Source organism: Pinus tabuliformis, chromosome 6 (genome assembly GCF_031772625.1).
Source record: "Pinus tabuliformis cultivar Carrire ecotype Pingquan chromosome 6, CPIR1, whole genome shotgun sequence".
Classification (NCBI taxonomy): domain Eukaryota; kingdom Viridiplantae; phylum Streptophyta; class Pinopsida; order Pinales; family Pinaceae; genus Pinus; species Pinus tabuliformis.
In genome coordinates this window covers 1,269,132,068-1,269,276,246 of record NC_142292.1, presented here as the reverse complement: position 1 = coordinate 1,269,276,246, position 144,179 = coordinate 1,269,132,068, and the positions used below count along the sequence as shown (strand labels likewise).

Sequence of the window (144,179 nt, the reverse complement as noted above, 5' to 3'; positions counted from 1 at the left end):
TCCAATCCTTTGCCTTATTAGCCCCTGCAAGAGTCATTCTTCAATCTCCCAAATTATTAGGAATTTTCTTTGGCAATGGGGTAAATCAGAGACAAAAATAATTAAATTCCTCAAATGGACAATAGTACACACTTCGAAAAGACATGGTGGCCTAGGTATAAGAGATCCATCCCTAATCAATATTGCCATTAATGTGAAGTTGTCTTGGAGACTTATCTCCTTAAAAGATGAATGGTGGAAATAAGTGATTATACATAAGTATTTAAAGAAGGATAGATTTATTTTCATGGAATCTCCTCCTTTGAATCAACGAGGATCCACAATTTGGAAACTAACTTGTTCAGTACCTTCTATGATTACAGATAAGTTAACCTAGGTGCCTTGAAATGGTCAATCAATAAATATGTATAACTACAAAATTATGGGACAACCTCCCTTGAGTGATTTGAATCCTCTTCCCCCTTTAGAGAATGGTTCACACAACACAATCAGACCTCTCTAGCATATATATTGCACTTAGATAAGGATCGAAGGTGGTTGGGATGGGATTTCCATGAATCTATGAACAACCTCAATGAACCAATATGGTTACTCCTTGGGAAGATTTTGGGATGTGCCCCTAATCATCTAGATGAAGAAGATTCTAGGGGATGGAAAGAGTCAGAATACACTATCAAAGGAGGATACAAACCTTATTATTTCTGCAAGGTGAATCCCCGAAATTAAGATTGTCGAGCAATATTTGGTAGCCTAATAACGTTCCCAAAATCATTTTTTTTGTTGGCTCTTAGCACACCTAAAGATTCTCACAACAAAAAATATTGCCAGGTAGGGCATCCATGGCTTCTCCAGGCGCCCCTTATGCTTACAGTTGAAGAAAATATTTCATATCTCTTTATGGAATGTAGCTTCACTACAGAAGTTTGGAATAAAACTTTACAAACTCTAGTTGTAAGAGTAATTTGGTTGAATTCTATCTAAAAATTAATTGAGGTTTCACATAAAAATTATGTTAGAACATTCTAAGGAAATGTCCCCCTCAAATAAATTTGGGTTTCCCTTCGTGAATTTATATCCCGGAAGACATGGTTGGCCAGGAATAGAAGCATCTTCGAAAACAAAAAAATCCTAAACCCAAGAAGTGGCTTTGAGGGCTCTCTCATTGATGGCAGAATATTGGAAATCAAGAGCAAACCCCATCTCTCTCTTGAAGGATCAATATAGAAATGAATAAGATTTGTTAAACCTCATCTTCCAAAATCCTTATGTAGATTCACGCCACCCTAAAAGTAAGCTTATTATCATTGAGAAATGGTGCATTCAAGGCCCTAATGTTGAAGTGAAATAACAAATCCATTCCAAGAATTGTCATATCCTCTTCTTTAATGATGCTTCGAAAAATAATCCAAAGGTGGAAGGAGCAGGAGGGGTTATTCTTTGCCCTGTTAAAATGATAGAATTAACCTTTACCTACAACATAGGAATGAAATCAAACAATTAAGCAAAATCTTACTGTCTTCTCAAAGGCTTACAACTTGCTAAGGAAATAAATATTAAAAAAATAATAATCCTAGGAGACTCTTGGATTATAATACAGAGCCTAACCAAAAGGAATTTTTGAAGGGGCATTAAATTGAAAGTTATTCTTCTAAAAGTTTTGGGGATACTATTTTTTTTTCTTTCTACGAAGTTCACCACATCTTGAGGCAATATAACAAAGAAGTTTATATCGAGGCTAACAAAGGACGTACTCATGAGTTAGAAAGGATTGCGGTTGGAGGGACATAGCCCCATTCCCTAGATCTAATGGTCAAAGATCAAAATTTGTTCATAAAAAAATATAATGGTGTTGCATGTCAAGTTGCCCTTAGCGTGCACACCTAGCATGCTTGGGGACTTATTGGAATTGATGTAAGCATTAAGCACACTCATATATCCATGGTTGGTCTAGATAATGTGGGAGAGGTATGATAAACAAGAGGAAAAATCTAATAGAATGACTGCTTAGGGTGAAAACAATTTTTTTGTAGTGGAAGATCCCCTTCTATAGGATTGGGGTTGTGAGTAAGAGCATCATAAATATTGAAGTCATATCACATCACATACATTGAGAGTGGGAAAAGGAAACACATAATGGTGACGAATCAGGGTGGGGTGACTTCAGCTACTGTAATATAGGGTAAGTGCATTCCAATGTAAGGCTTCGGTATGAATTCACCCACCAGACTTGAAAATTCAACTTCAATTCATTTTATTCCCCTGGCTAGTGAAGTGCTTAGGCCTCCAAGGGTTTCACTAAGTAAGGCATATAAGACTGTAATGAAAGGAGAATTCAACCTCAAAATTGTCAACGTCTGCATGTGTCGGCTTAGCAACAACAAAATACAATAACGGTGAAAGGTATTTCATTTTGGGTTACTTTTATAGCTTCTCAATTTTTTGTCTTTACTGATCTCTATGATGTCCAACCCTTCCTCTATGTTGCTTAGAAGAATCCTTGATTTGTCTTGACCCTACCTCTATGCCCCTTCTTCATTTTATTAGGTCGTTGCCCCTTTGTAGGATCTCAAATTTGTATTGTTTCCTTTAGGCCCTCTTCATTAATCACTTTTCTCTCATTTACAAATTTGATGAGCACTTGCACATTGATATTTCCCCCAACTTTCCAATCCCTGCCAGCAAGGGAAATGAAAACCCTTTTATACACAGAGACAACAAACCTTTCCATCCCAATAGTGACACTTTTGATAATTCTAAACATAACTACAAAAAGAAGAGAAAACATAAAGATACCAAGGAAGTTTGAAGATAAACATGGAGAAATTATTGAAAAAATCTATCAACTGCAAATTGAAATCAATACCCTACAAATGATATACAACTATTAGAAAATAAAAAAGGTTGAAATATTTTCTTATGTTGACAATTACTTGTGATATTCTTGAATTCTTCTTAACTTTATTTATGTTCTTCTCTTATATTTTCTTCATAAAGCAATCATCAAATAAAAAAATGAAGATCATTGACACTAGATATAGGCACTCAGCTAAGGCAAAAGAGCCTTATGAAGGGGAAAACCTAGTCAAACTCTTCCACTAGTAGATTCAAATCAAATTGAGACAAACCAAGACTTTAGACAAAGAACCTCCTTCTATCCACCAAGTTAGCCTCCAAGATGATTAACCAAACACCAAATGTCAACTCCAGTCAAACTGCATTCAGTATAAAATATCATCCCTATTGCAACAAAATTTCGATCGTGCTTCATATCTGCAGTTTGGTCCCTCCTGCAACTTCATATTTTCGCACGTGCGAGTCAAGAGAGAGAAAAAATGTCCTTCAAAATTCTTCGCTAGGGTTCCTCCTTCTTCGCTAGGGTTTTTTCTTCCTCTTCTAGATATTTCCCACTTCTTTTTTTCTTCTGCCACTACAGATCAAACTTGCTTGTGTGTGTCCTTCAAATGAGTCAAGTAGCTACTTATTTATAGTGGTTTTTGGCTCCTTTTGAGGCTGACTTGTATATCTTGAGTCCGAATTGGTGGAGGAGGGTTAATTGACCAAAATACATCAAAAATAATTTTCTTTCTTGATATACAAAGCCCAAGAAGCATCATCATTAAAGGATACAATGGAGGCTTTGACCTAGAAATAAAATAATAAAGTATGAAACCCATGATAATAAACAATTATTATTTTAAAAATAATTTTTCTTTTTCTTTCTTTTGATATATACATTACATCATGACTCAAATACAATTATGAAGACCAACATTAGTTACATTCTTCAACACTTCCTCTTAACTAGGGAGGTATTCATAATCATATAGGTACAAGGATGAACTCAAAATGATTTTTTCTACGAAGAGTCATAGCATACACAATGCTAAAGATTAGATACTTGACCAAGGTATCTAACCGGTTGGGACTAAGGTGTTATCCAAGCTTTTTCCACTATAGGTACCATCAAGCTTTAACTCTAACACCAACCCATAGGGATCTAGGTATCATATCCAAGGTTGAAGCTCCACAAGACAAATGATACCCTCCCTCCTCGAGATCTAGACATCATCACAGGTTGCCCAGATGTCCTCTCAAGCATCATAGAGGCACAAAACCTAAGATGGTTCATCTCTCCTATTAACTAAATCAGATATATCCACAAGTCCAAGCATGCTTCTAAATATTCAAACTTCTTACATGGAGAGATCTTGCACAAAAACAACCCCAATTAGTAACAAAATTTCAATGTATATGTGTATGTGTGTGTGTGTGTGTGTTAACTCAAACCTTCGTGTTCTTCAATCATTCTAATGCTACAATATGCAAATTTATCTCTATGGAAGCTTCTTTCTTCAATTTCTTTAGCAGCACTAACTCCAGCCTCAACACTTCAACAAATCCAAGTTTTTTTTGCAAATTTATTAATTAAGAACAACCAATTATAGTGCTTTAGCTATTCCCTGATCTTATTCTTTACTTTATCGATATTCTTCATATTTTCAAGATCATGTCCTATTTCTCAATTATGGAGGATATACAATTTCCTTCATCCAAGCTCCCTCTCAACTTAGGGTGATAAACAACTATTTCAGCTACACATGCTCTTACTTTCGTATCATCACATCATCAGAGAACTTCAACCTTTCAAAACATCATTCCTTCTATCCTCACTTGGAAATAAGGTCATCAACATTGTATACTTCAATGTTTACCAAGATTCTTACAACTCCCTCTTTTCATCATTCTCAACATCATCATCAAGTCATCATTAAGTATAAGGTAGGTATCTTCAACATCTTGAAGGCTATGTACCAACAAATATTCAATAACAAGTTCAACCAAGCACAAATATAAAACATAAATTCAACCTTATCAATATAGGGTTAGCATGTCGATACAATGCAAGCATAATTAATCAGACTATCAACAAGGGTTACATATTTCATGCCCTAGGCTCTCATAACAATCTATGTTAGGGTTTTGTCACAAACCCTAGATTCCTTTACCAAAACTGAACTTTAGATACTAGCGACTAAATTTAATCATAACGAAAGCGTTTTACATCTAGGGTTTCATTATCATGCCCTAGAGCCTCATATTAATATCTACTAAGCTTTTTGTGTGTAAACTCTAGATACAAACATCAAAACTAAGGTTAGATATTCAACAATTTTGGTTAGGGTTTCAATCTTATGGAAGTACATATACCTAGGGTTTTATATTGACTATTGCAAGGGTTTTGTCATAAACCTTAACAAGCTCTAAAAATATAGGGTTTCATCATATAACCTAGATATCAAGAAAAAACCATAAAAAGATAGGGTTTCATATTAACATAACTTAAACATTAAGAGATTAGGATTTTATTATATTATAGAATTTACCAATTAACTCTGAGAAGGCTAGGGTTTCATCATCAAATCGTAAACAAAAAAGGCTATGGATTTCATAGTGAACCCTAAAGGTTAGGGTTTTACTAAAACTGAACAAAAGGTAGATAATATGATAAGGGTAGATTCAATATAATGATTAATTACCCTAACAATATATAATCTTAATGATTCTATAGCAAACCCTAGACATAAAATATTTAGTAATACACAATAAATTTCAAAATGATTGTACCTTTTAATGGACCTACTACAAATATTTTACTTTTATACATACCTTGAGTTGTTTATTTAACAAACCTTGTAGAGTTTCTTTTGCAACAAGCTTATTTTCATGATACAAGTCCTTTGTTTTGATGTCTCACTTTGAATCTAGTCACAATCCTTATGCAAATTTCTTACCAAGGAAAAATATAATGATTATAAGTATGCAATATAAAAAAAGCTAGATGTATAGAGGAAATCAATCATAAAGGAAATAAAGAACAAGATACTTATCTTTTGTAAAATGGTGGGGAAGCTCCCTCTTAGCATCAATATTTTCTTTGTGAGGGACTTCCTTAGAAACAACTCAAGAAAGTTCTTATCAAAACATGTTAGGCCTATGAATACTAGAAATAAATTGATGAACTAATCGTAGAGTCCAACCATAAAAGAGATCATAAAATAATAGTTAATACTATATAAGGATATGTAATGGAGATCATCCCTAGATACTCAATAATATAGCTATTTGACTTCAGATTCTTTAGGTTTGTTCTTCTTTGGTTAAGCATCATCTACAACTATTGCATGATATCTTTCTCTCTTCTTGTTCCTTAGATTTTCACGACATTGGGTCTTGTAGTGTCCCAACTTATGACAATTTAAACATTCAATTTTAGATAAATCAATATTCTTCTTTGGTACTTTAAGCTTCTTGTGTCCTCCCTTTTTCTTGTAGTGCGCAAATATGAATTGGATGTGTTGTTCTCTTCATCTGACTTCTTACTACTTACTAATGACAAGCTTCTTATTTACTACAAGCATTCCACATTTCTTCAAAGGACGGTGTTCTTTCCAACTGTTAATACTTGCTGTAAAGGCACTCCATGATTTTGTTAGACCTAGTAGTGCAACAATCACGAGATATTTATCTAGTATGACTTCATCAATTGCTTGGAGCTCATCTCTTATTAGGGAAATCCTTACAAAATAAGAAGACACAGTGTCATATTTTGTCAGCTTAACTGTTCTTAGTTAATTCTTTAGATTAGTTATTTGTCCAATGTTCTTCATGGTGAATAGTTGGGTGAGAGCATCACAGATCCCTTTTGCAGTATATATATTGGATATGTAAGGAATTAAGTTATCCTTAAGTCCATCTACTATTAGATTCATGGCCAAGATATATGTTTCCCTATATTTTCCTTTCCTGCTTCATTTGAGGGTTCTTTGCCTTTTCCAAGTAAAAAATCTAATACTTTGTGCTTTGCAAGAATGAGATCTATCCTCTTTTTCCATGCTCTATAGTTGGTGGCTCCTTCTAGTTTGTTTTTTGACTTCATTGAAGTTTCCATAAAGTATCTTTACTATATAGATCCTTCAATAATCCATCTTCTTGAAGTATTCCTAAGTAGAGTCTTGTAAAATGATATTTCTCTTCTCCTTATGATCTTGTCTTGAAATATTTCCTTGATCCTTTCTTCTTAAATCCTTTCTTCCTTCAATAGATCTCCAGGTTGCCTTTTTGCTTCTTGTGCTTCACCATAGCTCTAAAACCATGTTAGAAAATCAGAAAGGAATTTTTTTTTTCTTATGTTGACAATTACTTGTGATATTCTTGAATTCTTCTTAACATTCTTTATGTTCTTATTTTATACTTTCTTCATCAAACAATCATCAAATTAAAACATGAAGATCAATGACACCAGATATAGGCACTTAGCCAAGGCAAAACCATTATGAAGGGGAAAATCCAGTCAAACTCTTCCACTAGTAGATTTAAATCAAATTGAGACAAACCAAGGATTTAGGAAAATAACCTCCTTCTATCCACCAACTTAGCCTCAAAGATGATTAACCAAACGCCAAAATTCAACTCCAGTCAAACTACATCATAACTGCATCCAATATAAAATTTCGACCCCACTGCAACAAAATTTTGGCCCCGCTTTAGATCTACAATTTTGACCTTCCCGTAGCTTCATATTTTTGCATGTGTGAGTCAAGAGAGAGAGAAAACGGCCTTCAAAATTATTTGCTATGGTTCCTCCTTCTTTGTTATGGTTTTTGCTTCCTCTTGTAGATATTTCACACTTCTTTTATTCTCCTGCAACTATAGATCAAACTTGCTTGTGCGTGTCCTTCAAATGAGTCAAGTAACCACTCATTTATAGTGGTTTCTGGCCCCTTATTGAGGCCGACTTGGTGGAGGAGGGTTAATTGACCAAAATACATAAAAATAATTTTCTTTGTTGATGTACAAAGCCCAAGAAGGGTTTATTAAATAATGAGAAGTACTAGGACTCATGACATAAACCATAGAAGCTTGTAATGGAGGCTTTTACCTAAAAATAAAATAATAAAGCATGAAACCCATGTTAATAAATAATTTTTTTTCTTTCTTTATTTTGATAAATACATTACATCATGACTCAAATACAATTATGAAGACCAACACTGGATACATCCTTAAACAACAACCAACTAGTTTCAAGCCTCACCTCAACCATGGATATACTTAGATCAGAGAACTACCATGTAGAGGATCGAGGACAAAATATCAAGTTTAAGGCAACAAATTGAAGAGTTGCAACATTCTCTGGGCAAAATCTCAACATATCACTCAATTTCAAGTAGCAATGCCAATCAAGCTGAGCAAGTTTTACAAGGTCTAAATATATCGCCCTCCCCAAAAGCAAAGGAAATGAGGTCAAGATATGTTGTCTTTCCCTAGTAAATTCTCCATGTTTTGCAAAATTTTCATATTTTTTTTTAATTTTCTAGTGTATCTACACTTGTAAAAGCAAAAACACACATAGTGAGGAAAGGGGAAAATTACTTGTTGGAGTCAAAGGGAATTTTCAAGGCAGATGTATGGAGTAGAAACCCTACGTAAAATCCCAATATTGATGTACTAGTTGTTTCCTCTCGCAAATTTGTTAATATAATACAATATTTTCTTTTCTACTTAAAAAAATATTATTACAATGAAAAAATAATAATGTATATAAACAATATCTTAAAAAAGAAAAACGCTTCCATATAATGATGCATTTAGATCTGACCAAAGTCAATACTCATATTGCAAATAACTTCTTAATCCATTTCTTTAAGCTTGCTTAGGATATGATTGTTTTAGGCACATGGCTATGAGTGGAAGTAACACAATAAGGGGGTCCTTGAACCCTTGAATACCACTTTTATGAGTGATCCCCAAAAGGAAAGCAAACACCATGTCGAATAAGTATTGGGCAATAGCTTTGGCAACACAGTTTATAAAATTGTCTTAGAGGTTTCAAAAGAGTAAGAAAGTTTTGTGTAATGCATGAAAAATTTATATAAAATAATCATAGCTTATTTAATTATTCAATGTGTCGAGAGGTGCTCTATATTCTAGTATGGGGGAGATGTTGTAGTGGAGAGTTAAATCAATGAGGCATTAGTCCTAAAATTAAAAAATAATAATAAAATTAAAAAATAAAAATAAAACTTAAAACTTAAAAAAAATAATGTGGAATATTAACATTATATACATTAGTGGAGATGTAGTAATTGTTAAATTAATGAACATTAAATCTAAAATAAAAATAAAAAGTTGGCTCAAATTTTTCCAAGGAAAAATTGCAACTTTCTATTAATACAAATAAAAAGTTACATAAGCAGATGCACAAGTGCATTCAAGTATTGTCCTTCAAGACCATTTGAATGCGTTAAAAAGCACTCATGGTAGCCTAACTACCAAAAAAAAAGAAAAAACAAAAGAATAATTACCTAGAAAAACTATTTTTTTTCTTTTTTAACTTTTTTATTTTGTACTTTTTTTCCATACCCCATAATATGGAGTGGCCTTTACAATTACCAACTCTTCTCCTTCTAGAATTGTTGATGCTTCCTTGTCATATTTCAAACTTTTAGAAACATGTGTTCTCTTTAATCCAGCTGAAGGTTGGCTATTGCTCTTTCCCTCGTGTTGAGTTCCAAGAGATTGGATCAATGCTAAGTCATTTTGTTCCTCTGTATATGTGGCTGAGTCCTCCTATTTCTCTTCTCCCTCCTTCATTTGGGGATCTTGTTGATTTTGTGTCTTTGGTTGTTGGTTTCTTTCATCCATTTCTTCATCTTCATCATCAAAAGATTGCAGTGCAAGAAATTTCAACCCTTTAGGCTTTTGTGGTAATTTTTTTGTTCATTTCTTGGCTTGTGGACATGTAGTCTGCAAGCGCCTTGTCTGATGGAAAATTCGACACCTAAAAGTAGTATTTTAGAAATTTAACCATTGAGTCCACTTAAAATCCTGGTGATTAAAATGGACATGATTTGGAAGGCCTTTGCTTAAGTCTCTCTCCACACATATGCAGGCAAAAGTAAAGATACCTTTTTCCTTTCTTTCTTGGTCCATCTTTAGGAATCTCCCTAGTGAATTTCCAATGTCTTCTAAGACTGGTGGTGCCAGAAAGGAAGAGGGAGATTATGTAACCTTACCCATATCGACATTTTCGTAACCATGATTGTCTTGACATCGAAGCAAGGGAACCATGGTGTTACAAAAAGGCTTGCCCTTCCCTAGAACCATGGTGTTACAAAAAGGCCCACCCTTCCGCAGAACCATGGTCCTTCATTTATGACAAAATACAAATATGTCTGTTTGTCAAATTGTACCACAAAAAATCCCTTTGAGAACAGATAAATATCATAATTTTCTGTCCAGTTGAGGTGGATATATTGATGGAGCTCTTCATATTTGGGCCAAAAACCATTAAAACGACATATGATAGCTTTTATAGATTTTTCCTATAGCACAAAGAAAATGCCACTCACCTTCGATGATTTTATTGTCAGATATGGAGCTTTCTCCATCTTCTCAACAATGTAAAGACCTGAAATTGTTAGATTTGGGGTTGTTTTTCTGATGTAGATGCTTTCCCTTTCAATGCATCCTTAAATGACATTGGGCCCTTGTTAGTGGAAGAATATCTAGTTGGGATGCTCGCTCCCAGGGTTCCGTCTTGCGATCTTAAGTTTAAAATAATAGTTGAGTTCCTGTGATGCCATAATCTTCTAGCTTCATGTCATCTTGCAACAACTTTCTTTCAAAAATCAGGCTTTGTAAGAATGTTGGGATACTTGATGCATTTTGTACACGTTGCTTCAAATATTGTGTTAGATATTTTCCCCTGACACCTAGCATATCGATTTCCCACTAAGGGATTCGATGAAAACCTGGAAAAACTCCTTGGGATCTAGATCTAAGCATTGTATGCTCCCCTCTACTGGTCGCTCATCTAGATTTGATTAAGAGAAATAGATTTGGCGGCTGATGAAGGGGAATAATCATAGATCATGAAGCATGTCATTGATACCACCCCCACAAGTTTGATGCAACAACATCCATCCTTCAATTAGGTAAAAAAATTGTGATCTGCATCTAAAATACCCAAATTACAGGAGTAAAGGAAACTGTAAGTTCCTAACTCGAGTCTAGATTATTGTTAAAATTGGCAACTAGGGCCAAATTCCACCTTGGGACAATTCATTAGATGGATATGATGTTTGCATTGGATTCCTGTTTTCGATAGGTCCAAGATTGATACAAATATCATCTAATTCGGATAAGCAGAAGTGTGATTTTGAATTTATTCCCTCACATGTGAAAATTGTTTAGGTCAGCCTCAGCCTAATGTAGGCTCAAGAAGCCCAATGGATGTGTCTCTTCACCCATAACAAAGTGTATAAATAGAAGACACCTCACACCTCATTTGGATATCATTCACTCACAAATTCTTCTCTCTCTTCATTAGATTGGTTCATATAACTTGGGCATATTCTCTCTCTCTCTCCCTCACGTGCGGCTAGGAGGACATAATTTCTGGGCTAAAACATAACCGAATTTTAGACTACTTGACCAATGTTGACCAAGGCTATTTGACCGAATTCGACTGTGGTTTTGAGGGAAAAAATTCGGTTTCTCTAGGTTGCATTATCTGGGACATAAATCGAGGATTTTGGGGTTGTTTGACCTGCGTTAACAACAAGCTTATTTGACCATAGGGCTGACTGTTGTTTGAGCAATTTTGACCAGAGTTGTTGGGACTGTTTTGGGTTGAATTTGACCTTTGTTGGAGGCCTAATTGGAATTCCTTTGACCAAGCTTCAAAGGATGTGTTTTGCTACTGTTTTGACAAGTGTTGACTTTCTGGTTAGGGCTGAAGTTTGACTGCAGAATTTCACAGGGCTGATTTGAATTTGTTTTGGGCTAGTCTATTTGACTTTTGTACTCTCTCTCTCTGTTGAACTATTGAATAATAATAAGAAGATTTGATCAAAGGGTTTTCCCCACATTGGGGTTTTTCCCTGGCATCTGCCAAATTTGGTGTCCTCTTGTCTTGGCTTGTCTTTTGCATTCACTTTCATGTTCTATATGCATTTACTGTCAATGTGATTAATGATTGATGTGATTGCTGCTGGAAATAATGGGATTTTTTTATTGGGCTACTAAAGAACATTGAATTAAATTGTGCTAAGCATAGAACATACCATTGTTAACTAAAATTAACATGATATTAGAGCTCAGGTGAAGACAAAGCCCAAGCAAGAGTGAGAAAAACATTCACTAAAGTAATTTGTTGGACAAGAATTTGAAGCTATCCTCAATGATGAATACATCATACTTCAAATATGAGGACAAGCTTAATGACAAATCTGACTATCATGTATGGAAGATGTCTCTAGATTTGACTTTGGAAGAGAATGATGCTATGGACTATGTTAGAGGAAGAGTGGTGGAGCCTCCTTCAAATGCACCCGCTGCTGCCAAAACAAAGTACAAGAAAGGTGAGGTCAAAGCTAAGAAAATTATTGTTGATTCTATTCACAAGCCTTTGGTTGCCTATATTTATGATTTCGAAACATCTAAGGAGATGTATGACAAGCTGGTTGGGATGTTTAGAGTAAACAATGCAAATTAAGTTCTCTTTCTTAAGAACAAGTTGAAAGACATCAAGATGGATAGAGGAGAGTCCATTCAATCCTACTTCATGAGGATTACCGAAATCAAGAATGATCTCCTATCTATTGGAGAAGTTGTTGGTGACAAGGAGCTCACTCTTATTGCACTTGGAGGCCTTACAAGAGAATGGGATGTGTTTAACACTACCATCCTCAATAATGACAAAATTTCAGGATTTGATGAATTATTGGCTAGATGCACTCAAGAAGAAATAAATATGGTGGAAAGAGATAAGCCCTCAAATGGAAATAATCCTACTGCTTTCTCCACTCATGATAAAAGGAAGAACAATGATGGTCCAAGAAGACAAGGTCATGGGTTTAAGCCAAGATTCAAAGAAGGAAGAAAAGGAAGATGCTTCAATTGCAATAGGTTTGACCACCTTGCTATAGAGTGTCCTCACAAGAAGGATACTCCAAGGGATGATGACAACAACAACCACAACAATTACAAAGGCAATGGCAATCAAAGGAACAAGTTCAACAACAAAGAAAAGAAGAATGCTCCCGTTGCTCGATATGGAAATGGTTGCCCTCCCAAAGGGTCAAGAAACTAGAGGTATGAGGAAACTAATGTTGTAAATAAGCAAAAATAATTTTATCTTATTTCTACCCTCGCCACTACCTATCCTCCAGATACATTGGATCATTGATTGATTAACAGTGGTGCCTCAAGGCACTTCACTGGGTACAAGGAGGCCCTCTCAAACTTGGTTGAAAATAAGACAAATTTGGAGATCACACTTGGGGACAATGCCATCTACCCCGTGAAAGGGATTGGGACTGTCACTCTTCACTTGAATCAATGTCAAACCCTTCATATACAAGAATTATTATAAGTACCTGATCTGAAAAAGAACCTAGTTTCTATTTCTGCAATGGAAGATAAAGGTTTCAAGGTGACATTCATTGATGAAGAGGTACATGTTTGGAAAAGGAACCTGAAAGATGCATTTACACTTGGATTTAGGGTTGAAGGTCTCTATCAGCTTGGAGGAATTCCTTTGGGAGCTATGACTTGTGATACTTCTCTTCAATCTGAATTATGGCACCGGAGATTTTATCACCTTCATTACAAAGCCTTACCTGATGTTAGGAAGATGGTTACAGGTATGCCCAAATTCAACATATATCATGAAGGAGTTTGTTAGGGTTGCACAACTAGAAAACATACAAGGGGACCATTCCCTTCAAGTGAACATCAAAATACTGAAATTCTTCAATTGGTCCATTCTTATCTATCAGGTATGTTTCTCGTAACATCTTTAGGAGAATACTTGTACTATGCAATTTTTGTGGATGAATTTTCTCGCAAAACATGGATCTATTTCTTGAAGAAAAAGGACGAAGTATTCAAATGGTTCCGCTCTTTCAAAGCCTTGGTCGAGAATCAAACACAAAAGAAGATCAAAATATTGAGGACTGATAATGGAACCCAATATGAGTCAAATGAATTCAATGACTATTGTAGAGAACCTGACATTAAGAGAGAGACCACTACTGCATATACTCCTGAGCAAAATGGTGTTGTTGAAAGGAATAATCAAACAATCATAGAAGCTACCCATGCTATGCTTCATGACTAAGGCCTACCAAATTTCTTATGGAGAGAAGCCGCCAACACCAATGCATATGTTCAAAATAGATGCCCACATCAAGCATTGGACTTCAATACACCTGAACAAGTTTTCACTGGTAAGAAACCTGATGTTTCTCATTTTAGAATTTTTGGTTGTCCTGTATGTTTTCATGTGCCAAAAGAGAAAAGAAACAAGCTAGATGCATTTGGGAAGAAAGGAAATTTTGTGGGCTACAGTGAATCCTCAAAGGAATATAGAATCTATGTGCCTTGTCAAAGAGAAGTGGAAATAAGTCATGATGTCACCTTCAATGAAGATTCTTCCCTTGGAAAAGTCAGAGTTCTTCCTATCCCTAGGAAGGAAAATGATGATGATGTAGGAAAGAAGGATGAATCTTTGGTCAATGAGCTGATGTCTGATGTTGAAGGACAAATGGATCACATTGATCCACCTCCTGGTGAGCCCTCTACCTCTAGAAAAATACCTTCTTGGCTCAAAGATACTCTTGAAGATTCCAAAAGACATGTTGCACCAAGGGGAACATTTCGTGAAAGTAAGAAACCGAATAGTTACCAAGGGTACTTAGCTGCTATGAGTACCATTATTTAATCTAAGCCATGTACGCTTGAAGAAGTTGAGAAGCACAAAGTTTGGAAGGATGCGATGAATGAGGAATATAAATTGATCACGAAGACTAATGTTTGGGATGTGGTTCCTAGATCCAAGGACAAGTCAGTGGTAACTTCAAAATTTCTTTACAAAATCAAACATGGAGCTGATGCCGAGTGCTGAAAAGTTCAAGGCCAGGTTCGTTGCTCGAGGCTTCTCTCAAATGGAAGGAGTGGTCTATGATGAGATATTTTCACCAGTTGCTCGATATAGCATTATCCATTTAATTATATCTCTTGCTGCATCTCAAGGATGGAACCTACACCAAATGGATGTCAAAACTGCTTTCTCGCATGGCTCGCTTAAGGAGGAAGTCTATGTACAACAACCCAAGGGGTTCGAAGTTCAAGATCACAAGACACATGTATACAGGTTAAATAAATCCCTCTATGGTTTGAAGCAAGCCCCTAGGGCTTGGTATTAGAGGATATATAGCTATCTTATGAAGTTGGGTTTTACAAGGAGTGAAGCTGACCCAAACCTATACTTCAAGGTTGAAAAGGACATGCCTCTCATTCTGGTCCTTTATGTGGATGATCTCTTTCTGAAAGGTGAAGACCCTCTCATTTTTCAATGCAAGAGGGAGTTGGATTCCGAATTCGAGATGAAGGACCTAAGACTGATACCCAACTTCCTAGGGCTGAAGGTTTGGCAAAAGCCAGGTGAGATTTTCCTTTCTCAAGGAAAATACATTGTGAATCTACTTGAGAGATGTGGGATGGTGGATTGCAAGTCTCTGTCTACTCCGATGGAACTCAACTTCAAAAAGCTATGTGGAAGTGCTGCTGGGCCCGCATTGGCGAATCCTTCCGAGTATTGACAACTTGTGGGGGTCTTGATGTTCTTGGTAAAATCCCGTCCTGACATATGATTTATTGTGAATACATTGAGTCAATTTATGGTCGAGCCTCATCACATGCATTGGATGGCTTCTAAGAATATCTTGAGATATCTCTGGGGCACAATCCACTATGGTTTGATATACATTGCCGAGAATTTTAGGCTACATGGATATACTGATGCTGACTGGGATGGCAGTGTGGTGGATTGTAAGAGCACGTTTGGGTGTTTCTTCTCTTTGGGATTTGCTTCAATATCTTGGATGATCAGGAATCATAAATTGGTTGCTTTAAGCCCGCTGAGGCTAAATACATTGTTGCGAGTATGGCCTGTTGTGAAGCTGTTTGGTTGAGGAAACTATTCAGTGAGCTATTTGAGCACATGCTAGATAACACCACGATATTATGCGACAACCAAAGTGGTATTCACCTTTAAAAGAATCCCGTGTTCCATGACTACTCCAAGAACATTGATATTAGGTACCACTTTATATGGGATATGTTACAATGGGGAGCAATAAGGCTCCATCACATCAGGACAGATGAGCAGGTCACAAATATTTTCACGAAGCCCTTTGGGAAGTTCAAATTCTTAACCTTCCGAGAGTGACTTTGAGTCGTGTAAAGACCCTCTTATGAGGGTCCCACATGAGTTGGACAATGAGCTCTATGAGCTCCTGGGGGCTTGGCGTACTTCTTGGAGCTATGAACGACCATAGGGTGAGTGGTTCACCTTCCCCTAGAGGTGCACTACATGGTGAGTGGTTCACCTTCCCCTAGAGGTGCACTATGTACATGGTGAGTGGTTCACCTTCCCCTGTGATACCCCATGATGGTTGACATGTATGTAGGGTGAGTGTTTCACCTTCCACTATGATTTACATATGCATAGGATGAGTGGTTCACTTATCCTACGACATATGAGCAAGATGAGTGGTTCACCTTCTCCTATGGCATATGAGAAATATGAGTGGTTCACCTTTTCCTGCCGATGCCCCAACATACATTCTACCCATGGAATCCGAGACTCACGGAAAGTACCTCTCATATGGATAATGAGTTGGGAAAAGTGGTTAGGGACCATAGTACTACCGATGGACACATTGTGTACTGCTATACTCCCTATGACTAGGATGCATTGTGTTCAACAACTTGATCTGGGATCATTTGATGTTCTACCTTTGGACTGAATTTTGTCAGTGGAGAGTGGTAATGTATTGCGACTCACTCTTGCTCACTTCTTATTCATTATTACTTCATGGTTTAGAATAGAAGAGCAGAGCAGAGATGACATAGATGGTACATGATGAATGGATGGCATGACAGATGGATTGGCAGGTCGAATTCTCCCTAGTTGAGAAGGAGTGTTAAAATTGGAAACTAGGGCCAAATTCCACCTTGGGACAACTCAATTGATGGAGATGATGATTACATTGGATTCCTCTTTTTGAGAGGTCCAATATTGATATAAAGATTATCTCATTCGGACAAGAATAAGTGTGATTTTGAATTTATTCCCTCACGTGCAAATTGTTCAGGTCGGCCTCAGCCTAATGTAGGCTCAAGAATCCCAATGGACATGTCTCTTCACCCACAACAAAGTGCATAAATAAAAGAGACCTCACACCTCATTTAGACATCATTCACTCACACATTCTTCTCTCTCTTAATCAGATTGGTTCATACAACTTGGGCATCTTCTCTCTCTCTCTCTCTCTCATACGTGCGGCTAGGAGAACAAAATTTCTGGGCTAAATAGAACTGAATTTCAGATTGTTTGACCAGCATTGACCAACATTGATTGAGGCTATTTTGACCGAATTTGACTGTGGTTTTGAGGGTAGAATTTTGGTTTCTCTAGGCTGCATTATCTGGCACAAAAAAGAGGATTTTGGGGCTGTTTGACTTGCATTGACTGTAAGCTTGTTTGACCAAATGGATGACTGTTGTTTGACCGATTTTGACCAGAGTTGTTGGACTTTTTTTGGGTTGAATTTGACCTTTGCTGGAGGTTGAATTGGACTACCTTTGACCGAGCTTCAAAGGAGGTGTTTTGATGTTGTTTTGACCAACGTTGATTTTTTGGTTAGGGCTGAAGTTTGACTGCAGAATTTGATAGGGTTGATTTGAGTTTGTATTGGGTTAATCTATTTGAATTTTGTACTCTCTCTTTCTCTATTGAACTATTGAATAATAATAAGAAGATTTGATCAAAGGGTTTCCCCACATTGGGGTTTTCCCTAGCATCCGCCAAATCTGGTGTCCTTGTGTCTTGGCTTGTCTTCTACATTTGTTTTTATGTTCTATTTGCATTTACTGTCAACGTGATTAATGGTTTATGTGATTGTTGCTCGAAATAATTGGATTTTGTTACCAGGATACTAAAGAACATTGAAGTAAATTGTGCTAAGCACGAAACATACCATTGTTAACTAAAATTAACAATTATTTTGACATTAATATTGTGGTTTTTTACTAAAATAGATGCATTAATGTAAACGTTAATTTGTAGTCATATTTGATTGATCACATTAGATGCATTGATTTTAGTATAGATGTTAATTTCTAATTTTATTTGATTGGTTGCACTAGATGCATTGTTTTCAATATTTACTTTCCTTCACACAAGACTACAATTACAATCGTGTTATAATAATTCAAGTTACCATATGTTCTCATAATAACTATATGGATGATGTGCATGATGAGGATGTACGAAGACAAACACGTGGACATGTTAGATAACAACAACTATAAAGGGAGAATTTAGAGCAAATGAGTGACAGAAAAAGGGAATATCGAAGAGAGAATAAAAGTGAAGAAAAAAGAGCATTATATCGACAAAGAAAGTCACAACAAATGGCAATTGAGCAAAAACAAGAAAAAATGAAATAAAAAGCTGAATGAGAAAAAAAGTCAAAACAAATTACAACTGAACAACTACAAGAATAGATGAAAGAAAATATTGAACGACAAAAAGCATATCAACAATGAAATATAGTGGGTTCCCCTTCACCCACATTTGTGTATAATAGAGGTGCTCCCCCTCCTCAAGATACTCTGACTCTTCTGGTTGGATATTTGCAGTTATAATGGTAGCAATGAGTTTTGCATCTATAATCTACTTTCCTTTATCTTGTTATGAATCAATATTAGAGCTAGAGTACATTTCTTTTTCTTTAATCTTAGCTAAGAATGATTGTTTCAAGATTCATTAGTGTTGTGCAAGGGTCTTTTGTGGAACTCACACCACTTTCTAGTGTCCTTCGACTTCCCATTACCCTTATTTCCCTATCACTTGGGTTGGTTGTCTTGAGGTTGGATCTCCTTGTTGTGTACTTTATTCTATGTGTTAGGGCCACCTTTTCTAGGCTTCTATTGTCGTAGAGTTGCAAATATAAACTCCTGCTTATTCCTCTGCTTCAATTTTCCCTCAATTTTGATAGCATATTGATAAGCAACTTCGAATGAGGATATGTATAAGAAATCCAACTTTGTTTCGATGTACCAGTGTAGGCCACTATAGTAATTTAGAACCATGTGTCATTTAGAGTCTCTGATACCCAACTTTGAGCGCAAGGAATGGAAAATATTTGTGCACTCTAGCACCATTTGGTTTCTCACCTATCTCGAGGTTGTTCATCTTGTGTATTGGTCATCATAGTTCCCTATAGGGTAGAATTCCTCCTTGAGGGAATAAAAAAAATATACCCAAGTGAGTCATGTCTTGAATATCACTAACACATCTTCTTTGTATCTCTCCCAGTAACCTTCTCACCAATATTTGACACGCGGAAGGGATTTTAGGAGTGCAAAGGTGATGTTTTTATTGTCTCAAAAAAATTGGACAAATAAATGGCCCTCTAATAGATTTAACCATTTCTCTAAAGAATTTACATCTATTTGGTCTTTAAATAAGGGGATATCAAAGTTAATTTTTACCTTGAAGGGTATCACATATTCAAATTTCTTCTTTTTGAAGTTGCCTCATCCACTATTGGTAATCATCCAAGGATTTAAGCAAAATTATCCATCATATCATTCCTCTATTGCATAACTGCTTCCTTGAGCAACAACTTGATAGGATCCCCTGCCCCATAATCTCTTCTTTGTTCCTCTATGTAAGGTCACTTAGGTTGGTGAGAATGATCGTTCCCAAGTGAAACTAACCTAAGAACCAACTTCCTATACCCTGACCTCCTCAAGGACATGCACCAAGAAATAATAAAGAGTAGATTGCTCAGATACCACTAATATGGGTTGTACAAGGACCAAAATGAAAGGTAGGAAGGGAAATGAAACAAAAACATAGAGAAATATAACAAAGAGAACAATGATATAATGAAAACTTGACTTCTATTAATGAATAAAATAACATAGTAATGTAGAATGCAAAATGGCGAGAATTGTGTTAACTATCCCTAAATAGAGAGAAATGGTGGCTACACACATTCACAAAAAGCTATTACAAGAGGCCAAAGGATTGAAATTTTAACATAAATAAAATAAACATATAGGTCTAAGACCCTAACCCTAGAAGATGAAGCACCAAAATATTTGCATACCCCAATGTGGTTAGTTGGTACATCAACTTCCTAGGGGCACAACTTTTGTATGTACTATTTGTTTTGGGCACATGTTAGCTTTTTGGAAAAAACTGTTTAAGGATTACAACTTTTATTTGGGGCCATATCATCCATTGGCCCCTAAATGGCCAAAAAACATCTTTTGCGACCTCAAAATAACTTTGGAAGTTTTGGACTCAAAATTCATATGAAAATTACCAAGAAGATTGAGAATCATTGAGCTAGTGAAAGAGGCAAGTGATCACCAATATCCACCTGGATCATTCCTCCCCCCTTAGGAAGAAAAGGTATTTATTACATCAAATTCCCTAATCATATGGGGAAACTTGTGCTGAATTTGACTCATGGTGAGCCACTTGCCTCGGTGAAGAAGTTCCTCACTTTGAAAACTTGGTAGAGTTGAATCTTCTGTTGGTGGGTATCAATTGTCTTGTTGCCCATGATCTTATCGACTGTGGCTTATTCAATGCAGTGGGGACTGAAACCTGTGGTGGATAATTGCTCAGCTACCTCCAAGGTGTCCAATAGAGGTGGAAAATATGATCAAAGTTTCTCCACATTAAATATTGGGTGCAATCCAAGGATAGGGGGAATACATAATTCAAAAGCATGAAACTTGAAACTTGTGTGGAACCCAATGATGATCATGCCATTGCTTGTACTTGGTATTGGATTTCTATAGGATATCATCAATACGTTATTGGAGGTGTTGGATCTGTTCAACAATTTTAAGTGATATATCTACCTTGGCCTTATCTCTAGTAGTGAAGATGAAATTCGTAGTGCTACATTAATTGGGGCCAATGGTATTATAGCTATGTTGAACATATGGAAGGATTTCATCCCATGTATTTGGATGCTTGAAGTTATACATGTATATGATATGCACAATCATCCCATTGACCACTTCTATTTTTCCATCTATTTGGGATGAAAGGCGGTTGATTTGGTCAACTTGGTATCCATTAGAGATCATAGGTTGGACTATAATGTATTGAGGAACTTGCTATCCCCATCTAAAATAATGGTCCAATGTATCCAAAAATGAACTCAAACAAGCACAAAGAAGTGTTTAGCAGTGGTTTTGGTTATGATACTCTTCTTGCAAGGTGTGGAAATGGGCATCTTAGAGAACCAATAAACAACCACAAAGACACAATAATTACCATGATTGGTGAAGGGAAAAGTGGACATGTAATCAATGGAGACCGACTCCTAGGGATTTTATAGGGTAGGTAGAGGAGTGTATTATAGGTTTCAACCCCATACAAAAATTACCTGCATACAAATTCTAAAACACAGAAAATAAACAATGCGAGAGCATAACACATAAAACACATATACAAAGAGATTTTTCCCTGGATCCCAAAACCGGGACTACTAGCTTGATTTTTCATTATTTTCCTTTGTTACAATACATATTTATACATGCCGAAGCATCCAATACCATGGACCAAAAACCATCGCATCCAAAACCATGTGCGAAAACCATGCACAAAACCATAGGTAGGTCCGCCCAACCTAATATAGGGTCCAAAATTATTTTCCCCACGGCGATGCCCTGGACCCCGTAGAGGGGGGCTAACTGTCCCCCTTAAACCCCTTGGATAGGGGGGGATGCTACCCCCTTGTTACCCCCCAATGCGCAATCGATACAACAAAGGGGGGGCTCCACCCCCCCTCTAACTCCCCGGTTAACTATGTGGGCTAGTCGTGGAAAAAATATAACACAACCCAACATTCTCCCACTTATTGTTTTCTTTCCGCAGGGGGCCATAGGAGAGCTTAGTCATTTATCTAGTCCTGCAATGCCCATTGTTTCTCTACACCAAGAGAACTTCTTAGAGCTCACAAATTTTGTCAATGCATCTGCAGTATTCTTCAAAGTGTCCACCTTTACCAGCAACACCTTTTTGTCTTCTATCATATCCCTCACAAAGTGATACTGAACATCAATGTGCTTTGTCTTTAAATGGTAAGAAGGGTTCTTTGCCAAGAAAATTGCACTTTGTCTGTCACAATATATCCTTATAGCTCCCTGTACTAACCCCATACTTGAACATAATATCTGCAACCAAACTGCTTCCTTGCTTGCATGAGTGGCTGCCATGTATTATGCATCTATAGTTGATGGTGCCACTATGAATTGTTTCTTACTCATCCAACTGACTGCACCTCCAAATAGGTTAAACACATACCCACTTGTAGATCTTCTCTGATCCAGATCTCCAGCCTAGTCCACATCAACAAAGCCACGGATATCCAAAACTCTGTCCAATCATGGTCTTCCTTGGTAGCACAAACCATAATCACTAGTGCCACACAAATTCTTGAAAACCTGCTTCACTGCTGTCCAATGCTCCTTCCCTAGTTTTGAAATAAACCTGCTCAATACTCCCACTGCATGTGCAATTTCTGGTCTAGTACATATCATCGCATACATCAGGCTACTGACTGAACTTGCATATGGAACACGGGACATATCCTCTTTCTCTTCTTGTGTCTTGGGACACTGTTCAACAAATAAAATTTACACCTACAGGAATAGGAACCTTCACCGATTTACTATCCTGCATATTAAACCTCTGCAGTATTTTCTTGACATACTTCCTTTGGTTTAACCATATCTTCCTCTTTGATCGATCTCTTTTAATTTCCATGCCCAAAATATAGTTTGCAGCACCAAGATCTTTCATGTCGAATTTGGAGGACAATTGGGTCTTCAAATCCTGGATAATTTCTTTGTCATTTCCAACCAGCAACATATCATCCACATACAAGACTAGATAAATAAAATGGTCACCAATTAATTTAAATACACACAGTGATCTTCCTTTCATCTGGTGAAGCCAAGTCCCCGTATAAATGTATCAAATTTCTTATACCACATCCTTGGTGACTGTTTTAACCCATACAGAGACTTCTTTAACTTGCATACCAGTTCTTTCTTACCCTTCACCGCAAAGCCTTCAGGTTGCTTCATGTAGATCTCCTCTTCCAGATCCCCATGAAGAAATGTTGTCTTCACATCCATCTATTCTACCTCAAAATCAAAAGCAACAACAACAGATAAAAGTAATCTAATAGAAGCTACCTTGGCAATAGGAGAAAAAATATCACCAAAATCAATTCCTGGCACCTGGGAATAACCTTTTGCTACCAACCAAGCTTTGTATTTCTCCACCTTTCCTTCTGCATTTGTCTTCTTCTTGAACACCCATTTGCTTCCAATGGGTTTCCTTCCAGCCGGAAACTCCACCAGATCCCAAGCCTCATTTTTGTGTAAAGATGCCATTTCATCAACCATGGCCTCTTTCCAGAGTTTTACATCCTCTGAATCTACTACTTCCTTCACAGTTCTGGGATCATATCAATAATAGATAAAGAAAAATTTGAACAGAAAGCAGATGGACTATACCTTTCTGGCTACCTTCATTCTCGAACTGATCTTCTCACACTTGGAGTTTGTGGCTCTTCATCTTTTGATTCCTCTTCTGCTGTAGAGTCTGATTCTTCCTCCTTTGGCTCAAACTATATCTTCTCATGTTCCTTTGATGGGACTTCATGTTTAATAACATCTTTCACCTCTCTGAACACCACATCTTGGTTGTACCCAACCTTCCTTGTTACTGGGTTCCAAAGCTTATAACCCTTTAAACCATCCTTATACCCAATAAAGATGCACTTTTCAGATTTACTATACAACTTGGTTCTTTTCTCCTTTGGAACATGTACATATGCATCACATCCAAATATCCTCAGATGTGAAAGAGAGGGTTTCTTACCAGTCCATACCTCTTGTGGAGTCTTATCCTCCAACGCTGATGAAGGTGATCTGTTGACCAGGTAACATGCTATCTCCACCGCCTCTGCCCAAAATTCCTGTCCTAACCCGACACCACTGAGCATGCTTCTCGCCCTTTCCATCAACGTCTTTTTCATTCTTTCTACAACTCCATTTTGCTCAGGTTTGTATGGAGTAGTCTTCTGCTGTGCTATACCATACTTCTTACAAAATTCTTCAAATTCCTTGCTACAAAACTCTCCACTGTTATCTGAACTCAACACCTTTATCTTCTTCTCTGTCTGGTTTTCCACCAGAGCCTTAAATTCTTTAAACTTGTCAAAGACTTCAAATTTCTTCTTAAGGAAATATATCCATCTATTCCTTGAGAAGTAATCTATAAATTATACATACTACACAAACTTACCCAGTGATGGAACCTTCACAGGTCCAAACACATCACTATGCACAAGCTCTAATATCTATTTCGCCCTCTTACCACTAGAGGGGAAACTCACTCGATTCTGCTTCCCATATACACAATTTTCACAGAAATCAAAATCCAGAGAGCTATTACTCATACCTTCTACCATACCTTTACCATGAAGTATTCGAAGGCCCTTCTCTCTAATATGTCCAAGCCTTTGATGCCACCGCATGGTCTTCTCTCCAGAGACCACTATATTTTCTGCTCCACTTTCAGGAACCACAAAAATGTTGCACCCATCAACAACAGTGCTACCTTGCATCTTGTACAGAGTTCTAATTCGAACTCCCCACATCAATACCAGTGCTCCCCAAACCATCTTGCAGGTATGCTTCTCGAACACTGTTTTTACACCTGCATCATCCAACTTGCTTACAGAAATTAGATTTCTGGCTAATGTAGGAATATGTAGAACACCCAAAAGTGTTCTAACTCTTCCACCTTGCAACTTCAACTTTACTTTTTTCGTGACCAACTATTCTATCCTTCCTGTCATCCCCCAAGAAGACATCATCACCATCATATTTCTCATACTCGCAGAACCACTCTCTGTGGGGAGTGAAGTGAAAGGATAAACCTTAGTCAATCAACCATGCCTCATGATCTACATGTGTACTTGAAGAAGCCAAGTACACATCCCCACCTTCAGTTGAGGTGGTTTTTGCCTCTGCACAAGGAGCATCATCAGATCCCTTTCCTTTGTCAGGAGCTTTAGATTTACAGTCCCTTTTGTAGTGCCCTTCCTTTCTGCATTTCCAACAAACCACCTTTACAGGTTTTCTTGGAGATTTAGATCTCCCACTTGATGACTTATTTTTGTTTCTGTTCCGGGACCATCCTCGTACAAACAAGGCATCACCATTCTAGCTCTCCATATTTGTCCGTTTCATCTCCTCTGTTAGCAAGGACGAGACTATTTCATCAAACTGCAAGGAAGTTTCATTGTTACCTATTGCAATAACCAGACTATCCCATGAATCTGGTAGAGAACACAAAAAACTGATGCACTTATCTTCATCTGAAATTTTAATATCAACAGAAAATAAATGGCTTACCACAATATTAAATGCATTCAGATGCTCTATCACCAAGTCTCCATATTTCATCCTCAGGTTATATAGCTTTTTCCACAGGGAAATTTATTCACCAAAGACTTAGATTGGTACAAAGTCCCTAACTTGTCCCACAAAGCCTTCGTCGTAGCTTCCCTTGATACAATCATCAATACTAAATCTGAGACACACAATCATATTGTGCTCTTTGCCTTCTGATCCAAATTCTTCCATTCTTCATCAGACACTCCCATTGGTTTAGTACTCGGGTATACCATGATCCACTAATCTTTATCCACCAACAGATCCTCCATCTTGAGTTTCCACAACTCAAAACTCTGACCATTAAATTTCTTGATCTCTATCTTTCCATTGCTCACCATCTTCTTTCACCATTAGAATCGATCTCGCAGATCTCCCACTGAACAGGCTCTACCACAGGCCCGAGCGAAACCCCTCAACAACAAAGGCGTCCCCTTGAAGCCAAAGCACCTCTGATACCAAATGTATGTTTTAACCTCGTACATAAATTACCTGCATACAAATTCTAAAACACAGAAAATAAACAGTGAGAGAGCATAACACATAAAACACATACACATAGATTTTCCCCTGGATCCAAAAACTAGGACTACCAGCTTGATTTTATTTTCCTTTCAATGTTACAATACATATTTATACATGTTGAAGCATCCAATACCATGGACCGAAAACCATCGCGTCCAAAACCATGTGCGAAAACCATGCATAAAACCATAGGTAGGTCCACCCAACCTAATATAGGGTCCAATTTTTTTTTCCTCAGGGCGCTACCCCAGACCTCGTAGAGGGGGGCTAGCCACCCCCCTCAAACCCCCTATGACGCCTCCGCTGCATAATCGGTGCAACGAAGGGGGGGCTCTGCCCCCCCTCTAACCCCCTGGTTAACTACGTGGGCTAGTCGTGGAAAGAATATAACACAACCCAACATGTACAACCTTTGCTTCTTGATGGTTGGTTTAGCAATGACATAGGTATTGCATGATATGATATACCCGTGAATGTCCTATAGAATATTCGCCATTAGAAATACTCTTAAAGTATTGCTACAATCTTCTCCACAACAAAGTTACCTGTCACCCAATTGTATTATGCCTCTTAAATCAACTTGGAATGCTCACCAGAAGGAACATAAAGGTGGCACAGGTGTCATAGGAGCACATCTTTGAGGTGGAATTCTGGAACTTGTTTACCTATGATCAACATATAATATGTAGCAACAAAGTCAACACCACTACTATATAATTGTAGCCACCCCAAGGTCTTGTGCCCACAAGAGTTAAGAATTGTACCTAAAGCCATAATTGAGGGTCAATTGAGATAATTTGCAACATGATTGGTGTTTCATTATTATACTTTATGTTTAAGTGGAATTGTTGTAGATATGTGGACCATTTATGATAGTCGCCATTTTGTAACTTCCTTATGTCTGCATGATTTGCAGACTCTTGTGATTAGCGTGGATGATCTTCTCCTTCTCTAGAATATATTCTTCCACTATTGGCATGCCTACACGATGGAGTACATCCCCTTGTCATAGGTCGGCTATCTTTGGAAAATATCATAGTGTTTCATTGTGATAGGGCACCAAATGTCCTTGTCGAGTGAGGATTTCATCGATATCATAATCAAAATCATTTGTCTCAATCTTAAATGGTTGTTGTATGTTTTTCAAGGTGAGGAATAGTGTGGAGCAAAGGTAGTCCTTTAGATTCTCGAATGTTTTTGTTGTGACTTAGACCAATAAAAATTTCTTTAGCTCCACCCTTAATCACTTGGATTAAGGGCTAAGTGATATGAGATAAACCCAATACAAACCTTTGGTAGAAGTTAATAAGGATCAATAAGCTGTGAATCTATATTAGAGCCATTGGGTTTAGCCAATCCTAAATGTCTTGGACCTTGCATGGGACCTGTTGATGGTGTTGGACCTGCCAACATTCATGGGATCTCCCCGGTATGAAGTCCCAACTAGACCTTACACCATTTGGTGTAGGAGTCCCATTCGGCATGATGGCCTGATTTCCATTATCTTAAAGATTTCCTTAGCTCTTGCTTGTCAGCACATGAGAGTGGTTTGCTTTGTATTCGATCAACGAGGTTCACGTGCCTAGTGAGTTCTTAGTGTCGCTTGTTTCAAAGTTCTTTCACTGCAAAGGGAGAGGGTGGAAATGAGTCTCAGGTTGAAAGAGAATAGTCCCAACTCTGCTAGAGACACACAACATAACAAGACATGCGCAACTTCTGGTAGAGTAGTCCACACGAATGCAACAGTCACAAACACAAGGTGAACAGATAACACGTACAACACCCAACAGAATAGTCCACACGAGTGCGATGGGCGTTATAACAAGTTTAGAAGAATGAATCTGTCGAGTGTCCGGCGGGATAGCCCACACGGATGAGACAACATTAACAACTGATACGACACATTTCCAATATCATATGTACTAAAACAACTGAAATAGTTCAAGTGTCTTAATACAGGTTAAAACAACATGCATTACAAGCATCCAAAGAATAGTCTTACAAACGAATACAATACATGTGTGAAAACTTGCCGGTATGTTAACAGGCTTCTGAATTAAGTGAAAGTTCCAAGACACATCCGTACACCATTACATCACTAACCCCGATAGTGGGGTGTTGGAGCCACTGCTTGCTCCTAAAAGAAAAGATTACAAACTCTCAAGGCTATGTGGGAGGAGCCAAGGTGAAAAGCCATTTGCATGTACAAATGAGGGGAATATATAGCCAACAGTGAAACTGACCCTTGTGACTATTCGACTTCCCTCATTACTGTTTGACTTACATGACTCTCTAACTTTACATGTGGGTCTCTTGGACTCCCACGTCACATCACATTTATTACACCATAGTAGTGATGTGGCCGAGATGACTCATGACATAACTCGGCACGACAGTTATGGTATGTCCATGCCGATGGTGGTGTCTATGTGGAGCTGTAGTGCTGCTAAGTGATGAGAGTGTCTTGGTGTATCATAGGTACACTTCCACATGGCAAGGTGTACGAATTCTTCGATGGTATTGGTGTTCACTTGATAGTTCATGCATGCGCATGTGTCTCCTTCGCTTGCTACTTTGTATGCTTCGTGTGTTCGTTTGTTCGCGAACAAATATCCTAGCATGCGCTCCTTGTTCATCCCATTCGACGTCGCGCCTTGTCTCATCCATGTACCTATATTTGCAATCACTCATGATGAGACAAAATCAAATCCAGAGATATCATAGTCTACCATGATGCATTATCTTTCGCTTTCAGGTGCAGGTGACCAAGAGAGAGGATAAGGCTTTGGAACTACGCAAAGCACATTTGGAGCTGGGATGCGGGCTCTGGGAACTGTCAGTGAAAATTGCTTAGGTGTCACTAGGAGGCTGAGATGGGCAATCCGGATCAGCAGTGGCTATCTACGAGATGTGGATTGACTGGAGGGAAAATATGCACATTTTTTCCAGGGACATAGTGCAAGCAACAAGGGGAGATTGGCAATGAAAACTACGTAGATTCTCCGGGGAAGCTAGCGGAGGGAGGCTACTAGCCAAAATTGCGCAAAGCTGGGAGCTTGGCTTGCTGAAAATCCTTGCGCAGTTTCTGGGCTGAGCGGGATGCTAGGCATCTGGGAGACTTCCCATGAAAACTTCACAATTTTTAGGAGAAGCAGTAGGTCGATTGATAGGGTGACTGGCTGAGAAAACAACGCAATTTTTTAGGGCAGTGCAGTGACATGCAACAGGTGTCTGTCTGACATGTCTGCGTAGTTTCATTAGTTAGCAGAAGTGGGCATGCTTGGTAGCTTCTGCACAATTTTTTGAAAAAGTGAAGCCCAGGGTCACTACCCAGTCAAACTCTCCGGTTGACCAGCTGGAGGCTTAATGGATCTGCTTGCGAGCAGCGCAGTTTGGGATGAGTTGCTAAGAAACTTTTGTGCTATTTTGGGTGATAGTCATTCGGTTCGATTCTAGGATTGCACAATGTAGATTGCCTGGGAGACAACCTCAAGCTCTGCGCAATTCTGGGCAGGAGTACATGATCGCTGAGGGCTGAGACTGCGCAGTACAATTCAGTGGAGGTCCGACTATTGGAGGGTGGTCCTGTCGACAGGGTTTTGATAAAATGACTAAGTGTGTGAATGAGTGACTTCGTACATGTATGACCTTACGAACACACTCAAAATGACTTGACGACAAGATACCTCGAACCATTAAGACACCATGCACTTAGTGTGACTGACTGATGGGTGCGAGTGACAAGTGCAACACTTGTGATAGAAGTTTGGATGACCGAGATGACGCTTGCACGACAATACTTACAACATTGTGTGTGAGTGCGATAGATGTTTACATAGCGAACACAACTCAAACACAACCTTCAACATCACCAGAACGAGGTTGTAAGCATGACATAACAATCAACATGCCAAAGGCGACAGTTGGTCAAACAAGTGAAAAGGAAGCAAGACATCTAGAAGAAACACATAAAATAACTTTTGGTGTTTCCACGCATGCATGTTACTGAGGACAGGATGATATGAAAGTGGAAAGTAGTCCTGTAAACTCAACTAAGATGTGTACTTCGAAAGGTGTTCTTTACTTACCATACTTACCCTCAAGATGATTATGCATTCGACGAAGTTTGCATGTGGTCCTAATCTTTTCCATTACTTGGTTCCTTGGTCCTTCTCCTCAACTCCTTGGAAGCGATTTCAACATGTCACCTTTTCCTATAGTCACTGAGAGGTAGATCTACGCAATTTCAACAAACAGTGACTGCTGTTGGGATGAGGCCCGGGGAGGCCCGTCAGTGTAGTTTTTGCATGCAAGACATACATGAAAGCTTGGACAATATTGCACAATTTTGAGGCACAGGAAACTGCTGCGGAATGGGGGTCTTAGGAGGATACCTCTACACAATTTCTGAGTGCATTGCAGTTGGACTACTCTGCGCATTTTTGGAGAGCTGTGTTGGTTGCCTAACTGCTCTGCGCATTTTTGGCCAGCAGTGCTAGCTGGGGTCTCTGCACATTGTGGGGTTTTGATAGGCATGGGAGGAGCCTCGATGGCTGCAGAAGCAAAGCGCACAGTTACGGGAGGCTGGACGAGTCTAGGTTGCTCAGGAAAATAGCTAAGTGTGATCAATGAAACATATGTAAACATTGATAGGACTTGATTGTGATCGCAGACAAACACTTAATGACACAACATAGACCATCCAACATGCATAAGACATACTTTGATTGATGCAATAACCTTCGTGACAAGAGTGCGTGAAGTGAGTGTGAAACATGTCTATGTGATGACAACCACTCATGCGCACATTCTTTCCCTTGAAGCAAAACAACATTCCCTTTACATGAAAAACAACAACCCCTATGCCCGAAAATGACACATGTTGCATAAATATGAGAATGCAGACAACTCTTAGGTTCAAGGAGGGGAGCTTGAAATCATAAGCTTACCAATAAGTGACCAAGGATGATCGATCGCAGGATCGAAGATAGGCTTCGAAATTTGCATGCGAGCCAAAATTTTGGAGGGTGGTTGTAGCACTACAACAAGACCACATGCACCCCATGTTCATCCATGATGTATCCCAAATATTGAATTCTTTGCATGCCAAATGAGAATTTCTCTAGATTGACATACAATTTATGTTGGTGTACGGTGCTCATGACTTGTTGAATGTGTTGCAAATGTTTTACCCAGGTTTCGTCAAATATGAGGACTCCAACCAAATATAGAACCAAAAATGTGTTTGTGAATGACCACATAATATCTTCCATTATCCTCATGAATGTTTTTGGGGCATTAGTCAGACCAAAAGCCATGACCAACCACTCAAAACTACCTTATTTAGATTTGAAGGTTGTCTTCCATGCATTAGTTTGTTTAATTGGAACTTGGTAGTAGATTGAATTCAAATCAATCTTAGTAAAGAACTTGGCACCCTTAAGTTAATCAAGAAGATTGCCAATTCGGGGGATCAAGTATCTGTTCTTGAGAGTGATTTTGTTTGGGGCTCTATAATCAATACATAGTATTTATTTTTCATCTTTCTTGTAACCAAAATAATTGGGCTCTTACAAGGTGTGGGGCTTAGCCAAATCTAGCCCTTTTGGATGAGCTGATAAATTTAATGTTTTATTTCCTTATTATTAAGAGAGAGCATCTATATATTGGACCATTAGGTAAAGGATCACCAAGTATCAAGTCAATTAGGTGTTCGACATAGTAATGTGCATGCACGCGCGCACACACACATATATGTATGTATACGTATATATAAGAGGCACTCCCAAATGTGATGTGAATATATATCTATATGTCTTGATATTATTGTCCACCTACTTCTGTTGTGTACAAAGGCCCTATACTGAGGATGCGGTGGTCATAATGGCCTTCCTTTCACCTTCTGATTGAATCATGAACATGACAAACTTTGCAATATGAGATATTACCTTTTAGCATATTTTTTGAGATCACTGAAATTGTGGTAGTCAAAACTACATCTGGTACCCTATAGAGTTAACCTCCTAGAGTAAAAATTACACTATGGGGATGGGACTCATAAACAACATAATTTTTCCTCATATAAGGTTATCCTTAGAAAATCACAAAATTCAAGTGGGGCAACATCACACAATACCTCATATTTGAATGGATTGATGGAGCAAGAAGGGTGAGATTATTGGTTGGAGTGGATGTCACATGGCTCAACCAACCAATCGTGTATGGCTGGGGGTGTGGCATTATTAGGAATTTCAATCTCTTAGAGACCTTGGCTGAGATTAGGTTCTTCTGGCTCTCATTTTCAACAATGAATTATAGTAGGTGTTGAAAAGTGTAACTAGGTTTAGTCTTCATAATGACATGTGTAATTGTGATTTTATGTAATTGATGAAAAGAAGAAAAATAAAATTATTATTGTAATACTTGTCTCATGGGTTTCATGAGAAAGGAATTTTATTTTTAGTGATGGCTCCCATTGAGAGCCTTTAGGATTTTTCATCTAGACATAAAAGTCAATTTGAGTCTATGTCATGTATGAAGGACCCTTATTGGGCATATTACTTTTTGTATGAGTCATTATATAAGTATAAATAGCCCTCCAAGACCAAGCAAAGTATCCTCCTCAAGTCAACTTAAAAAATGAATAATGTAAAATCTCCAAAGGACATGTCGACTCACATGCAATCATGTGGCCTCATTATGTTGTGGAACAACTATAAATAGGGAAACTCAACCTTATTTTAGAGCAACAATTTCGGTGAAGAAAGTTTGAAATTAGAGGGTGCGAAAAAGGTCAAGGAAGAAGCCTCCCAACCAGCGAAGTGAAGAGAAGGAAGAGCAAAGTCCTTAGGGTCATATTTGGGTCTATTTTAAGGGCTATAAACCTCCACACGTACAAGATATCTCTGTTGTCTATTGCAGGAAGAAGGCCAAAATATCAGTCACTATAAGAAGAGTATTTTAGGTGAAGAAAAAGGGTGACATCAAGCTGAGTTTTCAAGCAAGAAATATCCACCTAAAGCAAAGGGTATCAAGGGATCAAAGGTGACACTTCACATGTGCTAGTATTTCTGAAGGAAGCCAAGAAGTTTCAGATCTGAAATAGAGAAGAGGAAGCTGAGATCTGGAAGGAAACAACAAAGGAGGATGAAATTTGACTTTCTGTGAAGGAAGAATAAGCTTTGTGGCTTGGTCTTGGAATGGAAAATAGGCCAAGGGTATTGGTCTTGGTATTCATCAATTGGAATCTCTATAAGAAGAAGAATTTGTTCAAGTTTTCTTCTCAAAGGGTGAGAGGTTTTGGCCCTAGCTGATAGCCTATATTTTGTGTCTCTTATCTCTTTATCGTTTATGCATTGGTAGTTGTTTGATGAAGAAGAACACTAATAACCTAAGTAAAATAAGACCCTAATCTAAATAAGTAAAAACCACTCACAATCAATTACTAATACAAGATAAATCTCATAATTTATATGCCCTAGATTTCTCAACATGGTATTAGAGCTAAGGTGACTAAGTCAAGGAAGGGCATCTTATCAAGGGACACTCAAGGATCAAATCTCAAGGAAGGCATCAAAGTGAAGATGATCTTGAAGTCAAAGGAAGTATCATAACCCTAGATCAAATAAGTCTACAAAGAAGTATTGGGATCATCATCAAGAGATAGAGGGCCAAAACCCTACATCTACTCGAGTTAAAGTGTTTTGAATACTATTCATCCAAAGGAAGTTATATCAAAAGGCAGTGTCATCTCACTCTTTGTGAGATCAAGGTTCATTCTTGAAGAAAAGTACCTTCATCAAGGATACGTTTTATCCTCTATATCATCATCAACATCAAGGGAGAAAAAAGAAGAAGGAGCATCCTATCAAGTAAGTATATTTATGTCCACATCTAAATCTGTCAAAATGCCTTTTTGCAAGGAAAGCAACAAATTGGTTGGGGCTTCAAACTATCTTGCATGGAAGAAAAGGACAGTTCTGAATCTCATTGAAAATGAGGTTATGGAACATGTCAAAGGTTCTATCACTAAACCTATAAAGGAATATGTTCAAGCTCTTGCCCAATAAATGAAAGGGGAAGTTAGGGCTCAAAGGTTTCTCTCATCCCATATGTATCTAAAATCATAACTTCAAAAGTATTCAATGCCAAACTAGTAGAGTTGTATTCTATAAGCACTGCTGGAGAAGTCATCTCATTAAGGAAAGAACTATACAAGATGAAGATGTCAAGGGAAGATGGAATAACCTCATACTTTATGAGGATATCTGAGATTTGGGATCAACTACAAGATCTGGGAGAAGTCATGTCTGATAGAGAAATGACTACATTTGTATTAAATGCACTACCAGAGGAGTGGGGTAAATTTACTTCAAGTATTTATGGGAAGAAAGAAGCTACTCCATTCCATGATCTATGGTCACTGTGCAAGATTGAATAATCTAGATGTTAGAGTTGGTGATAAAAATCAAGTTTATGCTACAATGACAAGAAGAAAAGGAAAATTTGGGAAATCTGATTCTCGGAAAAAGAAAAGGAACATGGCTGAGATCCAATGCTATAGGTGTCAAGAATATGGACACTACAAAAGATATTATCCTAATACCAAGAAGGGAAACAAAAAAGAGGAAAAGAAGAAGCTCATATCACCGAAGAAGTGGAGGAACCTGAAAAGAAGAAGTCCAAGATAGAGGAAGTAAGAGATATCTACTATGACTAACATAGTCTTCCTCATTGAAGTTCTTTTCATAGTTCCTAAGTCTTTTGTTATAAGATATGGCTATAATAAAATATTGGGATACATCAAGGCATAATAAAAGCATTAAAAGCAAGAGCTCGTGACATCATCATAGAAAATCATGAAAGATGGTTGGAATCTATGGAAGTCAAGGATATGGCTCTTGGGAATCTCAAGTGACAAGGTCATCTAGTACGAGGTTCATCATACATCTGCCAAAATGAAACATTTGTTGATGGGGATACTATAGATCCTTAAGATTCTCTGATGGAATATTCATTGAAAGGTTCACTGATCATGAAGGGAAGCAAGTGTTTCATCAAGAATTCCAAACTTGTGAAATTCATGGGATGATGGTATGCTTACATAAAAGTGAAGTAGATCTAGGGATTGAAGCTCTTTCAATCAAGGAAGCTGCTACAGGAAGTCTGGAAGACCCAAAGGAAAAATGAGGTATGTATGCTTACATTTGATATTGTAGAAGTCATGTCATATGGTTGCAGGTAACATGGATCAATGCTCTATATTGAAAGCATAATCAAAGGAAGGATCTCCTCAGAAGAAATGCATAAATGCACAGGTCACACATTCACTAGATGAAATCAACATAATATGTCCTCATATGAAGTGTGAGCTAGTTGGATACAATTGAGGAACTTTTATTGGAAGCTCCTGGGAATGAAATGTGTGAAGAAAGGAAGGAAGAGATCATAGAATATGCAACCATGGTAAAGAAAATCAATGTCTAAAAGACAAAGAAGATTTGACTAGGGTATCTCCATGGAAGATATGAAGACTCTGATGGAGTTTGAAAAAGAAATAGACCCTTGAAAATATATATCTTTGGGAGATGTGTCGATATGTGTGCAGGATGCTAATACAAACTAGAAGATGTCATGATGAAAGATCATCAGAAAGGTAATGCCGATTTTAATGTTCATTCCTTTATTTTTGAATAGATATCGTGATGGGTTTATGCAGGGCTGCCGAGGGAAGATCTATGGATGTCTTCCAACAACGATGCATATGTAGTAGGATGAAAGATCCTTAAGTAAACATGGCATGGAGAAAGGCCATATATGGACAGATGGATCACTTTCTGATGATGACATTGATGCATGATGGATGAAAGTGATGAATGTTCGGTGCCCTATGTAGATGTCCCACACATGAAGAATCCCAGATAACAAAAATAAGTTCATGACGTTGTGAGGGGGAGTTATTCAAGCAGCTAGTTGTCCCATCATCTCCACTTGAGGAGCTGTTGTAGGTCCCAAATCAAGAGGGAGCCTGGAAACAAGTTTCTTACTTGGAAGAAACTTGGAAATTCCTAATCCAAGAGGGAGCTTAGGTACATTACTTTCATAGGAATGAGTACATTCCTTTATTGGAATAGATATTTCCTCCCTAATTAAGAGGGAGAGATAGACACATCACTCTTGTATTCACTTGGGAAGACATAATGGAAGATTGGGTAAAAATCTAGCATTTGATGCTCTATGAGGATGTATTAGGCATCCAAGATAAGAGTAGTCATTTAGGACTGATATTATTTGAGGATTGGGAATCCAAGATAAGAATTGTCTTGGTGGAACAGACCCTGAGAACCTAGGTGGGGTATGTTCCGAGAGACAAAATGATGAGGGTGTCTATACATCATTCATCTCACCAACATTGTGCTCAGATCTCGTGGAGATATAGATCTGTTAGTCAAGTCCTTGCTATGTGACAATGTTGGTTGATATGATGCTATACAGATGGGTTACCAATCCGACTCTTCTTATGAGAAATTATTCAGATTGAGAATGACTAAGTACCATTATGAATACCTCCCTATTTAAGAGGGAGTGTTGAAAAGTGTAACTAGGTTCGGTATTCATAATGACAGGTGTAATTTGATTTTATGTAATTGATGAAAAGAAGAAAAATAAAATTATTATTTTAATACTTGTCTCATGGGTTTCATGAGAAAGAAATTTTATTAAATTTAGTGATGGTTCCCATTGAGAGCCTTTAGGATTTGTCATCTATATATAAAAGTCAATTTGAGTCTATGTCATGTATGAAGGACTCTTCTTGGGCATATTACATTTTATATGAGTCATTAGATAAGTATAAATATCCCTCAATGACCAAGCAAAATATCCTCCTCAAGTCGACTTTAAAAAGGAATAATGTAAACTCTCCAAAGGACACATCGGCTCACCTGCGCTCATGTCAGCTCATTATGTTGGGAAACAACTATAAATAGGGAATCTTGACATTATTTCAGAGCAACAATTTTGGTGAAGCAAGTCTGAAATCAGAAGGTGTGAAAAAGGTCAAGGAAGAAGCCTTCCAACCAGGGAAGTGAAGAGAAGGAAGAGAGAAGTCCTTAGGGTAATATTTGGGTCTGTTTTAAGGGCTATAAACCTCCACATGTTCAAGAGATCTCTGCTATCAATTGCAGGAAGAAGGCCGAAATACTAGTCACTATAAGGAGAGTATTGGTAAAGAACAAGGGTGACATCAAGCCGAGTTGTCAAGCAAGCAATCTCCACCTAAAGCGAAGGGTATCAAGGGCTCAAAGGTGAAACTTCACACATGTTAGGATCTCTGAAGGAAGACAAGAAGTTGCATATATGAAACAAAGAAGAGGAAGACGAGATTTGGAAGGCAGTAGTAAAGGAGGACAAAATTTGACTTTTATTGAAGGAAGAAGAAGCTTTGTGGCTTGGTCTTGGAGTGGAAAATAGGTCAAGGGTCTTGGTCCTGGTATTCATCAATTGTAATCTATATAAGAAGGAAATTTTTTTTGGGTTTTCCTCTCAAAGAGTGAGATTTTTTGGCCCTGGATGATAGCCTATATTTTGTGTCTCTTGTATCTTTATGGTTTATGCATTGTTAGTTGTTTTTATGAAGAAGAACACTAATAACCTAAGTAAAACAAGATCCTAATCTAAATAAGTAAAAAGCACTCACAAGCAATTACTAATAGAAGAGAAATATCATAATTGTTATGCCCTAGATTTCTCAATAGTGGGGTCCCTTCACCCACATCTTTGAATGGAATAGGTGCTCCCCCTCCTCAAGCTCCTCTGACTCTTCTGGTTGGATCTTTGCGGTCACAATCATAAGACTAGTTTTTGCATCAATGCTCTGATTTCTTTATCTTATTCTGAATCAAAATTAGAGTTAGGGTTTGTTTCTTTTTCTTTAACCTTAGTTAACAATGATTGTTCTGAGTGACTTTCATTAGTGTTTTCCTAGGGGATTTTGTAGAATTCACACCACTTTCCAGTGTCCTTCTTCGACTTCTTATTAACCTTCTTTTCCTGTGACTTGGGGTGGTTTTCTTGAGGTTGGATCTCTTTGATATGTCCCTTGTTCTGTCACCTTTTATAGGCTTATTTTATTACGGATTTGGATCCCCTAACACTTGTTTAGTCCTCTACTTCAATTTATGCTTAATTTTGACAACATATCGATAAGCGACTACTAGTGAGGAGATGTATAACAAATCCATCTTCATTTAAATGTACTTGTGTAGGTCACTATGGTAATTTAGAACCAAGTGCCACTTAGAGTCTCTAATACCCATATTTGATTGTAAGCTATGGAAAATATAGGTGTACTAAGGAACCATCCAATCTCTCTCATGTCGTAGAGTTGTTCATCTTGCGTATTGGTCATCATACTTCTCTACAAGATAGAATTCCTCCTGGACGGCATAAATAAAACTTTCCCAAGTGGGTACAATCTTGAATATTGCAAAATAATCATTGTTGTATCTCTCAAAGTAACCTTCCCACCAAATTTTCCATGAGGAAACAATTTTAGGACTCAGGAGCATGAAGAAGATCTTTTCACTGTATTTTTTGTTTGGATAAAGTAGTGCCCTCTAACATATTTAACCATTTCTCTAAAGTATTTTCATCTATTTTACCTTCAAATAAGGGTATATCAAAGTTAACTTGTACCTTGAAGGGTGTCACACCTTAGAAATTGTCACTTGTTGAAGGTGCATTGGCCACTACTGACATTCATCAAAGGATTTGGGATAAATTTTCCATAATTTCATTCCTCTGTCATGTGAGTACTTAAGCAACAAATTGATAGGATCTCCTGCTCCATTATCTCTCCTTTCTTCCACCGTGTGAGGCCACTTGGGTTGGTGAGAGAAATTGTCCCCAAGTGAAACTAGCTCAAGACCCAACTCATTGTACCTTGACCTCACCGGGGACATGCAACGAAAAAACAAGGAGCATACTGCTATGATATCACTAATCCATATTTTACAAGGAATGTAATGAAAGGCAGGAAAATAAATGGAACACATACACACATAAACACAACAAAGCGTACCATGATAACCTAACTTATATTAATAAGTAAAATAACTGAGCATTGTAATACACAAACTGGCTAGAATGGTGGTAACTATCTTTGAAGAGAGAGAGAGATGGCCACCACACACATTTGCAAAAAGCTATTACAAGGGGTCATAAGAATGGCCTTTTAACATAAAGAAAGAATCTTATACGTCCAAAACCTTAACCCTAAAAGATGAAGCATTTAAATATTTGCGGGCCCTTGAGGTGGTTAGTTGGTACATCAACTTCTTGGAGGCAAAAATTTTGCATACAATCTTAGTTTTTGGAGAAAAGTAGTTCACTTGAAAGAACTGTCCATGAATTACAATTTCCGGATGGGGCCATGGCACATACTAGTCACCTGAATGGCCAAAAAACATCATTCACTACCTCAAAACGACCTCGAAAGTTTGGGACACAAAAATCATAGAAAAGTTACCAAGAAGATAGAGAACCGTTGAGATATTCAAAATCACCCTATTGACCACTTTTGTTTGTCTGTCTATTCGGGGATGAAAGACGATCAATTTGGTTAACTTGGTATCCGTCAAATACCACAAGATAGATAAGAAGGTACCAAGGAACTTATTGTTCCTATTTGAAATATTGGTATGAGGTAGCCCAAAATGAACCCAAACAAAGTAAAGAAGAGTGCAACAGTGGCTTCAACTGTGATACTCTTCTTGCATGGTGCCAAAATGGAAATATCATAGAATTGATCAACAACCACAAATACACAATCATTACCATGCTCAGTGGAGGGAATGGCATGTAATCCATGGATATTGACTCCTAGGGACTGTTCAAGGTAGGTAGGGAAGTGTACAACCCTTGCTTCTTAATGGTTGGTTTAACAATAGTATAATTAGTGCACGGTTTGATATACCAGTGGAGATTATGTCAAATATTTGGCTAGTAAAAATGCTTTTTAAGTACTGCTACTATATTCTCTATAGCAAAGTGCCCTGCCACTTGATTATAATTTTCCTTTAAATAATCTTGCTATGCTTGCCTAAAGAAACACAAAAGTGGCCTCAGTTAGTTTTGAGCATCATCACTTCTAAGCTTCTAAAGAAAGTTGAAATGAAATTTCTCCTCTAGTTGTCATCCCCATAATTATTTGAATATAACAAAAAGATGCACAATTTAGACTCAATCAAGACTTTACTTTGACAATATGAAACTTGGAACATAGACTTGTAATGGATTAGATGGATGATCTTCATTTATTCTCACATGTAGGCATGCATTGGTTTTATGATCTCTTTAATTGATTTCCATTAAGGATATCGAGGCAAGAGGTGAGACATGTTCAAATTTTATATACATATCTAATACATCAGAGGGCATAGGTTTGTCTTGGTCAATGATCCATAATCAATATTCAAATTTTATATACATATCTAATACATCAGAGGGCATAGATTTGTCCTGGTCAATGATCCATAATCATATGGACTCAAGAAGTGTAAGGTATTTAACTTCAAGATGCAATTTTGATGAATCGTAAGATGTAAATCACTTGTAATTGACCGTGAAAAATGATATGGATTTAAGAAATGAAAATACTTTAACGCTTTCCTGGGTATGATATGCATCACCAAATAATTGTCATTCATTGGACTGGGGTACCATATCTAAGTTGGCCTTGAATATATTTTTAATGACTTGATATGCTTGCAGTTATTAGTAATTTCCAAATGCCTCTCCTAATATTCTAAAAAGAAAACCTATTATAATCATTTATCATACTAGGGCATTGCTTGAGGTATCGATCATAATGTTTAGGTATTAAATATCAAATTTCGATCGTTCATAGTCTTAACTCAAATCATTGTATGATGAAAGTTTATTTACTAATAACAAGTTTAAAGTGTATAATGGTTAATTTTGAGGAGACATTTAATGATTAAGAAATATAATATAGATTCATATGAGTATCCTCCCTCACCTTCTTGGTGTCACTACCTTGCGAAAGAGCATCCATAGCTGATGGTGTAGTCACCTTGATAACAAAGGTCATGTCTCCACTGCCTACCATTGTTCATAGCCTCATCGGAGATACATGCATTTCCCACTAAAATAGTGTGAAGATAAGATAATATAACTTTGCATTGTAATGGCATGTTAATGCACTAGGTTTACCTTAATACCACAAACATTGTTCTACTGCCAACACACATCTTTAACTGCGACGAAGATGTCTACATATCCTAGTTACATGTGTAATATATTCTTATAACACAAAGGGACTATGTTTGATTGTGAAGATGAGTTGGATGTATTCACTTCATAATGTTTTGTCATTAAGCTTGCGAGTCCCAATAGTATTAACACTACCCCACACACAACTAGTTATATTTTAAAGTTAAGTGTGGATTTGGGACTTTGAGTGAATAAACACAAGCAATTTGAAATTTGACATCTAATCATATCTTAAAGAATGATTATCAGAAAGCACATAATTTTCAGCCTACTATCAATAAAATATTTTCTTAATATATTCTCCAAGCTCATCAACACATCATACAAAGACAAAGTAATCAATTAATACACCATCCTCACTAAAATCTACTAAGGTGGTTAAGATACACATGTTTGACTTTATTTAAGGTTCTAATATTATTCATTGTGAAGTATATGAAATTAAAAACTATACTAATGTTCAAAAATAAGTTTATTTATGTAAAATGTGTACTTTACTAGTTTCATCTGCAAAAATTAACTAAAGAAATTATTTTTTCAATGAAACCAAGTTAGTAACTTACAAAATCCATGTGGTTTACCAAGATGCTTCATGTTCGACTTTGATGCATATATGTTTGGTTGATAACATATTGTTGCATTTTCCAAAACATGGTTCATCCGCTCTTTAATTAAATCATAATGTGTCTCAGGTAAATGAATATCTTCTGGAAGTACGATAGTTGCAATATATTCATGCCATGGAATTGGACTAACCCCTACTTGAATACTCTGTTGTACCATATTAGGACTAGTTAGGAAGTGATATATCAAATTTACATCATGTTCTTCAATATAGTAATTTGAAAATAGATCCAGGATGGAAACAAGTTTAATAGACGAATATTCCATTTAACATATCACTCCTTCGAAACTTGGTGTGAGATTTTCTTTAAACATCATCCCTTTTGCAGAATGTAAGCCTTGCTTACTATATTGATAATTCTTGCAAGTGTAAGGATCTTTAAAAAGTGAATCTTGATTTTTGATAGTATGCACAAAAGGTACTGATATATTAACATTTAAAAACTTATGGTTGCATATTAGACTTTTCAAATTTAAGATTGAGAAATTAACATAAATTATGGTTGCTTTCCTTCTTGGTTTGCATGAATAAAGTATTTTTTTCATCAAGGTATTTAACTTGTTTAAGAATTTTTTGTTTCATTTTTTTTAGAACGAAAATTAGTTGATTATAACCTTAAGAGTATACATCTATGTATTCAAAGTGTGTCTTTAAGACTACTTTTGCAGGATGCAATAATATTATTATCTATGTATTTAAAGAGTGCCTTTAAGACTACTTTACAGGATATAACAATTTTTTTTAACAAGATCGAATAGTGGATATATTACCAAAAGTTGTGGTGGAGCAAGCTCCTATTACAATCGACTGTAGCATAAAAGGAAACTAAGCATTGAGATGGGAGCGCAGTGCCTTCTCCTATGCATGTATTCAAAATTTCACAGATTTTTATGGCTATTCTTGAGTATTGCCTAACATATTGACCTACTAATAAAGCAAATTTACATAACATTGATTCTCTGATACTTTTTCATGGCTTGTAAATTGACTGCTCCTGAGAAGGTTGTTTCTTCTTGTCATAGTTAACAGAGTTCTCACCTTCTTGGCTCATGGTATTGTTTTTGAAGTATGTCACTGCCTCCTCTAAGTGCTTGCATTTAGTTTTAAGAGCCATGATCTCTTCTTTCTGCATTTCCATGTTCCTTTTCTGATAGCTATACTCCATTCTCATTTCAGACCTGATATCTTTCAGTGATTCTTGTAGTCGATTAATCATAAATTTGTTCGCTTTGCATGTTGGGCATGCATCATTCCTTGCTACCTTTTCAATGGGGTTGAATTCCATTTGATTTGATTTCCTCTTATTCCTCTTGAGCTGCTTGTTGTTCCTTGTGTAGTTGTGCTTCTTGTGCCTTGTGTTACCTAAATTATTCCTTCTTTTGTTGTAGTTGCCTACAAGCCTTTTGCGCTGGTCTTTATTGCTTGCTGGGGGGGATGTAACTTGGCGTTCCTGAGGGTGACAAACAGGGAGGAGTGGCATTGTGAGGGAGGGAGTAAAAAGGCTAAGGTGATCACTAGTGAAGGAGTAAGCGGGGTGAAGATGGTGACTGAAGGTTTGCACAACGACTGGCCTATAGATGGATGGGAGCTTAAATGGAGAGAAGACGATATGCAGAGCTGGTGGGCAGTGAAGAGGAGACGAGATGGGATTTAGAGAAGGCAAGGACGCTTGGAGCGGGGCAGGGGATGTGAGGGGCGAGTGAAGCAAACAAATTTGCCTAGAAATGGAGCTGCAGGGGATGTTACAGTTCCAGATGTATTTGAAGAGGCTGAGAGCTGTCCGAAGCCTTTCGCTGATGGGATGGATTGCTGCGTGATTCCTATGAACTTGATCACAATCGTCCTTGCTGCCAGAACACTTGTGATTTTTTGATCTTCTTTGATTTTTCCTCTGGATTCTCGTGACCCTCTGCTTGTTTTTGCAGTGATATTCTTTTTGTTGAAATCTTGCTGCCTTTTTTTTTTTATTTCTTTTAGGAATACTCACTGTTTCTTCTTTTTGAGAGGATTCATGCTTGTTATCTTTTGGATGGACTTATGGGACAAAGGTGTGATATTCCTCTTTGTTTTCCTGAACGCTCCCTTCAGATATTTTTACTGCTTGATTAGCGAAATAGTCTGCCTATTGGTTATGAGTTCGCAAAACATGTCTGAAGAACACATCTCCTGAGCCTTCTAAATTCTTCGTGATTCTCTTGTATACTCTGTTAATGAATTCATTGTTGGGATTTTTGTGACGAGCCATTGCCTCTATTATTATGGCTGAGTCTCCTATTATAATGGGGTCTTATATCATTCTTTTTTTGATTATTATTGTTCCCATTAATAGGCTGTAGGCTTCAACCTTATTATTTGAATCTTCTCCAAGTCCCCATTCATAAGTAGCAATTTCTTTCCCCTCCGGATCAAGAATAATTCCCCTTGCCCTTGCCTTTTCGGGATTATGTTTTGAAGCCCCATCAAAGTAGAGACAATGTCTTCTCTGATATTTTTTCCATGTTGTGAATTCTTCTTCACTCAGTCTCATTTTCCAGCTATGTTCTGAAGTTTTTTTCCTTTGTCCTTTTTGACCATTGTTATTTATTATGGCTTTGTTGAGCCAGTCTTTCTCTTCTTGTTGGAGAGTGTTGTAGTCTATTGATGCTGTTCCTTTAACATTTAGGATTTCAGAAGTTAAACCCCATGTTTTTGAGAGGGTTTTCCCTATTCTTGGGGTCTGGCTTTTGAAAATGCTTTTATTTCTCATCAACCAAATTTGCCAACAAAGAACTACTGGGATGCATTTCCAGATCCTCTGTATCGTCACTTTCCTCTTTGTTGTGTATGGATAGGTCTTCTCCCAGGCTTGGAGAAATTTCGGCAGAGGCTTTTCAAAATTTATATTGATTTCAAGAGGACTTATGAGCTGTTGCCAACACTCTTTGGCAAAGATGCAGTCCTGAAATAAATGTTGTATGGTTTCTTCTACCTGCAAGCACATTGGACATCTTGAGGGACCTTGGAAGCCTTTTTTTTTTTAAGTTTTCACTAGTTAAGATCTTCCCTTTTAAGAGTGTCCAGGTGAAAATTTTGATCTTAGGCAGGCTTTCAGATTTCCAGACTGTCTTCTAGAGACCCCAATCTTGTTGGTTTGGTTGTTCTTGTAAGATTTTGTATCCAGTCTTGATTGTGTATTTTCCACAACTTGGGTCCCAAAGGAAGTCATCTTCTTCATCGTAGCTTATGGGTGCTGCCCCTTTAAGAAGTTGCCTTAATTTGCTCCATTGCCCTTCCAGATTTGCTGGGATTGTTAAGGTTTTCCATTCTTGCCATTCTCTCTGATTCCAAAGAGAGATTGAGTGTAGTGTATTTAGACCTTTTCCTCTCATCCATTTTTGAATACCCTCAATTTCTGAGTGAGTTTTGAAAGGTTCTTTTCCCATAATTCTATCCTCCCAATTTGATATTGTTTTTGCGTTCCCTGGGATTTTAGAAATATGATTTCTCATTAAAGGGATTGTCTTTTTTACTAACTTCTAGACTTGAGTACATTGTCTTGATGGGATATTTCCATTCAACAGACTTCTCCTAGAGCTGTCCATGTATTTTGAGGCGAGTGTTTTTTTCCACCAGCTATCTTTCCCTATGATCAATCTCCATATTATTTTCATTCCCAAGGCAACATCCATGAGGCCAGGTAGCCGGATTGATAAGCCTCCTTGTTCATATGGTAATACTACTTGCTCCCACCTGACCAAACATAATTTTTTGTTTTCTTGCTTCCTCCCTGCCATAGAAATCTTCTTAGGATTAACTCCGTTTGTTTATGGGCACTTGCTGGAGCCAATGTTATTGCATATTGGTAGATTAGGAGTGTTGTTAGGAGAGATTTGATTAATATCACCCTCCCTGCCATGTTTAGCCACATCATTCCCCAACTTTGGATTTTGTTTTTCATTTTTTCAATCTGTTTGGTCCATATTTCAGCCTTCACGTTTTCTTTTGAGATGGGGAGTCCCAAATAAAAAAAATGAGTCCATTTTTCCTGTATGGGGATATCTAGGATTTGTGAAATCCTTTGCATGATTCTGGGAGGGGTATTCCAACCATATATTCTGCATTTTGTGTTGTTTAAAAGTCCACCTGAAACCTGTAGGAAATCATCCAATATTCTTTTGAATCTTTTTGCAATTATTATAGAGGCCCCTCCCAATAACAAAGTGTCATCCGCAGACAAAGAGTGGTTTATGGTCTTTACTCCTCTTGCTATTCGAAGCCTAGTGATATTTATTTATTTTCTTTGTTTTTCCAAGGCTCTGCTTAAAGTTTCCGCCATTATAATATATAGGAAGGGGGAGAGAGGGCATCCTTGTCTGAGGCCTCTTGTGCTTTGAAAGAATTCACTGGGCCTTCCATTTATAAGAGGAGCAATCCAAGGAGTAGTGATGCAAGTTTGAATGACCTCTATTATTTCTTTTGAGAATCCAAGTTTTTTGAGAACTGCCATTAGATATGGGAGGCTGACCCTATCAAATGCGTTTGCCATATCTAGTTTGATAACGATTCCTTTTTCTTTTCTTTGCATGCTGGAATGTACAACTTCCTATACAATAATTACATTATCTATGATTTGTCTGTTGGGCACAAATCCTCCTTGGTTTCAAATATTATTGTTGGAAGAACTTCCTTGATTCTATTTGCAATTATTTTTGTGATGATCTTATAGGAGGAATTGCAAAGGGATATGGGGCGAAATCTATTGAAAGTGGAGGGGTTGGATTCTTTTGGGACTAATGCAAGATAGGAGGATTTTGTATTGCTTCATATATATTTTTTTTAAGACATTCTTTACCATTCTTAAGAAATCCTTTCTTATTATGTTCCAATGGAATTTGTAGAAGGCTATTGTAAAACCGTCTGGCCCTGGGGCTTTGGCTGGATGTAGGCTCCATATGGCTGCCACTACCTCTTCTTCTGTTATCTCTTTTCATATTTTTGAGTTTTTCTATTTTTCTATTTTTATTTTGTGTGTTGTAGGAAGCTTTCATACTGAGCCGTTTCTTCTCTAGCTGAAAGTAAAATTTTAAAATGCTCGTGGGTTACTCTTTTTAGTTCCTATGCACCTTTGACCTCTTGACCATCAACTTGTATTTTTCCTATTTGATTTCTTGCTCTTCTTATCTTAATGGTATTGTGAAAGGAGGAGGTGTTTTTATCCCCTACCTTGAGCCAAAGGCTTCTAGATTTTAGTCTGGCCTCTTCTTCCTCTTTTATGTTTTCCCTGTATATTTCCCAAAATATCACCTTCTCTCTTAAATAATCTTGCTTGTCTTCTTCTTTGCTTTATTTTTCAGTTGTGTGCTGTCAATTTTCTTTTGTAGCTCTGTTTTCCTTTTTTTCTTTATTTCATTTGCTCTTGCCCATTCCTTCAGCTTGGCTCTTAAATTTTTTAAATTTTGTTTCCCAAATATATTGGGGTGATCCCGATATTCTTGGTGCCCATGCTTCCTTGATTAGTTCGCTGAATTCTGTATTGCTGTCCCATATTGAGCTGTATCTAAATGGAAGTGGTCCTTGGTTTTCCATTTTTCCCATCATTATTGCCACCGACTTATGATCAGATGTCGTGGTGTGGAGGATTTTAGATTTAATAGAGCTGTAAACTGCTGCTATGTTTTCTTGAATCAGAATTCTATCCAACCTCTCTTTAATGTTATTTTTTCCCACTCTTTTGTTGCTCCAAGTATATTTTCTGTTGTTTGGGGGAATGTCTATTAAGTTGTGTTGTTCCATTATTGCTTCCAGAGCATCCCTGGATGGGTCTGTGTGATATGTCCCTCCAAACTTCTCTTCTATACTTCTTACCAAATTTAAATCCCCTCCAAGGATTATTTTCCCAGTTTGTATTTCATTTAGTGCTTCCTTTATGGTGTCCCAACATTGCTCTTTTTCCTTGTAATGATTGGGGGCATATATGTTTATGAAATTGTACTTCTCTTTTGTGCTTGTTTGCTTTAGATCTGTTTGTATCTAGTGCTAATCTTTTTTTTGTTGTATCATTTCCCAATGTCCTTTTTTCCATATTGTGCAGATTCTGCCTGAAGCTCCTGTTGTCTGTATTGCTTCCCCTTCATAATTTTTGAATTTTTTTATTATTTTTTCCATTTCATGGCTATTTGTTTTGGTCTCCTGAATCATAAGAATGTTTGGATTTTCTTTTGCCAGAATGTCTCTTGTGGCATTTTCTTTAAAGGGTGATCCCATTCCTCGACAATTCCAGGAGACCACTATCATTATTTGCTTGTTGGGTGGTGCAAGGGGCCTTTCCCTCTTTGTTGGATTTTATCATTATTTCCTGAGCTTCTTCCCAAAAATGATTCCATTGGTTGTTGCGTTCCTAAAGCCATTTCCTTTGCTACCGCTTCATCCCTCAGTTCTTTATTTGACTTTATTCTACATTTTGAAGAGTTTCCTTTGACTGATTTCTTGTTAGAATTCTGTCAACTGAAGGAAGGGGTGGAGATTGAGTCTTTGAGATTGGAGGGGACGTTGGGGGGTTGAGAGTATGGGGAGGGGATCTAGATATAGATCTGGGGGATGGGAGGCTGTGGGGTCCAATGGCCCAAAAGGATTTAGGCTAATGAGAGGTTTGTTGTATGCTTTTGGTGATGGAGGGAGGAGGACAAAGGATGCAAGGGGCTGCGATGAAGTGTGTATGGGTTGTTTGTTGGTTGTCTTCTTCCTTTTAGCCTGCTCCCATTTGTTTTTTGTGTCTTCAACATTTTCATTTTCATTTTTTTTGTTTTTGTTTTTGTACATCTATTAGCCAAATGACCATATTCGTGACATATCTTGCATTTGAAGGGAATTTGCTCATAATCTTGTTGTTGAAGGTGTATCCACTGATCCACTTTTATTTTTATCGCCTCCGGAAGCCCTTTCCCTAGATCCACTTCTATGCAGATTCTAGCACATGCATGCATATTTTCCTTTGGTTTGAACCTGTCTATGTATTTCCTGACTGCATTTCCTATAGATTTAATTGAATCATCTCCCCAGTAGTGAAGGGGAAGGTGCGGCAACCTGACCCAGATTGGGACAACGTTAGGCACGTCCATTTCTGGATCAAAATCTGGTGTCCATCTGTTTAGGTACAGACCCCTTGTATCCATGAAGTATGGGCCATTCCTAAATATCAGATCGTGATCCTCCTTGGTTTCGAAGTGGAAGGTGTAGTACCCTCTTCCACAGAACCTGATTGAAATTTTCCCATTTATTGACGCAGTCCAGTTCCTTTCTACCCATTTCTGGATGGTCTTGGGTGAGGGCCATAACCTAGTGAACTGCCCAACTAATCCACGCTCCGCCAGGGACAGAGCTACTCTACGGGGGAGAGCGGGGGAGGGAGATTTTAGGGATGTCTTCCAATCTTTTAACAAACTTGGTTATTGATGGACGATTTTTGGCTAGACCCATTGCAGATATGAGAGAGGCGAATGCTTTTGCTGTTCCTTCATTGTCTTATTGGCGCTCAGGGAGAGGTTCTCCATCCTTTAGAGGATCCACCGAGCCAAGGCCTTAGCAGCAGGAGGACACTGAGGGGCAGCTGCGTGTTGCGTTCTCTGGCTAGGGCTGTGCAGTTCAGCTTAGCAGAAACAACATCACGTGTTGTCTCAATAGGATATAACAATATTATTATTATGGTTGTTAAATTTAAATTTAAATTTAAATTCTTAGAAATGTATTTTATATTTTCCATTTGTTTTGACAGGGTTTGAATAGTGGCTTCTAAAATATAGTACATGAATTCGTTTTTAAAGGATTTTCTAAGGAATTTTTTTAGTAATGTTAACTTCAGATATTCTTTTCAAAATATTCATGTGCTGATCAATAATATCGATTCATAAGTGTTCTTCTCGTAGGTCAAATCTAATGGTTATATCATTGGAATTATGCAAAACTTGTATATAGTCATAACAAGGTTGATTTTTACATTGTGAAGTAGTAAGGAGGATATCATTTTTTGGAGCTTTTTCAGATTTGTCTTTAAAAGTTTCATTTACAAAAATATTTTAATAAGATTTATCATCAACAATAATTCCTTTATGATTATGGGTATTTGAATTATATGGACAAGACTCATTCACAAATACTTCTTTTGCTTGGAATGATTTTCAATGTAAAACTTTTGGAGAACCTTTAAAATCTTGATTTTCTTGAAAGCTATGGCATTCATCATTATTGGCATATTTATGGGGAAAAGAAAGGTCCAAATCAATATTATTAGAATCATTTCCAATAACTAGTTTATAATCTTCTTTGTAGTTATCAAATACATGTTCATAAATAGGGGATTGAAAGAATGTTAAGTTAGCAATATGCTCATGTTCATCTTGCTGATAAAGATCATAAATGCACATAGGTTTGAAACTCAGGCTTAAAAACAAACTGTGACATGATTCATGGTTAGATGTAGGAGCTATATATTTGTCTTCATAACAATCAATATAAGTATGAAGATCATGTGAAACAAAATTAGAATTTCTAAATATATCATTATGTACCAAGTTCTCTATAGTGTTAAAAGATAGATGAAACTCTAGGCCACTTTTTTGAAGAGCAACTTCGTCAATTGATGGTTGGTGTATACCTTAAGGATTGCATAATGTCCTTTCTTCTTCTTCAAGACTTTCACATATAACTTCCTCTTTACCTTAATGTTCTTTACATATGTCTTTAGTATGAATTTGTTGATATTCCATTGGAATAGAAGTGTCTTCTTGACAGTATGGGTTAGATGCTATAATAACTTGTTCATTCATACGTTGATCCAAAACAACAAGTTGTTTATTGAAACACTAATTTGAAGCAATGACATATTCACCAATACTTAAACAACAACATGCTTATTGAAATACTAATGTTTAGGAGTGAAAGAAGATAACTATAATTCTTGGGAATATTCCATGGGGGCTTCACTGGGGGACCAATACCATACCACGTGGGTTCATATTTGGGGATATATATTAAGGAAAAATTCACTTAATATATTGGGGGATATATGGGGGTAAAGGGTTTTTATATTTATGGGTATAAAAAATGGAGCTCAAAGTTAATGAAAAAATATAAAGGGGTATAAAAAATGTTAATGAAAAAATGGATACCTACAATATCTAGTGAAAATAGGGGTTTTTTAAATTGGGGAGGTGTATTGGGTTCATATTGGTAGGGGATTAAATAATGTGATTTTTAGAGGTATTCTCCAATATGTAGTCAAATTAGGGTTATTGTTTACTATGCCATGAACACATGCGATATGTCAGAGGTTCATTGAGTTAAGCCCCCGTGGAATATTCAGGTTGAGATTCACTTTGAGAACTTTCAAATTTAGATTCATCATCACTACTACATCATTCATTTTCTTGAAACCCTACATCAAGATAATCACTATGTTCATCCAAGTCACAAAAACTTTAAAGGAGATGCTCTAATGGATATATGTTTTTACAATATGCATGAAAGATGGAATGAAAATATTTTAAACTTGAAATACTAGCAACAAGAAGATTCTTGTACCATTTTCTAGCATCTTAGGCATCATAGGCAACCTCATTAAAACATCTTTATGATGAAACTTAATTTTATGAATACATGTAAAAGTATTTCAAGTGTTAACAAGGGTTATCATCTTCATTTGCTCGAAAATGAGCTTGATATTTGTCCCACATGTCAATATCATGTATAAAATTTGGAAAACTAGGTATACTAGAAAAATCAAAAGGTGTAAATTGTGCAACTACCATTGTAGCAACTGAGTTAGCCATTGAAGCATATAAACTTTAAAATAAATAAATATGGAGTCACCATGTGAATATATATATATATATATATATATATATATATATTCTTGGAATAAACCAAGCGTCTGTTTCTATGCTCCTGTTCACTACCAGGTCAAAGGCTAATCCGTAAAAGACTCAGGTCAAAGGCTAATCCTTTGTCCTTGACTAGGGAAAATAAATAATTCACTTTGATCCCCATCAATGATACCAAAATAGATGTTGTTCCTCAGGTTAACTCCAATTAGAAATAAATGCCAAGGCGCCCTATGGAGGTTAGGGAAAGCTTCTCCACTTTAGGTCTCAAGCTAGCACTTAGAGTAAGGGGATAGCTCTCCAATTGTCAGGATTGATGTTCATTCTAAGTTACCTTGGAACAACTATTTTAAACCCTTAAAGTTCAAGGTTATCGATTGAATAAAAAGATAGAGAATTAAAAAAAGTTAGAGACAGTAGTACACTTGATATAATTAGTGAAGAATGCATTAAAAGTAAATGATCCAACTATTTCCATGTAAAGGAACTACATCATTTCCATGAGAATGACGTAAACCACATAAAAATCAATATTATTAAGCTTTGGTGGGAGTTGGATAGTATGTCGATCAAAGCAATGTAATGAGTCTGTGCACATCCTCGTCATTTGATTTCCATAATCTTAGTCTATAGGTATCTTTTGTATTCAACACAAGTGAAGCTGACTTGAGTAGTGAATGCATTAATGCTTGTTTTAATCCTTTGAAATTAATTCACCTGAAAGTTGTCACCATGTTTCATTAAAAACTAGAAAACTATTTATCAAAGTTGCACCTCCTAGTTCAACCAGACTATCTTGTATATAAGGACTATTCTCTAGAGAATGGTGTTATTCAGAATGTATTTCTATTATATGTAAATAGTCTATTATTAATACAAAAGTATGTTGGTTTTTTTCAGTCTTCAAAAAAAGCTACACGTCCTAGTTCATGAGTATAAATTGTCCCTAGTTCCTCGCCACCAATCTTAGAAAGCTCTATTTTTTTTCTTTAAGTTTAATAATGCATTGTCTACCAATTTTGCTCGGATGTTAAAAAAATCATCTGAATTCGATCATTTTTTTCGAAAAAATTGACAGTGTGTTTGAATCATGTTTTTGATAGAGGAAATGGATTCAACACCATAAATAACCCCGAGGCACCAAAATCTTGAAACTTTATAGCTGTAACTCAAATTTCCAAAAAATTCCACTAAATTTTATCAAAATCGAGCAAAAATTTCCTTATGCCTCATTAGACTATGATGTTTAATAATCCATTGTTTATAATCATGACGTTGGTGTTAGTAGTTTTACATGGCCACCTTATGAAAAGAATGCAAGAATTTAATTTCCAATAAAAAGCAACTACGTCAAAACCCATTGTGCCATAAAAGACTAATTCTGGATCTATAAATTGCGTTGAGTTGCTTGTTACCATGATCCATCCAGTATGTACATTTCCATGAACAAGTGCTTGTGTCATATCATAAAACTTCAATCTCAAGTCAACAACTTCCAACTTGAACTGATTATCCTCTCGTACATTCTTCACATCTTCATCAAGATAAGGAGAAGTCAAATGGTTCTTTGGTGCTAACATACATGGATATGAAAATATGACATGTTCGGTGAGCATGCACATCTCCACATTGCTACAAAATCAAGCAACTTGGACATTGTGGTATGTTGTAGAAATATATAAAAGAGATGAATGGAAAAGAGTTTTTGCCATATAATCTAATATATACTCGTCCAAAAGTGGGTACTCAACAACAACTATTAGGCCTTTGCACAAAATGATTTGTGGGGGTTCCAAGTAACACATAGCAAATAAGCCATGCCACGATCAAAGTAATAAACTTCCATAACATGTCTAGGGAAAAATTTGCCATGCTCTCTCAAAGTTATAACCTCAAAATATGCACGTTCCTTTACCATGAACCATGACTTCCTTATAATATGAATATATGGGATGGCTTGCTTGAAAAGAAAGGATCATTGAGGAAAATCACAATGTAAACAAAGTTCAGGTTACCTTTTCCAACTTCCCTCACTATGATGTATACTTTTGTTCCATGTCCTTCATTGATATAATTTGCTCCTTTCGAGTAAAGACATCCAAATGTCCAACCAATGCAAACATGTCCATTTTGAAGCGACGGTGTATTGCCATGAAATGGCCTTATGAACAGAGATGAGTAACAATGTTAGAACTCATTTTCATAACATTTCTTTGAGTGTAAGAGTGAAGTTCACTTTGCATATCAATTGTTGATATTCGTCATTCTTAATCTCTTCTTTCAAGTGATGTGAAAATGGATTAAGATATTTAACAATATACCCCTTCATCTTCTACAATGCAATTGTTTCGTATCAACTTGGTAGAGCATATCATTGAGGAAAAAGCCAGATATGCTTTAATTTCTACTTATATTCACTGACACTTATAGCAAACTCCATATTTTCACACACCAAAAGAATTATGGATTGACAATTTCTCATGCAAGACTTCTAGTTCCTCTATTGGTCAATATGCCCTACGAGGAATTGGCACAAGGCTATCCAACTGTTCTCAGTCAATAAATGTTCCTTTTGATCTTAGGGCCATCCGTCTAGATCCTCACAAAACATCAGATCAACAAAGCTCTTGCTCTTCTTTGTTCTACTAGTGAGATGAATTTTCAATATTAATTCAAAGCTTTGAACCCACAATTGTGACTAACAATGTAAATTATCAAATATGATATGGAAATTCAAAACAAGAACTCTAGCAAAAAAAACCCTTCAAAAAATGAAAAAATAGCTTGAAAAAGAAAAGTGTTGATGTTGTAATAATGTTTTTTTTTTAAAGGTTAAATTTTCAACATTTTTTAAAAATGGCATTAAAAGCCAATAAAAACTATTTTTTTGTGCAAAAAACTCTCTTAAAACGTAGTGTTGATGTTAGAATAACACCTTTCTTTTTCGAGGTAAAATTTCAACATTTTTTAATAATGACGTTAACGATAAAATATCATGACTCTAAAAAACCTTAAAATTCTAACGATTTTCGTGCATGACATTAAAGATAAAATATCACGTCTATGAAAAACTTTAAAATTCCAACAATTTTTAGGCATGGTGTTAAAGATAAAATACTTATAACCATTTTCAACCATAGCATTAAAGATAAAATATCATGACACAAAAAAACCTTAAAATTTTGACAAATTTTCAACCATGGAATTAAAACCAAAGATCATGACTACAAAAAACCTTAAGTTTTCAACATATTTCCACCATGGCAATATGGACAAAATTTATGACTTAAAAAACTTTAAAAATGAACAATTGAATGGAAGAGTCATTATACTAAGAATATTTTCTTTTTTAAATGCTAAAAATATAACGATTTTAAAATCTTAGCTTAAGACAACTTGACACATTGCGACAAAAATTCAAAAAACAACCATCAAATTGACATGCACTGTAGGTCAACTTGACTCATTGTAATGAAAACTTAAAAACCAACCATGAAATTGACACATTGTGGGAGCAGACTCATCCATTATAACAAAAACTTTAAAATCAACTATACAATTGACACATAATGAGATCATATTGCTAGTCAAGGATCAACATGGATCCTGCACAAAAAAAATAATAATAAATAAATAAAAACAAAAAATACAAAAAAAACAAAAATTAAAACATTGAAAAAAAACTAAAAAAGTTAAAAAAAATAATAACAAGTAAATAAAAATATGTATTAAAACATAAAAAGGTTAAAAAACATGACAAAAAAAAAGAACAAAAATTAAAACATTGAAAAAAAAAACTAAAAAAATAGACACACATAAAGTTTAAAAAATAATAATGAGTAAATAAAAATATATAATAAAACATAAAAAATTAAAAAGCATGAGAAAAAAAGAAAACAAAAATTAAAACATTGAAAAAACTAAAAAAATACAAAAATTTAAAAAATAATAAAAATTAAATAAAAATATATATTAAAACATAAAAAAAATTTAAAAACATGGTCAAGAAAAAAAACAAATATAAGTAGCACAAAAATTTAAAAAATAATAAAAAATAAGAATATTAAAAGATAATTAAAAAAACATAAAAACAAAAATAAAAAGAATCATTAAAAAACAAATTAAAAAATTTAATAAAAAAATTAAAAATCACGGCCCCACAGACCTCAACGGGTCTGCGAGGCGCAGCTGCTGCAGCGTCCGCCTGCTTAAGCCAGCGACCCATGGGCCTTGGGCTTGGACCATAGGCGGGGCTTCGTGTAGTGCCCACCCACCCAGGCCTATGACCCACGGGTCCTAGGCGGGTGGGGCAACCCGTGGCTAGGTCAAATCTGATTCTGGGAATCAGATTTGGCCCATCCAGGGCCTGCGGTCCATGGGCCCTAGGCATGCCAAATTTGATTCTCAGAATTAGGGTTGGCCTCCAAGGGCCCATGGTGCTGCGATTTTTAAATTGTTTTTGAATTTATTTATTTATTTATTTTTTAATGTTTTTTGTATTTTTATTTTAATATATTTTGTATTTTTTTTTTAATGTTATTTTTAATTGTTTTTTATGTATTTTTTTTTTCAAATAAAAATATGTTTTAGTGTTGTTATTATTTTTTATGTTTTTTATTTTCAATGTTTTTATGTTTAATATTTTTATTATTTTATTATATATTTTTAATTGTATGTTTTATTTTATTTGTTATTTTTACTTAAAATTTTATCTGAATGATCAATTATCCATAATCATTTCGGGTCAAGAAGTGCAAGGGATTTTCACTTCAAGATGCAAGTCTGATGAGTCATTGGGTTGAGAGATGAAAATACTTTAATGATTTTGTTTGATCTAATATGATCACCACCAAACACTTGTCATCCCTTGGACTAGGGATATCATACGTAAGTTGCTTTGAATATATTTTTTAATGACTATAAATACTTGTAATTATTAATAATTAATATTAAATGAGGTAAGCATTTTAATAAGATCAATGTTTATAAGATAGGTTTTTCTTTTTAGAATAAGGGCAAGTACACAAGTTATAAAAGTAATAAACAAGAGTTGATTATATAGTAGGGTTTGAAGCCTTGAAAGTCATTATAATATATAATTTGTAAGATGATGTATGTATAATGATAACAATGTAAAGATGTAACATAGTGATATATGTATAAGATAAAGATGTTTATGTAGTTGGCCCATAAGAGGAACTAATGCTTAAGAAGTCAAAATTAAAGTTTTAGGGGGAATAGATACAAATTTGACTCATGGAGGAGAAAATGATCATATTGGTGGTTAAAGTATAAGACATTGAGATGTAATAATAAAGCTTATTGATATATATGAGCTTTTATTTAAGTGAAGGAAAGTGGAAATTAAGTGACAATTTCAGAAAGTGGAAAAGTTTCAAAACATTCAAGATTTGAGTTACAATATTTGGTTACTTTCAGGGACAATGTCTCCTCGTGAGGTAACAAGAACTATAGAGCATGCGCCTTCTATTATTTGGTATGGATTTAATTTTTTAATATTGAACACATTAACTTTTTCTGTAAACATCTCTTTCTGAAGCCCATCATTCGTCATATATAAATAAACCATAAATAATGACAAAATATAACCATGCCAACATGTATATGTATATCGCTGAATTCATTTTCAGTCATATATTGTACCTGCAAAGTTCATAATTTACTTGTTGGAAATAGTTTTTTTGTAGACAAATAAAGTTAGTTATAAAAAACTTTATATATGATCAAAATAATATAAAGTAAAATCTCAAAACAAAACCACCTTCATAAAATAAGTTAAAATAAACCTTCTTTTATTTCAAAAATTTTAAATTATTCACAAAGGTCAATGAAAAAGCAAACCCTAAGGAATTAAAGAAGTGAAATCATTATGCACAACTAAATTCGAAACCCTAATTTATGAAACAAACCCTTTATATCTCAATGTCTTAATAGATAAAAAATAAGAATGATAAGTATAATGATAAGCTAGAATCCCAATATGTTATGGATGATGAATTTTGTTATTAGTAAAGTAAATTTTTTTTCTTTATCTTATTGTTATTCTACTATGGCATTACTTGAGGTAATCAATCACACTCTTTAGGTCTTAAATTTCAAATTTTAGATGTTCACCATATTAACTCAAAACACCATATGATGAAAGTTTGTTTACTGATAATGAGTTTAAAGTGAAAAATAGGGTTAATTCCAAGGAGACATCTAATGATTAAGAAACAAAATATAGATTCATATTTCTATCTTCCCTCACCTTCTTGGTGTTGTTACATTGCCAAAGAGTGTCCATAACTCATGGTGTAGTCAAGGTGATATCATAGGCCTTGCTCTGCTGCTAACAGGAATCCCTAACCCTCGCTAAGATACCTATATTTCCCACTATAATAATGAGAATATAAGTGATCCGTAAACTACCATGGAGATTCCACTGCACAGTTCGTCACAATAGATCTGATAAAATTATACTTAAAAATCCAAAATCTACACTATCACATCTTTATTTTCTCTTCAGATTTATGTATCAGTAGATTACTGTTAATAGTGTATGCTTGTGAATTAAAATTATTTAGAAAATAGAGAACAATGAAATAAAAACTCACACACACATTTGACATAAGACATGACCTGGGAAACCCTTTCGAGAGGAAAACCCAACTAAAAGGTGATGCTTCTCTACTCTCTTTCTCTGAATAGAAAATATTTGCGAGTACAAAAAAGTATGTCTTGTGGCCTATGGCTACTACAGTGCACAAATCCTCTCTATGTTCTCTATCTCCTATCCCTATCGACTATTTTTGCTTAGCTATGGAACAAATTCACTCAAAATAATGGAACCCCTTCTCCTCCTAGTGGCTCGGTTATAACACAACCTGATAGCCTACTAGTGGTTAGGTTTGACTACCTAAACTCTTAAACATAGTAACATTGCAAACATTTCTAGAGTCTTTTTCATCTTAATCACGTGGCTAGCCCCTCTTCCATGAATTATGGGAGCTGAGATGGCATTCTCTAATATTACGGTAGTGAAAACAAGAAGGTCAACTTCTGAGTGGCGTAAATTTTGCATACAGACTCCAACTGACATTATTCTTGTGCCATTAGAAAGGTATTTGTGTGTATAATACGAAAAAAAAGATACAAGTCTAAAGAGGAAATTTTTTACCCCAAAAAAACATCATTTGATGCCTCAAAATGATCCCAGAAGGTTTCAAACCTTGTTTTTTCAAACTAGGCCCCATTGATAAAAATGGTCCCTTGAGTTAATTCCTCCACTTTTTCCACTTTGAAAGCATCAATATGGGGGCTAAAAAAAATAATGATCCAATACAAATCACACCTACTCATTTTGGAAGGATTTTGGTCCCTAAAATCTTCTACTGAATGAGCTGATGAAATTTTTCCTCCACCTTCTCCTGGGTGTACCATTTAACTTTGCCTGGAAGTTGCCCTTTTAACCCAATTTGCCAAAGGTCATGCTAACCTTATCTTGTAGTTCTGGACCTCTTTTGCAAAACTGTATCTTCTATTAACTATGTCAGAGCATCTAGTGTCAAATCCTTGAGAGAAGGTAGGACATGTTCCTCTTCCTGATCTAGCATGGAAGGGTCATAGGGTTTCAAATTCTCTACGTTCAAAATCGAGTAAATGTGCATATATGGTGGTAAACTAAATTGATAAGAATTATCACCCACCTTTTTAATATTTCAAAGGGACCATATTACAGAGCCTTGATTTTCTTACTATGCCCCTGTAGCCTCTCATTATTCAATTGTAGCCATACGTTGTCTCCCACCTTGAATGATTTCCTTGTTATATGTTGATTGTGCATGGCCTTATATTTATCCTGTGACTTTTGTAGTTTCTCTTATACCTGTATATGGATTTTCTTGATCTTCTCTATATTTTTTTCAACCCTCAATGTGTCTCTTGTAAGATCTTCCCTCACTCCTCCTTGCACCCTCCTTGCTGCCCATATGCAATGTCCAAAGTTGAAGGTGGATAATATCCAGAGCAAGTTTCAAATGGGGACTTTCTAGTATAAGTGTGGGCTACTCTATTGTAAGAATGTTGTATATATACCAAATTTTCATCCCAGGTCTTTCGGTGCTTCTGGAAGTATCCCCTCAAAAGCTGCACCAAAGTCCTATTAACTACTTTTGTCTGCCCATTTGTGTGTGGATGAAATGTTGTAGATCTCTTCAACTTTGTGTCCATATTCTACCATAATGTAGTCCATAATACAGTGAGAAATCTTGTGTCCCTATTTTAAATGATGCTATTTGGTATCCCAAAGTGCATACATACCTATCTAAAGAATAATTTTGTTGCTTCATGTCCATTGATGGTATTTTTACGGAGCATCATAACACACATCTTGCTGAACCTGTCAACTACCATGAATAGGTACTCATGTCCTTCTCTGTTGTTGGTAAATGTCCCAAAAATTCCATGGAAATTCTCTTCGAAGGATGTGTGGATACAACTAACGAATGATATAGAGCCTATTTCTTGTTGTTGTTCTTGTTGGTTCAACAAAGTATGCATCCTGTTATGAACCTAGCTACCTACTCTTGCATCTTAGGCCAATACACATATCTCTACAAGTTGGCCATTGTCTTCCCTACACTAAAGTGAATTGCAACCTTGGAGGTGTGAGCCTCTCTGATAAGCTACAATCGCTCACCTTTAGGAACACACATCTTATCCAACTTGTAGAGTAACCCATCCGAGAGATGGTAGTCAATGGTGTTGTCATCATCATGCACATGACTCTGACTCACCTCTGACTCTACAACTACTAAAAACCCTTCTTGAAGTCCTCATACTCTGAATATGCCTCTCTATATGCATCATGGGTAAATGGCTCCATGTGCATAAGAGTCGCCAAAGATGTGATCCTTCATGTGGGTGGCATTGGGAGCACATCGAACAACTTGTTTGTGCTACCCTTCTTGTACTTGATCGCCAAATGAAACTGTTATAGAAACCCTATCCACTTGTAATGCCTGGTTCGGTGTAACTTACTCTGGGCTTGCATGCACTGTAGTGGCTAGTGATCTATGTGGATTAATGTATCCTTCCCATCATATAGTGCTTCCACTTCTTCATAGCTTGCACCATGGCATAACGCTCCTTGTCATAGGTAGGGTAGTTAAGAACCGCCCCATGAAATAATTTAGAATGGTAGCATATAGGCCTTTTGTGAAAATTCCTTGATTGAAATTACTGGATATTATTCTCCTAAATGTTAGCAATTTAATTTTTTATGTCAATCAACTAATAATTCACAATTACAATATTCACCATAAAACCGCTGTGGAAAATTAAATTGGAACTGAGAAATAGATGCACGCACATAAAATCAACACAATAGTTTTTGGACTAACGTCTCTAGGAAAATCCTGAAGGGAAAACCAGTGCAACAAATGAAGGTTTATTTGTGCAGCAAATTCTGAGAGTACAATAATATGAATGCCAAACTAGCAATCCTCAGGTAAATATACTCACAAAATATCCTCCCTCTACAAATCTACTGGACCTCCATTGGTCTACTTGCACTGCCCTCTAGAAATGTGCACTGCATGGCCTGGAACAATTCACACTGCCTACTAAATGACTTTAGATGAGCTATCCTGTCTACCTCTACCTCCTGGGTGATATTTTCAGCCTCCATCAACTAAAACGACCTCTCTCCCAACACTCACACTAGGGTTTCTGGCTGCTCACATTGGTTGCATGACCTCTTTGCAGAATAATTTTGGCCTCCCTTTTCCTACCTCTCCAGCACTGGGAAATTCTCTGGAATCCTCCTCCTGAATTATCTGTTGCTCCCTCTCTCTCATGCTCTTTCTTTGGCTCAAAATTTCTCCCTTGTTGAATCATGACAACTGGGTAGCTCGATCTGCCAAGCTAACTTACTCTCCCTCTTGTGTCATTCTCCATCCCATCAACTTTCTCTTGTAATCTCTCGTCAGGGCTTCAACGACCACAATTAGATCCTTATCGATGGCTAAGATCATATTATACTTGATCCAAGTCATTTTTCGGATGTCTCTAGAGCATAAGTCGATCTCCTTAATTAATTCCCTTTAATTAACCACTTTTCCTAAATTAGACTTAGGAAATATTTAAATGATGACTAATTAATTTAATTAAGGCATTTCACAAGCTTATCTCGCGAAACATTTTCTAGGTTTTGGAGTTCTCATGTTTCTTAGCCTCTTAGACACAAATTAAGACTAGAAAACCTATCCGATGCTACCAAATCAATCAAGAACTAACACTCCCTCTTAGTGAGGAAGGTGTTCTCTCCCCAACATCTATACTTTGTAGCCAAACCATGGAGTTGGTGTCTAACATCTACAAAATACTGTCACTGTCCACCAAAATACTATGCATACTCTAATTCACCTGTTAACTCTATAATTGAATCACTCTACATCTGCGCTACTGTTGACATTGCATTGTGCCTCCCTACACTGCTGTCAACACTGCCTGTGCTGTATTTGATCTCCTGCTATTGTTGTTGCTGCAACTACTGCAACTGAGAAATGATATACTGTGTCCTTGTAACTGGCTTCTGCAATTGTTACTTGAGTCTCTGACTACATCTAGCTCTACTCTGCCTACTGAGAATATGACTGTGCCCAACTATCTTTGAGCCCCTCTACTATTTGATTACAACTAGCTCTGCACTATCTCTCAATATTTGACTGCACCTTGTTGACATCTTGATCGTCCTGCTAGTACATACTGTGGGCCCCCATAACTAAGGTAATGATCCCTGAGGAAACACCTGTTTGATGTTGTGCCTCCTTGGATCATGCTCGATCCCACAACTCTGAAGCCTCACGCTCCTCCTCCATATAGAGGTATAACTACTATCAATGCAAAATCCTCCAACTAGAAAATCAATCTGGAAACTAGGAGTTACCTCTGCAAAGATCAAATCAACATTTTGTAGAAACTTGCACCCTTTGCCCGCAACTTGCACTGGATCTTGCAAACCACATTGGATCTTGCAATTCACACTGCCCACTGAGAAATTCTCCCGGAAATTAGATCTAGTGAAGATGTTGCCTTCATTTGTCTGTGAAGATATTCACACCTTCTTCGACAAATAGATCCAACAACTAGAAATGAAATTACGGCTTCAGATATGCGAACTGGGTAATCTGACTATTAGATTTGTTCTCTTTAGCTTTCTTTTGCAGATAAATCAACCTTCTTTGAATCTAAGAATACTAGAGAAATTCTCTAAAGAAATATGGTTAAAAACCCCTGTGTTTTTTTTTCCTTCCCTTGTGCAAATCTACAACTAAAACTCTCGCTACAAAAATTCTCGCCCAAAACTACTCAACGAATCAAATAAACTAAACTATCAAACGAGAAATATTGAGTACCCACTTTTTTGAGGTAGCAAAAAATCATATGATTTTGAAAAGTGCTGATTCAGAATACACCTTTTTTTGGAGCATATTTTTGACATTTTAAATTTTCTTATGTATCAAGTATGAACATTTTTTTTAAATGTTAGTGATTTTCATGCTCATTTTGAAAAAGTGTTGATGCAACATCAACCCCTTTTTTTAGAGGGCTTATTTTTGACACTTCAAATTTTCTAATGTATTAAGTGTGGATAATTGTTTTTAAATGTTGGTGATTTTCATGCGGATTTTGAAAAACATCAACATTTTTTAAAAAATATTTTTGACACCTTAAATTTTCTTATGTGTTGTATGCACAGATTTTTTAAATGTTGATTATTTAACCATTTTCAAAGTGCCTTAATAGTATTCTTGTTTTTCGTCCTAAGATGTATTTTTAAAGGGTTTTTTCAAAGATGTATTTTTTGTTTTTCTTTACAATGTTTTTTTTATAATGTAAATTTTAATTTTTTTTGCAAAGTTAAAAAAAATAATAACATTAATATTTTGAGGTTAGGATTTTTTTTATTTTTATTTTATATATATATATATATATATTGTTAATTAATATTTTTATACAAATTAAATAATTTTCGCTAAAAAATAATAATTTTAAACAAAAAATACACTTTTGTGTATAGATATAATTAAAAAATACGTATTTCAGGACCTTTTCGCTAAAAATGACATATTAAATAAAATATCTTTATGAAAAAATTGAATAAGAAAAGATGGAAAATAACAAATTTTATAATTTTTTTATGAATATTATATCCAAAGGTGATGCCATTTGAAGGTTTTTATTTTCCAAAAAAAAAAAGTTTAGAGAAACTTTTAAGTAAAAATAACAAAAAAAAATGTAAAAAAAAACAAAACATACAATTTAAAAAAAATCAATAAAAAAAGACAAAATCCTTAAAAATAAAAATTAAAAGCTTAAGTCCACGGGGTCTTGGATAGATGGTGATCACATGCTCCATTAAGACACTCTTTGATGTGAAGTCACCGGTTCAATTCCCCGCCTTGATCAGGATGATATATTGGATATGATGAAGATGTAGTCCTACCGAACTTACGAAAAAAGATAAAAAATTAAAAACTTAAATTAAAATAAAAAATACAATTAAATTAAGAAAACATTTAAAAAAAACACATAAAAAAATAGAAACATTAAAAAAAAAAAAAAAAAAACATTGCCTTGTCCAAAGCCCATGGGGCCGGGATTTTTATTTTTATTTTTTAACTTTTTTATAATGTTTATTTATTTATTTTTTAATTTAATTTAATTTTAATATAATGTTTATTTATTTTAATGTTTTGTTTGTTTTTTTTTTTTTAATTATCCAATGAGGTATTATTTATTTGTTATTTATTTTTCCGTTTGTTTTTGTGTTAATTTTTAAAGTTTTTTCTTAAATTATGTTTTTTTGGAAATATTTTCTTGTTTATTTATTTTGTATTTTCTTACTCTTTTTTTTTTATAAGTTTTGTTTTTTGTTTTGTTTTGTTTTTGTTTTTGTTTTTAATGTTTTAATATATATTTTTATTTACTTGTTATTATTTTTTTAATTTTTTGTTTTTTTCAATGCTTTAGTTTTTTTATTTGTTATGTTTTTAATTTTTTTTAATTTTTGTGTTTTTGTTTTGTTTTAATATATATTTTTATTTACTTGTTATTTTTGTTTACCCTTTTTGTGTTTTTTATTTTTATTTTAATATTTTTATTTTTGTTTTATTTTGTATTTTATTTATTATTTTGTTTTGTTTTTTGTTTTTTTTGTTTTGTTTTGTTTTTGTTTTTGTTTTTGTTTTGTTTTGTTTTGTTTGTTTGTTTGTTTGTTTTGTTTTGTTTTTTTTTTTTTTTTTTTCAGGGTTCATGTTGATTCTCGACTAGCAATCCGATCCCATTATGTGTCAATTTGATAGTTGATTTTAAATTTTTCGTTATAATGGATCAAGACTACCCTCACAATGTGTTAATTTCATGGTTGGTTTTTAAGTTCTCATTACAATGAGTAGAGTTTGCCTACACTGTGTGTCAATTAGATGGTTGATTTTAAATTTCTGTTGTAATGTGTCAAGTTTTCTTAGGCTAAGATTTTAAAATCGTTATACTTTTAACATTTAAAAAATAAATTATTTTTAGTACAATGACTCTTTCGTTGATGTGTTCATCTAAAAAAAAATTTTAGTCATAAATTTTTTCCATAATGTCATGGTTGAAATATGTTGAAAACTTAAGGTTTTTTGTAGCCATGATTTTTTGTTTTAAATCCATGGTTGAAAAAATGTCAAAATTCTAAGGTTTTTCTGAGTCCTGATATTTTATCTTTAATGTTATGGTTGAAAACGATTATAAGTATTTTATCTTTAATACCATAGCCTGAAAATTATTGGAATTTTAAGGTTTTTTCAGAGGCAGAATATTTTATCGTTAATGTCATGCATGAAAATTGTTGGAATTTTAAGGTTTTTCAGAGTCATGATATTTTATCCTTTACGCCATTGTTAATTTTTTTTAAAAATTTACTTTAAAAAAAAGACGTTATTCCAGCATCAACACTTTTCATTTTTAGGGTGCTGTTTTGCACAAAAAATTTGGCTTTTATTGGCCTTTACTACCATTTAAAAAAAATGTTAAAAATTTAACCTCGAAAAAAAAGCATTATTCCAACATCAACACTTTTTATTTTCGAGTTGTTTTTTCATGTTTTTTTGGGGTCTTTTGGCTAGAGTTCTCGTTTTGAGTTTACAATTCCCATTTTATAGTTTACATTGTTATCACTGATATGCTCACTGAAACTACTTCTCTTTTGGCTAGAGTTCTCGTTTTGAGTTTACAATTCCCATTTTATAGTTTACATTGTTATCACTGATATGCTCACTGAAACTACTTCTCGACAAATCCACTGCATGTTGGAATTTTTCTCTAGGCAAATCGAACTTTTCCTGCATTCTACTTCTGGAAATTGATTTTCCTGCATAGCAATCACACTGTCTGGCTAGCCTACATAGATTTGAATTCTATGCTTTATATCTCCCTCTAAAACTCCACGATATCTTGATATTTTGCCTCTTTGCCTATGATATCATCTTCAATGCTTTGATACTATGTGAAAGTTCCTTAATTGCAATTAATGGATATTATTCTCCTAATTGTTAGTAGTTTAATTGTTTATGACAATTAACGAATAATTCACAATTACAATCTTCACCATAAAAATGCTGCGAAAAAATAATTTGGAACTGAGAAATAAATGCACACACATAAAATCAACACAATAATATTTGGATTAACATCCTTGGAAAAACCCTGAAGGGAAAAATGGTGCAGTAGATGAGGGTTTATTTTGTTATTGTGTGGAAAATTCTAAGAGTACAATAATCTGGATGCCAAACTGGCAATCCTACAACAAAAATACTAGAAAAATATCTAGGAGATATTTTTCTCCCTTTGCAAATCTAATAGACCTCCAATTGTCTGCTCACACAACCCTTTGGAAATGCGCACTATTTGGCCTTGAACAATTCACATTGCTTACTAGTTGGATTTAGATGAGTTGTCCTGCTTCCCTCTACCTCTGGAAAAATTTGCTTTGCCTCCTGGATGATCTTTCCAGCCTTTGACAACTAAAATGAACTCTCTCTTGACACTCGCATTGGGGTTTCTGGCTTCTCTCACTAGCTGCACAAAATTTCTACATAATAATTCCAACCTCCCTTTTCCTGCCTCTCTGACACTGGAAAAGCCACTAGGAAACTCTTCAAAATCCTCCTCCTGAATTATCTGCTGCTCCCTCTCTCCGATGCTCTCTCTCTAGCTCGAACTTTCTCCCTTGCTGAATCACGACAACTTGGTATCTCGATCTACAAAGAAACTTACTCTCCCTTTTGTGTCACTTTCTCTCCTTCTTGTGTCCCCCATCCCATCAACTTACTCTTATAATCTCTCGCTAGAGCTTCAACAACCACGATTGGATCCTTATTGATGACTACGATCATCTTATACTTAATCCAAGTCATTTTCTAGAAGTCTCTAGAGCATAAGTTAGGTCTCCTAAATTAATTCCCTTTAATTAACCATTTTTCCTAAGTTAGACATAGGAAACATTTAAATGTTGGCTAATTAATTTAATTAAGGCGTTTCACAAACTTATCTCGTGAAACCTTTTATGGGTTTTGGAGATCTCGTGTTCCTTAGCCTCTTAAACACAAATTGATACTAGAACACCTATCCAATGTTACCAAATCAATAAAAAATTAATACCTTCCTCCCTGCATAAAGACCACTCCCATATCATACCCACTCACATCTGTCTCCACTTCAAGGGGATGCTGCAAGTTTGGTAATGCCAGAACTAGTTCTTGACCGATCTTCTTCTTTCATTCCTCAAGTGATCTTTGGTTATCCTTTCACCATTGGAAACTATTGCCACATGTTGTTAGAGTGTGAAGTGGCGCTACTACTGTTGAAAACAAGGCTATGAATTTCCTCAAGTATTGTGCTGCCCTAATGAAACTCTTGACCTCAGAAACATTACTAGGCACCGACCATTTCATGAGGGCCTCCATCTTGGTAGGATCTATCTTTAGCTCCCCTCCACCTATCACATACCCCAAATAAACCAAATACTACTGTGTAAACTTATACTTCTTGATATTTTCTAGTAGTTGGTGCTTCTTTAATGTCTCTAGCATCCGTGTCAAATGTGAGATGTGATCCTCCTAAGTAGCACTATATACCAATATATCATCCAAATAGACAATAAAAGATGAATCTATAAAAGGGTTCAATACATAATTCATTAATATCATAAAAATAACTGGTGCATTGCATAGACCAAATGGCATGACTAACCACTCATACAAACCTTGCCTGGTTTTGAAGGAAGTCTTCTAGGTATCTTCTTGTTTAACTCGAACTTGGTGATATCTAGAATTAAATTCAAGCTTGGTGAAGTATTTTTCTTGTTGTACCTGATCCAATAGATCATCTATCCTAGAAACGGGGTACCTATTCTTAAGCGTGATATTGTTTAATGCCTTGTAATCTATACACATTCGCCAAGTCCCATCCTTCTTTGGCACAATGATGATGGGTGACCCACAGGGTGTTGTACTCAGTTGAATGACACCCTATTCTAGTAACTGCTGCCATTATTTCTTCACCTCACTTCCTTCTATAACAGACTTCTTGTATATCCCAATTTTCGAAAATGGGGAGTTCGACAATAGCTGGATCTAATGCTCCACTTCCCTCTTAGGTGGTAACCCTTTAGGCTCTTGGAACACATCCTTGCATGCCTATAACATCTCTTCTAGTTGATGTTTAAATTTCTTAGTACACCCGTCCAAGGGTTCCTTTCCCATTACTGACTCTTCTACAAACTGATTTTCTCTTAAAAATAATAAAACATATTTCTTCCTAAAACTGTTCAATTTCTTGGCTTGGTTGACACCTATTAGCGAAATTTTTGACTTCCCTTTGTGTGCGTTGGTGGTGAATGATTTTCCATCCTCAACGACCTGATACTGGTTCGATATCTGCATGAATATTTCATCTCGCATATACATGTAGGTACTTCCAAACACGCCTCCACATACATAAAGGGGAACCACATCTAGTTCTATTTCATTAGTAAAATCAACACTGATGGCAAATATAGTTTTCACTATTTTGTTACCTTCAACTTTGCATCGTTATTTACCCATTCTAATGGAAATGGTCTTGGATTATCATGAATTTCCAACCCCAAATTCTTGAGGTTAGCTGTGATCCTGAGTCAAATGTAACATCAATCTTGGTCTTCTTGACCTATATATTTATATGGAAGAGTTTGGTCATTTCTTTCTCTTCTTGTTGGTGAAGGCTACTCAAATTCACCTCCTTCTACATTGATGTATGAACGATCTTCTAATCTACATTCGAGTTGCTTTCAACTTGGCTGTTCAAATCAGTGGCCATGAGATTATTCTTCTTATTGTCTTTCTTTTTATTGTTTGGGTTAAGCTCTAGATGCAATTTCCATCATCTCTCCTATGTATGGCCGTAGATGTTGTAGTGGTTGTTAAGATCTTTTCACTGATGTGATGTGGCTATTGTCTTTTTACCTTTTCCCCTTTTCTTCTTCTTCTTCCCCTCCTTAGAAGCGATTTTCCACTCCTTCTACTTCAATCCACTTGATTTCCCTTTCTTTAGGCCTATGTTTTCCAGGTATTGTGCCTGTACACAAGCCTTGTCTTCTAATATGGGCTTGAAAAACATCACTTTCTTCCATGGATGGTGGTCTAGACCCCCTAAATATTTCAGGAGTACATATGGGTTCTTTGGGGAGATGCCCAACATTATGTCCATCTTTCTGAACTTTGTGGTGTACTCCTGCACACTTTTCCATGGATTTTGCCTGAAGTAGTGGCACTAGATCTATTGGTCATATTCACACCCAATAGAGCAAAACTGTGACTTTATGAGGGTTTTAAAGTCCCTCCAACCTCAAGGTATCCATGTGGCCTTTCCACCAAGTTAGGACATGGCCCTTTAATTTTAGCTACGCAAATGAAATATTCTATTGCTCCTTAATTTGATGGACACTAAAATACACTTCTAGTTGTTGCAATCAGTAATTTAGCTTCAGAGCTTTGATCTCACCGTGGCATGACTTGATATCGACCTTCTCTTCCATTTTGAACATGGACTGTGAATGATTCATGACACTCAAACTAGGTTGATCTTTTTCAGGTCCTTTCTTCAACTGGTTCTCTGTTTCTTCCTAATCTCCTGATCTCCCCTCTAATTTACACTTTATATTAATCACATCTTCTCTGAATATCCCAAGGTTATTACCTAGGGATATCATGAGGATATTTACATTATGATTTATATCTGCGACTTGTTGTTCCAGCCACAAAAGCCTCTCCTTTGTAGGATCACAAGGGTTATTCACATATTCGTTAGCCATGATTAGGGTTTTATGAATTTTGGCCTAACCGATCTAGACCTGATACAAATATCCACAATATACCCAAAGAAACCTACTCTGATACCAATATGATCCTTAAACTACCGTAGAGATTCCACTGGATATTTCATCACAATAGATCTGATAAAATTGTAAAAAATCCAAAATCTACACTGTTACAATTCTCTTTAGATTTATAGATTTGTAGATTATTGTAAATAGCATATGCAGGTGAATTAAAATTATGCATAAAATAGATAACAATGAAATAAAAACTCACACCCACATTTTACACAATATATGACCTGGGAAACCCTTTCGGGAGAAAAACCCAGTTAGAAGGTGAGGTCTCTCTGCTCTCTTTCTTTGAATAGAAAATATCTACGAGTAAAAAGAAGTATGGCCTATGGCTTGTGGATACTACAATGCATAAATCCTCTCTGTGTTCTCTATCTCCTATCCCTCGGCTATTTTTGCTCAGCTATGGAACAAATGCACTCAAAAGAATGGAACCCCTTTTCCTCCTAATGACTCGGTTATAACACAACCCGATAACCTACTAGTGCTTAGGTTTGACTACATCAAATCTTAACCAGAGTTACAATATAGACTCTTATAGATTATTTTTCATCATAGTCACTTTTCTAGCCCCTTTTCCATGAATTATGGGGGCTAACGTGGTAGTGAAAACAAGAAGGTTAACTTCTAAGTGGCATAACTTTCGCATATGAACTCCAATTAATACGATTCTTGCACCGTTGGAAAGGTCTCTATGTGCAGAATAGTAAAATAATGTGTGCCACTAAAGCAACAAAGTTTTACCCCCAAAAAATATCATTTGATAACTCAAAGCACTCCTAGAAGGTTTTAGACCCCGTTTTGCAAAACTGGGTCCCACTAGTTAAAATGGTCCTATGAGTTGATTCATCCACTTTTTCCACTCTAAAAGCATTGATATGGGTGAAAAATAATATAATAATCCAATCTAGATCAATAAGACAATATAAATTTGAATTCTAATGGAATGTTAATACATTAGGTTGACCTTAATGCCACAAACATTGCTCCACTCCCAACGAGTGTCTATAGCCCCGACATAGATGTCTACATCGCCTAGTTACCTATGAAATAAATTCTTACTTATAACATAAAGGGATGGCATTTGATAATGAAGATGAGTTGGATATCATAATCTTTTCTCATTAAGTTTGTTAGTCCCAACAATCTTAACACTACCCCCCCCACACAAACTAGTTATATCTTAAGCTTAATTGTGGATATTGGAATTTGAGTGAATAAAGATATGTAGTTTTACATCTGACATCCAACCATATCTAAGGGATGATTTCCATGACCACATCATTTTCAACCTACTAACAAAAAAATATTTTCTTAATATATTCCCCAAGGTCATTAACACAACATACAAAGGCAGAGTAATAAATTAGTACATCATCCCCACTCAGATTTACTAAGGTGGTTAAGACATAAGGGTTTGAATTTAGTTGAGGTTCTAATAGTATTCATTATGATGCTTATAGGTTTTAAAATTGAAGCTATACCTAACTTAAAGAAAATTTAAAATTTTATAAAGCATGTGAAATTAAAAACTATACTAATGTTCAAGCATAAGTTTATTATGTACAATGTATACATTTCCTAGTGTCATCAATAAAAATTAGCTAAAGAAATAAAATATCCAATGAAACAAGGTTAGTAGATTATAAAATCCATGTGGTTTACCAAGATGCTTCATGTTTGATAAAAGTAGAGAAAAGTTGAGCTGATGCCAGTGTGAAGTTGGTATCGTGTTCAATATACCTCTAAGAAATGTATATAAATTTCATTGATAACGTATTGTTTCATTTTCCAAAACTTGGCTTATCACTCTTTAATTAAATCATAATGCTCTATGTGTGTCTCAAGTAAATGAATATCTTCTGGAAGTACCATAATTGAAATATATTCATACCAAGGAATTAAACTAACTTCTTGATTATCATGTTGTACCATATCAAGATTAGTTAGGAGTTGATGTATCAAATTTACATTGTGTTATTCAATATAGCAATTTGAAAATAGATTCCCGTTAGAAATAAGTTTAATATATGAATGTTCCATTTCACATATCACTCCTTCGAAACTAGGTGTGAGGTCTTTTTTAAATATCATCACTTTTTCAGAATGTAAACCTTGCTTACTATATGGATAGCTCTTGTAAGTGAAATGATTTTTAACAAGTAAAACTTGATCTTCAATAGTATTCACAAAAGGTATTGATATATTAGTATTTAGAAAATTCTGTTACATATTAAACTTTACAAATTTAAGATTGAGATATTAGCATAAACTTGCTTTCCTTCCTAGTTTGCTTAAATAAACAACCCTTTGTTTTCATCAATGTCTTTAAGTTGTTTGAGAAAATATTCTTTCATTTTTACTTGAATGACAATTAGTTGATTATATCCATGAGAGTATCCTTATTTATAGGGAATTGGAGGGAGTTCCATATATTGGAAAGACATCATAATAAGCTTTCCAACCATATATCCTATGGTCCCATTTGAGTTATATAATTAGAGTAAAAATTCCTTCAAAAATAAGGTATCCAAATAGGGCATCAAAAGTCCAAAAACAATATTTCCAACAATCTTCATTTTCCAATCTTTATCTTTGACATAAGTAGTCTCCCTTATCTTTGATATCAGTAACAACAATACTTCCAACAACTATATATCCAAATCTTATAGTAAACATTATTAAATATAAATCTTAAAACTTATTACCACATAGTTAGTATTTTAGTATTTTGAAAGTGTTTACAAATCCAACTACATTGAAATCCATGGGAATTAATATCAACTAACTTGTGAGTCACCTTGTTTAAATTAATGTAGAAATCAATCTAGATAAAGGAAGATTGGTTTGAGATTAAAAAGAAATTACAATTTTCTATTATCAATGGAGGTGAAGCTAACTGGAAATCCAACTTCCATAAGAGTTATAATTTTTTTCCAACCTTATTTTTTCTTATCTAATACTTAAGAGATAAACCAAAAGGGGCGATGACATGCTTTCCCCCTGATTTCGTTTGCTACAAAAGAATAAAAAGGATATGATAACGTGGTCTCCCCTGATTTCATTTAGTTCACTCTTTAAACTTTGAAAAGTAGCTTATATAAGAAATTAGGATCACTCCAAAATTATATGTCAAAATTAAAAAGGTTGAAGGTTAAAGAGATCGATCAGTTTTGTGACAAACTCACGATCAATGGAGACTATTTGGGATACCAAGCACGAAAGTGTTAACCCATTCATGCACCAACCCTTTAGACATTAGTAATTTTGTTCCCTACAATGATTTGAGACAAGAAATAGATTGATACATGGGATCCATTCTGTATCGTAGTAGCACAGGAGCATCACATATGAATAATAGATGCATGACATCCAAAACGATTTCAAGGCTTAATTGAAACCATTAAATGAAACAAAGGTATGAAGGAAAATGAAAGCAAATTAAATTTATTAAATTCAAAACTAAAAAGTTAAAACCCAAATAAATTTCAACTATTCAAAATATTCAATGGAGGTTAAATCCCACCATCAACATTATTTTTTTTAAATTAAAAGTATAAGAACCCTATTCCTTTGCATCCTTAATTATAGGGTTATTATAAGAACCCTACTCCTTTGTATCCTTAATTATGCACCCTAGTAATATATATATATATATATATATATATATATATATATATATATATATATATATATATATATATAACCAATAATTCTATGGAATAATAACATAAAGAGAGTGTAAAATGATTAGAGCATAGATAAGGATCTAGCTGAAGAATAATTGCACAAATTTGCAAGAATTGAAAAGGAAAATTGGAACAATGAATGAATTCGATTACTCAATATTGATTTGAGAATCAACACATAAAGCAACTAAGTTAAACTTAGCTATACATGGAATAACTAAGGCTAATTAAAGATAACTAAAGCTAAATGTGCTTTATGTTATGTTAATGTGCACATGCATGACATTCAAGCACTAGAGTTAACTAACTAAAGCCAAGTGCACACCACATATAAGAACTATATTTAACTAACACTAACTAAATGTGCATCACATGCAAGAACTAGAAATTAACTCAAGCTAATTAAGGCTAACTAAGTGCATGTACACCAACAAGCCTCCTTAAGCATAGCTCAGGTGAGTATGATGCAAAAATGAATGAATCCTGACAAAAATGCCATTTTAGGTACCCATGAACAATGCATGAAAAGGGGAAAGAGGGAAAACCCAGTGGGAAGAAAACCTCCCCTCAAAATGTAATGCAAAATGTAGAGAACCGACAACTACTAGGCAGTTGTGTCCTTCACCCTGAGACGATCTTGCAAAAATTGAAACTATTTCTTAGTGAATATCTTAGTGAACATGTTAGCACTTTGCTCAGAAATGGGACAGTACTACAGATCAATGATCCCATCATGAATCAATTCTATGATGAAGTGCATGTGGGTCTCAATATGTTTGGTCCACTTTTGTTGCATTGGATCTTTGCAAAACTTTAGTGTACTCTAATTGTTGCACCATATGATAGTCATATAATGGAAACTAATACCAATATTAGAAATGAAATGTTGTAGCCAAATGGCTTGAATATTGGCATTGACTGCTCCTCTAAACTCGACCTCTGTTGATGACAAAGAAATGTCAACCTGCTTCTTGCTTGACCAACAAATTGGGTTGAATCCCAAACTAAGTACATAATCAGAGGTGGACTTGCGATCAAGGTTGTCGCTAGCCCAATCTGAATTTGTGAACCTAATGATATCCAAAGAACAATTTGATGCATAATGAATCTCATAGATGATTGTCCATTAGACATATCAAAGGATGCGCTTTGCAGCTTTCCAATGTAACTCATGTGGTTCCTACATGTATTTGGAAACTTCTCCTATGGCATATGAGAGATCAGGATGGGAGTGAGTGAGATAAAGAAGACTCCCCACAAGCTGATGGTACAATGTGCAATCAACCAATGGTGTGTCTTTTCCATTCTCAAGTTTTATCCCTGATAAGAAAGGTGTGGCTGCTAGCTTGCAACCAGTCATGTGAAATTGTGCCAAAATATCTCTAGAACACTTTGGTTGAGAAATGGTAATCCCATAACCATCCTGATTGATCTCTAGTCCAAGGAATAAATTTAGCAAGCCCATATTCGTCATAGAAAACCACTTATGTAATGCATTTTTAATCTCAACAATGGCAGAAGATGAACTACCTATTATCAAAAGATCATTTATGTAGAGTACTATGATCAACAAGGAGGCAATTTTCTTCAACAAATAAATATTGGAATAATATTTGTAGTGTACAAAATTTTGAGATAACAAATAGGAATCCATCTTTGTGTTCCACGCTATAGGTGTCTGCTTGAGGCCATATAGAGACTTCTTTAGTTTGCATACTAGAGATGAATTTTGTACGTATCCTTATCACTGCTCCATGTAGATTTCCTCCTCAAGATCACCATGACGAAAGGCATTCTTCACATCCATATGATGCACCTCCCATCCTATTACTGCTACAATGGAGAGAGCTAGCTAAATGCACAGGGGATTCACTGAGGAAGCAATACGATATCACATGTGTTCATATTGGGGCATAAAAACTAAAAAAAAACAAAATAATATATTTACTTTATAATAAGGGGTTAACGGGGTTTATTTGTTATATATGAATATATATATATTATAAGCTATTTTTTATACCAAAAATTGGCCAAGCAGAGGCCAAAACAGGCGGGGATTATCGGGACCCATGGGAGTGACAACACACACTCTATTTGATTGGGCACTCTGGTTTACATTTCATGCATATGTAACATTCAATTCAAGCATCAAGACCGCAAGACAAAGTCTTGGATTGGGCGAGACCTTGTTGGCAACGTCTTTTCGTAGGTAAAAAACAGGCGAGACCTCTATTCACAACCTTGTAAGGGGAGACCTGTGTTCATAGTATATTTCTATTTGGTAATATTTATGTTGGTAATCGACAACGCGATCTGTTCTGCGAGACCTTATTGGCAACTTCCGTTTGCAGGCCAAAAATAGGGGAGAACTCTATTCACAATATATCTTGGGCGAGACCTATGTTCATAGTTTATGTCTATTGGGCAAGAACTTTGTTGGTAATCGAAAATGCAACCTCTATTGGGCGAGACCTTATTGGCAACCTTTATTTGCAGGCCAAAAATAGGAGTGACCTCTATTTGCAACTCTGTTGGGTGAGACTTTTATTCATAGTATATGTCTATTGGGCGAGACTTTTATTCATAGTATATGTCTATTGGGCGAGATATTTGTTGGTAATAAATAGGGAAACATGTTCGGTTGGGTGAGATCTTTGTTCGTAGGCCCAAAACAAGCAGGATAATGGAAGGAGCTTGTCAGGGTTGTTTCTGTTGTTGAAGGAGAATTCCATGTTAGGTCCCTATAATACTAGTGTATTTCCCTTATTGTTATTCTTAGTGTAGCTCCATATTGTTATTGTTGTGCCCATTTATCCCCCTAAGTTTTTATTGTCGTGCCCCATATAATCCCATTATTGTTATTGTTGTGCACTTACATTATTATTGTTATTTAGGCTCTGATTATATTGTCACACCTTAGACTCCTATATATACCAAGGAGGTCTTATCATTTGTATCATCCAAGAATTGTTCATTTATGTAATGTAAAGTAGGTTTCCCCCTTGAAGAGGAAAATTTTTAAGTCGTTGGTCTATCTTTTCTTCTATTCTTTGAGTTGGTTGCATAACATTTGGTATTAGAGCTTTGGATTCTAGGGTTTCACTTCTTCAAACAAGCCATCTTGGAATTTTTGCTATAATTTTTTTTCTACGAAGATTTCGAAGCTAAAATTACAACCAAGTGGATTTGAAATATTGGTGACCCTTGTATATGAATTTCAAATCTTGTTTCGCTATATTTTTGAAGATATGATCTAAGGAAGTTAGGGTTTTTGCAATCTCAATAATTCGATCTCAAACAAATGACCTAAAAAAATCGTCATAACATTCTCTTTGAGCATTGAATTTGAATTTCATAAAATGTGATGAAAAGAGGGCAACATTTAGTTTTTTGGGTATCATTTTCAGGGCCTAAGGTCGAAAACATGACACGTGGCACTCCGTACAAGTTCACTCTACTAAACGAGTCTATAATCAGGTCATCGTGGGAGATTGGGCATAACTCCTTATTGAAGAATCCAATCTCAGTCTTACTTGTGGGGTTGGAAATAAGACTCAAAGGGATACCACAAGATGAAATTTCAGATCTTGGAGATCCGAAATTATAGAGATACAATAGTTTCAATATCGAACTCCTAAAAAACAAGAAAAATGTGTGTATTTTTTAAAAAAATTTGCATATTTTTTTTTTGAAAACTCAGTTTGAAGTGATTCAAAGGGCATAGTGAAGCATAGATATCATTGTTTGATTCCAAAATTCCTCGAAACAAAAAAATGGACACACCTAGTAAGCAACCAGAAAGTTCTTCTATGACACATGAAGAAGAGGAAGAAATGTAGCATGATATATCAAAATTACGAGACCAAGTGCAACAAATTTCGCTCTCGCAAAAAGTAACAAAAACTGAATTTGAAGCCATGATGAATGTTAAGATATATGGTATATAAAGGTACATGGGAGTTTTAAATGTTTTTTTAAAAGTGAACATGAAGCAATGATGAATGTCAAGATAGAGGGGTTGAAGGAAGGTTTGGCAAAGTTGCTAGAAGAAAGACTTCCCAGTGGTGACAAGGTAATCCATGAAAATCATGATGAGGACAAAAGGAATATGAATTATGATTTTAGAGACTCCAATGTTGGGTTTAAGAACCACCACATTCCAAAGATCAATAAGAGTAAGTTTGATGGTAAGGATTCGGTAACATGGATACTACAAATGGAGCAATATTTTGATCTCCATGATGTGCACCACTCACAAAAGGTACGCATTGCAACTTTATATTTAGAACCCAATCAATTTGTATGGTATCGATGGCTTTTTTCTTATTAACCACTTGTCACTTGGTCAATTTTTACGGAGGAAATGATAGCACATTATGAGGATACAAAGAGCAACACCTTCTTTAGCCAATTGATAACTCTCAAACAAAAGTGTTCAATGGCGGAGCGCATTGAGGACTTCCAAAAATTGAATATTAGGGTAAAAAATATTCTAGAGGAGCATGGGATTGATGTATTCATAGGGATTTTGAAGGATAACATCCAAGATGAGTTTCACCTTTGGGAACCTTATTCATTAAAGAAGGCATTCAGGGTGGCAAGAAAAGTTGAAAGCAAAATCATGGAAACAAGGAAGGCTACCACTCACAACTATAAATATGGAAGTGTTGCTACTCCTAGCCTCCCACAACTTACAAGGTGTACGCCACAATAATTGGAGGAAAAAAGAGCAAAAGGGATTTGTTACAGTTGTGATAGAAAATACACTAAAGGTCATAAGTGTGTTGAGAAGATATTATTCTACATATATTGTGAAGAGGAGGAATAAAAGGAATAAGAAACATCAAAAGAGGAGGATATACAACAGGAACCAACCCCTGAGAAATAAGAAATGAATCCGACCATATCTTGTAATGAATTGGCAGGAATTGCCACTCCTCAAACGCTCAAGATAGAAGGATATATAAAGAAGAAAAAGGTAATAGTGCTAATTGATTCAGGTAGTACTCATAATTTTATTCATTGTAAGATAGCCAAGGAATTGAATTGCTTCCTATATCCAACACTAAAATTTCAAGTGATGGTTGCAAATGGAGGAACTATAAATTTCTCTGGAAAGTGCCATAATATCAAGCTAACCATGAGGGAATATGAATTGAATAGTCCAATGCTTTCTATTCCAATGGGTGGTGCTGATGTTGTACTAGGACTCCAATGGTTACAATATTTGGGGACGATAGCTTTTAATTTTCAAGAATTCTTCTTGAATAATTTTTGGGAAGGAAAGGAAATTGAATTAAGGGGCATCATAGGGAAAATAGGAAAGGTAATCAACTCTAATGGCATGACAAAAATTATGAAGAAATAAAAATGGGGTGTAATTGCACAATTATGCTCACTAGAGTTTCAAACATCAAAATCATCTATTTCTCCAGATCTCCAAAAGTTCTTAGACAATCATTACAAGGCATTTGAGACTCCCAAAGTCCTCCCACCTATTAGTTATCATGATCATGCTATTCATTTGATTCCAAGAAGTTTTCCTCAAAACATCAAACATTACAAATATCTCTATACCCAAAAGAGTGAAATTGAACGTACAGTTGCAGAAATCCTAGAGGCTGGTATAATTCAACCTAGTCAAATTTCTTTCTCTGCTCTAGAAATATTGGTGCACAAGAAGGATGGATCATGGCGTATGTGTCCGAATTATAGGGAGCTCAACAAGCTCACTGTTAAAGATAAATTTCCCATTCCTATCATTGATGAATTGTTGGATGAATTACATGGAGAAATTTAATTCACCAAGCTGGATCTTCGTTTAGGATATCATCAAATTAGAATGAAGACTGAAGACATTCCAAAAACAACATTCATAACTTATGAGGGTCATAATGAATTCTTTACCATGACTTTTGGCCTTACTAATGCACTTTTGACATTTCAAGGATTGATGAATTCCATTTTCGAACCCTTAGAAAATTTGTGTTAGTATTTTTTTATGATATACTAATATACAACAAGTCTTGGAAGGATCATGTTCAACATGTTGACAGGGTGCTTAAACTATTGGAGGAGAAACAATTATATGCAAAAACCTCCAAATGTTTATTTGGAGTACTGGAGGTGGAATAATTGGGTCAGATTATATCTTATGAGGGTGTTAAGGTAGACCCTAACAAAATTAAAGCTATTAAGGAATTGGAAAATGTCCACAACCATAAAGCATCTTCGAGGATTTATCGGGTTGAAAGGGTATTATCGCAAGTTTGTTAAGAATTATGGGAGAATAGCAACACCTCTAATAACATTTCTGAAGAAAGATGCATGTTGAAATCTGATGACTAAAAAGTTTCCTGCAATCCCAACCCGGTTTTAATTTCACCTCATCACTCCCATTCAGTTAAATGCCCTTTCCCATAAACATACATTCAAGATATAAAATTATGGAAATGAAATTTTCAGATTAAAACACATGGGACTGTCAACACATGTTGAAAATAAATATGGACCTAAACATACCAGCAACACACATAAAAATACACAGATTTTTGGTCAACTTAGACCCGGGAAAAACCCCTTCAATCTTCTCTGGGGAAAACCTGTTAGAGAGCTCTTCAAATTTATTTATCTTTCAAGTTCAGGGAAAATACATTTGTAGACAAAACAACACAACAAAATACAACTTATCTCTTCAGCCCAAAAATCCTTGAAAATCGTGCCCATTTTGCCTCGATTTCCATGCCGACTTGAAGCTAAAAATATGTACAGTATGGATACAGATTGTATGGAATTGATCCGAATTGGATCCATAAACGACTATCATCGAATCATGACTAAAACAGGTCGAAAAAATCCGTGAAGAATCCAAAACAGCAATAAAAAACACCCTGAACCAGAGGCCATGGCAGCAGGCGCAGAACGACGAGGACCTCGGTCAAAGCGCGCTGACCGAGGCCCATGGAGACTGTGCAGGAGGCCAAAATAGCCCCTGGGAGCCCCGGATTGGGAAAAGGAGGTGACGTGCATCACTAGGCAAACAGGGCCAAGATGGAAAGCCTTAGGCACCCAGTCACATGGAGGAACCGAAGGACCGTGGGAGGGAAAATAAAAGCGCTAAAGGACAAAAGGCGGGACCTGCACTTTGGAAAACCGACGGTTTCCCCGGGATGCCCTTGAACGATAAGCGGTTTTGGAGAAAACAGAGTGAGCACCCTCAGCGATTGACGCGTGGCAGCGGAGGAGAGAGAGAAACCTCCACAATCGCGCGTTATCGGTCGATCAAGTCCATAGCACTCGACATGTGAATGACGTTGGATCTGGAGGAGCCTAGATCGGACGGTGGAGATCACACCCGATAGACAAAGCGGAATTGACGGGGGATTAGGCCGCGATTTAATAGGATTTGGAATCCGTTGACCGCCACGATGGAGAAAGGCAACGAATCGACGAGCGAATTGGCACAGTTTCGATGGAGACACGTGGCTGCTTCCTTAACGTTATGCTGACGCCGAACAGGGAATTCCAAGCACCCGGAAGACAGACGAATCGACGCAGGGAGAAGAGGAAACGAACAGGCATGGAGGCTGAATGGCTAAAGCCATGAACAGAGACAGTTGAAGACACAAAAGGGGATTGACAGCGAAGAGTCGAAGGGACCAAGAGAGACAGTGAACAGTAACCCTGAGAGGAGGACTGAACACAGAGAGCAATAAAGCCAAGCAGAGGTGACAGAGGGCCGAGCTGACCACAGACAACATCGAGCACCAGAGAGCTTGAGGAATCAAGCCTTCCCATAGAGGAATCTGTCCAGATTGAGCATCACAGTCGGCTCTTTCCACTGTAGACCAAGGGTCACAGAGCTGGTAGGAAGAACAAGAGTCTGTGTACTCTGAGTGGCTTGGGGAATCCAAGAACCACCCTGCCAAGCAAACCTGCTTCAGGAGAACTCATATTGAGTCCCTGTAATGTAATTTTTCTACTTGAAGACACAATAAAACAAGGCCACCACTGAGGCTAGATTGGAGATGTAGCCCTGAAGATTAGGGTGAACTCCTTATTAAAACTGTTTGTGTCTTTGTGAGCTTACTGTACTTCTCTGTTGTCTTTCCATTTGAAATGTCTGTGTATTGGTAATCTGATCGATCCATTGCTTAAATAGCACAGAACACACACCACCACATGAGTCTGTAATACCTGTTGTTCAATAAAACTGATGTCACTCATAGGGTGAATATCAGATCAAGTGGTATCAGAGCTCTAGGTTGTAAGGTTAGACAAGCTTGTGTTGGTTTAGCTGTGAATGCTCACTAGATCAAAGCTCAAACTAGGAGAAGGAGAATTGGTGGAAACTAATCCTGAAATTGGGAGAGTCTATTCTCAAAAGACAATGTCAGAAGAAGGTTTTGTAGGGCTAGACCCTCAATTCCTAGAAAGTTTCCTAACTATGAAGTCTATGGTAGAAGAAATGTATAGGCACTTTAGAAAGCATAAGGATGAAGATTCATCAGGCTCTAAGCAAGATAAAGAAGAAGATGAATCTCATTCCCATGACCACTCCAAAGGAAAGGGGAAAGAAGAAAGCTTCCCTACACCTCCTAGTAGCCCTGTGCATAATAAGAAGGCATCTTTGATTAAGTTAGATGTTAAATTTGACTTGCCTATATACGATGGAGAGTTGAATGCGGAAAAGTTGGACAACTGGATAAGACAAATTGATGTGTATTGCAGAGTACAAAATATAGACTCAGACAAGAGTAAGATTCAGTTGGCAAGCCTACGCCTAGGAGGCACTGCCTTGGTTTGGTGGGAAGGCAGAACCCAAGCTGATGTGAGGAAGCATGGTAAGACCATCTCTGTCTGGAGTGAATTTGTTACTGCAATCAAAAAGCAGTTCTATCCATTGGCCTACATGCAACAAGCCATGATGAGTTGGCAAACTCTTCAGCAATTGAAAGGGAAAAGTGTACAAGGGTATACTTAAGAGTTCAGAAAGAGAGCATTGATGTTGGGTGTTCCATTAGACTCACCAGACACTCTTTTTAAGTACATTGGCGGTCTACACAGCTACATGAGGCATACCATCCTCATGTTTAATCCCACTAGTCTAGATGAGGTATCTGTACAAGCTACTCATCTAGAGGCTAGAGGAAAGAATGGAAATCCAGAAGTTGGGGGACTATCCCAACCCATTGTAAGCAAGAGCAAGGAGAAAAGAAAGCAGAAGTGGAAAGCAAGGAAGGCAAACACTGCACAAAAAGGCAAAGCTTCATGCACTCACTGTAAAAAGGAGGGGCATGATGATGAGCACTGTTGGATTCTGCATCCAGAGCTGAGACCTAAGAAGTCTGAGGGAAAGAAGAAGAAAGCTGTTGCAGCTATTTAGAAAGATTTGGGGTCAGACTCGGGATATGAAACAATCATTGCAGCCACAGGTATAAAAGGTAAGAATTCTGAAGCATCTACTAGTAATTCTGCTCAATCTGTTATTGATGAAGAATATGAGAGGAAAAGACGTGAGCTTTTTCATATTTGAGTTGTTTCCAAAAATCAAAAGATTGATACTTTGTTTGATAGTGGCTCACAAGTAAATTTGATTTCTGAAGCAATTGCAAAGAAATTGGGAATAGAAACTACACCTCATAAGAAGCCATACCCATTAGGATGATTGAATGATAAAGCACAACTACAAGTGACTAGACAGTGCAAACTAAAGTTTTCATTTGGGTCAGCATTTGTAGATGAGGTTGAGTTAGATGTAATTCCTTTAGATATATGTGTAATTGTTTTAGGAAGTCCTTACTTGTATGATAGAAAGGCTATTTTCTATAGAGCTGAGAACAAGTATCTACTTGTTAAAGATGGAATCAAATACTTTGTAAGAGCTCATAAGCTCAAGAATAATTATACTCTCATAAACTCAGGACAGATGAAAAGAATGATAAATTCATGCAAACAGTTCTTACTAATGGTTGTAAAGGAAAAGAAATCTGATAAAACCAATGTATTTGAGGGCTGTAATTCTAATCAGCAGGCTGATATAGAAAATATTGTTTCAGAGTATGATGTCTTGTTTCAAGAACCTCAAGGTCTGCCACCCAAAAAGGGAATAGTACATGATATTATTTTGCAGCAAGATGTTCCTCTGCCTAACATTGGGATGTACAGGTTATTTGCTTTAGAGAATGCTGAAATCAAGAAGCAAGTGCAGGAGTTGCTCGAAAAAGGGTTCATCAGGCCTAGCACATCACCATGTGGGTCACCAATCGTTTTGGTGAGAAAGAAAGATGGCTCGTGGAGAATGTGCATTGATTACCGAGCACAAAATAAGATAACAATCAAGAATCGTTATCTCCTTCCTCGCATAGATGATCTTTTAGACCAATTGAAGGAAGCTATTTGTTTCACCAAGCTGGATTTGCACAGTGGATACCATCAGGTCAGAGTTACAGAGCAATATGCATGGAAGACTGATTTCAAAACAAAGCAGGGATTGTATGAATGGCTGGTTATGCCTTTTGGCTTGACCAATGCCCTTGCTACTTTCATGAGATTAATGAATGATGTACTCAGACCTTTTCTTGATGATTTTTTTATTGTGTATCTGGATGATATTCTAATTTTTAGTAAAATGTGGGAAGAACATTTAAAGCATGTTAAGCAGACATTAGATGTTTTTAAAAGAGAAAAAATTTCTGTTAAACTCTCCAAATGTGAATTTGGCAAAACCTCTCTAAATTATTTGGGTCATATAGTACGAGGTGAATTGAAAATAGACCCCTCTAAAGTGGCAGTCATTGTGAACTGGCCTAAACCCAAATCTACTACAGAAGTGAGAAGCTTCTAAGGAGAAGCACAATATTGGAGGAAGTTCATTTCAAAATTTTCCTCAATTGCAGCTCCCTTACATGCTTTAACAAGATTGAACAAGGTGTTTTAGTGGGGAGGCAAACAACAGAAAGCCTTCGACACCTTGAAAGAAAAGATTAGTACAGCACATGTACTAGCACTGCCAGATCTACAAAGACCATTTGAGATCCAAACTGATGCCAATGACTATGCCATGGGAGCAGTGTTGACACAACACGGTAAACCCATATGTTATCATTCTGAGACTTTTAATCCTGCAGTAGTTAACTATCCTACCTATGATAAGGAATTGTATGCATTAGTTTAGAGTGTGAAAAAGTGGAAACATTACTTAATGGGCAAAGAAACAGTAATACATACTGATCACTAGCCACTTCAATATCTACACTCCCAAACTAAGTTGCAACAGTCAAGACATTACAGATGGATGGGTTTTCTACAACAGTTTCATTTAGTCATCAGATATAAAAATGGCATACACAACAAGGTTGCAGACATGTTATCTAGACCTATTATAAATGCATCTACCATACTTAAGCATAATTCTGTGCTACATGACAGCTACATAGAATAGTATGCTCAAGACATGGACTTTAAAGATGTATATGAAATTTTGAGTGAAGGAAAAAGAGTAGAAGAATTGGGCTATCATGTGAAGGATCGACTCTTATATCATTGTGGGAAACTCTGCATTCCACAAAATGAGAGAGTAAAGATAATTGGGGAAGCACACACTTCTCTGATATCAGGTCACTTTGGGGTAAGTAAAACAGTTGCACAGCTGCAAAGGTTCTGCTATTGGCCGAAAATGAACGAGACAGTTTCTAGATATGTAAAGGGATGTACTATGTGTGCTAAAAGTAAGCCCAGTAACAGAAAACTAGGCTTATACACTCCATTACCAGTTCCTTCTCACCCTTGGGAAAGTATTTCCATGGATTTTGTTGGGGGACTGCCTAAATCTAGGAAAGGTCATGATTATCTATATGTTGTTGTGGATAGGTTCAGCAAAATGTGTATTTTGATACCCTGTAGTAAACAGATTACAGCTGAACAAACTACAAAATTATTCTTTGAACATGTATGGGTTCATTTTGGATTACCCACTTCAATTGTATCTGATCGAGACACCCGATTTGTGGGGAAGTTTTGGTCAAGTCTGTGGGAACTAATGGACACCAAATTAAAGAAAATCACAACTTTTCATGCACAAACAGATGGATAGACAGAAGTAGTTAACATGACAGTGATCCACTTACTGAGAGGATATTGCAACAAACATTCTAAGCTTTGGGATGAGCACTTGTGCTATGTGCAGCATGCTTACAATAGAGCCAAACACTCTTCTACACAGAGATCTCCTTTTGAGACATTTTTTGGTTTCATACCAAGGTCTCCTTTGGATTTCGTCTTTGGTAAAGATACCATGGTTGATGGACACAGTGATGTGGACAAAGAAAATAGGTTCATTGAACAGATCTAGGAGATCCACCAGGCAGTACAGGAACAACTGGAAAAGAGCCAGGCCAAGTACAAGGCTAGGCATGATAAGCATCGGATGGAGCATAGTTTTCAAGTTGGAGACCAAGTATGGCTGTATATCAGCAAGGACAGGATGCAAGGTGAAGGTAAGAAGCTAAAACCTATTAGGTATGGACCCTTCAGAATACTTGAGAAGATTGGTGAAAATGCTTTTTGCCTTGATCTGCCAGCTTACATGCACAACTACTCAGTCGTAAATGCAAACTATTTGAGGTTGTTTGAACCTTCAATGATTGAGGACCCTGAAGAGCAGAGTCAATTGCCTTCTGTTGATGACCTACTACCTGAATATCTTAATGAGTTGCAGGAAGATACAGTGCTGGATAGGAAGGTAAGGACGACGCGCAGTGGATAGGTGGAATACCTCAGAATTGGGCTTAAAGGCTCGAAGCTGAGCAGTGCGAAATGGATTGAGGTTGGACAAGTGAGACAACAATTTCCTCACTTAGTCGATGCTTGAATAAAACCAACTTTTGGTGGTCCAAAAGCTTTTCAGTTGGGAGGTTGTGATCCGAATCGGATCCATAAATGACTATCATCGAATCATGACTAAAACAGGTCGAACAAATCCATAAAGAATCCAAAACAGCAATAAAAAACACCCTGAACCAGAGCCCATGGCAGCAGGCGCGGAACAACGAGGACCTCGGTCAAAGCGCGCTGACCGAGGCCCATGGAGACTGCACAGGAGGCCAAAATAGCCCCTGGGAGCCCCAGATCAGGAAAAGGAGGTGATTTTTGATGCCACTAAGTGCTAGGAAAACAGGGCGAAGATGGAAAGCCTCAGGCACCCAGTCACATGGAGGAATCGAAGGACTGCGGGCGGGAAAATAAAAGCGCTAAAGGACAAAAGGCGGGACCCGCACTCTGGAAAACCGACGGTTTCCCTAGGACGCCCTTGAATAGTAGGCGGTTTTGGAGAAAACATAGCGAGCACCCTCAGCGAATGACGCATGGCAGCGGAGGAGAGAGAGAAACCGCCGCGATCGCGTGTTATCGGTCGAGAAAGTCCATAGCGCTCGACGTGCGAATGACGTTGGATCTGGAGGAGCCCAGATCGGATGGTGGAGATCGCACCCGATAGACAAAGCAGAATTGACAGGGGATTACACCATGATTTAAGAGGATTTGGAATCCATTGACCGCCACGATAGAGAAAGGCAACGAATTGACGAGTGGACTGGCACAGTTCCGATGGAGATATGTGGCTGCTTCCCGAGCATTATGCTGACATCGAACAGGGAATTCCAAGCACCCATGCGACAGGCGAATCGACGCAGGGAGAAGAGGAAATGAACAGGCATGGAGGCTGAATGGCTAAAGCCATGAACAGAGACAGTCGAAGACATAGAAGGGGATTGAGAGCGAAGAGTCGAAGAGACCAAGAGAGGCAGTGAACAGTAACCCTGAGAGGAGGACTGAACATGGAGAGTAGTAAAGCCAAGCAGAGGTGACAGAGGGCCGAGCTGACCATAGGCAGCATCGAGCAACAGAGAGCTTGAGGATTCAAGCCTTCCCATAGAGGAATATGTCCAGATTGAGCATCACAGTCGGCTCTTTCCACTGTAGACCAAGCGTCACAGAGATGGTAGGAAGAACAAGAGTCTGTGTACTATGAGTGGCTTGGGGAATCTAAGAACCACCCTGCCAAGCAAACCTGCTTCAGGAGAACTCATATTAAGTCCCTGTAATGTAATTTTTCTGCTTGAAGACACAATAAAACAAGGCCACCATTGAAGCTGGACTGGAGATGTAGCCCTGGAGATTAGGGTGAACTCCTTATTAAAACTGTTTGTGTCTTTGTGAGCTTACTATATTTCTCTGCTGTCTTTCCATTTGAAATGTCTGTGTATTGGCAATCTGATCGATCCATTGCTTAAATAGCACAGAACACACACCAGCACATGAGTCTGTAATACCTGTTGTTCAATAAATCTTAACTGATGTCACTCATAGGGTGAATATCAGATCAAGAATGTACTATACAAATTCCATACAGACTGTATAGATTTCCGTAGCGTTGTACAGACTGTACGGATTTTTCAATTTTTTATTTTTTTTTCAAAAACGTCTCTCGAACGATGTGCAGTTCACAACATTAAATGTTATTCATATTGTACCTTATGATGTCTTCTATGCCTTGATTTCCATGCCCAACTTTGCCCAAAAGTCACTCCTCTAGCTTGCTGCAACAAATTTCTCCTTCAGAACTTTTCTCCAGCTCTCAGCCTCCTTTCTCCATTCTGCTCATGAAGAATGAATGCAATCTCTCTTTTATTTTCCCCCTTTTGTTTCCCTAAATGACTTTTGAGCAACCCTAAGATCTAATGGTTGAGATTCATTTAGATGAAATTATGAGAATAAATGTGCATTTAATTCTCACTTTCTATTTTTTAACTCACCCATTAAATAAAGTACCCACATTGTACTTTATGTCTAAAGTCACTTTTCACTTTATAATTTAACATTGACTTTACCACTTATAAATTCACTTTCATTTTATAAAGTCACACGTATGAAAATAATTATTTTGGACACTTTTCCCTAGGTAGAGACTAACCCATGGGAAACCAGTTGTCCAAGGTACATTAAAAATCAACTCTCCCTCTTACCGAGGAAAGTGTTTCTCACCACACCCATCTTATCCCTGAAATGGACATGTTTACCTCTTGGCAAGGACTTCATGAGAACATCAACCACCTGCTCTTTTGTCGATATATACTCTAGCTTCACTCCCCTCTTTTGAACATAGTCCCTGATGAAACGATGTCTGATGTCAATGTGTTTTGACCTGCCATGAAACACTAGATTCTTCGTGAGTTTAATGCAACTCTGATTATCACAGTGAATAACCGTCAGTCTCAACTCCTGATCAAATAGGTCGTACAAAAACTTGCGAAGATAAATGGTCTCACAACTAGCCTGGCTAGCAGCCATATACTCAGCCTCAGAAGAGCTGAAAGCAACTGAATTTTTCTTTCAACTGAACCACGACACAATTACCAAACCAAATTCGAAGCAACACCCTGAAGTGATTTTCATGTTAGAAGCACACCCTGCCCAATTTGAATCTGTGTAACCTGCCAACCTCACTGCATCTCCTCGCCTATAGTCCATACCATAATCAACAATCCCCTGCACATAGCGAATAATGTGATTTGCAGCTACCCAGTGCACCCTCTTGGGCGCAACCATGAACTGGCTAAGTGTGTTCATTGCAAAGCATATATATGGCCTAGTCTTGACTAGATACATCAAGGACCCAATAGGTTGCCTATACAATGTGGGATCCACCAACTAGAATCTGAAGCATGAAGCTTCTTCCAGTTGGTGATCATAGGTGTAGACATGGGTCTATAGTCTGCCATGTGAAATCTTCTCAACACATCCACAACATACTGTCCCTGCCCCAGAAAGATATGCCCCTCCTCCTACCACACCTCAAGCCCCAAAAAGTAATGCATCAACTTAATGTCCTTCATCTCGAACTCCATAGCAAGATCCTACTTGCAACCACTAATCAGTATCTCTGCCCCAGTAATGAATAAGAAATCAACATAAAACACAAGAATGAGCATATCATCCCCTACAACAATGTAGTATAGGTTCGAATATGCATCACTCTTCGTGAAACCCATCTACTGCAAGTAAGTATCAATCCTTGATACCAAGCACTTGTAGCTTGCTTAAGTTTGTAGAGTTCTCGCCTCAACCGGAATACATGAATCTCCTGTCCAAGTACCTCAAAGCACTGTGGCTGCTCAACATACACCTCCTCCTCTATAACTCCATTCAGAAATGCAGTCTTCACATCCATCTGATGGATCTGCCAACCCATTTCTGCGGCAATAGAAATAAGGGACCAAATAGAAGTGTACTGAGCTATGGGAGTGAAGGTCTCATCATTGTCAACTCCCTCTATCTATGAGAACCCTCTAGCCACAAACCTCGCCTTGAACTTCTCAATGCTTCCATCCGCAACATGCTTGATCTTGTAGAGCCACCTGGAAGTCACAACTGACTTTCCCTCAGGCCTAAGCACCACTTCCCAGACATTGTTCTTAATGATAGAGGCATACCCTCCACCATAGCCTCTCTCCATACCTCCTGGATGATAACATCCTCATAGCTAGTTGGCTCAGAGTCAACAATGTTGGTAGCCTTGGCTACATAACTGCAAAACTACTCAGGTGGCACACTCTCCCTATTCACCCTCTTCGGAGGACCAACGAACTCTGCTTTCTTCAAGGTGTCTTGAAGCCACTTGGGGCTCCTCTTACCTAAAGAAGATTCCCCATAGGGAACCTCATCCCCTGCCCCCTAGTCTGGTGAACCTGAAGTTTTGCCAACTGACCTTGGTGTGCCTGTACCAACACCTATCCTTGAAGAACCTGTACCGACACCTATGCCTGTGTCAAGTGAAGTGCCATGTGAACTCTGTACCAGTGGACTCCCTAAATAAGTGCTCGGTGAACTCACCACTAGTGCCCCAAATGTCACTGACATTGAAGTACCTCCTGTACTAGTTGATCTAGAACCCTGAGGTCATGCTCCTTGTACCTGACCTCCTTGCTTAGGAGAAGTTTGTGACTCTCTCTCATCATATTCCCGTGATCTCCGATAGGCCCTCTCCTCCTCGAACTTCACATCCCTCTTAATCACGACTCTCCATTTAGAAGGAATGAAGATCTGATAGGCCTTCGAAGTCTCGTTGTAACCCATAAAGGTACCCTTCTCTACCATGGGTTCCAGCTTCGTCCTCTACTCCTTGGGGTTATAGGAATATGTGAGACATCTAAAGATACGAATATGTCCCACATGAGGCTTCTCTCCAGTGAAAGCCTCCTCTAGAGTCATATTCCATAATACTCTGTGAGGACTCATGTTCTGAAGATAAACAACAATATTGTAGGCCTCAACCCACAAAAACAAAGGAAACCCCTAATCATGAATCATCGCTCTAGCAGCCCCAACAATAGCTTTGTTCTTCTTTTCAGACACCCCATTCTTCTGGGGGTTGTAAGGAACCAAGAACTCCCTCATAATTCCCTCTTGTGCACAGAAGTAAAAAAACCCACCATCGATGTACTCACCACCATTGTTTAACCTCAATACCTGAATCTTCCTACCTGTCTGCTTTACCACAAGAGCTTTGAACTCTTTAAAGCGACTAAATACCTCACCCTTGGTCTTCAGGAAATATATCCAAGTCCTCCTAGAGTAGTCATCAATGAATATAACATAATTCTCATAACCACCCAAAGAAACATGAGACATACAACCACTAACATCAATATGAATCAAGTCTAGTATACCTATAGATCTATTGTCACTCACTGGGAATGGTAACTTGGTGTACTTTCCAAAGCACACCCTCTACAGACCTCATAATGCTCGAAATTGAAATTAGGAACTCCAATAGTGATCTCCCTTAGTACTCTCAAAGCTCCATGATGCATATGTGCCATCCTACGGTGCCATAACTCGCACAAGTCTCTACTGTTGGTGGTACTAGCGTGAGTTCTACCAGATGTGCTACTCACTAATGCTCCCGTCGACTTAAAACTGAACCTATATAGTTTCCCAGAGCGGACTCCAATCACTTTTGTCGAAGTGATGAAATCTCCCCTGGGATGCATCAATACCTTCCCTCCTGAGAAAGTGACGTCAAACCCCTTCTCCTCCATAGAAGACACTGAAATCAAGTTCTTCTTCATCTTTGGAACATACAAAACATCCATGACCTTCAAATGAGGCAAAAAATCCCTCTCAAAGGTCACAGTCCCCACACCAACAACTCTTGCAGTGCATTCATCTCCTAGTAAAATGTTGTTATCGGGAAATCTAGTGTCCACTCGGAGCTGCTAGTCCCACTAAGACGGGTAGCTATCTTAGAAACAAACACACTAAAACTACTTTCATTTTCCTTTATGAGAAGTAGATAAGAGGGGAACAAAGGTACCAACCTCAGTCTTGCGCTTGGTTCCTTGTTTGGTTCCTCTCCCTTTTGACAGATCTTTGCCGCTTCTTTCCTTGCTTCAGAGAGCACCTGTAGAGTCAAAGCATCATAACACTATCAAAGTACAGAGATTTACAATCATAAACAATATAGAGCCAGATATATATTGACCACAAAAATGCATATATCATCAAACATATAAGAATGTGGAGGAAAACTCGAACAAATTTATTAATAGAAAGAATAGCAAAGAGGATTACAACCAATTGTTCTGACCCAGCGTCATCCTCCCAGCATGAAAGCCCTTATTCACCTCATGAAAAGCTTAGATCACCCAACACTATGATGTTTCACCAAGAAACCAACAACACTTCCTTACAAAATACAAGATTCCAGCCTCCGGATCTCTATGATGAGGGATCCATATATAGATGTTTGCAGGGGGGTGAGTCAGCTGTTGGGTTTTTGATTAGTGTCCTCTCTCTGATAGTTCTTGGTTCCACTTGGAGATTCATGATCTCTTACTCATCCCTGGGCGAATTCAGAGAGGCAAGTGTCATAGGAGAAGTTTCTGGAAGATTCCATGATCATCCACCTTGCAAACTCTCTCTGCCATTTGTTTACTCTCGCTCATCGCACCCTACAGAAGGGCTATCCAGTATGCATCACACCTTTTACACTGAGCAGGTGGGATGCATCGCACCCTTAGCACTGAGCAGCCTGTATGGTCCAGTTTTGACCAGTTCTGAGCAATTTTCCATGGAGAACTTCTGGGAGATGATGTAATCAGATGACCTTGCTCCTTTAGGGTGTGAAGCAACACTTTTAGGGACTTAGAAGCCCTTGGTTTATGTACATGTATGATTGGGGTTACAGTGCCCAAAAATGTCTATAATAGTTGCCCCCTAAAGCATGAGGTCGTTAATATTTTGATGTCGGGTGAAATGCTTTATCATGAGGATCCGAGGTTTTTTTGAGCTGGAAGGCGACCTGTAATAAGATACAATACAATACATTATCTTCATAATATTTTCATGATCTAGCTGAGGCAGGCATTTCCATGCTCAGATTTATAAATTCATTTTCATGTACATAGGACAGACAACCGTCTGTGTAGTAGACTGATGATTTGGACGGAGTCATCATCCTTTGATTCAGATGATCATCTGTTTGGCAATGATATACATTTGATGTCTTTATTTCCCTGAATATATTGCAGCCCGGATGGATGAAACTAGATCCGGGGTCTTCTAACTCATTCAATCTTCACTCGGAGTACAAGTCAATCCATGTGAAAGATGTTCTGGAGTCGAACATGGAAAGACATCGCCTGATTACCAGCCAATGATGTAAGTTGTTAACAGGCACGAGAGGAATCACCGATAATGATGATGACCCTCAAGGTACGACAGTACAATTCACATGGTGTGAAAGAGGGACTTGGCGTCGAACACCATGTAAAATCTTTCGGTCGAAGGCCATTGATGTAAACCTGTCGCCGGAAGTGAGAAACTTGCCATTGAGGCATGCAAGCTTCAAAGTACTGAAAGGGTTGTTCCTAGGTCTACTTCTTGGATAATGAGCTGATGTCAACAAGAAGCGACCCATCGTAGGAGGGCCTTAATGGATCCAACATCTATGACATGGAACAGAGCAAATGATTTTTTGCGGAGGTGAAAACGATCTGATGATACAAGGTTCAGGGTGGCGGTCATGAAAGAATGGAGCGTGAATGTATTGCAGCGGATGAGACACAGGTGAATTCTCTGAGCGACTTCCCTTGAACATATTAGTGACACTGAAATGGATTGGTAGTGTTAACCCCAAAAGTGGATGGTGTGATGGACCAATGGTAATATGACCGGTGAATGGAATAACCCAACCTGCCTCAGACATGGAGTGAAAGTGTCATGTTCAAGAGCGACTTGCTACCAATAAAGTTTCTCCGAGTTTTCTTCCCAATTTTCCCCAGTCATTGCTGACCAGTAGCTCTTTATTTTTATCAAGCTTGAGGAGGATAACATATTCTTGTTCTACAATTTGCCCTTCGGGCGAACTCATCGCTATGTTTTAATGAGCCTAGCGACAGTGAAACTCGTTCTTGTCTATATGACAAGTTTGTCGCTATTGGTTTTAACAAGTTTAATGACAATGATAACTCGGTCCTTTTTCAATTTTAGAGAGTCTAAAAAGGGACGGAAAGGAAACTCCAGTAATCATTTTTCGTCATATAATCCCTTAAGTCCGAAAAAGTATAAAATAATACGAAAGGGATGAATTTTCGATAGTTTTAACGAGCCGAACAAGACAAGCGCTCGATCTTTTTGTGTAATAATCCCTCGGGTCCAAAAAGATTAAAATCTAGAGGAGGGATAGTACTTCCGGTAGCTTTAACGAGCTGGAGAGGCCAATTGCTCGGCAATATTTTCATATTTTACGAGTCAGACAAAAAGAGCTTAAAGGAGACTCATTTTTTGAGGAACAAGTGATGATTTCGGGTAGTAGCTGATTCCAGGTAAGGTTTGGAATTTTCCAATCACGGCAGTGTCACAAGGATGGCTAACAAGATCACTCATTGTAGATGTTCCTCAAAATGGGTAAACAATCAAATGGAGGTGTATGATCAGCAAAAACAGAGTGGAGGTGATGATGAGAACACGACCAAGGTTCAAAAGCTGATGATAACGCATTCACAATGGTTATTTACCGGAGATTGGTTCATTTTTTAATGAGCTTAAACTCTGGGGGAAACATTTGCTCATTGCTTAGGTTTAATTTTTAACGAGCTTGAACTTCACATAAAAACTGCTTGTGCCAGTCTCATAATAAGGATGTCTCATCGATAGATTCCATTTTTGTGGAGCTTGCACCATTCCAAGCTTTGCTCCATATCCTTTTGTTATGCAAGCTAGGAACGACCAATCCTACGAGTTTAAAGGGTTGAGAATCTACAAAATAAGAAAATAAATGGTCGCTCTTCACTTGCATGCAAAAAGGTTTGCATGCCCCCAGGCATAGTGAAATAGAGTTTCCAGGCTACCATATAGAAGTTCTCGCATTTGCAAGATAGTTTCCATCTGCGTAGCAGACAGAAACACTTCCCGGCTTAGTCCATTTGGACAAAGGTGATTCTAGCTCCAACCACCTAACCTTGACGATGGAATCTTATTCCGGTCTAATCCCATTTTCCTCAATGGACAGGTGTCAAACTAGTCATATATCCTTCACGGAAACCTACCCTATACCCAAAGTTTCCCTGTCGAAGCAGACCAGGGTGCATGCCCCCTGGGTTTCAATCATGGCCACCGAATTACTCAGTTCTTCAGGCGGACGGACTGGAGATTGATGAGACATTCCTTGCATGGAAATACCAGTTAGGGATGGCATTTGACTATTAGCTATGTGTGAGCCGGGGAATGAAAGCTGGTCTACGAGCTGGACCATTCGGCATTCATGCAGAAAACACATTACTCGAAAGAGTGAGGAGACAATGGCTCCCATGCTATAAATATAGTCACGCCCAAGGAGCAGATTATAATCTATAGGTCCTTGGACTACCATTACGTTCATATAAATGGTTTTCCTTCTCAACTTTATAGGTACATTGGGAAGGATCCCTAACGGTCGATTGGTTCCTTTGTTGAAGCCTATCAGATTTCTCATTTCAGGCATAAGCGATGGCGAACCAAGCACTTTCCAAGTAGTCGAGGAAAGGATACTCACAGAAGCCCCTTCATCTATGATGGTACTGACCATGACCATTCTGTAAGCTTGTACAATGATTCAGAATGGTACACTAGCTAGTAAACGGGGTCTACATAGTAAATTCCAATCGAAGGAAACGACTAGGTTGCTTGGAGGTGGGACCGAATAGACGGACGGATATGACTTTGACGAACTTCCTTCCTATGATAAAGGAACGGGTAGATTGCCCCCATGTTCATCGGAGTCCGTGTTTACGAAAAGAATTTGAACGGTGTCATTCTCATTCTCTTCAGTGACTGTATCATCTGAAGATGGACCTTCTGAAGGCAAGACTGGGTCGACCGCCACCTCGACCTTTTGACTTTTGTGTGGTGTGGGTTCAGAGGGTTTATCTTCAATGACAGATGCTTCGACCGACCACAATGGCATGTTAGTCAGATTTTCAACTAGTGATGGACTCGGCAAGAGTTTCTTGTATCCAAGAGGAAGCCGTAGCGGTGAACCAGGACGGTTATCTAAGACTCTTTTAGCCTCATCTAGGAAGGGACAATGGTGGATGGCGTGATCGCCTTCACACATTTTACAAGGAAATTTACATTTCCTTTTCTATCCAAATACTTCGCTTTCACTAGTTGAAGGTGTGCTTTCAACAAGATCCTCAGAGGTTGATGACACCGGATTGTGCAAACGAGGAGACCAGTCCCTTAAGATCCGAGGGATGCAAGGACAATCTCGATGATAGTGGTCTCCTTTGCAAATGACACATGGAGATTTAGGCTTGGAGGGTGCAGTGTGTGGATTTTCGCTAGACGATGCTCGGTTACCCCTTTTTTCCTTTGGCTCCTTCTTCTTCTTTTCCTTCTTCTCCTTCCCCTTCTTCTCCTTTTTAGTTACTTGATTTTTAGCTTTACCAGCTTCATCAAGTGAAGAGGAAGGAGGAGAGGGAGAAACGGACGAAGTAGAAGGTTGGGGGGTAACTCTAGTATCATCTAGTTGCTGACTTGATTGTTCAGGAATCACGACATTCTGAACGACGGAGGTCGAGAAGAGCCATATTGGCAAGCCAATCGTCAATCCTGGAAGTGACAATGTGGCCATATGGGGTGCACCAACATCTCCCCAAGAGGAGAAAGGACTAGGATTTCCTCCAAGGGGAAATCCTTGGTTGGTGGACTCCATTTTCGTCAACCTAAGACAAATGTGGGAACAGTGATATTATTCCGATTAAAATAAATTTTTGACGCTTCGACACAACTCGTTTTTTCAATTTTTAAGAGTCGAGAAAAAACAAAAGATGACTCTAGTTGCCTTCGATTTTTAATGAGCCTGAAGTGACAAGTGCTCAGATGGAACTTTTCATTTAAGGAGTCTGAAAAGGAACAAGAGAGACTACTCTGGAAATCTAGACAGAGGGATTACTAAACCAATCGCAAAACTGCAGAATACTTTTTACGGTATGACATTCAATCTTCTTGAATGCTGTGTTCAGTGCATTGCGATCGATAGGGCGGTAGACACAGCTTCCTAAGGATAAAGGATATAGCCTATTGTGGTCTCCCAATATATACTCGACGGTACGTGGGAGCACAAGTCCGTACTGGCACTTGTTGTCTCAAAGTGGAGGAATCACCCAACCAGCAACGAAAGCAACAGTTACCAGGCTTTACGACGCCGGAATACGTCTCTAGCCTAGACTTCTAAATGTTGTGCGTTAGGTTCCAAAGCGTTTTTATGTTCATTGAATTTATTTTATAATTGATCTTGCTTAAGAAATTTGCCTTTCAGGTTCACAGCGCGATTTAGTTATATAATTCCTAAAATGCAATCTAAGATGATAAACAATCGTTTAATCTTCTTTTTGCAATGAAAATCCTAGCGACTAGGGAAAGAGAAATGGGATTCTTTCAACATAGAGTAGAGAGCACACACTATATGCACTGTCCTAAACCAAACCAACAAGTAGTATAAATGGAAATGCACATGCATGTATTTGTTTTCTGCTTTCTTAATGTGTGAATGACAAAAAGAATGCTGAGCACAAATCTGAATTATCTGTTCAAAGCGACAGTACTAACAAATTTCTCTTCAAAACGACAAGAGGATAATTACGACACTTTGCGATTTTGAATTGAAAATTGCTTTCGACACTTGAAAAACTACTAATTCAAATCAAATACAAGAGTAATAGTATAATCGACCATCAAGAACAATAGGATCCTTTCCTTTGATTGAAAACGACACTTGCGACCCTTTCAAATCAAGAAACAACAGTTCGATTATGCTACTTCTTTGTAAAAGAGAACTGAAAATGGCGCATAATACATAAAAACATTTACAATTCCTTGCACGATGGAGGTGGAATGATGGAAAGGAATGGGGTTTCCTCAGTGGTGTACTGATCACAGACAACAAAACTCCTGAATAGAGTTGAAGAGAGTGAAGAAAAACCAAAATCTGAGGGAAAAATTAGCCTTTTCTGATCATCGCACGTGTAACACAGGGAAACAGGGATGCATCCCACCTAGTACACACGGGAGGTGCGATGCATCCAGATTTCCTTGAAGAGAGGGTGCGATAGTACCAGGACGAGACTTTACTTGGCTTTTGGTCACAGTTTGTAGCTCAGTTCAGGGATTTAGGCCGAGAAAGTGATAGTCAGTAAATATAAATCACAGGGGTTGATCTGATGAGGTTACTAGAGCCACCACCAGGGAAATTAGGATGTTTGCAAATCGATTGTTCAATTTATAAACAAAACCCGGAGATAGACTGAAGCAGCATTGATCTAATTTTCACTTGCATAGCAAATGCAGTTCGAAGGCTAGCTGGCTTGACTTCAGGCTCCGTCTGTAAGTTTATAAAACAAACAAATATAGACAAGCAAACAAGCTATTCGCTCCCCAGTGGAGTCACCATTTTGTTATCGGGAAATCTAGTGTCCACTCGGAGCTGCTAGTCCCACTAAGACGGGTAGCTATCTTAGAAACAAACACACTAAAACTACTTTCGTTTTCCTTTATGAGAAGTAGATAAGAGGGGAACAAAGGTACCAACCTCAGTCTTGCGCTTGGTTCCTTGTTTGGTTCCTCTCCCTTCTGACAGATCTTTGCCGCTTCTTTCCTTGCTTCAGAGAGCACCTGTAGAGTCAAAGCAGCATAACACTATCGAAGTACAGAGATCTACAATCATAAACAATATAGGACCAGATATATATTGACCACAGAAATGCATATATCATCAAACATACAAGAATGTGGAGGAAAACTCGAACAACTTTATTAATAGAAAGAATAGCAAAGAGGATTACAACCAATTGTTCTGACCCAACATCATCCTCCCAGCATGAAAGCCCTTCTTCACCTCATGAAAAGCTTAGATCACCCAACACTATGATGTTTCACCAAGAAACCAACAACACTTCCTTACAAAATACAAGATTCCAGCCTCCGGATCTCTATGATGAGGGATCCATATATAGATGTTTGCAAGGGGTGAGTCAGCTGCCGGGTTTTTGATTAGTGTCCTCTCTCTGATAGTTCTTGGTTCCACTTGGAGATTCATGATCTCTTACTCATCCCTAGGCAAATTCAAAGAGGCAAGTGTCATAGGAGAAGTTTCTGGAAGATTCCATGATCATCCACCTTGCAAACTCTCTCTGCCATTTGTCTACTCTCGCTCATCGCACCCTACAGAAGGGCTATCTAGTATGCATCGTACCTTTTACATTGAGCAGGTGGGATGCATCACACCCTTAGCACTGAGCAGCCTATATGGTCTAGTTTTGACCATTTCTGAACAGTTTTCCATGGATAACTTCTGGGAGATGATGTAATCCGCTGACCTTTCTCCTTTAGGGTGTGAAGCAACACTTTTAGGGGCTTAGAAGCCCTTGGTTTATGGACATGTATGATTGGGGTTACAGTGCCCAAAAATTTCTATAACAAATGTCAATATCAAGTGCCCTTTCCGCAAGGTCTAAAAAGAACTCCTGTGCACCTGTCATATGGTGGGAAGCCTCGGTGTCTATGTACCACACATCGGATGATGTACTCCTACTAGATGTAGAAGTAATAAATGCAAAGTCCTTGTTAAAATGTGAAGCAAACTGCTCCACCTCTGTTGAAGCTGCAATACCCTTCTTCCCCTTGTTCTTCCTCTCAGGACACGTACCAGCATAGTGTCCCATCTTCTGACATGCTCAACGTTTGACTTTGGACATATCCATATCTTTCTTCTTCTTCTTCTTCTCCTTTCCATTAGCTCCATTTGATGAGGCCCATTTCTTGGCCTTCCCTTTGTTCTTCCCCTTGGCTGTCAAGGCTACATCCTCCTCATCTTTTATCTTCACCTCACCACTACCAGTATTCCATATCTCATGCTACACACAATCATCCCAGAATCTGTTCCAATTGGAGGGATTCTCCCTAGAGGTAACAACAACTCCAAAGACCTACCAAGACTTAGGAAGTCCCACTACAACTATCCTGACTAACTATGTGGGTGCAATTGTCTCACCAATAATAGTAAAATAATCACGTACCTGTTTGAACCTGCCAAGATAATGAACTACACTTTCAGCCTTTGTCATCCTGGTGTTCTTAAATTGTTCTTTGAGTACCATCTTCCTGCTCTCATTGGTACTCTGATAGAGAGTGGTTAGAGTTGTCCACATCCGATATGCATATGTGTTTCCACTTACCTAAGGAACCACATGATCCTTCATACTGTCCATCAAAATTATTTTTTCCTTTGCATTATTTTTGTGAATTCAGCAAATTCATCTGCAACAGTATGAGGTATAACCACTTGCTGTGCTATGTCCCAAACTGCTGCCTCCTCAAACATTGTTTGAATTATGTCCTTCCAAATGACATAGTTGGATATCCTATCCAGTCTATCCTCTATCCTTAGGAACATGGCCATGACTGCTGTCCAAAATTTACAAAACCAAGAAATGGAGAAATGAACTTTCCAACACACCTTGCTGTCCAAAAATTTAGTTTGTTGTCCAAACCACTGTTTTTTGTCCCAAACCACTGTCTGCTGTTCAAACTGCAATTTTCAGCTTGTAGCTTTGATACCATGTTGAAATTTGATGACTAAAAAGTTTCCTGCAATCCCAACCCAGTTTTAATTTCACCTTATCACTCCCATTTAGTTAAATTCCCTTTCCCATAAACATACATTCAACATATAGAATTCTGGATATGAATTTTTTAGATTAAAACACATGGTACCGTCAACACATGCTGAAAAATAAATATGGACATAAACATACCAACAACACACATAAAAATACACAGATTTTTGGTTAATTTAGACCCAGGCAAAACCCCTTCAATCTTCTCCGAGGAAAACCCGCTAGAGAGCTCTTCAAATTTATTTATCTTTCAAATTCAGGAAAATTACATTTGCAAACAAAACAAAACAACAAAATACAACTTATCTCTTCAGCGCAAAACTCCTTGAAAACCATGCCCACTTTGCCTCGATTTCCATGCCCACTTGAAGCTGAAAATATGTAATGTATGGATATGGACTGTACGGACTGTACTGTACGGATTTCTGTACCACTATACGGACTGTATAAATTTTTATTTTTATTTTTTCTTTCAAAAACTTCTCTCGAGTAACATGCAACTCACAACATTAAATGATGTTCATACTGTACCTTCTGTTATCTCCTATGCCTTGATTTATGTGCCCAACTTTGCCCAGAAATTACTCCTCTAGCTTGTTGCAACAAATTTCTCCTTCAGAACTTTTCTCCAGCTCTCAGCCTCCTTTCTCCAATATTCTCATGAAGAATGAATGCAATATCTCCTTTCTTCCCCCCTTTGTGTTCCCTAAATGACTTTTGGGAAACCCTAAGATCTAATGGCTCAGATTCATTTAGATGAAGGGATGAGAATAAATGTGCATTTAATTCCCACTTTCTATTTTTTAACTCATCCATTAAATAAAGTACCCACATTGTACTTTATGTCTAAAGTCACTTTTCACTTTATAATTTAACATTAACTTTATGACTTATAAAGTCACTTTCACTTTATAAAGTCACACTTAGGAAAAGAATTATTTTGGACACTTTTCCCTGGGTAGAGAATAACCCATGGGAAACCATTTGTCCAAGGTACATTAAAAATCAACAATGCATTTTCTTGGACTCTAGAAGCAACTAAGGCCTTTGAACATCTTAAAGAGGCAATGTGCCAAGCACCAGTCTTAGCTATGCCTGAATTCACAAAAACCTTTATTATTGAATGTGATGCCTCAGGAAATGGAATTGGTGTTGTTTTAATGCAAGAAGGAAGAGCCATTGCTTTTGAAAGTCGTCCAATCAAAGGAAAGTATTTATAAAAACCTATTTATGAGAATGAAATGTTGGCAATACTACATGCACTAAAGCAATGGAGACCTTACTTAATGGGAAGACACTTCAAGGTAAAAACAGGTCATGATAATCTTAAATAATTTTTGAAACAAAGATTATCTTCAGAAGAGCAACAAAAATGGGTCACAAAAATGTTGGGTTATGACTTTAAAATCATCTACAAAAAAGGGAAGAAAACTGTTGTTGCAGATGCACTCTCAAGAAAGGATGAGGATGTGGAAGCATTGATTTGTGCCATTTCTATTATCCAACCTAATTAGATAATTGAAGCAAGGGATGAATGGAAGAATGACGAAGAGGTGTGGACACTCATTCAAAAGTTGCAGCAAGATCCCAATACATCTAATACATTTAGATGGAAAATGTTTCATTATGGTACAAATATCGTTTATATCTTTGTAAGAATTCATAACTCAAGCAAAATGTTATTTTAGAATTGCACACCTCACCCTTAGGTAGGCACTCGAGATTTTTAAAAACTTACCACAGGATCAAGAAGGAATTTTTTTTGGGATGGCCTTAAATTTGATATTCAGAAGTTTGTGACAGAATGTTTGGTTTTCTAACAAAATAAAGTTGAGACAATTAAGACCCTAGGTTTGTTACAACCTTTAGCCATTCCAAGTCAGCATTGGGAGGAGGTCTCAATGGATTTTATCATAGGTTTACCCAATTCTGAAGGAAAAAGTGTCATCATGGTGGTAATTGATAGACTTACCAAGTATGCACACTTTTGTGCAGAATCTCATCCTTTTAAAGCCAATATAGTTGCTACCGCATTTACGGAAACAATTCAAAAGCTACATGGAAATCCAAAGATTATTGTAAGTGACATAAATCCCATGTTCACTAGAAATTTCTAGACAGAATTGCTTTCTTGTCTTGGTACTCAATTAGCTCATACCTCATCTTATCATCCTCAATCTGAAGGGAAAATTGAGATAGTGAACAAATGATTGGAAGGATATCTTCGTTTCTTTATATCTAATAAAAAAACACAATGGGTCAAATAGTTACCTCTAGCTGAATGGTGGTATAACACTTCCTTCCATATTGCAGCAAAAATGTCCCCATTTATGGCACTTTATGGATATCATCTACCATCCATCACATAATATTTAAAAGAAAATTCTAAGGCTAAAGCAGTGGAAGATCACATTGAGCATCATCAACAAGTTCTCCAACTCTTAAAGGATAACCTCACTTTGGCGCATAATCGAATGAAACTATAGGTAGATCTGCATCACAATGAAAGAAGTTTTGATGTAGGTGATTGAGTATTTTTACAACTACAACCATACAAACAAATGTCCCTCAAGCAAGCTAAGAAGGATAGTAAATTATCACCCAAGTACTATGGTCCTTACAAGGCGCTGCAAAATATTGGTACTATGGAATACAAATTGGAGTTGCCTACATCTTCCTGAGTACACCCAATTTTCCATGTTTCATGCTTAAAGAAGGTTATTGGTGACAAGCTCCCAGTTCAAACAGTGTTGCCAGAACTTGACGAAGAAGGAAAAATCATATTTGAGCCTGAAGCAGTCACGGAAACAAGAACCCGATAGCTACATAATTGATTAATTTCAGAGTATCTTATTAAGTGGAAGAACTTACCCACTGAATACTCCACATGGGAGGATGATAAATTTATACATAAGCATCTAGAAATATTGAAGCATTGAGGACAACACGTTTTTGAAGTAATGGGGCATGTTAGGTCCCTATAATACTAGTGTATTTCCCTTATTGTTATTATTAGTGTAACCCCCTATCGTTATTGTTGTGCCCTTGTATCCCCCATGTTGTTATTGTTGTACCCCATAGAAGCCCACTATTGTTATTATTGTGCCCTTACATTAGTATTATTATGTAGGATCTAATTATATTGTGACCCCTTAGAATCCTATGTATACCAAGGAGGACTTATCATTTGTATCATCCAAGAATTGTTCATTTATGTAATGTAAAGGAGGTTTCCCCTTCGAAGAGGACAATTTTTAAGTTGTTGATCTGTCTTTTCTTCTATTATTTGAGCTAGTTGCATAACATTCAAGGTATTTTTACTAGTTTTCATTTTGGGGTTAAAGAAAATTAGTCTTGTGCTTTAGATAATTATTATGGTTTTGTTGTTTTCGGTTGAGTATGGATTTATTGATGAGAATACGGACATATGGTGGAGAAGGTTTTGTTTACTCTTTTCCTTTGTGAATGACTGGTGAGATTTTATGAAACCGTTGATTGGTGTTTCACAAGAAGCAATATGGGACCTTTCATTCCCTTCCCTAGTACCGCCTTCTAAATATAGAGGATTCCATTTGGCATCAAGAGATCGACTAGAGTTTGACCTGCTAGATATCCATGAATCCTCTCTTTCAAGATGTACTACCTATGAAAGGGTCAAGCACCTCTTTCGTCAAATCCAAAACTTCACCATTGCTGCTAGCTCTAGAAATGAAAAATCCATCTAAGGTAATACAACGATGCTCAATTGCTTCCAAAACAACTATGATATAGCAAATACAATAGAAAATTGCATTGATTGAAACCTCGATTGGAGTAGAACAAAAACACTTTCAACTTTATTTTGAGGTCTAAGCATAGGTACGTCCCAAACATTACTGGCATACTTCTGTCCGGTGGCTAGTAAATTCAATATTCAGATTTTGAATGTGAGACTCATCATTCAAGTAGACTTGTTGATGTCAATGGAATTTATTTTCCTAAGAAAGTAAATATTCCAACAATATGGAATTTTGATCATATGCCCATGTAGGGAAACTAAGTAATGTCACCTTGAACACTGCTTGTATACCTCTTTGTATATATCTAACAAGCAAGAAATCTATTACCTTAGATGGAATAAGTACACAAGAACATAATACAATCAATGCTATAGTGGAAGCTAGGTAATCGTATTGATAAAATAATGTAGTGTCATTGTTTAATTTTTAAGTTCACAATATTTAACATTGAACATGTCTCTTTTGTTGTAGTGAATATCCAATATCAATTGTCTTAGTTGGAGTGGGAGATGGGCCTTGGGGCATGGTGAGACAATTTGATGATAATATTCTAGCTCGAGCATTTGACAACTTCCAGGTTATCTGATTTGCTTTAAAAAAATGGAGAGAAATGATATGGTGTAGTTTGTACTTCTGTACTTCCATTTAATTTGCTAACTTAATTTGTAATTTTTCTTTCAGTTTTGTGGTTTGTGAATTTTACAGAGATTATGTCAAAGAATGTTTCTCAATATAGGAAGGAGATTGAGTTTTCCCTTGCGCCACTTATGGAAATATCATCTCAGTATAAGGCCACATTGGATCTTAAAATACTAGGGTATCTTTAATTTTCTTGACATTGTGTTCTCCATCTAAACTATAATAGCGATACTTATTTAGATCAAATATGTTGTCACTTTTTATCTTATTGATTGATGCCAACATATGGGTAGTTATTGTTGTTTTATCTTTGTAAGATTTGTTGGAGTATAATTGACAAATACCACTATATTCTATTTGTTTAAGACTAGAAAATTTGGATGGATTTTCATACAGAACAATAAAACATTAATAGCCTTGGTTCAGAACAACCCGCTACAACTAAGAGTGCATAAGAGGATTTTTAAGGTTCATTTTGAGTCAATATGATACTCTTGAAAACCTCTATAAGATATCTTACAACTCAATATATAGAAATTTCTATGAGTAACCCTAAGGTTACTATGCACTTTGACCATAGAATCCATCCATTATCTTACATAATTACATCAAATAATTCTTTCAACTTTGTCTTATAGGCTAAGATTTCACTATCCTAGTTCTATCTTTCTTTAATTTAACAACTACCAATGGGCTTGCAAAGAAGTGACATGTGCAGGAATAAAATTAATCTCCACAACTGTTTTCACTTATAGATATATTTACAGATTGTTACAAGATTCCAAAATGGGGAAACCTGTGGAATGTGTGTCCAAGGACCGTTTTTCTTGATTTAACTTGACAATTGCTTCTATTGATCTATGTATTGATGCGTATGGTTCAATTTTCCCAGTATACCTTGCATTTATTCTCTTTCACCAATCTTATGTCTTGAATATATGTTTGTATTCTTGTGGATCCTCACAAATGTGGGTTGTACAAACTTATCATGTTTTGGACGACTGTTCATGCTTCTTGCAACCTAGTGCTGCAATTATTCTAGATTTTCACGACTTGGTCTTGTGGTTTCTACTAGATTGTGGATATGTTGCTTTTTGGTCCTCAACAAGACATTGACAATCATTCTTGCAGTCTCATTGCACTCTGCAAATCTTCACAATGCACACTGCAACTTCGTACGTCCTACAGGTTGCAACTAACTTAACTGTCCATGAGCTTTACACCCCCAAAAAATCTGATTTAGATTGAATCTCACCACTTTGAAGTTGATTTTCCCCATCAAAATTCAAGTGCTAGGGATTTTCACTAGAACTTGTCTCTTTCTTGGATGCATCTCTTGTCTTTTGCTCAACTACTATCAATTTAATATTCAAAATGACATTGATTAGGTGCTTCTCTAACGTGATTATAATAAAAAAAACCTTCTCCTCTCTCTTGTACAAATTAATTAGATAAGGCTTGTCATCCTCTTATAATTTATATTGATTGGCACACCTTAAGGTCATTACATATCTGATTCACATGTAGGGACTATCTATCTTAGTCTCACAAATTCCCATGGGCAATACATCACATTCAAGTTGACTAGTAAACGAGGAAGAACTCGTGAACTTGAACTCACACTATTTTGTGACTATCAACTCTATACATTATATGTATAGGGATGGATTGGCCTTAGATATAATATAATTTTGTCAATCAACAACTCTAATATAAAGTTCTTTTGACTTCCTAGATTGAAGATTGTAGCCACTGTAAACCTTTTTGTCTACATCTTGACAAGGAACATGTTCTCTCTTTAATTGCTTGCAAAAATTAAGGGTTTTTAGAATGGTATTATAATACTTTGGGTCTTGTTTCCTTGACATCAATGTACATATATTTTTCATTCTTCACTAAAGGTGTAAAAGCCAAACATATCTTAGCTCCTTTTTTCAACGTATTCATGCAAGTTGTTTTCTCTAACTCATTTTCAGTGGAATTGCACAACTTATTGATGAGTCTAAGATTATGCCTTTTTCTTCTCTATAAAGTTGAAACTATATGGTATTCTTGTGGAATTCAACCCTGAATCATTAACCTTTTGCCATGATTTTGTCCAAGGTGTTGTCATTCTCTTTCATACCCTCATGGTAGAAGTTTTGCAATTTTTGCTTGAATAATTTTTTCCCAATTGAAGATGGGAAGTCTTACTTGTTTGTTGTGAGTAATTTATTTTACGCCACAACATGACTTTTCATTGTATGTATTCCTATGGGATTTGGAGGCTGTCATGAAGTCTAAAGAGTCTAATTCACTAGATGCTTATTACCTGTCTAGTATACCTTTTTTGGCCAATTTTTACCATTCTTTACATTCATTCGACCAGTAGAAATCCAACATTCAGTATGTATTCCCATGGCCATTTCAGATTTATACCCCATTTCACTGTATAAGCACCTTTGCCTTCACTCTTCATGTGATTTCATCTGCCCATCCTTTTCATCAATCCAGTGTTCTAAAGACTTTACCACAATAGAAAATAATGAAAAATAAACTCACTGTTTAGTTTATTTACCTCCTCTTTTGCTTTGTTGCTTGGGCATTTTTTTCCTAGTTGAAGAGGTTCATTTTCCCTCACATCCCAAGGAGAGTAGTTAAAAAATGTTAGTACTAATTTGGGGAGTAGCTAAGTCACCTGACACATCCCTGCCCCTCATGTCCTGAATACTACGTGTTAGGCATGACACATGGGTGACACGTGTTTGTCATGAGTTTGACTCGTGTCCTATTTGTAGGACATGAGTTTGAGTCATGTCGAACATGAGCCCTACTGGTGTCCCAAAATTTGGACATGTATCTAGTGAAAAAGCATCCTGAAATTGATTTATTGCCTCATTCTCATGCAATTTAGTCACAATTTTGGAGCTCTCAAAGGTTTTAGAGTGTAGCTAAGGACAATCAAGAAATGTTAGAAGGGATTCCAAGAGTTGGGAAGTGGATTTGTCCAGTCCCTACTAATGCTATTAATGGTAATGCTAAATTCTTATCTTTAGTTTTCATCCTTTTACTTAAATTTTTCATTACAATTAATTGACTCACGATGTTGGAGAGTGGTTTCGACCTCATTGGATTTCATATGGAGAAAGTAGAATTTTAGATCCCACTCAAAATCCAATAGACTTAATAGTTTTTCAAGATTTCAGGATTGGGGGGATTACAATGTTTCTGTTGGAGTTTGTCATGTATGAGGGTATGGAATACAAATTTAATTAAGAGGACCAATCCCTCTATGTATCTTGATGTTGGTGGTATTGATTATTGAACTCCTTTATCAAGACCCTAGTAAAAATAGACCTATCACTCAAACAGAATATCAATTTGACATGCTAAGCTTTTTCTATCTTATTTTAATGCTTAGAGGGTGATATTGATTATGAGGATCCAAATATAGGCAATAATTTTGATGATATATAGTACTAGACTATTAGTTATTTTTTGTAGCATGATTTTTTTGGGACTATACAAGCCATTTAAGGCCTCCTTTTTGATGTATTTTGGTTTAGAGATGGATTGCATTTGCACTCAATGCTATTTTGGTTATATGCATTAGTTCCATGATTGAATTTATATCATCATCATGTAAATGTTTTATATATTTCATTTTCATATTTTATGTGTAATTCACTAATTTTTTATATTTTTTTCATATATATATAGTACATAACTTGTCCTCCGTGTCATGCTTCGGGGGTCATTGTGTCACGTGTCAGACACTCATATTTTCATGTTCTTTGTGTCCCATGTCTCCATGGAGTAGTGTAATTTCTTACCTGCTTTCCTAATCCACTATATATCGACATTGTCTTACCTATGTTTTGGATCAATTTCACCTCCTCATTAACCTATGCGTTCTGCACATCAACACACATCAACTGCCAATGACTGCCCTGCATCAAATGTTTACCTTGCACTTGGGATGATTTTTAGTCTCAAGCTAACAACCTATATTAGATTTTAGATTTTCTCTAGGGTGAAAACTACTTATTTTCTAATCAACAATGACATCATTGTTGATGGTCACTATTATTGCAAAATCTAGTAGCCTAGTGCAAAGCCTACTAGGAACTCTAGGTTTAGGACAACAATTAGATTAGCCACCATTGCCACCTTGGTGGCTTCACCCCTTTTTTTCATTGTTATATATTATCTCCACAAGGGATGCTTCCCCAATAAGATTAGAGGTCAGATGACTAAGGGATTGTAAGCCAAATGGATCTCTAAGGAGTTCGCAAATTTACCCATCTTAGAAAGGTCTTCAGTAAAGGAAGGTTCGGGGGAGAGAGAGATGATGTATTGAAGGAAACCATTGGTTAGGCATAAGAGTCCGAGATAATTCCTATAGATCTTAAAGTTAGATTTTTCACTAGCCACCATCAATTTATGGATTGCTGTTAACTTAGGTTTTTAGGAGAGTTCACTTTTCAGAGCATGCAAAACTTACAATAGGAATAGGCAAATAGCCTATTATAAGTTTGGATAGAAAAATCCAAAAGGCTTAATTTTTCAACAATAGGTTTTTAATGGTTGGAAATGAACATAACAAACAAACCCTAGAAGTCAACCCTAAAAACAGGGGTGAAAAATGCATAAAATGTTAGATTTTTCCCTTTTAACATAATAGATGCAATGCTTAATTTTATGATAGTAACATATAGGTGAAATCAATCTATTAAATGAATATTTAACCAAATCGTAACCCTATTTTACCATCAAATAAAGAAAAATGGAAAGTTTAAGTTGATCGACACACAAGGACTAGTTCCTCCTATCATTTGGGTAATGGAGTCGATAGGATAAGGTTTAAGAGGACCCTTGGACAAAGAGGGAGAAAAGAGAATTTGTTCTACTACCAAACCCTAGTGACTTTCGATTCAAGGAGTGGATACTTGATGAAAATTTTTTCATAATAAGAAACAAGAGTGCATACATAATATTGGAATTTTTAATATATCACAAGATAAACCCTAATTTCAAAAATTAATGCAAAATTAAAGAAGAATAACATTAAAATTACACCATTCAATCAAGCATGAATTCAAAAATTCAAATAAAGTCTCTCCATGCAAAACATATCTTCCCCAAGACAATTCACATACTTTGTTAGCAATTGCGTCCAAGTTAAAGAGAGAGAACTAGTGTGCACTCTTTGCAAGAGAAAGAATTGAGTGTCTATGACAACGATCCACTCAATTCGACTCGCCTCTATTTATACCAGGGTAACCAAGTCGAATTGGACATAATTTACAAGTAAAATTCCTAAAATTACAGCTTTGAGTGTTCATAAGGAAAATAGGTCATAAACTGACCTATAAGATAACTCTCATAATGTCGAAACGTAATAAAATGGCATCATCATCAAGTGAAATTATCCATCAAGGAAAGTTCCAATAAGTGTCCAAGAGTTCTCCTCACTCTTATACATCCCAATGTGAAAGGGTGCATCATCAACCCACAAATCCTCAACCACAACTCCTCAAGCCATATGTCATCATCAAGAGGCCACGTGTCATCACTATGGGGTTTGCAAGGGAGATGTTGCAAAACTAGGGCATGACATCATCTTGAAGGGGTGTACCGACCCTCCTAAAATATCTCAAGTCATTGTCATCCTCATTTGGGATTTGGAACAAGACAATGATCATTAAGAAGTTGCAAGGCCATCTTGGGGGCATCTTAGGTCCTCCAGAGCACATAATCAATTTTGGCAACATCATAGCCCTTGTGATTAGTGTTTCAAGATTTTAAGGTGTATAAGTTGTCATACATCTATGTGAGGGCTCGTCTATGTGGTGCTAACAGTGTGGTTTCAAGGTCGTAAGTGCTGTCATGTTGTGTTAGACTCCCTCTTCAAGGTACTGTAGAAGTGTCAAGACATCCCTCAAGAGATATCCAATGCATTTGGAAGGAAAAACTAACACATACCATTAATATCAAGTGAGATCAACATTATTAGGTAAAGAAACCTTGAAAGTATCATAATGGACCATATTTAATGCTAGGGGCACCATAATACTTCACACAATCCTTGCCTTCAAATGTCTTTCTAGTTGGTGATTGTAAGAAGGTTACCAAAATTATGTTTGTGATGGCTATTCATTAGCCCTATTAGGTGTTTCCGACCCTAAGGGGAAGGAAAGTTCCCAGGAAGACACATCAATCCATATGTGCATGTGATAAAGGTGGACATGGAATGGAAAAGACTTTAGGGATGATGCCATTTCCTTAGTACCAATTGAATGGGGTTGAACATCTTGAGTGTAATGATGAGAAGGTATAACAACCATGGGGGCTTTAGTTACCCTTTCTACATCCTATTTTTACCACCTCTCTGGTGTGCCTTTTACTTCAATGATTTTTCTTTTTCATTCTTGCATTATCTTGGGTAACCTATTTGCTTGATTCTTTCAAACACCCCTTAAATAGGTAGTGGTTTCTCGCTCAACGGGGTTGAGACTTTCATAAGTTCCTTGTATTTAGATAGAGCATGATATACGAGGAATTGGGTGATGGATAATGAGGGGAGTAGAGCTTAGTTCAAGCCTTTGTCCAAACACTTTACTTGTCCTAGCTATCTTTTGTTTTTTACATTTTCTTTCACTTGTGGCTATAAATGTTTTTTTATTTCCACTGCATCAACCTCTTATGGGACCTTACTTAAAGATGAGGATGAAGGGTGCCAATATCAGTGACAAACAATAATCACCCAAAAAATGGAAGTGGATACAAAGGATTGTTTTAAAGTGATTAGTTTTAGTTACCTTGGGCATGTTGTATCAATCAGTGCCTCCTATTTGTGCCCCTCCTAGACAGCGAAAGGGAAAGTCCTTAGGGAAGTTCACATTGGACTAGGGAAAAAGGAATCACCTCCCAGGTGAAGTGTGGGAATAAGGATACACTCAATAATGGTCAATCATCTAGCTTAACCTATGATTCATATTATAATTCTCTTAGCATTAAATGAAAGGAAATGATTAAAAAAATGGTTAGTGTGCCTTATAATAGATGACCCACCTTCCTTCAAGTATGCTAGGTGAGAAAGAAAGCATTGACTGAACATATGTGGAGATCTCTGAGGCATAGCTATATGTCGATCATACTAGGGATGTTGACTGTTAGGTTGTCATTTAGAAGACAATTTTTCTCCTAGTGGTTATCTACTTGGGTGGGCAATAGTCATTTTGTTAGAACTTAGACGTAATATATAATAAGGTACAAGCCTTTAATTGTTCATTATATTCAACAAACATCAATTTTCTGCATTTTGGATCTAAGTTGATATTTCCTCATATAGAATTAGAACATATGCTATTGGAGAAAAAATCTTTCAAGTTGCAACCATGTAGTTTTCTCATGGACTAAGCTTCCATTGGTGTGACATTCCATCATGCCTTTGGTAGGATTCCTCTTGATCTGGTACACTGCAATGTGCACTTCTTTTACTCAGTACCTATTTTGAACTTCCCTACATCCCAACAATCATCCTATTTTCTCCTGGTCACAACCCTAATATGTTGAGGTGCATATGTTGCAGAAACAAGTCTTTGGATACCTTCCTCCTTACAAAATTTACAAATTCATTAGAGTGGAATCAACATCGACTCTCAGACCGAATGGTACTTATAATTTACTTGATTTCTTTTCTTCTATCTTGATATTCTTAAATTCAACATATTCATCTGACTTAATTGAAGAATGTAAACCCACATCTTCCTAGAGGAAACATCTACAAAGAGAAAAAAATGCATTGCACCAAATATTTACAGTCACCTTAATGGACCACAAATGTCAGAGTGAACCAATTCCAACATTTCCTTAGCCCTTCAAGTGTTCTCCTCATATAAATCTAATCTTTGTTGCTTTCTAGCTAAACAATATTTACAAAGATACCCCTTTTCATCTACATCTAACAAACCAAGCACCATAGTTCAACCAACTATAATTTAAAACAATATTCATGTTGTAAATATCTATTTTCACATCTGTCGTAGCGGCTAAAACCACCCTCCAATTGGCCTGCACCAATTTCGGAGCCTCCCTTGAGAGTTCCACTTGATGACTGCACACACTCGGGTTCACTCCGTGAGCTCATGTGAGTCCTTGCATCCATCCTGCTTGTTCATTTAATTCAAGTTTCTGCATGCTGGTGTCTAAGTCATGCTTGTGACCATGTTCTGGTTATGATCAAAGTCTTTGCTTCGCATGTGCTTGTTGTGTTCACTATGAAATCATCTGTCACACTGACACACAGAGTCACATTCACTATCACGCAAGCGTCATCTTGATCAATGAATGGTCAATCACTAGTGTCGCACTTGTCACTTGCACGTCGGTCAGTCATGTTGAACATGTGTGTCTAGATGGCTTGAGTCATTTCATCGTCAAGTCATGTGAGTGTGTGTTTGTATGATCACCTATGCATCTTTCGATCATTCACACACTTAGTCATTTTGCTGAAGTTTTCATGAACAGACTTCTCTTTGACAATCGGACCATCACCCCGCCATCGAATCGATTGACTATCAGCCAGAACAACGTAGAAGCACCGAGCTAGTCTTTTCAATCTGTGTTGCCTGCAAGCAATTCAATCAACTCTCATACTAGCCACCTGAATAGTCAGACCCAACAGTCACCTCAGGACTGACTCCCCTCAAAAATTGCGCAGAGGCCACTGACCTTACTTGCTCATCTGACTGAGGAAATTGTGCAGACATGCCAGATAGAAACCAAGTTCCCATCCTTGTCTCCCTCAGAAAATTGCGCAGTTTTCCCAGTCAGTCATCTCGACAGTCGACCGACTGCTCATCTAAGAAATTGCGCAGTTTTCATGAGTAGGTCTTTTGTTGCCCAGTAGTCTGCTCAACTCAGAAATTGTGCAGAGATGATCAGTAGGCTGGCCTCTCAGCCTCAATGCAGTTTCCCTTGCTAGCAACTCCTAGCAGTAGACTGCCAGTTCCCTCTAGGAATTGCGCAGTTTTTGTTGCCAGTGGCCAAACAAACAACTGCCAGTTCCCTTTGGGAATTGCGTAGTTTTGGCTGCCAGTGATCCCAGTAGCCAACTTCCAGTTCCGTTTGGGAATTGTGTAGTTTTGGCTGCCAGTGACCCTAGTAGCCAACTTCCAGTTCCCTTTGGGAATTGCGCAGTTTTTGCTACCAGTCCCCCAGGTAGTTCCTCCCAAAAACTGCGCAATCCCTGCCTTCTGACCCTCGTTACAGCTTGGTATGTTCCTCCAGAAAATTTTACAAATTTGGCCTTCCATACCCTGCTGCCTGCTCATTCCACAAACTGTATAGATCCTGCCTACCTTGCCTTCCTGCAGCCTGGACTGTCTCTCCCAAAATTTGCGCAATTTTTTCTTCCAGCTGAACCAGTCCTCGCAGACAGTCATTGTCGACTTGGATTTCCCATCTCCATCACTCAGTGACTCTTACGCAATTTTCATCAGTAGTGCCCAAAGCCATCATCCCGCTTCACAACCTTGCTGCCTCTCTCGGTCACTTGCATCCAAAATGATCATGTGTCATGGTAGACTAAGAGGTTTTGGATTTGATGTCATCTCGTCATAAGTGACTGCAGGTATAGGTACACCAACAAACATGGCAAGACAATGAATGGGATGAATGAAGGGAGCACATGTAGAAGGATAGGTTCACCAATCGACGAATGAATGATGCATGTGAAGATATGCGCCCACCAACAGACGAACGGACAAACATGCACCTTCACGAACAGGTGAGCCTGTCAAGCTTTCCAACATGGAAGCAAGGAGAAACATGCCAAAGCTTCATTAAGCAAACCAAAGACCATCAAAGACTCCGCGCACTTCGCCATGTGGAGGTGAAGCTGTGATACACCATGAAGACATCCATCACCCAACAACACTATAGCTCCACATGCATTCCAGCAACAACACGAATGTACTAGCATTGTCATGTCGAGTCATGTCGCCCACATCTTTATTATGGGCTATGTTGTCAATCAATGTGATGTAACGTGGAAGTTCAAGAGACCCACTTGTTGAACAAAGAGTCATGTAAGTCAAAAATTCATGGAAGTCAAATGGTCATGAGGGTAGTCGAAAAACCATAAGGGTTAGTTTCACCCTTGGCTATAAATACCCACTCATCTATACATGCAATGGACATCTCACCTCAGATCCTCCCACATAGCCAAGAGAGTCTGTAATATTTTCTTTGAGGAATAAGTAGTGGCTCCAACGCCCCGCACTCGGGGTTAGTGATGTATGGTGTAACGATGTGTCTTGGAACTTTTGCTTAATTCAGAAGCCTACTAACATGCCAACACATTTTCACACATGTATTGCATCTGTTGTAAGACTAATCTTTAACACTTGTAGTGCATGTTTATTTAGCCTGTGTTCTACATATGAACTATTTCACTTGTTGTAATACATAATCTATTAATGGAAATGTGTTGTATATGGTGTTAACGCTGTCTTGCCCATGTAGACTACTCTCCCAGACATCAGATAGACTTTTCACATGAAGCTTTATGTAACAACCGTTGCACTCATTTGGACTCATCCATTGAGTGTTGTACGTGTTATCTTACCTTGTACGTTGTGTCTGCCGCATCTGTGTGGACTGCTCCTCCGAAAGCTGTGCACGTCCTATTGTGTTGTGTGTTCCTAGCCGAGTTGGGATTGCATCCCAACCAGCTTGGGACTCACTTTCACCCTCTCCCTTCACAGTGAAAGAACCATTTACACGAGTACACTATCACTCACTAGGCACGCAAACCTCACTTCTCGAAGGCAAAGCAGACCACTTTCTTGTGCTGACAAGAAAGAGTTGAGGAAAATCCTTATGACAATGGAAACCAGGCCATCATACCGGATGGGACTCCTACGCCAAATGGTGTGAGGTTTGGTTGGGACTTCATACTAGGGTGATCCCCTAAATGTTTGCGGATCCAACACCGTCAACATTTTTGGTGCTAGAAGGAGGGCATCCAGTTGTATATGGCTGAATATCCCCTCACACTCATTCATCAACCATCTGGTCAAGGCAGTAACTCACACTCCCTCTCACCTACTCGCGACTCTGTAGTTGGTTACTCCTCACCTCCCAGTATTGAACACGAGACTCCATATCAACACCTTTTCTCTGTCCGTCCCAAAACTCACCAGTTCACGAAAGCAGTCGGATTGATCCAAGACAGACAACATCTTCCATGCACATCTAGGGAGCCAAAAGCCACTCCCATAGGAGTTGCTATATCATTGGTGGAATAAGTAGTCCTTGCCACACTTGAAGGTCTAGAAGAAGCTATTGAAGATGGAGAGGAACTTTCGATCTTCCGGCAAGGCGAACAAGACACTCTTGTGATCTTGGGATCAGACTTTGGTGTAGGAGGCAGAGGGGAAGGCAGAGGCAGAGACGAACCAACAAACTTAGATCCGGAACCATCAGACTCTGAGGAAGAGGAAAGGACGAAGAAGAGGAAGAGGACAAAGAAGAGGAAGAGGATGAAGAAGAAGAAGAGATGGCTGACCCAAATCTTAAATGGATGACTCATGGACCATTGGCTCTCTTGACCATTCTGCACAAGATGCCGAGGCGAGCAAAGAGGATGAACATCAAGTTTGACCCTGATAGCACAGTGAAGGCAGAAGACCACTTAGAGAACTTCTACTTATATCTGCAGACCCTTGAGGTATGTTATGATGATGTAGCATGTAGATTATTCCCATGTACCTTGGATGGTCGCGTAGCTGCTTGGTATCACAGCCTTCCACCGAACTCTATACATAACTAGGTTGCATACATGTTCCTTGAGAAGTTCACTAATGACAAGACCCCAGCCATGCTACTCAAAGAGTTGGGAAGCCTTAAGATGGAGGGAAAAGAGAAAGCGAAAGATTTCAATCAGAGGTTTACACGTATATTAAACAAGTTTGCAGCAGACACTAAACCTCATGACTCCATCATCACTGATTACTACACATCTGCATTGCCAACCAGCATTGCGCAATTCGTCAAACGAGTTGCAAAACCAACACTGTTGAAAAACTATGAAGAGGATATCACAGTTGAGAAAGATCTGCATGAAGTCGGAGTCATCAAAGATGATGAATCAATAGAGGACTCCAAGGATGCGAGCAGGAAGTCCCAAGCAATGACGAGCAAGTGTTGAGACAAGGAAGCAATCGATATTGAGACCCTCACTCGTCTTGTCAAGAGCTTGACCACTGAAATGTTCGAACTCAAACAACGTAGAACAAACACATTTGTAAGCAGTCACCCACCTAGGTAGAGACAGGCAAGCAGCTCATCAAGCACCAACCAGTTCATTTCAAAAACTGTGCAGAAGCTTGTGTTCGAGATCAAAAAATGTGCAGATACAAAACTATGTTCTTTCCACGAAGAACATCATCCCAAGAACTCTTGTTTGGGCTGGAAGTGAGTCACAAATGATTTCTATTATTGTACACTTGATGCAGGAAGCAATATGCAGGAGCAACCAGAAGACACTGATAATGACGAAGAGGTTGCACCTGATGAACCATCAAGATCTGGGCATGTGGTGAATGTGTATCAGTGCTCGCACACGATGTCAAAGACAAACACCGAGAAGCAGCCTCGAAAGAAAACTGACCATTACAATATTAGGAGTAAAGGGGCTCCCCCTACACTTGGGGAAATGCAAGAAAAATTTAGATTGTTGATAAGGAAGGCTAATCCACCGACCGCCCCAAAGAAAAAAACACAAAGCAAGTCTGGGAAGACAACGACGAACAAAAGCGCATCCATGAGCAGTGAGTTGCAAAACACCCCGCCAGACAACACGGACACCCGTTCTACCCCGGACACCTAGGGAATCCTACCACCTTTGGACTGCAACATTGTTGATGACATGAAGAAAACTCAAGTGAATATCAGGTTTTTTGAGTTGGCTAAGATCCAAAGTCAGCAAGATATCCTGTTGTGCACATTGGGACAAACAACAATAGAAAATGCAACCTCTACCAGCAAGGGAGCAAGCAAACCTCTCAGATCGCTTTCCACTATTCTCAATACACTTTGGATGGAAGAAGAAAACTTAGGTTTCCCTCCATTCCTGCTTTCATTCAAAGTTTTTAACTACAATGTTCACAACAGCTTGGTTGATTCTGGCACGACAACCAACGTCATGCCACTCTCCATCTGTGAGAATCATCCAACTTGATCGAAAATTGGTACCAGCCATTGGTGAACTACGAGACATGATCATTCGACTGTCTCATCACAGTCGATTCCACCAATGCATCAAACATAGTGATTGTGGACATCCATGAGGCATATGGTTTATTACTCAACAGAGACTAGTCCAACAAGTTAGATGGATATTTTGCTATAGATTGGTATCACATGTGGCTTCCACACAAGGGCAAGTGCAACTGAATCTGGGTATAATCTGAGAGGTACATGAAACAAAATTTCACTCCCCTCAATGGCAAGAATGAACTGTTGGCCTTCGTAGAACTCATGTTCGACAACTGCCTCCTTGAAACAACATTGGGGTGTTATCCTGCACGGCCAACTCCAACCCCACTAGAGGCGCAGTTGGGAATCCTTCCTTGCTCAACTGATGGTAATGAAACTTGTAAAGCACATTGTGCCAATAGTAGCAGTAGTAGTAGTTGTACTAGCACTTCAAGCGGTCCGCGTACAGATGAGTTGTGGACCATGTACTTTGACAGATCAAAGACATAGGACAACTCAGGAGTCGGGTGTGTTCTGATTGACCCTTGCAACAGGAATCATCTGGTATCAAGTCATTTGGAGTTCGAGTGAACGAACAATGTAGCAGGATATGAAGCACCCATGTTGGGATTGCATAAATCCATCAGCCTCAACGTGGTCATACTCAAAGTGGTAGGTGATTCAGAGATAGTGGTACAACAGGTACGTAACACATTCACTGTTTATCATCACATATCAAAAGTTACCAATAAGAGGTATGGAAACTAATCTCAAACTTCCAAGCATTTAATATCATTGTTGTACCACATACGTGTAATGCAACTGCCAATGCAATGGCAAATGCAACCTCGAGAATGTCACCGACTAGGGATAGATTTACTATTGAAATTTTGTACAAACCATCTATCCAGGACAACATAACTAACTTACACGTGTTTAATTATGATCAACAGATACTGCATTTCATGGCCAACGCTGACGCTTCCAAAGATGCAGCGATAGACGATGACGAGCATGAGTGCTATCTACAGGCGGAAGCTAGTAACATGAAAGGCCACATTATCACAAAAGCTGTGGCATCATTGGAAAAGCTATATGACTTGCAAAAATGGTTCCAGGGGCCAAGGAACAACAAGACCCACAGTTCCACCATGAGGCACAAACTGATAAACCTGGGAACAGAAAAGGATATGAAGTTTGTCAATCTTGGTACATGTTGTAAACAGAAAGAGTGGCAAGCCTTTATCCACTTGTTCAAATAGTACTGAGATGTGTTCACGTGGATGTATGATGATCTGAAAACTTATGACATGAGAATCATCCAACATATCATCCCAATTAAAGAAGGGGTCAAGCCATACCAACATAAGCTAAGGAAAGTACATCCATCGCTTGAACCCCTCATACAGAAAGAGCTTACTAAGCTGTTGGATGCACGGATCATATACAAAGTTTGACATTCCACATGGGTCTTATTACACAACATTTTGTCACTGTCCATGTACTCCCCGTCCATGGTCTTGGAGGACCTCTACAGTGAACCCGACATGCTTTCCCATCATAAAGAAACTCCCAGTATGTCCTTCTTCATGAGTAGAATAATTCCCATTTGCATCATTTCCCAAGAATATTCCTTTTATCCCAGTTTACAAGACCGACACTGCTGACTAGTTTCCTCCTCGCAACGATTTGTAGAGATTAAAATTAGAATTGGCGCCGTATGGAGTGACTGAGCCCTTTTTCAATTGTGCCGACCGTCTTTTGGCAAGTTTTTAAAATATGGAGTCGAAGCTTCCAGCTCTAGAAGCTTTGTAATGGAAGTATGGTAGATGGTTGGGTTGGATGGAGCCAAGGAAGTCATTTTGGGCTCCTTTTCCCTATTAGGATAGAACAAACTCAAGAGATAAGACCTTCTACCATGATGAGAGGAACCATTTCCCATTCATCCAAGCTATATAAATCTCACTTTTCCCAAGCTAAACTAGTTTGGAGTGAGTTTGAATGATCAATAAGACATCTATAGCTTGTAGCTTTCTAGTGTATGTTTGAGGGAGAATAGTGTGTTTTGGTTTGGTTTGAGACTAGAGGGAAGAGGCCTTAAAACTTCCATTGTTGGGGTTATCCATGAAGTGCTAGCAGAAGTGTGGGAACCCGGATATGTTGGAGGAGACCAGCGATGTCAAGGCATCAATTGTAATCTCTTTCTGATTTATATCAATACAAGTATTGATTGATTTCCTACATGAAGTGTTATTTCGCATCTTTATGGCTTAATGTTCCTTGACCTGTTAAGTAGGTTGAATACAATATTGTATGCTATCACGTTTGTTGTTGTTGTTGTTTGCTTATTTCAGGTATTCGAAGGAAGGAAATGGAAAGCAGCTGGAGTGAGGAAGCAGGATCATCACCAAACAAAATATCCTTCTAAGAGGTAGGCCCTCTTAATTGATTATAGCATAAGGAGATTTTCCATAGATTGTTTGTTTGTGGTTAGACCTGCTCTCTCAAGCTAGAGGAATTGTTTATGTTCGCACTGAGAATTTACCTGCACCACAAATTGGCGACCATACTGGGGAGCCAATCCTTCTATTTGATTGATTGTCATTTTATCGTTTTGTGTGAACCTTTCTAGTATCACCATTTCCCTTTAGTTCTCTCTGCTTTCCCTGTTTTACTGCTCTGAGTCTGAAATTTATAATGGTGGGTCTGGTTTTGGCTTTTGAAATTTTTAGTTTTTCTTGAATCCCTCGATCGACGCTTTTTTTGGCCAAACAGTCTCGCCGATCAGGCCTATCAACACTTGTTGTCAGTTAGGCAGCTGCTCCAGTCATGTCGATCAATGCTTGTTTTCAGTTAGGCAGCCGCGCCGATTCCTGTAGGTGAAGATTAAGGTTTCTCCCATATCATAACCAGTGTGTCTTGCCCTCTTAATTTCTACCTCTTAGCTCGTTTTTCCTATGTTCTCCCTGACTGGAAAGCTTCATTAGCTTGGGTTATATGCTTGTTTGGTTTGCCTTTTCTTCACTTGGTTTCTTGAATCTTTGGATGGTTTGTAGCCCTAGGGTATCTAGGTCATCATCCATTTTTCTGCTTGTGTGCTCAACAAGTCAAGTTGTTGGTTAAGTTGCTCCATGCATTTCGTTTTTAGTCCTTTTGTTGCTTTGATTTCTATTTAACAAGTTTGAAAAGTTTCGTTTGTTGATTAAGCGTCTCTTTTCGGGCATAGACTACATTGCTCGTCTTATTCTTAATTGAATCGTTGCATCATTGATTTGGAAGGAATTCTCTTTTCGTGCTTTCCATTTAATTGATGTTGATTGTTTTGAAAAATTTTCATTGAAGTGTTTGTGAATGATTCATCTTATCATTCCATTGAAAATTACATAATTCTAGTTTGCTAAATCAATATGTTACATTAGCTAGCATCATTGAAGACTAGAGTTACATCATCATTTGTATTCGAAAAGAAATGAATTCTCTTTACTGTTAAAAGGGCTAATTGAAGTGCATTTGATAGGAAGATTCAGTGCATTTAGGAGATTTATTAGAGAAAGATTTCATTCTTTGATTGTTGCATTGATTTTGTGTTCCTTATCTCTCAATTAGTGTTAACTTTCATCGAAGACAAAGATTTCTTTTTTCATATAGCTACATGTAGGATTTTTTTCAAATGACAGTGGTAGGGCCTTGTAATTGAAACCTAATTCAAGATCAATCGTTAAAATTTTTGAATTAACCTAAGTAAGCATTGAAAATTAACACTTATATTTAGAGGTCTAGGCTAGAGACGTGTTCTAGCATCTTTAAACCTAACAGTTTTCGTTTGCTTCGACACTAGATAACGCTAGTACAGACTTGTGCTCCCTATACCATCGAGTATATAAAGGGAGACCCCACTAGCTCTGCAATCCTTTATCCATTGGAAGCCGAGTCTGCCACCTTGTAAATGTGATACACCTAACACAACATTTGGGGAGATTGCCTGCTGTTGAGTCCCAAACCTGCACTTCCCTATATACCCTTTCAGCCTTCTTTTTCCATTTACTTCATCCACCAAGCTGTCAAATCGTTGCATAATAGTCTAAAAAGAGCTTATGGAATGGTTTCCTAACTATGTTTATGACTGTTGTTTGATTTAGATTTTTGTTCAAGCAGCTGCAGAAACTTGTCACTTTCCGCAGCCAGCCCAAGTTTCCGCAGCCATTTTGTTAAAGGCTATGCTACAGGTGTCCAATGGAGAAACCAGCCACATGGGTAAGCTGCACGTGACGTGTACATGGGGTGTGTCCCCTCAGATCAGCCAAATCACTCATAAACAGTCGCGGTCAACGACGGTTAAAGGAAGGGCCAAATGAGGAATTTTGCGGTGGCACGGCTCTGTTTTGCCCACGTGAAGGTTTGCGTGGCACGATCCTTAGTTTTCGGAGGTACTGGCACACCTGGAGAGCAGCCCATGAACTGAACCAAGCAGCCACCACTCCATGAATTCATGACCATCACGCTAGATCTCGGCTCAAGGAGATTTACGTGTCTCTTGGCAACATAAATCTAGGAATTAGTTGCAACATCTTTTTCTTATAAATAACGCGTTGATATACGCTGAAGGGATTAGCTTTTGTATTGTAATTTCGACTGTTGTCACCCACTGTACTGCATTTCACTTTGCTTTAAATACATGAGAAGACAATTTTTCTGAATCGGATTTGTGACTAAGTGATTGACTGGCCGAGGTTGCAGAGGGCCCCTGTACACTAGAGCTTTGTATAGTTTCTTACTTGCTTTCATTTACTGTTTTTTTAATTATTGCTTGTATATATAGTGTGCTGTTCTGATGATCATTTGCTGTCTATATTTCCTTTATGTTTCTTTTCTAACTGTTAGCTGATCAATGCTTCTTTTACAGGTTTTGTTGTAGGTAGCCCAGGTAGATTTACATATTTTTTTGATAACTAATGACATGAGATCATCTTGTCCTTCCTGCTGATTTTCATTTCCTGAAGTTTAATTCCAGCACTGTCATTTTTCAAATTGTGTTTTTCTTATTTATTTTTCTGCTACTTAGACATCATATTACCCATTTGTTTATGATTTCCTTTCTATAGTCAAGTGACTCTATTAGTAAGGAATTAGAATATTACTTATTGTAGTATGATTTAGTTTACTTTCTTGGAATTTAAATATCATATTGCTCAGCTTGTTCATGATTACTTCCTATAGGAAGATTGAGTTGAAGGGTAAAGGATTAGAACAGGGGTTGAAGTAGTGTGATTAGTTTCCTTTTATGCAATTTAATTTCCTGCAATTTAGATATCATATTACTCAGCTTGTTTATGATTGCTTCCCATAAGGCAGATTGAGTTGAAGGGTAAAGGATCAGAACAGGGGTTGAAGTAGTGTGATTTAGTTGCTTTTCTTTCAGTCTTTGAGTTGCTTTAAGTTCAGTTTTTACTTTCTTTTTCATACAGCAGTAAGGATATTGGGCCATTGTCATTAGTTCACTGTTTGATACATTTACTTCCTCTTGAGAATTGATTTCATTACAGTTAGTTTAGAGCTTTCTTTTTGAACAATTTTAAGTTTGGAAAATCACTGTAGAAATCACCATTACCATCCATACTTAACTTTCAATTTCGCCATCACACACTAGGGAATCCATAAAAGATAAATCCAAAAACAAACTAAAAAAACTCAAAAACGACAGAAGACTAAGAAAATGGTTATCTTGTACATATAGTACACTTCACTTCGTCAGTTTACAAATCCTGGATTGACATTTTAATCAGCAATTTAGAACACACTAAATTGACCAAACATTTTGGCACCGTTACCGGGGAAGTGAAACTAGGTAGCCAATTTCTTAAAAAAAAAAAAAAATTCAAGGAAGGAAAACTGATAACCTCTCAAAGTATGCTCTCCTCTTGCACTTAGCGTGATCTGGAGGATCAGAAAAGAGAAAGTTATTGGTTTAATAGTTTCTTGAGTATGCTCTCTTCTTGCACTTAGAGTGACCTGGAAGGTCAGAAAGAGAATTATTAGCCTGACTTGAAGAAAAATAAAAATGATATGCAGAGAGCAAGATATTCTAGGGGAAGGTTTTTAGCTAGAGCCAAGAGTTCGATTTTCACAAATACATCTACTTCAAGGAATAGACAAGAGACACCTCCATCATCTCCAACCTACACTCCTAGCCCTAGGATTCCTGGAATTCAAGAGGCAGTAGTTGAGTTAGGAGACTCTTCCACACCACCCATCGAATCTGAATTATGAAAAGATCCTTTCTTTCCTTCTACAGGGAGACACGTTGTGAAGTAGAATCACCTGAGGAAGAAGAGGGAGAAATTCCTCCTCGTTCGCCATTAGTAGAGGAACCAGAGGACTCTGAAATCTCTAAGGAAACCACCATGACAGAAGAGGGAGTTAACGGATTTGGTAGAGGTAGAGGTAGAAGAGGGGGAGGAGGAAATAATGGAGGAGGTAGAGGTAACAATGGGGGAAATAGGGATGGAGATAACTCATTTGGATTTCCTATAGTCAATGAGGATTCTCGAGCAACAATGAAAAATATTTCACCATCTGTCCTCCCAAACTTTCATGGGTTAAGAAATGAAGATCCTGAAACATTTCTATTTGAGTTTGAGGTCGTGTGTCAAACCTATGATTATCTGGAAGACTCTCAAAAACTCAAACTGTTTCCTTCAACATTGAAAGGAGCTACTTTGAAATGGTTCATGGGATTACTCACTCAATCCATTAGGACTTGGAATGATATGAAACAAACATTTCTGGATAGATACATGGACTATTGTATGCCTACCAACCACAAGGATGAAGTATTTAAAATGGTACAAAGAGAAGATGAAAACTTGGAGGATTTACTTGAAAGATTCCAATACAATCTGAAAAGAGCAAAAATGAGTAACTTAGATGAGGAAACCTTGAAATCCCTTCTATTAAAATCCATTAGAGATGAATGGATAGATATTTTGAACATGATGGGAAAAGGAGACATATCTCAACTTCCACTTCATGATATAGCAGAGCTGTGTGTCCATCTCTCAAGAGGAAAATCTAAAACTGGAAAAGGGCCTAGAGATCCTTCTCTCATCAGAGCAAACAAGTCTGCAACTGGATCAGTAAGTAGGGCTGAGATTGGAAATATGCTTGATGAATTCAAAACTGATATCTTAGGGAGTCTTAGTGAGCAACTAGACACTCTTAAGATCCATAATAAGCAGAAAGCAGAAGCTGAAGCTTTAGCCATCTTTTGCCCAAAATGTAGAAAAAAACATGCTCTCAGGGAATGTCCCTTGGATGCAAAAGTTGTAGAAACATGTACAATTTGTTCAGAGAATCATGAGACCAAGGATTGTCCTTCAATTCCTGGGCTCAAAGCTGTCTTCCAAGAAGATCCAAATACAATTGAGTCTCTCTGTTTTGTTGCAAGGAGACCTTGGCAGGGGCAAAAAAACCAAGGGTTTAATAACTCTATGAACTTTCAAACCCCACCAAATTGGAATCCTTGGCAACAACCTTGGTCCCAACCTCAACACCCTTTTCAATCATGGGTACAAGGTATGCAAAATCCTTATGGGAGATTTGCTCAATTTTATCAATATCCTCCATCTTTTCAAAACCAACAAGCTCCACAAATTCCAAATCAAAATCCACAACTATCATTGCCATTTCAACAACAACAACCGTCTCAACAGAACCCAAATTCTCAACTCTTTCTTCCATTCCAACAGAAGTCAAATCAACTTCCTTCCCAGCCATTGCCAAACCCCAATAATAAAAACCCTCAAAATGCTTACATGGTAGAAGGTCAACAATTTCCTACCTATATGATTGTTCCTCTCAATGATGTACAACTCAGATCTGGTAAAGTTTTAGATAAACCTTCTATAGATGCCCAAAATCAAAGAATTTCTGAGGAAGATTCTCTTGAAGCCAATAAGGGTTCTGAAGCATCTCTTCAAAACCCAAGCACTCAGAAAGAAAAAGAAAAAGAGCTAACCCCCACAACTCCTATAGTTGAGCAACCTGCATCTTCATCCACACCTCCTTTTCCTGAAAGATTACAAATTGACAAAGGGGTGGAAAAACAAATCTTGTTGCCTGACTATGATTTTCTAGATGAATTGAAGAATGTCTATATCAAGATTCCCTTGTTACAAGCCATTAGAGAGATTCCTATTCTAGCAAAAACAATAAAGGAGTTGAGTCTTAAAAGACCAGGAAGGAAACCTAGAGATATAAGAAGAATCCACCTGGTAGGGAAAATTGCAGACATCATGATGGAAAAAATTACTATGCAGAAGTATGTAGATCCTGGTAGTCCAATTGTCAAAACACATATCAATGGGGTAGAAATTCCAAATACTTTGATTGATTTAGGGGCTGCTATCAACATTATGAGTAGACAGACTATGGAACAACTGAAACTTCCTAATCTTCTTTTTACACCTACTTTACTGAAACTTGCAGATCGATCAATTATTAAACCAGATGGTGTATTAGAAGACATTTCAGTCTCCTTAGACTCTTGGGAATATCCAGTAGATTTCATGATTTTAACCCCCAAGAGTAATTTAGGAGGACACCCTATCATCTTAGGAAGACCTTGGCTAGCCACAACCGATGCTTTCATCAGTTGTAGGTCTGGGGATATGTATATTTCTGATGGTAATTCGACAAAGAAATTCAATCTGTATCCTCCAGCAAAAGCAATTACAGAAATAGGAGATAATGAGTGGATTGATGATGAAGATGCTATACAACCTGTCTTTACCATTTCTGAAGTTAGTGAAGATAGTCAAATTCTGAACACATTAGAAAACTTTGAAACATCTTCAGAATATGACCACACACAATTTCAGTTAGATTCTGACATTGAGTATCTATCATCTAGACAAATGTCTCTTTTCTCTATGGAAGAGTTTGGTAGTTCCGCCATTGAGATCTTTCCAGGTAAAACATTGAATATCAACAAAAATTTGGAAAGATCACAAGAGGAAGAACTAACCAAAATCTTGCAAAAACATTCTACTGCATTTGCATGGGAATATACTGATATGAAAGGTATTGACCCTAAGACTTGCATTCATCACATCTCCATTGAGGAAAACAGTAGACTGATCAGACAACCTCAGAGAAGGATGAATCCAAACCTTAGGGAGATAGTGAAAGAAGAGCTCCAAAAACTACTTAATATAAACTTCATTTATCCAATTTCAGATAGCCGATGGGTTTCTCCTTTGGTTATAGTACCTAAAAAGAATGGTAAATGGAGGGTATGCATTGATTACAGGGAATTGAACAAAGCACCTTTGAAGGATCACTTTCCTTTACCCTTTATCGATAAGGTATTAGATACTTTAGCAGGAAAAAAATATTTTTCATTTTTGGATGGTTTTAGTGGCTACAATCAGATTCAGGTAGCACCTGAAGATTAGGACAAGACCACATTTACCTGTCCATGGGGAACTTTTGCTTACCGAGTACTTCCTTTTGGATTATGTAATGCACCCGCAACATTTCAAAGGGCAGTACTAGGAATCTTTTCCGATCTAATCCATGATTGTGTAGAGGTTTATATGGATGATTTTACAGTTTACGGTAATTCGTTTGAAGAGGCATTAGAGAATTTGGAAAAAGTCCTTATAAGATGTAAAGAAACAAACCTATCATTAAGTCATGAAAAATGCTTTATAATGTTTATTGAAGGGATTGTTTTAGGACATCATATTTCAGGGGATGGGATTAAAGTTGATAGATCAAAAGTTGAAGTCATCTCCAAGTTGCCTATTCCAAATTGTCAAAAAGATGTTAGAAGTTTTCTTGGATTTACTGGATACTATAGAAGATTTATTGAAAACTTCACCAAAATAGCATCTCCACTCTTCAAATTACTTACAAAAGACTGTGAATTCAAATGGGATCCTAATTGTCAATCTGCATTTGAAACTTTGAAAACAAGAATATCTGAAGCACCCATTTTTAGAGGGCCAAATTGGAAACTTCCTTTCCATATTTCCACAGATGCTTCAGATACAGCTCTAGGAGCTGTGTTGGGACAAAAGGATTTAGTTCCTTATGCCATTTACTACACCAGTAAAAATTTGACTCCCACTGAGTTAAACTATACTGTGATTGAGAAAGAGTTCTTAGCTGTTGTTCATGCCATCAATAAGTTTAGACACTATATAACTGGTTATGAAACTTTTGTCCATACTGATCATTCTGAAATTAGATATCTCATGAATAAACCTGTTACTAATGGCAAAGTTACAAGATGGCTCTTACTTTTACAAGAATTCAATATTACTGTGTTGGATAGACCAGGGAAACAAAATACAGTAGCTGATTTCTCATCTAGAATCCAAAATACTAATGAAGATTCTCCTGTAGAGGATAAGTTTCCAGATGAGTATTTATTTGCAATAACTACTAAGACTCCTTGGTATGCAGATATTGCTAACTATTTGGTTACAGGAAAGCTACCTCCACATTTATTTCCTGGTGAAAAAAGAAGAATTATTCAGGAGAGTTCAAGTTATTCATGGATTTCTAATGAATTGTTTAAAATAGGGCTAGATTGTGTGATCTGAAGATGTGTACGGGAAGATGAAATGCCTGACATCCTCAAGGCATGTCATGATGAACCATGTGGTGGACACTTTGCTGACAAAAGGACGGCCTATAAAATCCTTTCTTTAGGATATTATTGGCCTTCCCTTTTCAAAGATGCAAAACAATATGTCATAAGGTGTGACAGCTGCCAAAGAGTTGGGAGACCGACTCTTTCAAATGAAATGCCATTACAACCACATGTACTCATCCTTTGAAAAATGGGCTTTAGATTTCATTGGACCTATTAATCCACCATCTAAACAGAAAAAGTATATATTGGTATGCACTGATTATGTCACTAAATGGGTAGAAGCTAAAGCATTGCCTTTTGCCACTGAAAATTCAGTTGTTCAATTTCTTTTTGAGGATATTTTTACTCATTTTGGTGTCCCAAGAGAAATTGTGACAGATCAGGGAAGTCAATTTACATCTAACTTGATGGAGAAGCTGATGGAAGAATACAAAATCAAGCACAGAAAATCTACTCCTTACCATCCCCAAGCAAATGGCCAAGTGGAGTCTACAAAAAAAGTTCTTGAGAGCATCATCACCAAAACTGTTCATCTACACAGAAAAGATTGGGCAGAAAGGCTTCCTGAAGCCTTATGGGCCTACAGAACTACATGGAGGAATACAACAAGACATTCTCCCTATGAACTTGTTTATGGGAAAGAAGTCCTGCTCCCCATTGAGTTTCAAGTCAAGACTTTCAAGATGGTAGTCCAGTTGGGGATGAATCTATCAGAAGCCCAAAAGCATAGAATGGAGCAACTGAATGAGCTAGATGAGATCAGACAAGAAGCAATTTTAAAGACTGATCTAGTTCAACATAAAAGCGCTAAATGGCATGACAAATACATCAAAGAGAGAAAGTTTCAAGAGGGAGATTGGGCATTACTATTTGATTCCAAGTTCAAAGACTTTAAAGGTAAATTTCAGACCCATTGGCTTGGGCCATATGAAATTGACAAAGTCTTTAATAATGGAGCAGTTAGAGTCAAGACCAGTGATGAATTTCAGATTTCTTTTCTTGTGAATGGCCACCGATTGAAAATTTATCATAAGCCACTCTCAAAAGAAGAATTTGTCAAGATGTTCCAAGAGAATTCTGCAATAAGGCTGGTGGAGAAGAATCCTTCTTCCCCACCAGCCTAGCCTTTGATTCTTTCAGTTAAAAAAAAAATAAAAAAATAAAAATAAATTTGTATAAGCCTGAAAACCAATCATAGATTGGCAGTCTTATACAGAAAATATGGAGTGAAAATCAAGGACACTTGACACTCTATATTTTCCAAAAAAAAAAAATCTCCTCTCCTTCTCTTTCCATCTTCACTCCACCTCATTTGCCATTCCACTTCATCTCCATCTCATTCACATTTTCTCTTCACTTCACTCCGCTTCATTTTCATTCCATTCCACTCATTTCATTCTCATTTCATCAATAAAAGTTCCTTTCAGAACTATTTTCACTCAGTTAGTTCTTTTCTAACCACATTTGTTCAGCTAAGTGGGTGCTGTCCCAGTTTCCGCAGCTGGAAGCAGTTTCCGCAGCCAGAAACAGTTTCCGCAGCCAGAAACGATTTCCGCAGCCACCACCACTATGTTTTTCAAATTCACAGTCAAAATGTTAGTACAAAAATCATGAAAATGTAGGCGTAAGTAAGCAAATACCATGAAGACATGGAGCATCTCCAAGACATCAAGAAAGAACAGTTGGTTAAAAGCTATGGGCAAGAAATGACAAAGTTTCCAAAGGTATGAGCAATTTTTTTTATCAAATAGCAATTAAAGTCATGATTATGCATAGTTATCAAACCATGAAAAGTTCTAATATGTGCAATGATTCGATATGATAGCTCCATTACCCACTCCTATCCCACGACATTACTCCATACACCAAGCATTCATTTCTTAACGGTCTCATGATGGGTTTTTCGGGTTTAAACTCAAGTTAACTACACTTTCATTTGCCACCTGCGCTCATGAGATGTGACCAATCTCCTTACGGCTCTTCTTCACTGTATTTTCCGCAGCTATCTATTAAAACGTGTGATCTTTCGTATGCAACCGTTAATTAAAAAAAAAAATCTCGCCTCCACTACCGGTCACTTACCATTTCATTTAAGACGTTCCTTTCATATACACGCACTTCAGTTTGTAAACCCATTCACTACTGTCTATCCTCTGTTCCGCCTGTAATCCGAAGCATTCCCGTTACTTGCTATCGATTGCAACCATTACCTTTTACCGTAAACCCTGCAACCGAGCTACTTTCCTCTGCTAAAATCGTCATACGCAATTGTATCCTCAGTTGAAATTTGAAAGAGGGGAAGAAATGGGAAAACTACTCAGGGCAGAGCCAGAAGGACCAAAATATCTAGAAGGTTACCCTCAAGCCAAGGATTTACTGAAGAAAGCTAAATGGTTACGGTTCATTCAAAGGTTTAAAGGCTATAACAAAGAAGTAACCAAGGCTTTTGCACGGTCATTTGATGGTCAGAAAGTGGAGATTGGAGATTTGAAGCTCACAGTGGCCGAAACAACGGTAGCAGCTGCTACAGGCTTACCTCAGGAGGGTGAGAGATGGTTCAAAAATAAAAGCGTGGATGAACAGGCATGGAGAATCATGCTAAGAAACCCAGGTATGGACACCACCGTGTTTACTAAAGGAATTCCTGTTCATGCATTAAAGGAAGAATGAGCTAGCCTACTATTAGTTATCCAAAAATTTGTCACCTGTGAAGGACGCTTCGGTTCGATGTATATGTACCATGCTAGACTGTTGATGAATTTCTTAGAAAATCAGACTCTTAATTTGCCTTATTTCTTGCTCTTGAGTTTGAAGAAGATGAGCATTACAGTCCAAAAACACATAGGCAATATAGACCCTCATCTATACCATCATGGACTTATAAAAATTCTTATTGAAGACCACTTAAGGAAAAACAAAGATACATGGGAGCAATTCTTGATAAGAAACTACTTCCAAGAGCCAACTGAGGCCTCTGAAAGTAGCACACCGAGGACACCAAGAAAAAGTAGGATGAGAGAAAAGAGCACTACAGTCCAAGACTCCCCTACTATAGAAACTCAAGAAACTGGCCAAAAAGAAGAAGAAGATAGAGCTAAAGACAAGAAACAAAAGAAAGAAAAAGGCAAAAGGACCATCCAAGAAGTCTACCCATCCCCTGAGCAATCCATAGAGGAGGATTATCAACCGCTGTCAGAAAGATTAGTACATCTTCAGGCTGCTGCTATAGCAAAGAAAAAGGCAAAATGAAAACAAAGTATACAAGAAAAAAGTACTAGTTCACCATACTTAAGGAGAAGCACAAGGTTAAGAGGAAAAGGAGTAAAATGCAAATAAAACGGCCCCACTTCATTGACTTGGGTGGAGAGACACCTGAGAAAACTCCAGCTGGCTGTAGTCCACCTCATCCTCAACCAAGCATTGAAATAAGTCCTCCACATGATGAAAGCCCTTCTCGGCTAGAGTTGGAGAGCAGTCCTTCTCCTCCACCAAATTTTGAACTCAGTCCAAGAAAGACACCTGAAGTAGACCCCAATCAACAGGAAGTATATGACTACTTGGAATCATTAGAAAAATCAGCTGCAGGTCCAAGTACCACTCTGCCACTAGATGCACAAGTTTAGTCCTTAAAACAAGAGGTATTTGAATTAGAAGTCCTAAACAGGCATATCAAGCAGGAAAATGAAGCACTCAAAGAGCAGAGCAAGGTAGATAAAATTATTCATGATAACAATATGCTCCATTTAGGACTATGGCAAAATAAAAACAAGAAGCTGAAGAAAAAGTGCAAAAAGTTGAGCAAAGCATTGATTAATATCAAGTTCAGGTGTCTAATAAGGAAACCAAGAATGGTGGTAGCGCCAAAGAAGAAGAAAAGAGGGCTAGATGTCCTAGCAGAAGCATCAAAACATATGGATTAGAAAGGGGTGACTAAATTTTGGTTGCATGAGGACATGCAACACCTTCACAATGGGGGTATGTTGAGTCCCAAACCTGCACTTCCCTATATACCCTTTCAGCCTTCTTTTTCCATTTACTTCATCCACAAAGCTGTCAAATCGTTGCATAATAGTCTAAAAAGAGCTTATGGAATGGTTTCCTAACTATGTTTATGACTGTTGTTTGATTTAGATTTTTGTTCAAGCAGCTGCAGAAACTTGTCACTTTCCGCAGCCAGCCCAAGTTTCCGCAGCCATTTTGTTAAAGGCTATGCTATAGGTGTCCAATGGAGAAACCAGCCACATGGGTAAGCTGCACGTGACGTGTACATGGGGTGTGTCCCCTCAGATCAGCCAAATCACTCATAAACAGTCGCAGTCAACGATGGTCAAACGAAGGGCCAAATGAGGAATTTTGCAGTGGCACGGCTCTGTTTTGACCACGTGAAGGTTTGCGTGGCACGATCCTTAGTTTTCGGAGGTACTGGCACACCTGGAGAGCAGCCCGTGAACTGAACCAAGCAGCCACCACTTCATGAATTCATGACCATCACGCTAGATCTCGGCTCAAGGAGATTTACGTGTCTCTTGGCAACATAAATCTAGGAATTAGTTGCAGCATCTTTTTCTTATAAATAACGCGTTGATATACGCTGAAGGGATTAGCTTTTGTATTGTAATTTCGACTGTTGTCACCCACTGTACTGCATTTCACTTTGCTTTAAATACATGAGAAGACAGTTTTTCTGAATCGGATTTGTGACTAAGTGATTGACTGGCCGAGGTTGCAGAGGGCCCCTGTACACCAGAGCTTTGTATAGTTTCTTACTTGCTTTCATTTACTGTTTTTTTAATTATTGCTTGTATATATAGTGTGCTGTTCTGATGATCATTTGCTGTCTATATTTCCTTTATGTTTCTTTTCTAACTGTTAGCTAATCAGTGCTTCTTTTAGAGGTTTTGTTGTAGGTAGCCCGGGTAGATTTACATATTTTTTTGATAACTACTGACATGAGATCATCTTGTCCTTCCTGCTGATTTTCATTTCCTGAAGTTTAATTCCAACACTGTCATTTTTCAAATTGTGTTTTGCTTATTTATTTTTCTGCTACTTAGACATCATATTACCCATTTGTTTATGATTTCCTTTCTATAGTCAAGTGACTCTATTAGTAAGGAATCAGAATATTACTTATTGTAGTATGATTTAGTTTGCTTTCTTGCAATTTAAATATCATATTGCTCAGCTTGTTCATGATTACTTCCTATAGGCAGATTGAGTTGAAGGGTAAAGGATCAGAACAAGGGTTGAAGTAGTGTGATTAGTTTCCTTTTATGCAATTTAATTTCCTGCAATTTAGATATCATATTACTCAACTTGTTTATGATTGCTTCCCATAAGGCAGATTGAGTTGAAGGGTAAAGGATCAGAACAAGGGTTGAAGTAGTGTGATTTAGTTGCTTTGCTTTCAGTCTTTGAGTTGCTTTAAGTTCAGTTTTTACTTTCTTTTTCATACAGCAGTAAGGATACTGGGCCATTGTCATTAGTTCACTGTTTGATACATTTACTTCCTCTTGAGAATTTATTTCATTACAGTTAGTTTAGAGCTTTCTTTTTGAACACTTTTAAGTTTGGAAAATCACTGTAGAAATCACCATTACCATCCATACTTAACTTTCAATTTCGCCATCACACACTAGGGAATCCATAAAAGATAAATCCAAAAACAAACTAAAAAAACTCAAAAGCGACAGAAGACTAAGAAAATGGTTATCTTGTACATATAGTACACTTCACTTCGTCAGTTTACGAATCCCGGATTGACATTTTAATCAGCAATTTAGAACACACTAAATTGACCAAACACCTGCCTGTACTTCTCAGTTCGCTGGGAAGTATTCTGTAGTTCACTATTACCTGGTAATCCTTTTGCCTAGATCATCTAAAGCAGTCATTTTGGTCTTTTTGAATAAATTTAAAAGATCACTGAGCACTTGTCCTTTCGAGCTTGTTCAAACCGAAAGAGACTAGAGTCACCTTTTTTCCTTTTCTCGACTCTTAAAACATGAAAAGGCAAAGTTTTGTTTCAGTGTTTTAAAATTAACTTCCCACGAAATATTCCTAGTTAAAGTTATCTTCCTTAGTAATTCTTTAGGGTCGATTCTAATGGAAACATTTTCAAAGTCTACCAGTCAAGGATTCCCCTTGGATTGGAATCCTGGTCCTTTTCTTTCGTTTGGAAACACTGGTTCTCATTATATGGCAACGTTGTCCCTCCCTGGGTTAACCATTGGTTTACCTATTTGGTTACTTTCGACCTCAGTGGTCTCGAGTGTCTCGACCCCTGCCCATCGATATCCTTCATTTGAACCACATCACGTCGATTCTAAGGTTGAACTCTCACCTTCTTCCCCTATTCCTTCACCCTCCTCTTCTAATTCACTTGGTCAAAGTTTGAAATCCAGTAAACATGAAACTAAGAAGAAGAAGAAGATGATGATGAAGAAGAAGTCAAATAAGCGAGAGGCTAACCATGCAGCTATTGCTCCAAATGCACCTCATGTAGACAAACCTTCCGATCCTCCACGGAAGGTCAGATTCCCTTGCAAGCTATGTTAGGGTGACCATCTCCTTCGAGACTGTCCTGGAATTGCCAGAGTCTTAGAGGTATGGTCTCAAAATCTGGATCGACCATCACCATCGACCTCTAGAGATCATGTTGATGCTACACCCTCGGCTAGCAATGGTAAGAAGAAGGGAAAAATTAAATTCCCCTGTAGGTTATGTGAAGGAGAGAATCTTCTTCACCTTTGTCCTCTTATGGATAAAGCTCCCAAAGTTTTGGAAAACCTTACAGCTCCTCAACCCCGACTTCCTGTTGGTTATCAAAGGCTTTCTTCTAACCCTCTCCTAGTTGGTAGAGATTGAATTGGATTCATCTCTTGCCCATCCTGCTCTTCCCGAGCAAGAATCTCTTCTGTCTATTCCCGACCAACCATTGGTCGAAAAGAGTGTCGAATTGTCTCCGCCTTCAGTTGATCACTTTGTTCCCAAAGAGAGTGGTGATCATACTGCTCATGTTCTTCTCATCTCCCCAGATTCTCATGAATTGAAGAGTGACCCTCCCGTCCCGGTTTTTTAGGAGAGTCCTTCTCCTATTCCTACAGAGCATGGGGGAAATCATATGATACCCCCACCAAGTAATTCTATCGTTTCTTTTGATTGGAGTCAATTGACTACTTTCCACCTCCCATCTTATGTGCCTTTCTAGATCATAGTACAAGCCTATAATATGATAGTAAATGGAACTATATTATATGAAGGCGCATTTATTAGCATCATGTCTTCTACTACTTGGCAAGCTTTGGGCTCCCCACAGCTTGTGCCTATCACCCAGAATATGTTGGCTTTCAACGGAAGAACCAATCAACCCTTAGGGATCCTTCTGAAGTTCCATATTACTTTGGGAGGAAAGACCGTCTATATAGACGTGATGGTAGTCCAAGGTCCCTTACATTTCAATCTTCTCCTTGGACGCGACTATGTTTATCTCATGGGAGCTCTTGTTTCTTCACTTTTCCTTGTGGTTTGTTTTTCACACGAAGGGAGAATTGATCTGGATTTAAACAGGAACGCAACAAATTACAGAGATAACCATATACACAAAGATGCAGCGGAAATAATACTTCATTTCATTAATGGAAAATACTGAAATATGCTTACAACCAGAAATGGAAATAAACTAGCTAGGGCGATGGTAGCTTATCTCTGAGAAGAGATGTGATGGCTACATGCCTCTGAACTGTTCCGAACTGTATTACAATGAGGCTCGAAGGCCTATTTATTGTTGAGAAACAATGAAAAACCCTTCACATCCCGAAACCTAACCCTAGAAGATGAAATGCCAAATTGTGGGCCCCGTTTGGGTAAATTGGTACATCAATTTCCCGGGGTCGTAACTTTAGCATACGATCTCCGTTTGACGCATACGATAGCTCGTTAGAAAGATCTATCCGAGTACTACCACTTTGGGAGGCAACATCGGTCCATGGACCCATGTTGCCCCAGAATCCCAAAAAAACGTCGTTCAGGGCCTCAAAACGGCTCCGGAAGTTTAGGACCCGAAAAAATGCTAAAAATAGTAAACTGTGCTACAATTTAGGAAACTGAGTAGAGTGAAAGAGACAGTTGTGAGGGTCCAAATGGGTTGGTGGGTGGCCACCAACATCCACCTGGATCATTCCTCCCCCCTTAGGAAGCAATGGTCCCCATTGCGTTGAGTTCCTCCATCTGCTGAACTTGTCCTCCAATCTCTGATGTGTCCAGTGATGGTGGGAAGCATGGTCGCCGATGGTCCACATTGAACATTTGGTGCAGGCGAAGGGATGGAGGAATGATGTGCTCCAAAGCATTGTTCCCCATAGCCTTGGTACTGCTGTAAGGACCATGTCGGAGTGGTCTGAGCTTCTGATCGGTTCTGGTAAGGCGTTCTTTCTGTCGATGCAACCAGACTTTGTTGCCCACCTGAAACTTGTGTGGTACCCATGTGGGTGAGGAGAAGTTGTTCCTGTGTTTTGTCATGACCGTATCCCTTTGCTGCTGCTGCTGCATGGAGGAACCCTTTGCAGGGGTCATGGATGTAGCAACGATATTCCCCTTATTTTGGGAGTGAACTAGACAAATGAATTTCCTGGTCTGTGATATGAGCTTGCTACTTTTCTTGGTAGTGATCAAAGATGTGGCGGTAGGTGGGGCTACCTCCGGTATCCTGTATAATGAATTATTCAAAGAAATAATGACAGCACGAGGCCTTGACTCATACACAGCATGTCGCCTCCACAAGTATGGTTGGCCTAATAATACATCGCAAACATCCAGAGGTGTAACATCACACAATACCTCGTCTGTGAATGGTTTGATGCTGTAGGGAAGGTGGCACTGCTGGCGAACTTTGAGATCTCGTCCTTCATGAAGCCACCCAATACTATATGGCTGTGGGTGTGGTGTAGTCGGTAGGCCCAACCGCTTCACGACCTCTGCAGAAATGAGGTTCTTTTGGCTGCCACTGTCGACAATGAATTGCAGCGGCGAACCCTTCACCCACATCTGTGAGTGGAAAAGACGCTCCCCTTCCTCTGGATTTTCGGGTTCATCTTTCTGGATCTTGGCGGTGGCAACAGTGGCGCTGGGATCCGCATCAATGATCTGCTTCCCTTTGCCATTACCCTTGTCGGGTTCTGGCTCAGGGTCAGAACATGCATCTGATTCAGAAGCCTTCAACTCGGCCACCAGTGACTGCTTGGTCCGACACTCACTTGTGTTATGAGTGGGACTCTTGTGGAACTCACACCACTTTCCTGTGTCCTTCTTCGGCTTCGTGGTATTGTTCTTTTCTTGCAACTTCGGCGGGTTGTCTTGGGCTACCCCGCCTTGGCTTTGTCCTTTGGGCTTTGGATTTGCAGATCCAAAGTCTCGCTTCTTCTGTTTGAACTTTTGCTCGATTTTGACAGCGTATCGGTATGCTGTGCCGAGTGAGGAGATGTTCAAGAACACCATCTCTTCTTGGATGTATTTTTGCAGGCAGCCACGGTATTTGAGTACCAAATGCAGCTCAGAATATTTGATACCCAACTGTGTCCGAAGGGTATGAAAAATGTTTGTGAACTCTGGCACATCTTGGTCTCGTCCCTGCCGCAGTGTGGTCCATTTGATGTATTTGTCCTCATAGCTTCCGACAGGGTAGTACTGCTCCTTGATGGCATCCCGGAAGTCATTCCAAGTGGGTGCGGCTGAAAATAGTGAGCCTGTACTTTCATCCTTCTGCTCGCAGTAGGTTTCCCACCAGTCCTTGACGTGGGGGGCTGCTTTGAGAAGAGCGAAAACGATCTTTTCCCGACTTGAAAATTCATGAACAAAAAAATACCCATCTAGTAGATTTAACCATTTATCTACAGCATCTGCGTCTATTTGACCCTCGAAGATGGGGATTTCAAAATTAACTTGTACCTTGAAGGGTGTGGCATTTCCAGAGTCGCTGTTGGAAGTCGATGCGTTGCCTTTGGGTAGCCGCTGAAGGATTTGCGCAAAGCTATCCATCATCGCGTTCCTTTGCCGCTCGAGCGCTTCTTCGAGCAAGATTTTGATAGGATCTCCTGCCCCCTCATCTTTCTTCTCATCCGCCATGGGAGGCCGTCAGGATTTGCGAGGCTGGTCTTGCAAAGGTTCAACCAGTTCAAGCCCTAACTCCTTATATCCCGACCTTGTTAGGGACATGCAAAGAAAAACAGAGAAAAAGCAGACCGCTCTGATACCACTGATCCGGATTTAAACAAGAACGCAACAAATTACAGAGATAACCATATACACAAAGATGCAGCGGAAATAATACTTCATTTCATTAATGGAAAATACTGAAATATGCTTACAACCAGAAATGGAAATAAACCAGCTAGGGCAATGGTAGCTTATCTCTGAGAAGAGATGTGATGGCTACATGCCTTTGAACTGTTCCGAACTGTATTACAATGAGGCTCGAAGGCCTATTTATTGTTGAGAAACAATGAAAAACCCTTCACATCCCGAAACCTAACCCTAGAAGATGAAATGCCAAATTGTGGGCCCCGTTTGGGTAAATTGGTACATCAATTTCCTGGGGTCGTAACTTTGGCATACGATCTCCGTTTGACGCGTACGATAGCTCGTTAGAAAGATCTATCCGAGTACTACCACTTTGGGAGGGGTCCAACATGGGTCCATGGACCCATGTTGCCCCAGAATCCCAAAAAAACGTTGTTCAGGGCCTCAAAACGGCTCCGGAAGTTTAGGACCCGAAAAAATGCTAAAAATAGTAAACTGTGCTACAATTTAGGAAACTGAAAAGACTGAAAGAGACAATTGTGAGGGTCCAAATGGGTTGGTGGGTGGCCACCAACATCCACCTGGATCATTCCTCCCCCCTTAGGAAGCAATGGTCCCCATTGCGTTGAGTTCCTCCATCTGCTGAACTTGTCCTCCAATCTCTGATGTGTCCAGTGATGGTGGGAAGCATGGTCGCCGATGGTCCACATTGAACATTTGGTGCAGGCGAAGGGATGGAGGAATGATGTGCTCCAAAGCATTGTTCCCCATAGCCTTGGTACTATTGTAAGGACCATGTCGGAGTGGTCTGAGCTTCTGATGGGTTCTGGTAAGGCGTTCTTTCTGTCGATGCAACCAGACTTTGTTGCCCACCTGAAACTTGTGTGGTACCCATGTGGGTGAGGAGAAGTTGTTCCTGTGTTTTGTCATGACCGTATCCCTTTGCTGCTGCTGCTGCATGGAGGAACCCTTTGCAGGGGTCATGGATGTAGCAACGATATTCCCCTTATTTTGGGAGTGAACTAGACAGATGAATTTCCTGGTCTGTGATATGAGCTTGCTACTTTTCTTGGTAGTGATCAAAGATGTGGCGGTAGGTGGGGCTACCTCCGGTATCCTGTATAATGAATTATTCAAAGAAATAATGACAGCACGAGGCCTTGACTCATACACATCATGTCGCCTCCACAAGTATGGTTGGCCTAATAATACATCGCAAACATCCAGAGGTGTAACATCACACAATACCTCGTCTGTGAATGGTTTGATGTTATAGGGAAGGCGGCACTGCTGGCGAACTTTGAGATCTCGTCCTTCATGAAGCCACCCGATACTATATGGCTGTGGGTGTGGTGTAGTCGGTAGGCCCAACCACTTCACGACCTCTGCTGAAATGAGGTTCTTTTGGCTGCCACTGTCGACAATGAATTGCAGCGGCGAACCCTTCACCCACATCTGTGAGTGGAAAAGATGCTCCCCTTCCTCTGGATTTTCGGGTTCATCTTTCTGGATCTTGGCGGTGGCAACCGTGGCGCTGGGATCCGCATCAATGATCTGCTTCCCTTTGCCATTACCCTTGTCGGGTTCTGGCTCAGGGTCAGAACATGCATTTGATTCAGAAGCCTTCAACTCGGCCACCAGCGACTGCTTGGTCTGACACTCACTTGTGTTATGAGTGGGACTCTTGTGGAACTCACACCACTTTCCTGTGTCCTTCTTCGACTTCGTGGTATTGTTCTTTTCTTGCAACTTCGGCGAGTTGTCTTGGGCTGCCCCGCCTTGGCTTTGTCCTTTGGGCTTTGGATTTGCAGATCCAAAGTCTCGCTTCTTTTGTTTGAACTTTTGCTCGATTTTGACAGCGTATCGGTATGCTGTGCCGAGTGAGGAGATGTTCAAGAACACCATCTCTTCCTGGATGTATTTGTGCAGGCAGCCACGGTATTTGAGTACCAGATGCAGCTCAGAATCTTTGATACCCAACTGTGTCCGAAGGGTATGAAAAATGTTTGTGAACTCTGGCACATCATGGTCTCGTCCCTGCCGCAGTGTGGTCCATTTGATGTATTTGTCCTCATAGCTTCCGACAGGGTAGTACTGCTCCTTGATGGCATCCCGGAAGTCATTCCAAGTGGGTGCGGCTGAAAATAGTGAGCCTGTACTTTCATCCTTCTGCTTGCAGTAGGTTTCCCACCAGTCCTTGACGTGGGGGGCTGCTTTGAGAAGAGCGAAAACGATCTTTTCCCGACTTGAAAATTCATGAACAGAAAAATACCCATCTAGCAGATTTAACCATTTATCTACGGCATCTGCGTCTATTTGACCCTCGAAGATGGGGATTTCAAAATTAACTTGTACCTTGAAGGGTGTGGCATTTCCAGAGTCGCTATTGGAAGTCGATGCGTCGCCTCTGGGTAGCCGCTGAAGGATTTGCACAAAGCTATCCATCATCGCGTTCCTTTGCCGCTCGAGCGCTTCTTCGAGCAAGATTTTGATAGGATCTCCTGCCCCCTCGTCTTTCTTCTCATCCGCCATGGGAGGCCGTCGGGATTTGCGAGGCTGGTGTTGCAAAGGTTCAACCAGTTCAAGCCCTAACTCCTTATATCCCGACCTTGTTAGGGACATGCAAAGAAAAACAGAGAAAAAGCAGACCACTCTGATACCATTGATCCGGATTTAAACAGGAACGCAACAAATTACAGAGATAACCATATACACAAAGATGCAGCGGAAATAATACTTCATTTCATTAATGGAAAATACTGAAATATGCTTACAACCAGAAATGGAAATAAACCAGCTAGGGCGATGGTAGCTTATCTCTGAGAAGAGATGTGATGGCTACATGCCTCTGAACTGTTCCGAATTGTATTACAATGAGGCTCGAAGGCCTATTTATTGTTGAGAAACAATGAAAAACCCTTCACATCCCGAAACCTAACCCTAGAAGATGAAATGCCAAATTGTGGGACCCGTTTGGGTAAATTGGTACATCAATTTCCCGGGGTCGTAACTTTGGCATACGATCTCCGTTTGACACGTACGATAGCTCGTTAGAAAGATCTATCCGAGTACTACCACTTTGGGAGGCAACATCGGTCCATGGACCCATGTTGCCCCAGAATCGCAAAAAAACGTCGTTCAGGGCCTCAAAATGGCTCCGGAAGTTTAGGACCTGAAAAAATGCTAAAAATAGTAAACTGTGCTACAATTTAGGAAACTGAAAAAGACTGAAAGAGACACTTGTGAGGGTCCAAATGGGTTGGTGGGTGGCCACCAACATCCACCCGGATCAAGAATTTTGACTATTGATCAATTGTCATTCATTGGTCACCAGGTGCCTCCTTTACAACCATCATCCTCTATCAGCTCTTGTTTTCAAGTAGTACCTTCCCCACCACAGGTCAATTATGTGGCTACCTATTCCATCTCCGCATGTGCTGATGATCACACAGATGGTATTGTACATTATGTACTAGGGGCATTGGAACCCGAACTATCTTTGGTACCAAATGACATGTATTCATCCCAGAGCATGGTTCTTCCATCTAGTGAAGACCTCTTGGGAGCCATATTCTCTTATGGGTCATGAACAGACGTCGTGAGGATAGAACTTGGTCTTGTGTCAACCTCATTAAAAAAAGAAACAAGGATTCATGAGGATGGTTCCTGGTCTTGTGTCAACCTCTTTAAAAAATGAAACAAAGGTGTGAGCATAGTTCTTTGTCTTGTGTCAAGCTTGTTAAAAGATGAAACAAGGGTTTCGAGGATAATTCTTTTACTGTGTCAACCTCATTAAAAAAATTTGCAACTCTTTTTTCCAAATCGAGTCTTTGATTAAGATCTCGTAAAATACCACTCGAGTCTTTCCAAGATCTCGAAAGTGAACCTTCTTTCCATCCACCTTGTTGACTGAAATGAAGCTTGGGGGGGAATGTACCTCGATTGAGTCATTATGTTGGGGGCATACAAACTTATAGCAAGCATAGTTTTTCATTTCAAGCTTGTGTACACATGAAACTGAATCCAAGCAGAGTTCTCCATGGTTCAAGCTTGTGTAAAAAATGAACCCATGCCCAATTTACATCTCGTGATTGCCATTTTTATCAGCTAGTTTATGCTAGATGAGCCTTGGTTATTTCATTCCATTGCCACCATCTCTTTGGCCGATCATATGCTTTCACTTGGTTGTTTTTCCTTTCCTGAGGGACCACAGTGATGAGTGGTTTTATTAGCCATCCT

General features: G+C 37.8%; 1 pseudogene; it reads right to left on the bottom strand.

Moving 5' to 3' along the window:
* Window positions 1–53,239: 53,239 nt before the first annotated feature.
* Window positions 53,240–114,516, bottom strand: LOC149263279 (methylthioribose kinase pseudogene; annotated as a pseudogene).
* Between the last annotated feature and the right edge of the window lie 29,663 nt (window positions 114,517–144,179).